Raw genomic sequence first — 144179 nt, forward strand, 5'->3', positions numbered from 1 at the left:
ATAAGTTTTTCCTTTTTTTTAAAAAAGTGCTGATCATCTTACCCCACAGGTTGCTCCATATTTTGTCCTAGGTTCCTCACTACATAGCAGTGACAACCCTTTATAAGCTCTACTCCAGGGAATCTAAATCTCACCCAGAAATAGACATTTCCCTTCCGAAATGATTGTAAGGAAGTCTTTAACTTTTCTGTCTCTATAGTAACAGGTTGGTGGAGAGTTAAGGACTGGGACATGAAATATGCCTTGCCCTTTCAAATTCTGTAACAACCACTCAGCGTGCGCTCACAGACACCAATTGTTGCTATCACTTTACCATTGGAGCTTGGATTTCACAATAGAAGGAAACAGAAGAGGAAAAAAAAAACATCCAATCTACATTGTACCTAATCATTCCTTCTTACTTTATTCTTTTACTCTGTAGCTGTAGTTGAATTTTGCTTAAAGAAATGCAATTAAATTCTGTATATTTGCAAATGTACAGTCCAAGCACTGGGTTCATAGGCAACAAAATTTGTGCATCTACTAAGTATCACGTACCAGTCCTATGCATATACTCACCATTGCAATAAATACAAGGGTAGTCAAAAGGAGGTTTACAGTTGGCGTGCTCAGTGGTTAGAGTGTTGGCCTGCAGACCTCAGGTTTAATTCCTGGTCAACTCAGGTTTAAAACCTGGGTTGCAGGTTTGGTCTCCCATCCCAGTTGATAATCGATATATCTCCCTCACATCGATGTTTCTGTCTTTCTCGCTCTCCTCCCTCCTTCCTTTCCCCTTTTTCTAAAATTAATGGAAAAATATTCTCAGATGAGAATTTAAAAAGAAAAAAAGTAGGTGTACTATGTGTGAGTATGCAGTTTCTTCTTGTATTATTATTTATTATTGTATTATTAATTATTATTAACTTACTTTTGCCCACCCCTGTATTTGTGAATAAATGACTCAAAGAGCACTTATATTACCAATGATTTCTGGTATCTTTTCTCTCAATATCACTTAGCTATGCCATAATGCAGAATGAATTCAAAGGGCAGAGTACCAAGACACTACTTCCTGTGTCACACAATGGGAAGTGGTTTAGTCCCCCAGCTATGTGTCTCCAGTGAGCTGGGAGAATTAACTGAGCCATGACACCCTGAGAGGCGACTTCGGCAGCTAACAGGTGAAGAAACCTAACCGCTTGTCTCTCCCGTGTGTTGAAAGCATAGGCCTGCCCAGACTTGGTATCCAGAAAACCAAGAATCCTTGTTTGACTCGGCTCCTAAGTACTCATTACACATTGGAGCACAAAGACCTCTTCTTTGAGATCTCTCTGGGGAGCAAAGGACTTCGGAGGACTAGCAATTTGAGCGATGAAGGATGACAATCGCCTACTATTTTATCCTTTCGTTAATATTTTTTAAAGCAATGTCCTTTTTAAAATCTTCTCTCTTAACTGCATCTTAAGTATAAGGAGTTCTGAGAGAGAGTCGCAGCATAAATTACTTCTCAATATGTGCATAGCCTATTAATTGTGAGGATGAAAAAGAGGAAACCAAAGGGGAAGTTAAATTCATGCTCAAAATACGTTAACAAAAGAGAGATTCCACTCCTCCCTCCACACTCACCAAAGTCTTAGCTTCCCTCCCTTTCCTCCACTTCGGGCATGATTTTTCTTCAGTCCTCTGTAAGACTGGCATTTTCAGTTAGTTCTTCTCCGAGGAACTTCCCCCCGTGTGATTCTACTGAACCATAAAGCTTCTGTCACCCAAGAGCAAGAGAGTTGTTAGTGGTAAATAACCTTAAACTAAATTTCCCCTCGTTCTTATTCTAGCAGATTGTAAGACTCAGGATGATAATGACTGTCTTACTGACAGTTAACATTTACTGAACACTCGCTCTGTGTGTGGCCCTGGGCCAAGTGCTGTACATACTATAACAGATTCACACTTTACAACAACTCTACCCATGAGCACCATTATTCCCATTTTTATGGATCAAGAAAAGGAGGGATAGAACTTTAAGTAGATCGTCCAGGAGTCTGTGCCACAGGCAGGTTGAAATTGCAGGGAGTCTGAATCTAGAGGTCATACTCCCAACCACAGCACTAGAGCAATTTTTTCCCTTTTTAAAATTTTTTATTATTTTTATTATTTCAGAGACACTGTCTAGCAGAATAGTAGAGTGGCTTTGGAGCCAGAGTACCTGGGTTCAAATTCCAATTCCACACTTATAGATGCATGATCTGGAGCAAGTTATTTACTTTCATCGCAGACAGTTTTGCTGAGGCTTAAACTCATTAGTTCATGGGACAAGCTCTCAGCTCTGTGACCGGCACATGGCAGGCACTCGGTGAACGTTGGCTGTTGTTACTGTCCAAGCTTTGACCAAGTCCTGCTAACTGATTCCATCTCATCCCTGCAATTCATCTTCACTTCATTTCCACAGCTGCAGCTTCCGATGGGCCCTGCCACTAATGTTTCCATACTAGTTTACATACAGGAGGAAGATTAATCATCCTCAGACAATTTCCAAGCTCAAGAACCTCCAGCGGCTCCCTATAGCACATTTTATCAGATCCAAATTTCTCAACTTGGCCTCCAGGTATGTCTCTACAAATCCCCTTGTTTAGCTTCCTCGTTCTTTTTCTACTCAAGCCCTTTCACATAGCTTGCCATATGTTTTCTTAGTTCGCGTCTTTTGTGTTTTCTGGAATATGATTCAGTGAGTCTATCATGTAAACCCTTTGTAAAGTGGTCCTGGTTCTCTAGGTAACTAGGTTGACCCACTCAATTAAATTTACAGGGATTATTCGTCGTCTGAAAAGGCATCTCTGATTAACTCCATCCAAGCATGATCATGCCAATGCACTCCTAAACATGTCTGGAAGCACTCTGCATCATGCTGATTCATACTGGTTGGTGTGGTACTTAGTGTTTTTATGCATTCTTGTCTTCTCTCTTGCTTTTCCTTCCTTTTTAACCTTTCCTTCCTGCTTAAGTGCTTCATAAATGCTGTTGAGTGACTGACGGCATGAAACAGTGGATGCGAAAGAGAAAGGTCTGTTAGAGGCAAACAAAGTAAGGCGACACTGGGGCTGGTGTTCCTTTAAGTGCAGGTAACAAAAAACTGTGCGTTCTGCAGCATTGCACGTCAAGGTAATTTTCGGAATAAGGCAAGGCAAGTCCTTTTAACGGCAGCCAGAAAGCTGATCTCTTGAGTCTCATTCGTGGGCGTGTAGGCATGCAGACAGAAGGAGGCAAGGAGCAGGCTGCCATGACATGTCAGAAGGACTTTGCTGTGATAACAGGGGAGAGAAGTCCGGTTGCAACTAACTCCTTACCTATATTACAGCACAGTTAGCACCCTGGCAGCTTTCCCTTCCCTACCTAGAGAACACGTTCCCGCTTCCAGGCACCTCCCTGGATCCTTGATCCCAAGAGACCTGACGGACTCTCTCCGAGAGCTGCAGGAATGGAAGAAGACAGGATCCATGGATACCATCTAACTTAGGGGTGTCGAACTCAATCAGAGAAGGGGCCAAAATCTAAAATCCAGCCTAAATCGCGGGCCGAATGGTTTACTGAACAGTCATAAACTGTCATTGTGATGGAAACGCAGCGGAGTGCAGTGATGACAGCACGGTGCGGGCCACATTGCAAGGCCTGGCGGGACGGATTTGGCCCGCGGGCCTTGTGTTTGACACATGTGATAACTCCAGGTGAGGGACAGACCCAGAGGAGGAGCTCCAGAGCTTTCCAAAGGAACACTTGACATGAGACCCAAAAGGAACGGAGTCCTAGGTCACCTTTAACCATGGTGACAAATACTCCTTTGGCAGAATGACCAAAGGAAGATAATAACTGAACTGAAAATGAAATTGCTCCAGTTACACCAAACACAGCACCGAAGGCCTGTCAACATACACAAAAAAATATAAGGCTGAGCAATATAATATAACGCTTAGGTGTGGCTATTACTTTATAAAAAAAAAATAGTTCTTCACAGCTCAGAAGTAGAAACGTGTAGAAGCATAGGATTTTAGAGCTCGTGGAATCCAAGTTCCATGTTTTAGAAAGAGGAGCGGAGACCCAGAGAAGAAAAGTAACTTTCCCAAGGCCACAGGAGTGCCCGGTCTCCTCATGCTACAGGGCGAGGTACATTCACTGAGCAGTAAAGACGCCTGCGCTTGGGCAAGACTCCCACATTCATCTAAAGCCGAGAGAACATGAATAAATACAATGTCTTCCCAGAAAGATAACGTGCCACCTCCACCATGCCGGACCACAACACAACACGGTGTTGCTAAAAATTTCCAAGTTCTCTGGTTTGCATGATCAGCTCATGTTCAAGTGTTGTGGGGGTGGGGGTGGGGGATAGGGGAGAGCACGTGTGGAAAGAGAGAAAGAAAAAGGAAAAACAAAATTAAAATTAAAAATAAAAATTTTATAAGAAAGAAGAAAAAAAAAAAAAGGAAAACCAACAACAGTATAATCTAAAGCAGAGGCAGTCTTCTTAGTGGCTTAGGGGTGTTTAGATGAAAACTATGAGCCAGAAGGACCTGCTTCTACCTCTTGACAAGTCATTTAACCTCTCTGGGCCTCAGTTTCCCATCTGCAAAAAGAAGGCATTCTACTGTAAATTATTTTTAAGGTCTCTTTCACCTCAAATATTAGAATAGTATTCAAGAATATTTACACGAATAGATTTTTATCACACTTGATAAAGGTTAGTAACAGAAAAAAATATACATATATAAAATGATAATGGTTCACAAGTAAGTGGCTGTTTGTACATTCAAATAAACAGATATTTATTTTGTGCCCCTGGCTAGGACTCTCAAGACAAAGAAGATATGGCCCTTGCTCTTGAGAAGCTAGCTCTCCGCCCAGAGGAAAGACCTATAAGACTCACTATTCACACGCTGTCTCTTAACTAAGTACTATCTGGTCTGACCAAAGATCAGAAAAGAAGTGTTTTGCCAGAGGCACCTTGGGAAGCAACTTCCTGGTTAGTTTTCCCTTTTACATCTCCATCAAACTCCCAACTATTACAAGGAATAAGAACTAACTGGTCACTGCAAGAACCCGCTGAACAGCATCCCTGACTCATGAGTTCTGGCCAGAAGCATGGTAGTTCAGACACTATCATATCAAAGCTGTCCACCGAGAATATTGTAAACTAGGGGCCGTTGCAGGAAGATTCCAGCCCGCCCTCCCCGCCTGCGCTTTCCCTCTGGCAGCCGCCTTGCTTTCAGCTTTTCCTCCCTCTCCCTTCTATGCTGTCTTCAGTCTTCACTTCTCCCTCCCTCCGCATATGTAAATTAACCTCCATCTTTGTTGGGTTAATTTGCATGCTCATTCTGATTGGCTGTGGGCGTGGCAAAGGTATGGTCAATTATCATTTTCCTCTTTTATTAGTATAGATCAGTGTTTCCCAAACTTTTGACATACGTGTACCCCTTCTATAATTTTCATAACGCTGAGTACCCCTCGTACTCATGAGAACGTAGAATTAGGCGCAGCTAAGCACGGTGCAGTGCATATCCCCACCAAACTCTGGTGCAACGTGTACCCCCACCAAACTCTTCCCATACCCCTCGGGGTATGCATACCACACTTTAGGAAACACTGGTGTAGATAATAGATATAAATAGTCATTAACTCAAATTTTATCTTGCATCAAAGCAAAATGCTAAGGATCTAGAATGGATGTCCATTACCCTGCTCTGAAAGTGGACAAACCAGTATAAGCATCTCATTTGAGAAACAGAGGACAGAAAGTGTCCTGTAAAATATGTGAAATATGTGGCTGCAGAGGATTCTCAGTTCTGGAGGTGTTCTCAAAGCTTGTCAGAGAGTAAGCAAGGTGCTTCATATCGGGTACCCACTCTATTATGAGATTAAATTTACAAGTTCCGCTATTGTTGTCTACTGCCTACTTCTACAGGGAGAGTGACACTGAATCTATCATGACTGCATGTAGCTCCTAGGGGAGGAGTTACTTTTCAGTTCACCAAACAATTGTAATGGCTACGTAGGTATATTGTACAAAGTGTACACAGATAACCTCAAATTACTTTATTATGTTTTAACTTAGGGATTGTCCTTTTATTCAAACAGTACATAGTTTGTGCATAAATTACCCAAGCTACAGAAGTGAGGGGAGGGGAAGATGGGCAGGCCTAGAAGAAAATAACTGGAGTGGTAGGTGCAGCCTCGGAAGAAATAACACACTGGAGATGAAAAACCCTTGTAGTCAAGTCTCCAGTGAATGACTGGGTGCCATAACGAGGCACCCTCTGCCTCCTAAGCCAGAAACCACGGAGATCCGGACTCTAAACATATTCATCCTCCCCTCTTTTCGGGAACCCACCCCACTAAATTTTTTTCTCTCTACAAATTTGAAAATAGAGTTCAGAGCTTGTTTCACCATAAGCCCTAAACCAATATGAGTCATTCAGTCATAAAGCCACTGGCTTTAGCAATGTCTTCTGATTGAGCAAAAACCTCTCCAAACAGCCTAAAAAAAAAAAAAAAAAAAAAAGAATAAAAGTACATGGTGCACTTCATTGCACATTAAATGAGCAGGCCATTGCCAACAGGACAGAACATTGAGTAAGCTTTCACATCCCACTGAAACTCACCTTAGTGGCAGGAAAGCAGAAATGGCTACAGGAAAACCTTATAACTAGAGAACTGTCCTCTAAAACATGCTTTAGGCATTGGGTAGATTTTCCCTCTTCTTTCTCTTTTTTTGGAGTGTTTGTGTCATCAGAGGGTTCTTTTAAAATATTGCACAAACTTATTGTGCAAAAATAAAAATGTACAATTATGCAACAAATGAATATGTAAATAGGAAGAAAAGCGAGGGAAATCACCCATATCGTACCCAAAATCTAACTGCTATCAACTTTTCTAGCCTTTTTTTTTTCCTGAGCATTTGTACATGTATTTCACTCATAGAAAAAAAATCATACTACACATATTATTTTGTATCCTGTTCAACATACATCATGACATTTTTTTCATACATATATTGAGGTATATTTCTTTTTTTAAAATATATTTTATTGATTTTTCACAGAGAGGAAGAGAGAGGGACAGAGAGTCAGAAACATCAATGAGAGAGAAACATAGATCAGCTGCCTCCTGCACACCCCGCACTGGGGATGTGCCTGCAACCAAGGTGCATGCCCTTGCCCGGAATCGAACCCAGGGACCCTTCAGTACACAGGCTGATGCTCTATTCACTGAGCCAAACCAGTTTCGGCAATACATATATATTTCTAAGGCTATTTTTCAAAAGTATGTTTTTATTGATGTTTTTTTTAGAGCAAGGGAGAAGGAAAGAGAGAGAGAGAGAGAGAGAGAGAGAGAGAGAGAGAGAGAGAGAGAGAGAGAGAGAGAGAGAGAGAGAGAGAGAGAGAGAGAGAGAGAGAAACATAGACATGAAGGAGAATCATCCATCCATTGCCTTGGTTGCCTTCCGTATACACCCCAAGTATGGAACCTGACTGGGACTCAAACAGGCATGGAACAACGCTCAACCAACTGAGTCACACCAGCCAGGATTCTAGGCTATTTTAGTTACAATAGTGTAAATTTGTACCTGAAGAGGAAAGCATTGGTTGTACCATTGTGTGAATATATCATAATTTGTTTAATTTTGGATGAGTTTGTGTTATGGGTTGAATCATGTCCTCCTAAAATTTGTACGTTGAAGTCCTAACCCCCTGGATCTCAGAGTGTGACTGCATTTAGAGCTTGAGTTAAAAAGATAATTAAGTTAAAATTAGGTCATTTGGGTGGTCCCTAATCCACTCTGACTAGTGTCCTTATGAGAAAAGGACATTTGGACACAGACATACACAGAGGGAAGAAGATATAAAAATACAGGGAGAAGATGGCCATCTACAGCCAAGGAGAGAAGATTCAGAAGGAACCAGCCCTACAGATGCTTTCATGTTGGATTTCTAGTCTACAGAATTGTGAGAAATAAATTTCTGATGTGTAAGCCACCCAGTCTGTGGTGCTTTGTTATGGCCACCCTAGCAAATGAATTTGGTTGTTTGCACTTTTTTCTACTCAGGAAAAAAATCTTTGCATTTAACTCTCTGGGCACATGTCCAATTATTTTCTTGGAATACAGTTCTAAAAAAGATTGTTGGGTTAAAGGGTGAGTATCTTTTTACGTTTCTGACAGGTATTGTCAAATTGCCCAGCCAAGGGTGTGTTTTCCAGATACTCTCAAGGCCACTAGTCTTCCGGGTGCCAGAGTTCTTCATAGGTTTTTCCTCTTTTTTCTAATTATATGTTTTTCAAATTTTCCATTAAAAATACATATTGCTTTTTAAATATGTTTATTTATGGAAAAGAGAGCTTTATACAACATAAAGTATTTCCATGTTTGGATTAAAATGAAGTAAAATGGTCCAATAAAACAAAATGTTCACCCTTCCTCCCCTCCCCCGGACATTATTTTATTTATTTATTTTTTTAATATTTTATTGATTTTGTACAGAGAGGGAGAGAGATAGAGAGCTAGAAACATCGATGAGAGAGAGTCATCGATCAGCTGCCTCTTGCACACCCCCTACCAGGGATATGCCCGTAACCAAGGTACATGCCCTTGACCTGAATCGAACCCAAGACCCTTCAGTCCCCAAGCCAACGCTCTATCCATTGAGCCAAACCGGTCTTGGCCTGGACATTATTAGTCATCTCATTTCATGATTCTTATTAAAAACTAGAGGCCCGGTGCATGAAATTTGTGCACAGTGGGGGGTTGTCCCTCAGCTCAGCCTGCACCCTCCCCAATCTGGGACCCCTGGATGTCCAACTGCCCGTTTTTACCCAATCCCAGTGGGATCAAGCCTAAATGAGCAGGCAGACATCCCTCTCCCAATCCAGGACTGCTGGCTCCCAACTGCTTACCTGCCTGCCTTCCTGATTATCCCTAACTGCTTCTGCCTGCCAGCCTGATCACCTCCTAACCACTCTCCTGCCAGTCTGATTGATGTCTAACTGCTCCCCTGCCAGTCTTTGCCCCCAACTTCCCTCCTCTGCTGGCCTGGTCACCCCTAACTGCCCTCTCTTGCAGGCCTGGTCCCTCCCAATTGCCCTCTCCTGTTGGCCATATTGTGGAGGTCATCTTGTGTCCACATGGGGACAGAATCTTTGACCACATGGGGGCAGCCATCTTGTGTGTTGGAGTGATGGTCACTCTTTTATTAGATAGGATACTAGAGGCCCGTTGCACAATATTCATGCAAGAATAGGCCTTCCTTCTTCTGGCTACACTCCTGGCCACCCCAGAGCCTGCAAGTCCCTGCTCCCAGGCCACCTGGGAGCCACCAAGTCCTAGCTCTCCACCACAGCACTGCTCCTGTTGCTCCCTTCACCCTCCCCTTCCCTTTATAGCAGGCAACTCGCCCCACCTGGCCACTACGCACCTGCATATGCAAATTAATCTTTCATCTTTGTTGGATTAATTTGCATACAAATTGGCTGTGGTGTAGCAGAGGTATGGTCAATTTACATGTTTGTCTATTATTAGGTAAGAAATTAATTGTATAGAGGAGAGGAACTAAAAAAATGTTCTGTTACAGGTTTCAAACATGTTAGATATGACAATGATTGTAGGGTAATCAATAAATATTTGTTGAATGCATTAATTAGTCAATTTAAAAAGCCATTAATAAGTAAGGATTTAATCTCTTGCCAATTAACCACTGACACTTTTATTTCTAGCTGACAGACAAATCAAATTTTTTCAAGAGGCAAAACATATCTATCCACATTATGACAATGAAGTCAAGGTTTGGCCTAGACCAGTGGTCTGCAAACTGGGGCTTGCGAGCCACATGTGGCTCTGTGGCCCCTTGAGTGTGGCTCTTCCACAAAATACCACATATGGGCACGCACATATAGTGCAATTGAAACTTCATGGTCCATGCGCAGAAGTCAGTTTTCTGCTCTCAAAAGTTTCAATTGTTGTACTGTTGATATTTGGCTCTGCTGACTAATGAGTTTGCTGACCATTGCCTAGACTATAATCACAAAGCAACAATTTTAAAACGACCCATAAATTCTGTGAATTAAACCACCCATTTTGGAAATAAAGACTCTGAATTTACCAGACAAAAGTATAGAATTGATGAGTAGAGAGAGAAGCACTGAATCTCCTGGGAAAAGATGGGGAGAGAATGTTTTTGGTTGTTTGTTTGTTTGTTTGTTTTCAGCAAAAAAAACCAAACAGAATAAGCAGCCTACTTAAACCATCACTTCCTTTATCCTTGTGACTGTACCTGCTATGTTTCTAGGAAGTAAGTTCCCTGTGTTTTGTCACTTCTAACTTCTGTATAACAATGTAAGTGAAATGGATTTTCCACTGCTCTAGAGATCAGAGGGGTTCTGGGCTTTGTGAGCTTTATGAATTCCACGCATTGTTCCTGTTTTCTTGGTTTTAATATCTGTTTCTGTCTCTCTTTGTCTCTCTTTATCTCTCTGTCTCCCTTCCCTTCTCCCCCCCCCCCCCCACACACACACACACACACACACACACACAGCAAAGAAATATTTTTCTCCCATCACAGTTACCAAGGTGTTGGCTCACACCTTTGAGATGCTAGTGCTGCCAAGGGTGGGGCTTATCTGAAAAATTCAAGGAACTGTTTGAATTATAAGGAAAGTTCTTGCTTTGTCTGTTTTAGTTAAAATGTAATCTTAAAAAATAAAGTCAGAGTCCAAATCAACTTAGTTATCTTGAAACCTAAAAAGAAAGAGAGATTAATAAGTGCTGTGTTTACTTTTTCCTTTTTAAAAAATATATTTTTTTTTATTGATTTTTTACAGAGAGGAAGGGAGAGGGAGAGAGAGTTAGAAACATCGATGAGAGAGAAACATCGATCAGCTGCCTTCTGCACACCCCCTACTGGGGATGTGCCTGCAACCAAGGTACGTGCCCTTAACCGGAATCAAACCTGGGAGCCTTCAGTTCAAAGGCTGATGCTCTATCCACTGAGCCAAACCGGTCAGGGCTACTTTTTCCTCTTATTTATTTATTTATTTCAACAAACATTTTCTTTTCTTTTCTTTTTTTAATGTATTTTATTGATTTTACACAGAGAGGAATTGAGAGGGACAGAGAGTTAGAAAGGTCGATGAGAGACATCAACCAGCTGCCTCTTGCACACCCCCCACTGGGGATGTGCCTGCAACCAAGGCACAGGCCCTTGACCGGAATTGAACCCGGGACCTCTCAGTCCACAGGCCGACGCTCTATCCACTGAGCCAAACTGGTCCTGGCATACTTTTTCCTCTTTTTTAAATTAAGCAGTTCATTTCCTTTCTATTTACCTACTATCTGTTTGGGGAGGAATTTATTTACTTAGGTAGAGGATAGCAGACGTGAAGCCCTTTGAATTTTTCTTTTGGGTGGAGACTAAGGAGTAGAAAGGAGAAGTGTAGAGTAATATGACACAGAAGCATACCATAACTTTCTGTAAAATTAGCAGTTTTCATATCCCTGCAATTTGCACAGTTTTCTTTTCACTCTCTCATTTTATACAAGTACATGTTAATTTGAGTGATAAATGTGTTACTAAAAAGACTAGAACCAATTTTTTTTTAAGTATTAGTGAATTCTTTTAATTGAAGAATCCCTTTCATAAAACAGGTTTCCAGGTAGATTTTATTAAAGAGAGGCATAGCTGTATGTCATATAATAAAACATACATATTTTGAATTCTAGACTGAATTTCACTCAAGTGTTTGTCTAAAAAGGCCAGTTTAGCAGGGTTAATAGCATCAATAATCTTCCCTCCAAAATAAAACTTTGTTATTTATTGTATATTGAAGTTGATGGTACTAAAGGTCTGATTTGGACTCCCATAATTTAAGTAGAAACATATCAGAGTAAGATAGCAATAAATAAGGAGAGCATTTCAAAATGAACAGGTGTGGCTCAGTGGTTGAGCACTGACCTATGAACCAGGAGGTGACAATTCAATTCCCAGTCAGGGCACATGCCCCACACTCAATCCCCAGTGTGGGGCATGCAGGAGGCAACCAATTAGTGATTCTCTTTCATCATTGATATTTTTATCTGTCTCCCTCTCCCTTCTCTGAAATCAATAAACATTTATTTAAAAAAATAAAATTATTTAACTCTTCTAAAATAGGTAAGCTGAAGTCACATTTGAGTCAGAGATGATCTATGATAGTTCAAAACTCCCCTGATCATTTTGGGGGTATTTTGGCTTATCAAAATATCTCATTCTTGCCTCCCTATCTTATTTTCATCTTTCATAAAAGAAATATCAGTAGATGCATCTACCACCTAAAATTTCAAAATAAGTTCTGGTAATTGGAGGTCAGTATCTGAAGGCTTCTTAATGAAACCTAAAGAACACAAAAGCTTTATAATAATAGAAAAATTGTTTCCTTTCCCCCTTCTTATCATATAAGGAGTAATACTGAAGGCTGTTAAACAATTCTGAATATTGATAAGAACGCAATTTTTTAAGGTAGAAAATAATCAGAGAGAAAAAAATAAGGAGATAAAACCAGAAATGGTTTTTCTCAAAAAATTAAAAATCAAGAAAGCCAAAGTCAATAATGATTTAAAAAGCCGAAACCGGTTTGGCTCAATGGATAGAGCGTTGGCTTGGGGACTGAAAGGTCCCGGGTTCGATTCTGGTCAAGGGCATGTACCTTGGCTGTGGGCATATCCCCAGTAGGGGGTGTGCAAGAGGCAGCTGATCGATGACTCTCGTCGATGTTTCTAACTCTCTATCTCTTTCCCTTCCTCTCTGTACAAAATCAATAAAAATATATATATTAAAAAATAATAATGATTAAAAAAATCTAAAACCTAAGTTTGCTTATGAAATTTCTTCATAGAACTCTGCTAAACTTTTATAGAACCCTGGCAAATGCTAGTATTCTATGAAAATATTCTAACAATTCTGGATTAGACACCTCTTTCAATGTTTTAGGAACTGTAAATTATGTTTCATCGTAAGACTAAAGTGAAGTCATAAGAAAATCGTATTTGTTAAGTCCCAGCTATGGTGTTTGTTCTGTTCTGGAGAGAAAGGGTAACCTGTAGACATTCTGTCTCCTAGCCAAACCTTCTCATCCAATAAAAAGCATTGGATTCTTCTAATGTAAAGAGTGTTCACAGAGCCTTCCTGCTTATTATTCATAATCAATAAGAAAACATTATGAACCAAATTTGACAAGAGACATCTAGACCTTGGAAAGAATGGAGAGGCTGCCAGTTCTTAGAACATAAAAGGAGAGCCTCCTGGTGGTCAAAGTGGTGCAAGACCTGCTGCTGGGCCCAGAGGAAGAGTGAGTTTACTGTGTGATTAACAGGGCAGAAAAGGAAGGCGTAAAAACACTACAGCAAAACAAACAAACAAACTAAAGGTAAAAGCATTTAAGTGAAGGACCTACTTCCTAAACCCACTTACTTTATTAAAACCATCTCTGCTAAATGTAGTTTATGGTAATACTAATGGCACTCATTTATTTAAAATCTCTCTCTCTCTCTCTCTCTCTCTCTCTCTCTCTCTCTCTCTCTCTCTCTCTCTCTCTCTCTCTCTCTCTCTCTCTCTCCCCCCCCCCGCTATCATTTGGTCAATTTTAACCCTAAAAATGTGCCACATATATCACAGAATAACTTATTGAATGACCTGTAGTTAGATTACTTTCAAACACGTAGAGAACTCAGAGGGTCTAAAATACCTGGTTGATAGAAATTAAAAGAGAATCTACTTTTTAAAAAATTATAAGAGCCCTAGCTGGTTTGGCTCAGCAGATAGAGCGTTGGCCTGTAGACTGAAGGGTCCCGGGTCCGATTCTGGTCAAGGGCACATGCTTGGGTTGCAGGCTTGGTCCCCAGTGTGGGGCATGCAGGAGGCAGTCGATCAGTGATTCTCTCTCATCATTGATGTTGAGAGAGAATCTCTCTCTCCCTCCCTTTTCCCCTCTGAAATCAATAAAAATATGTTTTTTTTAAAAAAAATAATAACAAAAAAAACTATAAGAACTATTTTGATACCAGTATACAAATCAAGTAAAATTTTTACTTCAGGAAAAAAAACTGATAAGACTCCTTCCCTAATGTGAAAGGCTGACAGCCTAGTAAGGAAATAAAGCAAACAGCAGCTAGACCGTCTGGAGTGGCAAAGGGTGGCAGACAATTTGGCATTTCAGCTTGAGGAGCTTGAATCATTCATTGGTAACCTGACGAGATGAGTAGCAGCAGAGTATACGCTGGCTTGGAGTAGGGAGAAATGAAAACAAGAGGACTGAATGCCAATTGTAACAGCTCATTGGCAGGTGATAAGTGGGTTGTTTTGGTGCAGTGAAGAGGAGATAGATGTAAGTCTCTACTTTTAAAAAAATTTTCTTTTCTAAATGTAAGATGTGACTCCTAGAGGGATCACCAATGTTATGAAAGGTAGTATAATAAACTTATTTACTTTAAAAATGAAATAAAATTTTTATTTAAAAAACCCAAGTAGTTCTGATGTTCTTAGAGAATAATTTGTTTCTTTAAATATATTTTCCTTAGTAATTGAATCATATTTTCCATGGCCTCTTACATAAATTATTAATTGCTCTAATCTAGAGAAAGGTTGCTAAGCAAAGGAAAATTTCCCTTTGTAAAACTTAATAAACAAATCTCATTTAAAGTGAAGTAGGGAGGCCAGAAGGGGGAGCTCTCACACGCTAGGTGCTGACAAAGCACAACAGGGGAATCTCTCTGTATGTAACTGCCATCGCAATTTCTTTTCCATCCATAAGAGAGCTTCTTCTCCCTTGCTTCTCCAGACTTGCATGCCCCCCATCACTGTGTGTTGCAGATCGCAATACTGTTGTTCCTGAATAAAAGTTGTTTTTTTTTTTTGTTTACAATCAACACTTTTTATCTGTTCCATTCATCACAATTACCAAGAAAGCAAACATACATTTGGATGTTTGTTTCGTTGGATAGGAAATAGTTTCTGGGCTTTTCTACGTCCCTTCTAATTAAGTAAGTAGAGAGGGGAGGAAGAACGCCAGGGTTGAGAAGTTAAGCTGGTTAAGAACTTGATGGGAGAGGTAAGCACTGGGCCAGAGAAGGGTGGCTCTTCTTGGAAAATCACATGTCTACCGTCAACACAACCTTCTCATCACCTTTCCACCACCCACCCTTTTAGGGTACCTTTTTGTTTCTGTTGTTCCTTGTAAGGCAACTCCTGATACTCCTTTTTATAGGGCAGAAACAGGGCCAGCCTCAAAATGTCCTAGTAAAATTCTGTAACAAATTGGTCTAATAAGGCCTTAACAAAAACAAATTGAACTTCTTTGGATAATAGGTAAAAGCTGTCTGCATATATTTTTGGAACCCATTTATTTGAAACATGATGTCAAAACTGTTCTATTTTCAAAACCTATAAAGGCAGTTTCCTCTGGTAGCTGCACATTCCTTGGATTTTTAATTTCTCTGAGGGATGATCAGTGCTTTGCCAAATTAGATATTGAAGCTAAGGTATTTACCTCTCCAGTGTTCATCTTAGTGGTCCCACTGATTCTCTTTAACCCAAACCCAATCTACATCCTCATCTTTACCACCACTGACTCAACCTTGATTCAGGCTCTCATTATTGTTTGTCAATACTATACAACTCCCTCTCTATATTTAAATCTGTCTCACCCATTCTTTTCTTTTTAAGATATTTTTATTGATTTCAGAGAGGAAGGGAGAGGGAGAAAGAAACATCAATATAAGAGAGAATCATCGAATGACTGCCTCCTGTGCACTCCACACTGTGCCCTGACCGGGAATCAAACCATCACTTCCTGGCTCATAGGTTGACTCTCAACCACAGAACCATGCTAGCTGGGCTCAATCCATTCTTTGTAGACTACCTGCTGAGTTACCTAGTTTGAAACCCAATTTTTAATTCTTCCATTGACTTCAGGATAAATCCAAACTCTTTGGCATAGCATGCAAGCCCTTCTGTGATATAGTCCCACCTGAGTCATCTAGGACAGTGGCCAGCAAACTCATTAGTCAATAGACAAATATCAACAGTACAACGATTGAAATTTCTTTTGAGAGCCGAATTTTTTAAACTTAAACTTCTAACACCACTTCTTTAAAATAGACTCACCCAGGCCGTGGTATTTTGTGGAAGAGCCACACTCAAGGGGCCAAAGAGCCGCATGTGGCTCGCGAGTAGCAGTATGCCGACCATAGATCTAGGCTCCTCGAGGTCTTCTTCTCATATTTTCATTTAGCCTCCCAAACCCTACTGTTACTAACAGTCTCCCATCCCCTTGAAGAAGCCTCACCCTCTCAGGCCTCTAGGGCTTTGTGAGTGTTGAAACTTCTGTTTAGAGGGGCACTGCTCATCTCTTAGCTAATTCCTATTCATGTTTTAAAATAGGAATTAGGGTAGGAAAGTTATCTCAGAAAGGAGAAATTGCCTCTGACTCGTAACATTGGACTAGGTTTCTTTTCTTTCTTTCTTCTTTTGGACTAGGTTTCTATGTAATGCACTTCCATACTACGCTGGGCTTCCACTCTGTCATAATATTTATAATCTATACTATAATTTTCTCCAAATCTCCTGAGAGCAATTTGAGGGAGACACTGTGTCTCTTATCTCCTACTACAGTGCTTGCTACACATTAGGTGTTCAAAAAGGTTTTTGATGCCCCTCTGAAAAAAGAACTCATTGGTCATAATGGAAATTGCATTTTATTTGCAATGTTTTCCTGTGACCCCACCCAATCACTCTCCTTTCTAATCTATCATGCACACTGGTCAGGCTAAACTTCTTCCAATTGCCTCTGTCAAGGTCCTTCCTTCCTAAGGAACCTTTGCCTCCTTATTGTCTGTGACAGCAAATCCAAACACCTGGGCTGGCTTTCAAAAGTTTTATCTGTTTGGATCTACTTGTTTTACTTTTTTATTTTTTATTTTTCCAGTCTCTATTCTCCCTTATCTCTGGTCACTTCAAATATCTTGCCTTCACTTTTCCTATTGAAATCCCACCTGTCCTTTCAAGACCCTGCTCAGTAATCATTTTCTCCCTGAAGTCTTCCCTGGCTCTTCAAACACATACTGAACATACAGCTTACCACTTATTTGAGCACATGTATGACATACATGTTCTCCCTTCCACAAGATGATTTAAGTTCCTGGGGGGAGTCCTATCATACTTTTTGGTATCGATATATTAGTAGTAATGATTCAATTTTAAGGAAGTGAATAATATATTATACCAACAAAATGAAAGTTGTCTACATATAGAACTTGGCCTTTAATTCGAAAAACACTAGCAAGTCAAGAGGAAGAGTAATCACTAGCTTAAGTTCGTCCTTTCGTAAACTTGGAAGACGGATCAGACAGGCATGGGTGCCAAGGAGAGTAACTTCACGAGTGGTAAGTCATTATTAAAACAACCAGCAGGTCATTGTGAGGCGTATCTCCCAGGTTATCCTATTTTCTCTGAGGACATTTAGTTACCATCTGGAATGTTACATAGTGGGCTCTGTAGAGAATTTTAATGACACCCTGTAACATGATCTTACATTGGAAGATTTGGCATGTGGATCAAAACCAAAAAGGTACTCCAAATCTATTCTCTCTGAAATATTATTTAAGGTCACAACAGAGTCTATGGGAGTAGACCATGCTTTTCCTTAAACAAAAATTCCCTTGGCATCTAGGTAAGAGTAATCCAGAACTCTTTTAAGTACTGTGAATTGGCATAGGCTTCTACTCCAGGACACTTTGTTAACATACTGAATTAATCTAGAGTCAAAAACAATGTGCTGCCTTCACAAACTCATATTCTGTTTTAACAAGGCCTCCTAAAAGTGCAAAGACATAACTAAAAGGATCGTTTAATGGTCTGAAGCACAAACAGAATGTTAGGCCAATAGAGACAGTTGTTTTTGTATTGTACCTGTTTGCACTTCAGTAACCTCAAATTGCTTCATGTTCTTGGATACAACCACTGAGCCATTTTCATTTTTGAGTTTCTCATGCCTTAACCAGAGCTTGAAAACTATAGTTTAAAGCAAAATGGAAAATACATTATAATCTCATCTTTACCAGTTCTGTGCCTTAAGGTAATGTACTTATCAATTTTTTAATTTATAAAATGGAGACAGTAATATGTATTTTATAGGATTACTGTGAGTATTAACAACATATAAAATAACTAACAGTGTCTGGTATATAGTGGGTATACAACTATTACTATAATGTTAGGTGTGTTTTTTTCATGTATCATACTGAATGAAAAGTCATATTAGAACATTTAATATTAGTTGTAAAATATCACACTGACAATCATAACTTCTGGTGACATCATAAAATCAAAAGATACAATTACTGCCCTGGTTGGTAGGCTCAGTTGGTTGGAGTGTCCTCTCATGCACGGAAAGTTTGCTGGTTCAATTCTTGGTGGGGTTAGTAGGGGGAGCGGGGCACTAGTTGATGTTTCCTTCAGGCATGGATCTCTCTCTCTCTTCCTCTCCTTTCACCTCTCGCTAAAATTAGTAAAACATATCCTCAGGTGAAGAGTAAAAAAAAAAAAAAAAAAAAAAAAAAAGATGCAATTACTGTTGTCATTAATATGATCTTTAATAAATGGAATAATGCACCATTTACAGCAAGCCTTTTTTAAACTTAAAGAACTGCCTTAAAATCTCCTTCTCCAATGTATCTGTGTCAATACCACCTTTTTTATTTAGGTTTATATATAGCAAAGCGTTTACTTACAATTATTCATAGAAAACTCTTTAGTGGCTTAATGTCAGCTTTCATAGTGGCATCCATAGATAATACAAAAGAAAGTGATTTGCTTTATTTCATACACTGATCCATCAAACACAACTTTTACAGCATAGCAAGGTCTCAGACAGCTTATACAAAAGCAAAGTAACTGAACTTATTCATAAATTCATATGTGATATTCTATCTGTCATGTAAGAGCAAAACACACCAACAAAAGATACCCGTTCACAAGAAAGAGGGTTCCAAGGCATCGACAGTATTTTTCAGCCTTTCTGATCCCAAAAAAGTATCCTCAGAAATGAACACTCTGTAGCTGGTTCCTCCTGTCTACTCAGAAAAAGCATGGCAGCTACACATCTCCAAGTTTCAGCTACAACACCCTATGTTAGTGTATTATACAGTTATCCACTCATCTTCATTTGGAAAATCATCAACAGAAAAGTAAGGATGATTCCAGCTTATACAAACACTTACACAATATAATATCCGTGACAACAGGCATACAAAACTGCTTAAATAAATAAATGTGACCAGGAAAAGAAAAGCCACAGAAGCCAAGCAATTCAATGTTAAACCAGAACTTATCTTTGAATTGCATCTTTTAGTAATTTAGTTTTCTTATTAAGTTTCTTTAACCATGTTTTCCTACCATACTTACAAGAATTGGTAATAAGGTGGTGAGCCTGAGACAAAAGACTGGTTACAAATAACTTCACTGCTAGGATATTAAGTATACACCATACCAAGTTGGAGCTTGAATTTAACTGATTTAAAGAAAAATTCCATTTGGACCTAACAATAGGTTATCATACGTTACCTTCTCATAATCACCTTAGTTATTACTAAAGCTATAAAGTCATTAGTTCATTTTTAGAACAGCTTTATAATATTTAATTGCCTCCTGAAAAAAATGTTTTATCTCAGAGGTACTATGTTACTAAGTTATCCCATTAAAAAATGTAAAATAATGCTTTGTCACATCATGATAACCATTTGACCCAAGGACATAAGTGGTTTGAAGATGATGCTTCAACTCTTAGACCTAAGTATGCTGCAATATGAAGTCAATGAGTGATTGTTTCCATTTCTCTTCAGTAATTATAGAACTGGGCACATTTTATGATTAATGAAATCTGATACTGTCTATATGTAAATTAAATCAAATCATAAGATGAAACATTAAATGAAGTGTGTGTAACAAACACTTTAAATATTCAACTGGATCTAATTGCTTGTTTACTACCAATTGAAGTTTTGCAATGTGCAAAGGGATGAAATGGGGCCCTGAGTTTTTAATATTATGTCTAAAGAGTGAGTCTAAACGTGAAGATGTTCCTGAAACCTAAAAGTACAAATAAAATGAAAATAACCCACATTGTCTTTTAACCCCCCCCCCAAGTTGTAGTTTAAAAGTGATTTGCTTTAAATTCAATAATAAACTGGATACCCTCATGATGTGATTTATTTCTAAAGATTCCTCCTCTCTTACCCAGATTTTAAAATGAGTTTCAAGTTAAGTTTAAAAAATGACTGTCACATGCTTAATAGTAATACTATGAACATCACAGTAATAACGGAATTGGAATTTTCAAGACATGATACATTTATTTTGGGCATAATTTTAGTACACAGCATACATTCTTCTTTAGTATTTACTTTCAAATGTATCAGCCATGAGATAAAATCCTAAATTTTATATGCACACACACTTAGCTTAACCAGTCACTTAAAAGGTAAATGGAAGTTGTTATGTCTAGTCTATGTTGCAAAAAAATGGTAAATATTTCAAAAATGGTCTGTAAAAATGTTCATAGATAATACCTGATTATTGTAGGGCTTGCTTTTGAAAGTTAAGGTTACACTTTGTGTCGTAATATTTGATACAAAGAAATAAGTACGTAAAACATGTTTTGTGTGGCTCAATCATAAGGCTAAGCTTGCTGTAATAGAGATTAGAAGTTTTTAATGGCAAATTATATACAATTCTGTATGCATTAGTTGTAACTAATTAGAATATAAAATCATAAAACTTAGCAACTTAGAAAATGTTAGATACAAAACTTGATTTTCTGATAAACTGATGGTTGGATCCATTGTCAAATGGTAACATCTTAATTCTCAGTTCTATCCTATTAAACTATTAACTAAAGTAATGAACTTGAATATAACATAAAAAATAATTTTAGGTGTTCTTAAATATAAATAGTTATTTAAATAGGACTGAAGATAAAATGCCAAAGGAACTAAAGCAATTTTGTGTGAAAAACTGAGACTTAGGTGTTAAATGAGGAGCCTGAAGCATATTGAATAACAATATTGAAAAAGATAACCAACTTTTTTTTAACTACTGGATAAGAGAAATGAATAAAAAATAAAAACAGGAGATAAGCAGAATAGCTATTTTTTTAAGAAAAGCCTTTCCTGACACAGAAGAGCACAAGTCAGATAACCAAGGGATAGAGTAAGTCAGATACAAACTAAAAGGTGATTGACGGAAAATAATGTGTAGGTGCACCAAAGTGCCCTGGGACTGCCTTCCTTGTATGTAAGTTTAACCTGGGAACCTGTAGAAAAACCTGCTTTTGAGAGTAACATTTGTGTAACTAGCTCAATCTGTGATTTGCCAGATTTACCAAAGTATATGTTGGAGCGGGTCCCGCAAGTAGTTTTGCATAGTTCAGAATCTAAAAGTTAAAATGCAATTTTACCTGCTGAGCTGACAGTAAAAGGTGTGAACATTTAGAAACATCCTAGTCTGAAAAAGACTCTTGGGGCGTATGTAGGGATGTTATGCAATTTTTAGAGTCACTGATCTAGACTTTAGTTGATTGTAACTTTAAGAAGTCAACTTGGAAGAGAAAGTACCATTAAAAAAAAATTAGTGAATAGTTATGTAATAGTCTGCATTTAACTGGTAATAAGTTCAACATAAATTTTATAAAATGTATAGAAATGTTAAGTAATCTCAAGTTCTAGGATTTAACTACCTCCAATGAAATGTTCATCTTAAATTTCTCATAAATATAAGAAAACACCAAAAAGTTTATTAGAATAGGTTTCCATTTTAAATGACTTTGAAAAAAAAAAGGTTTACAGGGAATGGAAAGTTCAGTTAAGAGCTGGCTTTAGAATCTAAATTTTAAAATCTTTTAAAGAAAAATACTTCCCAAATTTTGTGACAATTCCCACTGAAACACATATTTTATGTGTTCCTATCTTTTTTTAATTGTTTTCACATTCAGAACCAACCTACATTTTCTGGAACACGTGAATACATGTAAGGAAACTATACAAATTGCTTTATTTGAAGGACATTATCCTTATATCCTTCCTACATCCCCCTTTATTCGTTTTCTGGATTAGGAACATTTTCCAAAGTCACTAAACATAACAATTTTCAAGTTGGAGTCAAAGGACTGATAAGACTAAATGTCAATGTTAAATTAACTTCTCCAAATCAAGTATGGAATCAATCTATGAAAAAAGTGTCTGTTCCCATAAGTCATCTCACTTTATCCTTAAATTTTACTTTACCTTAGTTCTTCAATATAAAATGTTAGGCGTGAAGTGATTTGAAGACTCATAATGGCAGAGGTGGCCCTGAATTTTGTCTTGAATTCGTAATTATTTCTCAAGCACAATTAACATATCTATGTCCACATGTCTTATGGTTGCCTAACTTTTAAAGTCATTAAGGTATCTGGGTTAGGCTTATATGTATAAGCCATAATGACTAATTTTTTACAAAATGCCAGGACATTATACATCCTGTCATACAGTGTGTAGGCAATATGGTATGAATGAGAGATGTGGAGATAGGCAAACCTAAGTTAAAATCCATCTTCTTCTATTACTAGATGTAGACCTTGGGCATATTACATAGTTTCTCCTAGCTTTAGCTTACTCATCTGTAAAGGAGATATATTAACTGTAATTCTTACATAATTGCTACGAGGATTAAAAGAGATGGTGTATTTACAGTATATCCCAACATTCAGTCTAAACAAATGGTCAATTAGTATTATTTCACTCCTGTACCTTCCCAAAACTTTTTACACTGATATCAGGGTTTTCCCTAATTATACATTTTTAAATGGGGAACACATTTAAGAATTATAATTGTCATTTTTTTACTAAACACAATTCAAATCACGTTCTTTCAATGGCTTAGTTCGGACACACAATGACAATAGTTAAGGAAATTAATATTCTTTAATTACCTATTATAATGTTTTTAAGATTGTAATACCATCTTGCAAATAAATTTAATGTTTTTTTCAATAGCCTTTTTATTCAAAAGGAATAAAATATTTTTAGAGATGCAAAATGTGATAGCAGTTAAATATTAGCTTTAGGACACGTTTAATATTAGATGAATAAAATTGGCAAACAAACATTTTAAGTAATTTCGCTTGCTTGTATATTATACATAGATCCTAAAAGTAAACAAGTCTGATGTACAATTTAAAATTTATTAAAATATTCTACACTTTCTACTTTTTTCAGGTGTCTATTAAACAAACTGGGGAAAGGAAATGATTTGTTTTAAACATCATGGGAAATGGGAAACTATAGGAGTTCTTTTAATTTAGTATGTTAACTTTTAAAAGTATTTTATTATTAAGTACCAAAAAATGTTGGAAAACTTACAATCAACTGGCTCGAACACAAAGTATAGTCTAAAGTAGGATAACTCTTCTTTTTCAGAAAAAAACAGTCAGACCTCACATGGTCACTTAACCTCCAATTAAAGAGTGACTATAATTTATTTTTATTCAAAGAAGTCCTACAAATGTTTGAAAATAATGCCCTGAAACACAACTGAAAGACATTTAAAGGCAAGGGAACGAAGTAAAATTTCCTGGGAAAGATACAATTTGTTACATTATAAAAGACTAACTGGATGAAAAACATTTTATGCCATAAGACTGAAAAATACGTTAAGGGTGTGAATCAAAATAAGGGCCATTAAAACACAAAAGGTAGAAATCCTGGGCACTACTAAAAGGATCTTAATTCTAAGAATTCAAAACTGTGCTCAGCCATCTGGCTGAATAAATGGTAAGTGCTGCAACATCCAACTCAAGACCATCACAGATGGCAAACAAGAGAAGGCGTATATACAAGTCAAGTGTTTGGAAATCTGATACAAGTCAAACTGGGAAATTTAGGTTGTTTTTAGCTAAACGAATGAAGACAGAGGAATCTGAATGAGAAAATATTGTTCAGAATTTTTGTTTGTCTCTTAGCTTTTTATCTTCCAGATAAATCACATAACTTAGATAATGAGTACTAAGTACTCTGAGAACCTGTAAAAAATAAGTGAGAACATCGCAGCTTGCAAATGGATAGAAAAGAATTTGTGCTTATAAAAAACAGTCCCTTATTTGACATAAAGTGCTTTATTTTTAAAAATGCAGAGGTTGTTGTTTTAGAAATGATTATGATAATGAAGAGGCAAAAGAAGCTTTAAAAAACAGTATGACTTGATGGATACATAACATGCTATCACTAAATGGTATACTCTGAATATAATGTAAATAAAATGCTGTTCACATATCAAAAATCATGTGAAAAATTGGCAAAAGGAGAATTTATGAAAATAGGATTAGTGAAAAAAACACACACCCAGTTTTGAAAAGAGAGGGAAGTCTCAGTCTGCTCGGAGATGACAGGCTTGGCAGCAGCCCTGCCTTCCACAGGGATCTGGCATGCCAGTCCCACAATTTCTTTCCACACAGTGTTATAGGTCATGGGAAGAGGAGAGGAATCTTTTCAGACAGTCATCAGGCTTTGCTTGGGATGAGGATAAAAAGACACTGTAGGTTCAAAACTAGGAATTACTTTTGAAGTTATTTTATCAGGAAATGTAATTTTATTTAAGTCAAAGGTGGCCTATTCAGAGAATAAAGGATATAACACTATATTGTCTTAACCATCTACCTACTTAAAAATTCCATATAAGTATAGCTCTATAAGTTTTCTGATAAAAATGTGCTTCTTAAATAAATGAAAATGGAACATAACATACATATAAAAATAAAATAAAATGGAAAAAAGGCTAATATTTGGACTTCCTCTACTTTGTTCTATGCTCTCTTATGAACTTCTAAAACCAGAACCAAGTAAGTTTGTTAAAATATCTGGAAGGAAACGTTTAGGATTTGGAAGGTTAAAAGAAACAGCATTTCAAATTAGGTTTTGGTTGTTCCTTCTTTAGAGCCCTTTGAGACAATGTTTCTGCATTTTCCACAAGGAGAGAGAACGCAAAAAATCAGGTAGTTGCTTTCTCTTCTGCAAAATTCATTGTCATAAAACAAACCTGACAAAAACTGGGGGGAGAAAAATGTTCATATTATGGAAGAATGTGTGCTCTGTTAGGAAGAGAGCTTACAAGAAAGCTTATTTGTGGCTACAGACTATTGCACATTCAAACAAAACACAAGAGAAAAGAATGTCCAACTGGTAATATGTTAGGAACGTATCAACATATAAAATAAACTAGCTTGTGCCCAGAAATAAAACATGGATACCGGACACCACTGAAGTCAAATCTGTCTTAATTTGCTTCTGTTTTAATGACCTTTAGAAACTGTTTCAAACTGATTATCAGCAATACATTGTTTTGCTTTTTTTTTTCTTAAAAAAATATTTTGAGACCACTTTTGATACACACACATATAATTCTGTGGTCATAACAGACAAATAAACTTTAGTGAGACTAAACAAAAGTGCAAAACTTAAAAAAACAAAATTAAAAAATATGGAAGCATAAGCTAACTTTTCTGCATAGCTGAAATCTATTTAAAGCAAGTCCTTGTTGCAGGGATGGGGTACTGACAGGAATTTAAAGCAGTTTTAAAAAAATGTCTTCTGCAGGTTTAAATGATGCAAAAAATAATTTCACTCCATAGGCTTGAAAACATTTCACAGACAATTCATTCCTATATCTTTAGACACCATGGTTGTGGCAGTGCCTCCTTCTGCAAGGTACACGGTGGTGCTAGATTTGGAATGGCCTGCCCTGTCACTGCCATTGTTGTTGACCTCACAGTCCAGTTGTTCGGTGGAGATAACCCAGGTGGAGGGGCGCCACCGCTTAAGAGAATACGGAGTTTTCACACGTTTCTTGATCTTTTCACCAGATCCTGATTTGCCATCTTGTGTTGACTCACCTACTAAAAATAAAAGTATAGAAAAATGAACTATAGATAAAGGAACTATTTAAAAAGTAAAAAGTTAGGGTTGCAATTCAAGAAGAGATCAAACTAATGTCTACAGGAGGTGCTAATAGACATTTCTTAAAGTTGTTGACTCCAGGCGGTATTTTTCGAGGCAAAACTTAAATTATTTTAGAGGCTCTTTAAGCCTAAGGTTTTTTATAAATGAATTATTCTATAGGACAAGGAAGAAAATATTTAAAAACCACAAAAAGCAAAAACAGAGGAGAAAATTTCAAAGTTCTTAGCTGCATTCTAGCAAGCCTAACTTGGCAAAATGCATTTAATCATTCCATTTAATGTTCAAAGTGAATCAAATTATAAAGGCACTGGCACATGATAGTTTACAGAAGAATGACATAAATCCTAGAATACAAATTTTCTAATAATTCCCCCTTCCCATACATGACAAAACATTTTATTACATGCAGCCCTGCCACAGGTCAAGTGGTTTACAATAGAAACCACTCAAGCAGGGGCTAGATTCTACTGATTGATTTTTGAGAGATAAATTCCTTTCAGCCCATTTTATAGTCTTTGACAACCATAAAACATGACTTTGTTTTTCTTCTTAAGTGCTGTCTGTCTAAAAGAGAAATTATTTTGTATAATGATGACTGTTAAGGATTTTAGTGAACTCTCTTGTTTTGTGTTATAATCCTTTTTGGGCCAGAAACTAAGTATCAAATCGTTTAAGTTACTTGTTTAAATTGTTAGGGGGCCCATGCACAATGCTGTAAGCATGTGGGAGACTCAACACATAACTTTTGGGGGGGGGAAAATGACACTAAAAAAACAAGAGCAACTTTATAGTGACTTTTCTGAATTCTCTCTGGACTTTTAAGATTTATTAAGTCTGATAAAATCTAAATGTGTATATAATTGATATTAATATCCTCAACAAACTTTCAAAAGTTGTACTGGTATTATTTTACTTGGAGGTTTTAAACGGCTATTTATTTCATCTTAATCATTCACAACAAATATGAGTTGCCTTATAAACTAGTAGCTACTTAAGGCTCATATTAAATTGGTAATTATTCTATTGTGACACTGACTTTTTAATTATCAATAACAAAAAAAAAGTACTTTTTCTTTATAAGACTCTATTTACTTTTTAGGTCCAGCCAAATGACTTATTTTATTTCTAAAAATATTAAAATTAAATAATTGTTAGTTGAAACACAATCTGACTTAAATGGTCCCAAAAGTCAAGCAGATTACACAACCCCCTCACTTACATTGCAAATCGCTGCCATCAAGGATATTTGTGGCTGAAAGATCTAAAGAATTAGGTCTCTGTGCTCTTCTGGGTTTTGTTGGTACAGGATCTGCTACTGTGCTTGGGACACCCTGTGTAAGAACATCTTGCTCTAAACATGGATTACTGTTGTTGTTATTGGAATTAGTTCGGCCACCTTCCAGCGGCCGTTCCCTCCTGTCCACAAGGTGATCCAGAACACCCTCATCGTGGCCAGCCTGCTGCTCTCGCCTCAATAGAGGTTCATGCTCATCAGGACTGGAATTAATATTCAGCCTGGTGTCCTCACCAATGAACTGATTCTGCAGCATTTCTTGGGCCCTATGTGCCACTGTGTTGGCTGTCTGGCCAGACGGTATCGCCCCATTAGCATACTGAGCAGTGGCAGCATGGGAGTTAACGTTGTGGTTTCTACCTGCCACCCCATTCATGGTAACCGTAGCCACATGAGGTTCTACAGCATTGATTGTGTTCATCTTGGCAACTCCAGTTTCTACTTGTTTCAAGTTTGATTTGTGCTTGCTGCCAAATTTCAGCCGGGGCTCCTTTGTTGAATTTTTGGTGTTTAAAGGCAAACTAGTAGGTCTCTTGGGAAGGTTCTGTTGCTTGGGGAGAGGATAGAGCTGAGCAGGTGGGACATCAGGAATTAAACATGCTTGGCCATTGGCAGCCTGGGTGAAGTCCTGCTGCCCAGTGACTTCTACTGCAAGCTTTATTAGTGGGTAAAGCAAGCTAGAACTAGTACTGCTCAGTGGGTCTGGCCCACTGAACTGCTTAAGAGAATGCTCCATGAGATTCTCATCAGAACTTTCCTTGAGATTCTTATCAACTTCTTTAGGGTCCAGCTTGTTGGTCTCCAAGTCTTCTTCTGTCAACTGTAAGCAGACAGGGGTTGGCCCAATTGGCTGTGACACATTGGTGGCATGAAGATTTGTTTCATCTGGGTATGGCATCTCCGATATAGTGGTCATGCCAGTGCTTGGCGTGAGGCCAGTGGTGTTGGTGGTGGTTGTGTTGGTGGACAGGCTGGTGACACTTGTTTCAGGGCTGGGGATTCGAGCTTGTGCTTGCTGTCGCTCGTAGTTAATTGAGTTTCGGTTCTTTTCCCCTGTGGTCAAAGGTGTGCTAGACATTGAATGCTCAGAGGAAATATTCTTCACAATGCTGTCAGTGTGATGGATAGAGTCTTCAATGTATGAGGAAGAAGAATAATCTGGATAAGGGCCAATCTTTGGCATACGCCTACTGTGTGACAGGTTGCTTAAAGAAAGAAAAAAGTGCCACATTGAGAATGTACATTTATGACAACTGGCTCTCCACGTCTAACACCTCTGTTTTTAAAGTACAAACTGCTTTTTATTTTATTCCTAACCCACATCGTTCTCAAAGTTATTTAAAAATTCTAATCAAATAATCATGTCAACTAATAACTTACAAAATGCTTTATATACTTTGAGCCTACTGAAAAACCTATGTGGATCTAGATAGGATTTTTATGTATGTTCATTACTTTGGCTTATAGGATTTAATTAAAATCTCTCCTATAGTTTTAGAACATTACCAAATTATCTTTATGAATTGTATACTTGCACAACAAAGTTTCATGAGAGGAGGAACCATGGCATATGTTCCCTTTGTGCTATCACAATTCTAGCTAGATAGTGGCTACTCAACAAATATGTTACCAGTTAAGTTCTAATGAACAAACGGCATTTTGTTCCAAAATACATCTATGAGGCGGCTAAGCCTCGTAATGGAATTTATCCTCTTAGGGTAGACTGAGCCATATCAATGAAAGCCCTAGAGCCCTAGTATTAATGTGACATTCATATAAATGATCAAAGATTCAGAAATGTTCTCCAGTTATCAAGGGTTCTTCAGTCATCATCACATCTTGAGAATGATGGTTCTTGAGCATCACTGTAATACATGTATGTTATTTAAAATAAAAACCAGGGGTAGCTTTAGCAATCAAAGTATAAACATTGGGAACATTAATAGATACAAGTGCTGTAGGAGAAAAGCATCAGCTAAAGGAGGAAGTACTACAAAGAAAGACTGATAAGGTTGTGAGAGGAATGAAAGGAGGGGAGAGTAAAAAGGTGTTGTACTGAACAAGAAAAGGAAATCTAGTAGGTATGGAGAGTAAGAGTCAATACAGTGAAACCTGGAGTGGAATGCAATAGCACGAACTACAATTTAGGGGAAACTACTTAGAAGTGACAGGACATGAGAAGACACACGTTAAGGGATAGAACTAAATGACACAGAGAAGAAAAAAAAAGGGCAAAGCAAAGGGAAGCATCAAGGGTTTCTTCTTACAATTTAAGAAAAGTTCAAAAACACTTAAAGTAGCTGACTCTTGAGAGAGAGAAACAAAAAGCAGCAGGAGATTATCTATCTTTATGTGTAAAGTGAGAAAATGTTTATTTAGAATTGCTAGTCTCTACCTTCCTTGATTGGTTGATATATACTGAAGTTAATTTACCTAATTATAAGTAGTGTGAACACAATTTGGGGACTATACAAATTGCTCTTAAAATTGGAATAGAAAAGAGCACAGAAAATTATTCAAGAATCAAGTGTATTTTTTAATTTATTGACTGCTTTTTTTTTTTTTTTTAGAAGGGGAGAAGTCAGGGAGAGAAGAGAGGAGGGTGAGAGGGAGGAAGGAAGGCAGGGAGAGAGAGAAAGAGAAACTGGTTGTTCCAACCATTTATGCATTCATTGGTTCCTTGTTGTTTGGGCCTTGCCAGGAGATCAAAAATGTAAAACTGGCTTATTGGGACGACGCTCTAACCAACTGAACTAACTTGTCTTAAGTATACTTTTCTCTCTATTTTCTCTGGTAACTTTTTCTTTGATGCCTCTCTAAAGATTTTTAACATATATTAGATAAAATGACAAATTTGTGAGAACACTTTTCCCCAATCATGAAACAAAGAAGCACAGGTGATACAGTCTGAAAGTTCCAAGTTTTAGGAATCTTTTAGGGGACTCTCCCCCTCCCCACGTGGGAGTCTGAACCTATTCATCAATAAATTTCCATCTTTGCTACAAAACTAAATAAGTAGCTTTTACTTAGAACTAAAAACCATAGCTCTAACAAAAACACAAGTATAAAATAATGTTCATGATGGGATGGAAAGTCCTCATGAACTGCTCTCCTGTAAAAGTAGTAGTAGTAGTAGTAGTAGTAGATTCTATAAGAAAGAACATTGGGCCAAAACCGGTTTGGATAGAGCATCAGCCTGTGGACTGAAATGTCCCAGGTTTGATTCCGGTCAAGGGCATGTACCTTGGCTGCCATCATATAGATGTTTCTCTCTCAATGATGTTTTTAACTCTCTCTCTCCCTTTCTCTCTGTAAAAAATCAATAAAGTATGTTTAAAATAAAAAGAACATTGGATAAGAACTCTGGAAACAACAGTCTCCAATGAAACAGGTTAGATACATAGGCAAGATCATATTCCATTTTCATTAAACAAACAAACAAACAGCAGGGAAAGGAGGATTAATAATAACAAATATGATAATATCTGTAGAAGTGTTTATAAACTTTTGGAACTATGAAAATGTTTTACTTTTATTATTGTAGGGAAGTTGGAGCATTAATAGAGAAAAACTAACCTCTTTTTCTGTATCTATAGATACGAAAAACCCCACAGATTCCACCTTGCATTTTTATCAAAAATCTTAAGTAAAAGAACAGGAATACTGAAAGAAAAATTTCGACTTTAGATGAGATGAGTTAATCACTGCACTATTATACTGATAAAAATGTTTATTTCCTGTTCTGTTTGGTCTCCGTTTTCAATACTGACTAATGGGTGCCAATCCCTGTGGGTCTTACCGCTCATTCTGCATTGCAGTAGACATTGGATTGACTGTTGGGCTCACAGATTTGTTTCTTTCCCATATCATCATAAGTTCAGCCATCCTCTCCTCAGCACACTGTGCAGTAAGCCGAGCCTCTGCATCCTGGTCCCAACAGTCTTCGATTGTCTCCTTAAGTGACCTCACTGCCTATAAAAAAGCACATGTCAAACAGTACTATATCTTTAATGAAAAAAAGCATTGAGTTATTAATGATATGAAGGAGAAAAATATTTTTCTTTAACAAATATTTTACATAACTATAATAAAACCTTTTAGACTTCAGAGATTTTTAAAGGGTCACATTTCTCAAATGGTAACTAGCAAGAAAGCATGGAAGCTTTAACTTAACTCCTTGAAGAATTATACATAACAGCAAGCTCTATGCATTACAAGGCTATATGTTTTTTTATAATTTTTCTAACATTCAAATGTGAATTACTATACTCACTTAGCCATACTATTTTTATTTAGGAATCAGGAACATATACATCTTCCTAATTCTTTTAATGCTGCATAGAATCCATTATATAAGTTTTTAGCCTGATCCTTATAAGGGGACTAGAGGCTCGGTGCACAAAATTTGTGTGTGTGGAGGGGTGTCCTTCAGCTCACCCTGCACCCTCTCCAACCTGGGACCCCTTGAGGGATGTCTGACTGCCTGTTTAGGCCCAATCCCACGGGGCCCGAGACATCCCTCTCACAATCCAGGACTGCTGGCTCCCAACTGCTCACCTGCCTGCCTGCCTGATTGCCCCCCCCCCAACTGCCCTCCCCTGCAGTCTTGGGTCCCGCCCAACTGCCCTCCCCTACTCACCCGATCACTCCTAACTGCTCTCAATGCCGGCCCAATTGCCCCTAACTGTTCTCCCCTGCTGGCCCGGTCACCCCTAACTGCCTTCCCTTGCTAGCTTGGTCCCCCCAACTGCCCTTCCCTACAGCCCTGATTGCCCACAACTGCCCTCCCCTGCTGGCCATCTTGTGGTTGCTATCTTGTGTCCACATGGGCGCGGCCATCTTGTGTGTTGGAGTGATGGTCAATTTGCATATTATCTCTTTATTATATAGGATAGTTTCCAGTTCTTGCTGATATAAATGACATTGCATTGAACATCTTACACATGCATTTTTCTACACGGGTGTAAGTGTTATTGAGGAACAAATTCCTGCAGATATTTTTGCTGGATCAAAGGGTAAAATACATTTAAAATTTGTTATTGCCAGATTACCCTCCAAATTGATAGCCTCCCAACAACAACAAAAAATATCTGCTTTCCCATCATCAACACTTTGTCAATGTGATAGGTAAAAATAGATCTTCTTTTAATTTATCACTAGTAAGTAGAGCCAAGATTTAAAACCAGGCCTTTAACTGGGCTGGTACTCTTACTATAAAACTGAAACTAATATTCTTTTTTTAAACAAATGTTTTCATTGTTTTACATATGAAAGAAAACGCTATTTAAAAACTAGGACCTATAATTTTTTGTTTTCCTAAAGTATTTTAATATAAAAACAGCCTTAAACTATGTGTGATTATTACAATAGTTCACTTTTACAATAAATTCTAAAAATATAGGGGGAAAAGTTATCCATAAATCTGATATTCAGTGGAACTATAGCTAACATTTTCACATAGTTTTCTCAGAAAGTATTTTCTTTACTTTCATTTTCATCAGAAAATTATTCTTCCCCCATTTACTGACTGAACTATGCTTGGGTCCCTGGTAGTTTTTAAAACTAGTTTTTACATTCATTAATATTTAAAAGAGAATGAGTTTTGTTACTATAAAAAAATGCGTGTTTTTTTTATTTCAATGCAACTATGAAGCAAAAGTGTTTTCTTTTAGACACAGGGGAATTCCTCTCTTTTTATAAACCATGCACTTGCTATATAACTCTAGTACTGGATTGTCACTGCAGACAAGCAGGTCTATGGACTGTAGTACATTAAATGGATTCACTGGAAGTGAACCAAGCACTACTTCATCCCTTACTTAGAAGCCTACTTTAAATTTGGAGTAAAAAGTTTACAAGTAAATATGCATATGATGCATATCCCACAATGGTAGGGTTGCCAAGAAATATTTCAAAATCAGAGTCCAATCTCTCTGGTGAAATAAACAAGTTAAGGAAGATGAAGTATTTGAATAGGTAAAATTTCACGAGATTTTTTTCTTTGAGGGGTGCTCTACCGTGAGGCTGGCATGTCTATTGAATCCTTATAAAGGATTCAGCCCTCACAGGCGGCCAGGGACCTCTTAAAGATCTGTCCCACTTCCCATAGCAGGGACTCCAGTTTGGAGGCAATCTTGGGCATATGTGCTTGGCAATAGGCCTTTAATTCCCTCATTCAATAAGAAAATAAGAAAATTGCAATCTTTGTGAAGCCATCCTTGAAGATAATCTACTGACAAAGATGACCAATGGAGAAAATGTTTAATCTAAATCTGTATGGAAACATATAACATCTCTTTAGCCTCTCTCTAATGTATCACACACCATATAAGTCATGATCCAGAATGAAATTATTCTTTAAAAAAAATTTTTTTTTTATTGATTTCAGAGAGGAAGGAAAAGGGAGAGACAGAAACACAAATGATTAGAGAGAATCATGTTCAGTTGCCTCCTACATGCCCTCCATTAGGGACCAAGCCCACAACCAGGAAATGTGCCCTGGACCGGAATAGAACCCAGGACCCTTAAGTCTGCAGGCCAAAACTCTAGTCACTGAGCCAAACCAGCGAGGGCCAGAATGCAAATATCCGATCAAGACAACCTAAAACTAAAATGTGAAAATGCATAGTAAAAAAAAACTGCATAATTACAATGTTTTCATTTTTGTTCTTTAATTATAAATCAAGAAAACTGCACAAAATGTCAAAAAATCAACTGTGCCTCCTCAGAGATAATAAAATTCCTATTATATTTTTAAAACAAGAACAGATTGTTCTGGAGAAAGCAAACAATGAAAATATCTAGAAATTATATGTATGATTATGAAAAGTAAAATTTTAATGAACAGATAACAAGTAGAATGAAAAAGGTGAAAATAAATGAATGATTTCAAAGGTAAAGCTGAGTAAATTTAAACAATGTACAACAACAAAAAATTGAAAAATACAAGGAAAAGAACTGAGACCTAAATGTCAGGTGGTCTAATATTTGTCTAGTGAGAATTCCAGAAAGAAGAAATAAAAGAGGAAATAATTTTTAATAATATAAAAAATTTCTCTGAATTGAAGAAACTTCTGAATTTTCAAACTGAAAACCTGACTAGTATAAAGCAAAAGGTGTGAAAAGATCATGCCTACATAATTCCAATAATGAAGTAAAAGGCTTAAAAGCTTACAGAGAAAAGAAAATAAGAGCATAAAACAAAAAGCAATTGAAAGAAAATGGTGCTGGAATTCTCATTAACATATCTGATGCTAGAGGACAATTGAGTAGAGGTATCAAACTTGTGAGGAAAATTATTTTGATCTTGAAACTATTACCTAGCCAACTTATTACTCAAATGTGAAGGCAAGATAGAAACATTTTTTTAATGTGCAAGGATTCATAATGTTTACTACCCATGCACACAACTAACACACATTATTTAAAAAGGAACTTCATCAAAGAAAAAGTGATTTACAAGAAAAAGAATGACATGAGATTTTTAAGAAAATGTTGCATCTTAGTAGAATCTATAAAGAAAAAAGAACAAAACAGATGACAAAAAAAAAAAAAAAAATCAAAGAGAATCCAGTGGTTAGTGACTTCTGAAACATTATTCCTTAAGTGGCAGGAGTTTACACTAACTTATTAGTTTTATTTCCTTCTCCGTGAGTCCAAAAATAATACTGTGTTGTGCAGTATGTGTTTACATAATCATAATTCTGCAAAATTCTGATGTTTTATTTAACTTAAATTTTTAGGTCTGTAGACAAAACAAAGTTTTTTTTATTTAAAAATAGATACAATTATTTAAAAACTAGGAGAGGGTAAATAAAAGATAAGAAGAATAAATATAGTAGCGTTATAATGGTAACTTCTAGAAGATAAAATGAAATACAAAAACAAAAACTGAAGAACAGTGTTAATGGGAGTTATTTCTGAAGAATGGTGGAAGGGGTGGGTAGTCTTTTCCATTTTCTTTTTTATGCCCTTCTATTTAATTTGGGTTTTGTTTAGTATGCATAGGCATAACTTTAATTCTTTCAAAAATTGTTTAAAATATGAAATACATGGTACTGTCATCAATAAGGGGTAATTATGATACAGCACACAACGGAATACTGTAAAATGGGGAGAAAAAGAAACATCTATATGTACTGACATGAAAACTGTCCATATTAAAAGAATCAAGCTTCAGAAATGATAGTGGATAATGAGACAATCCCACTTATGAAAAAAAATTAAAATGATTTCAAAAGTAAAGCTGAGTAAATTTAAACAATGTAAAACAACAAAAAATTGAAAAATGCAGAGTGGGTATCTGTGTGTATATAAATGTTTGTAAGATGTTTTTAGTATCATGGCAACAATTTACTGAAATGATAGGAGCCTTTGAAGATATTTCAATGACGTGAGCTGCATGTTTTAATATGCAGGATTTATAGGATGTACCTTGCTTTCTTTTTGGTGCAGCCTAATTTTCCATTAGCCACTGAATTGTTAAGTTTGCACTAATTTACACTTTTGGTACTATTCTTAAGTGAGTAAGATGGAATTCCAATAACGTTGAAAATATTAACTTGTTAATTATTCCAGTTGTTATCAATCTGACAAACTTAACACATAATAGTCTATTTAAATAATATTTTATACTTGGAAAAAACTGAAACTGAACTAAAAAGGGAACTTTTTTATACTGAAATTTTTAAAAATACATAGCAACAAAAGTCAAGTAAGTTGACTTTAAAAAAATCAAGTAAGTTGGATTTTTGGCATTAGAAAAGGCTAAAAAACTATTAACATTATTAACAGTCTATTTTTGCTTCAAACAACGTTAAAACATAGTCATTAAGTCATGTTTTTAATAATTTAGTTTTTTCTTACCAGGCTATTTTCTTTCCAAGCTTCTGGGAACTTGGGTCTCTGTTTTTCCCTAGACACCAGAACCTGCATATCTTCAAAAGTGGGATGGTTTCCAACTTCTGTCTGAAAAGCCATCTGGTATTCTGGTACAGATTCACCTGTGAATTTTTTTTTAAAGGACAGAGTAAAATGTCCAATTACCATAAAATGATATCATTACAGGAAATTGTCACAATCTTTTTTTTTTCCTTAATTCTTTCCCATATTTGGAAACTCTAAAGAAATGCTTTTGTGGGTTTAATGCATTATTAATAAATTTTTCACTTATAATAGTCTCTGATAAATTAAATGCTTTTTTATAAGTTAAACAGTAGTTTCAATGATGAAAAGCTATTTTTAAATGGTTTCTAAGCATTACAAAATTTGGAGGGAAAAGATTTTTTCATATATACATATTAATATGCCTGAATTCTTATGCCATATAGGAATCAAATATACTGAATATGAGAAGATGTCCAGGATCTAGCACAACAAACACAACTATAGAACAGAACAAAACTGGTAGGGTTGTACAGCCATCATATCTAATTATGAAATTTGCTCTATTATAATACAGCTAGAATGATACAATCTGTATCAAGTGTCACAAAAAAATTGTATATCAACCATTTGACTGGAAAACCAATATATTGATCTTTTAAAACATTCCTCTTATCAAACAGTTTCTAAATCAAGGTTTTTAAGTATCATTAAGTATTCTACCACTGCTCAAAAAGCATAATCTGGGCTTGTAATGAGAGGCTTATAACTTTTACAAAATGTTATCAAAGTAAACTTAATAAACATATTGAGCTACACAAGAAGACCTCTGGGACCAACTTTCAGAAAACCATCATCTAGTCAAAATCTTGGCAAAGGTCTCTGAAAAAATAGAGACCTTTTGTCTCCTCACTGCTCTAAGCCTCCTCTCCCCACCCTTCACACCAATTAAAATGACAGAATAATTCAGAAGAAAGACACCATTATAAGGCACTTAGTTCCTAATATTGGTATCCTTTCTACCTTGCAAAAGTCATTTTTTAAAAATATTTTTTTATTCATTTCAGAGAGATTGAGATAGAAAAAACATGCAATTTAAGTTTTATGTTTCAATTTGAATACTCAAAAGAATCTATAAACACTGTCCTCCATCAATATTAAAAACACTAGAGGTGGGGTGGCGGAGGGAGCTACAGGAGCGGTGCTCCAGGCAGAAGCGGGGACTTGCCAGCTACCAGAGGCTGGGAGTGAAGCCAGGGGAAGGAAGGCCTATTCTTCCATGAATATCATTCATGCAACGGGCCTTTAGTCTATATATATAGAGTCATGCTTTGGTAAGAGTCCCTAGAGGCTGCCGGCTGGGGTCTCCCTCCATTCCCCCGGCTGGCCCCCTTCCTAGACGAGCACCTGGTCAAGAGGATAATTTGCATACTATGCTTTTATTATATAGGCTATTTACAAAGATTAAATCTATAATCTATGCAGCATAACCCAAAATTTTTTGGAATATTACACTATCTATAAATATGTGATATTTTTACATGCTCTAAACATTTCAGCAGATACTTATTTTTTAATCAATAACCATGAACAATGAACTTGAAAGACAAAACTAAAGGGTTTAACATTGCTTGTTAGTATATCACCTTAATAAATCCTCATATGATAAAACCTCAATCCATATCATCTTTGAACTGTAAAGTATTTACTAGTATATCTTATCTCTTTGACATATATACACAACACACATAATTCCCTTCCAGTATTACTTATTAGTTATTTTTTTTCTTCAAACACTGGTTTAGTAGAATAAGTAAAAATACAGTTTTACTTATTTGTTTTAATCAGGTTTAAATCACAATGAGAAAACCTGCTAAATGAGGCACAATCTTGTCTTGTGATTTGAATAACATTAAGAGTTAATAAACTTTTACTAAGTTTTCATGGTTCTAAATCTAATTATTTCATAGATACTTGTATAGAGCTAATTTCATATTAGGCAGTGGAACAATTGTCTTAAACTTTATAATCACTTAATTGCTTAAGGGAAGTTCTATAATCCTATTTCCTCTCAAACTGTCCAAAATAGATAAAAGGATAGCCAAGACTAACAGATGCCAATCCTTGCTTCTCACGACACTTGCTACTTGTTAATTATGCCTCCAAGAAGTTAGGAATTCTTAGTCCCTTACTTAAATTACACTTTTCTCTTTCTTTTTCTTGCCTTTTTTTTTTTTTCTTTCTCCCTCGTGTATATAAACTTGGCAGCATTTCATTCTTCCTTTGTAATAGAAATACCTTATTCATTCATTTTGTTAATATTTTTTCCCTTTTATTGAATTTACTGGAAGGACACTGTTTAACAAAATTATACAGGTTTCAGGTGCACAATTCCACAATAGATCATCTGTACACTATATTGCGTGTTCACCTCTCCAAGTCCATCCTTCACCATTTATCATCCTCCCCACCTCCTCCACCTGTATTTTGGAGTCAGCTTACATAGTGTGCCCATTTATTAATAAAACATGTACTGCCCTAGCTGATTTGGCTCAGTAGATAGAGCATGGGCCTGCGGACTTAAGGGTCCTGGGTTCAATTCTGGTCAAGAGCCTGGGGTTGCAGGCTCAATCCCCATTGAGGGGCCTGCAGGAGAAAGCTGATCAATGATTCTCTCATTGATTTATTGTATATAATTAAATATATATATAACATAAAACTGACCATTTTAACCATTTTGAAGTGTACAGTTCTATTGCACTTAGAATATTAATAATGTTGTGGAACCATCACCACCACCAATCTCCAGAATTTTTTTTTATCTTTCCAAACTGAGACTCTGCATTATTAAATAGTAATACGCTATCTCTTTTTCCTTTTTAAAACTCCTTCTAGTTCTATTATAATTCTTCCAAGATTTTGCCTTTCCTCTTTATAAACATCTAATATTGTTCTTTTATTATTTATCAGATGAAAAGCAATAATTATTCTTTGAATGCAGTAATTGCTTTAAAATGTTGCTGATGGCAGTCTACTAATGCTAATACTATAAGAGTCATTTAGTCAGACATATTTCTATAAAAACAATTCTGGGTTAGTGTATTTTTAAAAATCTGTGGCCTAGGCCCGGAGCAGCAGCTGCCAGGCTGGGAGCGGCCAGGCCCGGAGCAGCTGGGTCGGGTGCGGCCAGGCCCGGAGCAGCAGCTGCCAGGCTGGGAGCGGCCAGGCCCGGAACGGCCGGGCCCGGAGAAGCCAGGCCCAGAGCAGCCGGGTCGGGTGCGGCCAGGCCCAGAGCAGCAGCTGCCAGGCTGGGAGTGGCCAGGCCTGAAGCAGCCGGGTTGGATGCGGCCAGGCCCGGAGCAGCAGCTGCCAGGCTGGGAGTGGCCAGGCCCGGAGCAGCCGGGTCTTGTGCGACCAGGCCCGGAGCAGCAGCTGCCAGGCTGGGAGCGGCCAGGCCCAGAATGGCCGGGCCCGGAGCAGACGGGCCCAGAGCAGCCGGGTCGGGTGCGGCCAGGCCCGGAGCAGCAGCAGCCAGGTCCAGAGCAACTAGGTCGGGAATGGCAGTGACCAGACCCGGAGCAGCTGGTTGTGGAACGAACCAGAGCAACAGAGGTCAGGCCCGGAGCAGCCAGGCCCGGAACAGCTCGCTCCTCGCCTGCCCCTGCCCCACGGCTGCCTCTCAGACATGGCTGGAAACTTTTGTGGGAACTTGAGGGTCTGCTCAATCAAGTGATGAAGGCTTAGATCTGGATGTGTTGAGTTAGTATAGGGCTGGAGTGTTGATCTGTGAGTGCCTTGGGTGGGGCCTGGATGAGGCAGGTTGACCTATTTGGAAATGTCTTTTGTGTGAAATGTATCATTGGGCATGTGGTGGTATTATTGATATGAGAAAATGCTAAGTAACTGATTTACTATCTGAAAAGGGATTTACTATCAGGGAAAGGGAGGGAGGAAGAGACTGAACATAAACTGCACCTATGAATGAGGACAATGGGGGATGGGGAGGGGGCAGAGGGTGGGGTGGGAACCTGGTGGAGGGGGGAAGAAATTGGGAACCTTTGTAACAATATGAACAATAAAGATTGATTTAAAAAAAATTAAAAAAAAAAGCCAAAAAAAATAATAAAAAAAATAAAATAAAATAAATAAAAATCTGTGGCTTAAGTTTCAATACTAGAAATAAAAAGTTCCAAAGTTCCAATAATACTATAATTATACTACAGTTCCTGCAATTTGCAGAAAAACACCTCAAGGTACTCTGTACTTCCAAATAACTAAAAAATATACTTCCAAATAAGAAATGACAGACCTCTGATTAATCTAAATAATTAATTTCATCATATTTTAGAATTATAAACTATTATTAAATGCTTCCTGTTTTTAAAGCCAAAAATTTTAACCCTACTATTAATCTCTATTTTTATGAAATAGTTCCATTTCATAAATTTGTCCAATGGTGATTCAATGGTCTGTTTTTCCTTTTTCTATATTTTTAGTGTTATTCCTATAAAATAGAGACCATTTATATCAAATCATTTTGTACCCCATGTAGTTAAGATTCTATATAACAGTGATGCAAAAAATACTAACAAAAGGAGAAAACAAACTCATCTGGTTATTTCAAGTAAGCCTCAAACAAAGCATAGCAAGTAAGTAAGCCTCAAACAAAGCATAGCATTCACATTAGATGAATATTCTTTCATTGAAAGGATGAAGGAAAGTAGGAAGGCAAGAAGAGAGAATTTTAAAAAAAGATAGAAAAGAAAAAGTGTTACACTGGTTAATTCATTGCTTCTAATTCCTTATTGAATCAATTTAGGACACAATGTAAGTATAGCTTATCAAATGCTCTGAGGGTGCATAAGGAAAATTATGACTGCTAAGGCAATCAGAGACCAAACTAAATATGGTTAGATAAGCTATTGTGAGCAATTAATTAAATTGCCCTCAATGCAAATATGGAGTCCTTTTAGTTTTTCCTTCTGGCTAATAATGTTTCTCAACACTAGATGGCACTAAACTAAAGGTTTAAATGAAAGTCAAAATCTGTAATACCATCAACAATAAAAAATATTAAAGAGAAAGTAAAAGCATAAAGTTGACTTTCTTTAATATAAGTAGAAAAAGCAGACATAACTGCTTTGTATAAAATTCATATATCAATTTTTGATAGATCTCTTACCTGGGAAGAGGTCTGTACATCTCATAAATATCTCCCAATAGATTAGTCCAAGAGCATACATGTCTACTTGTTTCAAAGCTGATTCACAGTCCCTCAGGTTCACAGCTCCTTCTAGAACTTCTGGTGCCATATATCTGATTGTACCAACCTGAAAAATTAGAGCATCAATTTTTGGAATGAGAATGAAGGGCATACATTAGACAGAAATTATACATCAATTTCATATCAACAAGATGTTAATAAGTTATTGTATCCTAACCATGCTACTGAAACTGTTCATACCTAATTTTTTAATCTACAAAATGCCTTTGAATAATTAAACTGTGGTCAATACATCCTACTGAACAGAATCAATAAAAAATGAGCTAGATCTTCCATTGCATATCAACATTAAAAAACCACCTTTAAGACACAATAAGAAAAATGCAAAACAATATGCATACCACTTAGTTTTTAAGATCATAAAAAAATATAAATGTATGTACAGACTTGTATATGTAAATGCAGAGAAAAAGGCCACAGAAGGATGTGCTCCACATTGTAATAGTGATTTATCAGAAGGTGACTAGGTAATGTTTCACCTTGATAATTTTACTCCTACTTCAAAAATCAATTCCTACAAACTTCTTCCTACTGCTTATAAAAAATGAATTTGAACGGCAGTGACTTCCAGAATAAGTTGATGAACTCTATGCAGTGTCTTTTTGGTATTTCTTAATTTTGTAATTTCTAAAATGCTATAATTAGTGGGATCCTATATAATCCTATATAATAAAAGGCTAATATGCAAATAGACCAAATGGCAGAATAACTAGGACAACCGAACAACCAGTTGCTATGACGTGTGCTGACGACCGGCAGAACACGGTGGGCGTCGGCCATGGTAGAGCAGGTGAGCAGGAGCACCAGACCACGGTGGGGCATGGGTCACTGCCGTCGGGGCGAGCCTCTAGCAGTTACTGAAAATTCTTTGCTCCTGTGTGCCATGGTCCTGCCTGGCACTTGCACCTGCTGCTGGTGCCAGCCCCGCTCACACTCACTGGTGGAGCTGGCCCCGATCACTCCGTGCCTTCAGTGGGTGCGACCAGGGCCAGCACCCCATCAGCACTTGAGGGCAGCAGCAGTGGGAATGGGGCTGCAGGCAGAGAGGGGAATGAGGGCCACAGTGAGAGGGGCTGGTCATGGGCACAGAGGATGGGCAGAGACCCACCCCTGTGCCTATCACAGCTTCATGGCCCGCAGTTCCTTTCAAGGTGCACAAATTTGGGCCCCTAGTATAAGGATAATTATGAGTAGTTATCAAGGTAGTGGATTCTTAAATGCAATTCATAATGTTTTCAAAGTATGCCCGTATGATTCTTCCTGTATGCACGCACCTCACTTATGGCTGCATTATCTTCTTCTCCTGGGCGTACCAGTCTATTACCAGTCAGTCTCATGGACAACCCAAAGTCACTGATAACACAAGTTCCATCATTTTTCACCAGGACATTTCTGCTGTTTAAATCTCGATGGGAAATTGCAGGTTTATAATGATCTGTTTGGATAAATTTAAATATTCATTAATGCTTAAATAGCACTATTGGACATGAAATGAGTATGCAAGTAACAGGAACTACAACATAACTATAAAAGGTAGTTTTTTTTCTACCTATTATTTTCTAATAACAAAAAAAGAACATAAGAAATCAAAATTTTAACTCAGAATCATTACTATTTTCAGTTATATTTTATAACATAACTCCCGTTGTATGTGTAATTAAGTTTGAAACTTCAACTGTAAATAATAGCCAACATGCTGTTGCTTCTAATTTTAACACATACTTGTTTTTTCCTCTTCATTTTAGGGCAGTGATTTTCAACCCTTTTCATCTTATGCACACATATACTGATTACTGAAATTCAGTGGCACATCAAAATATATATATTTTTGCCAATCTGACTCCAAAAAAAAGGTATAATTTTTATTCATGTACACTGATAGCTATTGTGTTGACTGTTTTTGTTTTTGTTTTTACAATCTAAGGAAAAAGAGGTCAGTGTTCTTGACTAAATAGAAATGTATAGTATGTTTTAAAAATTCTTACGGTACACTGATTGAAAATTGCTATTGTAGGGTAGCAAAAAGAGGCAATAGAAAAAGGGATATCTGGTAAAACAACAACAAAAAAAGGTCAACACATCTAAAACAAGTATTAATAAAAAATTGTCATGCCTTCAAAATTTGTATATGTACCTTACACTTTTCTCATATGGTTTAACAGACCAAACCTGTGATAGAATATCCCAGTTCTGCCCTAAGGTTTAGCCATGTCTCTAATCCCACCTCAGTTTTTCAAATCAAACTAGAAGCAGTTTTACAACAGACTAAGAGAACAAGAGGTGGAGCTGCTATTACTCAGCAAGTTAAGAAAACATGTTTTCTCATTTTACAGAGAAACAAAGCACTGTTATGCTTATTCTATTATTTGTTTATCACTATACTACATGTTCCATGACAGAAAGAACATGTTTTTCCTTAATTCAAAGGCCTGGCACAGAGAAAATGTTTGCAGACTGAAAGAATATATCTGAACTAAGCCCCTCATCAGAAACACCACATTTTTTCCCTCTCTGTAAGAAAACTATATTAAGACCACATCAAGACCACAGCTCTTGAAATCAAAAACATTTCATAGTACAATTTTTAAAATTTAAAATAACTCACTAAGTATCCAAAGAATACAGTGATCCAAAGTCAATGATGTTTATTGAATGTTCATATTGAGGACCAAATAGACATAGTATTTATATTTATTACTTTCATTAACAAGTACTAGATTGAACTTTCATCAACAATAAAACTACAGAGGATACTGAGATATATATATATATAAGCAACAGCACAATTGGAAGAAAAAATGGTGCCATATTTTCCGGCGTATAAGACGACCCCCTAATTTTGCAGTTAAAACATAGGTTTAGGCCTATATTTGCTATATAAGACAACCCCCCCACTTCCGAGGCAACACCAGTTCTTTTTTTTAATAGACCCCCTCTCTGACTCTGGCCAATCTGAGCAGGCTTTTTACTACAACACAGTGTCGTCTTATACGCCAGAAAATACGGTAGTTACAAAGTTTATAAAAGAGTTGTTTTCTTCTCATTTTCTCCCATTCTCACTCACTGGACCCACCTTCCAAAGCTTCTACTAATACGGCTCAACTCAACCCCAAAAAGAGCTTCATTTCTTATTCTGAATAAAAACAAGATAAGTCTGTGTATAATCTCAGGCTGATATTTATGTAAGAAAATTTATAGACACTGGAAAATGTTTATATACTAATAATACCAAATAAATACTTAAAACTAAAAGATCTTACACATTAAATCAGGTTAAGATTGGGGAGAATGTGCAATGACTCAGTGAGACAGCCAGAGGGAAAAATTGGGCAATACTTTGTTCTATTAAAAAAAAATTTTTTTAAAGAAAACAAGAGAGCCGAAACCGGTTTGGCTCAGTTGATAGAGTATCGGTCTGCGGACTGGAAGGTCCCGGGTTTGATTCCTGCCAAGGGCATGTACTTTGGTTGCGGGCACATCCCCAGGAGGGGGTGTGCAGGAAGCAGCTGGTCGATGTTTCTCTCTCATCGATGTTTCTAACTCTCTATCCCTCTCCCTTCCTCTCTGTAAAAAATCAATAAAGTATATTTATTTTTAAAAAATAAAGAAAAGAAAATAAGAAAGATGAACAAAAGGGAAAGAAGAGAAAAGAAGATATGAAGCAAGATTAGCATTCATCACCAATGCAAAGGGTAAACTATAGACTGCCCTTTTGATACTTTTTTTGCCTTTAAAGATACCCTCAGTATTCATTTTAATCTTTTTTATAAGGGGTGGGTGGGATGTTACACAGAAAGGAGCAGGACTTTGGACAGGAGCACTGCACCAGACAAATATCGCAAAAGAAAGCAGGGACATAATATTAATTATGATTTTTTTTTAAAAAACCTGAATGAAAAATAGTGTCTCTGTGGATACTTATACAAAGTCAGACAAACATATAGACAGAGAACAAGCACACAAAGGACATGGAAGGATATACATAAACAAATAGTAATAGTAATTTTAATAGTAATTTTCTGGTTAGGTTTGAGTGATATATATATAATCATTCTTAGATTTTTTTATAAGTTATATTTGATATTATTACTAGAAAAAAATTCATAGGGAGAACCAATTATAAATAAATAGATTCAACAACTTATTCTGAAGCAAAAAACAGTTGAATGAATAACAAACTGTATTATTCCTCATTACAAAATTTCTAAACAGCAAAGTTATATTTGAAAATACTGGGAAGAACAGAGTTCTTGGGGAGTGGGTGTGTGTGAAAATACCTTTTAAATGTTTTGAAATAGTCACCCTAGCGGGTTTGGCTCAGTGGATAGAGTGTCGGCCTGCAGGCTAATGGGTCCCAGGTTCGATTCCAGCCAAGGACATATGCCTGGGTTGCAAGCTCAATCCCTCCAGTGTGGGGTGTGCAGGAGGAAGCCAATCAATGATTCTCATCATTGATGTTTCTATCTCTCTCTCCCTTCCTCTCTGAAATCAATAAAATATATATATAAAAAATAAAATGTTTTGAAATAGTATAGTATAGTTGGACTATTTTTAAAATAATAGGTAAAATCGTAAGTTCACACAGCCATCATACTTTCTTGCAATAGCATATGTATATACATTTTTTTAAAAAGGTTAACTAGTGAAAATATTAAATAATATTTAAGACTAAGATATGCACTTAAATAAAACTCTTACTTGATGGCAATCCTTTTCAGCCAATGTTTGACATGAAACCTTGCTGAATTAGGCAAGCCTTGACAAGGGGGTTAGAAAGATATTTCAAGTTCTGTTCTAAGCCAGCTTATTAAAGGAGTTATAACAATATTTAAGAGTAAGGAAACACAGTCCAAATGGCTAATGTGCCAAAGCACTAAAGTGAGTGAGTGCATCAAGTTGCTGACACAGATAATAACACTGGTCAATTCTGAATTCAGGAAAAGCAAGATGTCAAGATAAATGAACTGCTAAATTATTCAGGAGAAATTATTTATATATGAAGCAGCAGCTAGAAAAGATGATCCATGCTATTATATAATGGAACAAAGATCTAAGAAATTGATACATTAAGAAGTCTCTTCACTACCGAGGTCAGAGAAACTGAAAAAACAATGTTCTAGTCTGTAGTGTGACAGGAAAATGCTGTAAGGGGAGTAAGCACAAAGACAGATTTTCGCAGCAAAGCTAATTTAGAGGTGCCTATGATATGAGGTGTATTTTGAAACAAAGTCAGAAAGCAAATGTATTTTTTTTAAAATATTTTTTATTGATTTCAGAGAGGAAAGGAGAGGGAAAGACAGACAGAAATATCAATGATGAGAGAGAGTCATTGATCAGCTGCCTCCTCCATGATCCACACTGAGGATTGAGCACACAACCCGAGCACGTGCCCTGACTGGGAATCAAACTATGACCTCCTGGTTCACAGGTCTATGGTCAACCACTGAGTCATGCTGTCTGGGAATGCAAATATATTAAAAGAACATTTTTAAAAGTATGTCTATACAGGTATCTTTGCAAGAACAGTGTTCAGAGCTTTAATCAAATTCTCAATGGTATCATGACTCCTCTAGAGTCTTGAAATTATTTTTTCTCATTCTTCCTATTAGATTTAAAATACAGTTCTCACATCAGATCTTTCAAATAGCTGGCTAATAAATCTGCTATATATAATATATACTTTTACTTTGAAGATATGAATAAATTTCCCTTTAATTTTGACTCCACATGAGTATCATTCATCTTCTATTCATTGTCTTACCTCCTCGTGGTAATTCTGTATGAAGATAAGCCAGTCCTCTAGTCACAGAATGAGCCAGACGGCAAGAGCTTACCCAATCACTTGTATGGAGACTAAGATACTTGCATAGTGATCCCTATTTAGAAGGCAAAAGAGAGAGGGAGAGAGAGAGAGAAAATACTGCAATTAATTTACTTGATTAAAAGGTAAGTTAGAAGTCTTATAAAGGGCTTGCATAGTTTAGGATTCCATGGATATCTAGTAAATTATAATATTTCAGAATCTTGAAGGAGTAAGACATTTCCTTGGGTAGAGAGAAAGAAAAAAAGAAATTTAAACATTATCATTATTGATTTTTCCAATATTTAAAATTATGTAATTATTTCATTTTAAATACTTCTTGATTTCAAATTAAGATAGAAAATGAGTTTAGACTCTTTCTTTACACTATACCTCTTATCAGTACAAATACACATTATATCGTTATGTTTTACAAATAGAAAATAGATTTTTGACCTGTCAGAATGGCCAACATCAACAAATCAACAAACGACAAGAGTTGGCGAGGTTGTGGAGAAAAAGGAACCCTCGTGCACTGCTGGTGGGAATGCAGACTGGTGCAACCACTGTGGAGAACAGTGTGGAATTTCCTCAAAAAACTGAAAATGGAACTCCCATTTGATCCAGTAATCCCTCTCCTAGGAATATATCCCAAGAAACTAGAAACACCAATCAGAAAGGATATATGCACCCCTATGTTCATAGCAGCACAATCTACCATAGCCAGAATTTGGAAACAGCCTAGGTGCCCGTCAGCAGATGATTGGATCCAAAAACTATGGTACATCTACACAATGGAATACTATGCTGCCATAAAAAAGAAGGAATTCTCATCATTTGCAGCAACCTGGATGGAATTGGAAAACATCATGCTGAGTGAAATAAGCCAATCAATGAAAGAGAAACACCACATGACCTCACTCATTTGTGGATAATAAAGATCATTATAAACTGATGAACCAAAAGATAGATTCAGAGACAGTAAAGCAACAAGCAGATTGTCAAATTTCAGTGGGGAGGGGAGGAGGATCTGGGGGAGATAATAGATCAACTGAAGGACTTTTATACATGCATATAAGTACAACCAATGGACATAAAGCTCTGGGGAGGGAGGGGATGTGTGGGAGGGAGGGAGGGGGAAAAATCAATAAAATATGTAAAAATAAATTAATTAATTAATTAAATTAAAAAAAAAAAAAGAAAATAGATTTTTGTAAATATGTATGTGCCAGTGCTACTCAAAGTACTTATCCACAAGCTCTTTATTACCAACCAGCCTGGGATGGGATAAGGAGCTTGCACCGGAATGAATGTCAATCAAAGCACTGCTGTTCCTTCATCAAGAAAGTCTTGTGGAGGGGTGAGAGGGTGGGGGGAGGGAAGGGTTGGAGAGGTGAGGGGTACTAAACAGTTAACTTGTGACAGTTAATTCACATTCTGTGTGAGATCCTTATCTCAATGCAGACCCTTAGTAACCAGTTTGCAAACCAGCAATGTTCTACTGAATATCTGATTGACTGCTCATATAAATCTGTTTATTGAATGAAGGACTTACATTGGGATAGTACTCCATCACAAGCAAATATTCCATGCGTCCATCTGCAGTGACTCTCTCATCTCCAACTATAAAGCGAGCAATGTTGTCATGTTCCATCAAAGGCACTCTGTAAATGTTCTTCTCGTTGATAAAATTCTGACGGTTTGTGAAGGAAAACATTTTTACAGCAACTGGACGCTCATCTAAGGAACCTTTATATACTGCTCCATATCGACCCCGGCCAATCAGCTGCAAATTTGTTTTGAAGCAAGCAAGGTATTAATTCAAATCACAACGGAACAATAAAATTTACTAAGTAAAGTGTAAATCCATAAGTGTGCCACAGTTCTCTATGGCTTAAAGGTTAAATTATGTCATTGTCAAGGAACCAATCAAGTCCACATTTTATATGGCTCAGGAAGCAACTACTAGACCCAGCCTTCCCAAAGACAGCAACAATAAACTCTGGGGAAAAATGTAAAAAAAACTAAAAGTGCTGGAGAATGAAGAAAAGGAGCTAAATAGCGAAAGGAGTCAACACTTAGAAGAAAGGAATGGCACGTTACCCCCTTTTATATCTCTTAGCCTGAGAGTGGGCTGCAGTCAGCGCTGTGCATTGGAGCTAAAAACAGAATAGGAAATCCATAATCTTTCTGGCCCCAGGAACCAGAGGACAGAATTTGGGATAATCATGGCTGCTGGAAAGTGGGGGAGAACTTCAGAAAGGAGAATCAGAGAGGAGGGAATGGAGTGAGTGCATGGAACAAATTCCTGCTAAAGACAAAGTAACTGAACTAAGATTTGAGCTTCCATCTGAGAAGAGTTTGCAATGTGTCCAACCAAGATAAATGCCTACTAAAACAAACATTGAAAGTAAATACCCTTCAGAAGAATCTAAAGAACACAGAGTCTGCACCATATTCATATTCACAATATCTATGATATAAAATTAAAAGTTACTTAATACACAACCAGCAAAACGCAATCTGTTCTTTTCATTTTTTGACTTCTGGGGATTTCTCTCACTTTTTTATTGAAATAGGTAAAGGATTTACTATAATCAATTTAAGGCTATTTGTTATATTTCACTCACTGTTTCTAAGATAAAATTTAACAAAAAGATAGACTGTTCTTAGAAAGGTTTATCAATATCTGGTTAAATCAGCAATGTTTGGGAGTGTTTCTTTTACTCAGTCCAGGATAAAATCCTATGGTTTTAATACGTTTTTTTTTCAATGTAGTAAATTAGACATCTAATTATAATACATTTATTAGCCACACTTACTTCTTTTGTGAATTGTTAGTTCATTTCTTTTGTCCATTTTAAAAAATTATTTCCTCATATTGATTGATACTAGCTCTGTATCAATTCTTTGTTTCTGTGTTGAAATACTTTTTTTGTATCTGGCTTTTAACTTTGTTATATTTTTCTCCAAAATGAAAGGTTCTTAAAATGTTTTATATTATCAAATCTATCATGTCTATTATTTAACAGTCTCTGCAGTTTGAGGATCAGATTTATATATCTACTTCTGACTCGCTGCATGAAATTCATGCACATTAAAAGGGGATTAGAGGAAATAATTTAATATTGCTATTTGCCCTTTCTCTATAATAGAAACATCAGAGATGAAAGAAAATTAGTAAAATGTACAGGAAAACTTTCCTCCTGTCAGAGTCTGGGGCACACCACGGGACCCAGAGTCAAATCCCTCCCTATCCACATGCACCTCAAAATCATTTGAGACCCAGAACAGGCCGGCTCCCCACATTGAGCTAGATCCAGACCTGGCCAGTCCCACCCTTGTCAAGCCCTGCTGGGCAGGGGGCAAAGTCTCAGGTCCCCTGGCCCAGGGACAGGATGGGGGGCATGGCCTGAGGTCTCCCAGCCCAGACGGAGGCAGGGGCATGCCTTGAGGTCCTCCATCAAGCCCCACCAGGTGGGGGACTTGGCCTGAGGTTCCCTATCAAACTCCGCTGGGCGGGTGGACGTAATCTGAGGTCCCCCGGCCTGGGGCTGGGGTGGGGAGCATGGCCTGAAGTCCCCCCTCAAGCTCTACCTGGTGGAGGGTGTGGCCTGAGGTCCCCAGACCTGGCACTGGGGCGGGGGAAGCAGCCTGAGGTCCCCTAGCCCAGCACCAGGATGGAAAGCGTACCTTGAGGTCCCCGGTGAAGCCCCGCCAGGTAGGGGGCATGGCCTCAGATCCTCTGGCCTGGCTCTGGGGCGAGGGGTGCGGTCTGAGGTACCCCAGCCTGACGCCAGCACATACTTCTCAGAATTTCGCATCCTTATTACCAAACTCTGTTGAAGTCTGTACTCAAAGCTCAATTCCTTTCTAAATATACTTTCTTTAATAACCCCTTTTCCATAACTTTCTTACATTCTTGTCCATTTTATTTTTCTCCATAGCACTTACTATTACTTGAAATAATATACATTGGTTTACCTGTTTATAGACTCTCTCCCACTACAATGGAAGTCTCAAGAGGGTTATCTGTATTGTTCAGCTACATTCTCAGTGCCTAGAATAGTCTTGGCACTAAACTGATACTCAATAAATACTTACTGAATAAATAAACAAATAATTCAGTAAGTGAATAAAGTCACAGTCTCAGATATGGAAGCAGAAGAATGGTCCATAATCTTACAATCTTACCTCCAACAGTTTCAGATTATCTAGGTCAAGAGAGGGCTCTGATGCTGCTGCCTCCATCATGTTCATACTGTGCAGACCTTGTTTACGGTCCCCTATAGGAATAGGCAGAAGTAGTTACTGGGTGCTTCTCTTAAAGTGAGGACTTCATTGTACTTTTTATTATATTACCATTAAAAGGAAGAGCTACAGAAGGGTAGGCAGCAAGGCTTGTGCCTAATGTCAATGGGTGTAAAACTATTTACTAAACTAAGAATTATCTATAAATTAAGATGAATGATAAGTAACATGAAATCTGAATTCTGGGAGATGATTCCAGTAACAGACCTAGTTTAAAACCTTAAAAAATACTGCCAAGACCTTAAAGGTAGTTTTATTTGTTATTTAAATCAATGAATGAGTGCAGATTTCCTAAAAGTTCATAGAACCTAAAGTTTATTAGAAACAACTGAACATTTGATGATACTGAGAAATTACTGTTACTTTTTAAAATTTTTCAATGGTATTGTGGAGATATATATTTTAAATCCTTCTATTTCAGCAATAATACTAAAGTATTTATACATAAATGACATGTGATTTTTTAAAAATAATCTAGTGGCACAGAAGGTGTGGTGAGTGGGACTAACAGATGGGTGATGTACAGATGTGATAATTGTTGAAGTTGGGTGGTATTTTGTATATGCTTGAAACTTTTCATAAGCACTAAAGGAAAAAGGATTGTTAAGAGAGAAAGATGGGAACTACTGTACTACAGAATGTTTTTTTAGCATAAAGATTTTAAAAATGAGAAAATAAGTATCAACGAAAAGGCATGTTTAATAAACAACAGAATAAGTTTATTTTTACCTGTCAGCATCCTGTATCCAAAGCATAAGGCAACTATCAAAACAGCTAATACAGAGACTGATGCTAAAGCAATGATTATTGTTTCATCTCGGTTAAATGAATGAGGTGGACCTAAAAGAAAACAAATTTTAAAATATAGTTATCATTAAAGAAGATGTACATATTTATAATGGAATATTACATGGTCATAAAAATGAAATCTTGCCATTTGCAATAAGGTGGGTGGAATTAGAGGGTATTATGCTAAGGGAAATAAGTCAAACAAAGGCAAATACCATGTTAGTTCATTTATAAGTGAAATCTAAAAAACAAAATAAACAAATAAAACGGAAATGAACTTAAATACAGAGAAAAAATGATAGTTGCCAGATAGAAGAGGGGTTCGAGAGGAATGATTAAAATGGTGAAGGGAAAAAAAAAAAGGAAAAAAAAATGGTGAAGGAGCCCTAGCCAGTTTGGCTCAGAGGAGAGAGCATTGGGTCCACAGACTAAATGGACCCAGTTCAATTCCAGTCAGGAGCATGTACCTTGTTTACAGGCTGGATCCCGGGCCCTGGTCAGGAAATGTGGAAAGCAACCAATTGATTTTCCCTCTCTCTGTCTCTACCTCTCCCTTCTCTCTAAAAATCATTGGAAAAACATCCTCAGGTGAGGATTAACAAAATAAAAAGGTAAAGGAATTAAGTACAAATTGGCAGTTACAAAACAGTCACAGTGATGTAAAATATAGCATAAGAAATACAGTTAATAATATTATAATAGCTAAGTACAGTGTCATATAGGTAGATGACTTATTGGGAAATCACTTCATAAGTTATATAAATGTCTAACCACTGTGCTGTACACCTGAAACTAATATAATATTCAGTGTTGTAATTAAACATTTTTAATGTAAAAATATAGCTATGCTTTTTTTTAGTATGTTGTTAAATAGTGACAGGAAGACTGTATCACTATTAGTCAAATCTGCAATGTTTTTGCATCAAAGGACTAAAAAATTAATAAATTTGTAATTATTGAAAAGTATACTTCATGTAGACTGTTTTTATACTAGAGGCCCGGAGCACAAAATTCATGCATTCAGGGGGGTCCTTCAGCCTGGCCAGCACCCTCTCGCAGTCCGGGAACCCTCGGGGGATGTTTGGGAGAGGGCCTAAATTGGCAGTCGGACTTCCTTAGGGCAGCCACGAGGTGGGAGAGGCTCCCGCCACCGCCACTGCGATCACCATAAGTCTGACTTCCGGCTGAGCAGCGCTCCCCATGTGGGAGTGCACTGACCACAAGGGGGAAGCTCCTGCATTGAGCGTCTGCCCTCTGGTGGTCAGTGTGCATCATAGGGACCAGACATTTTGCCATTCTGTTGATTTGCATATTAGCCTTTTATTATATAGGAAATTATATACATTTAGAACACTGAAATACCTGTTAGTTACATTTCTAATTATTAAAACACTAGAGGCCTGATACACAACATTTGTGCAAGAGCAGGGCCCCCCTACCCCCCCCCCCCCCACCCCCGGCCAGCACCGGCTTCCCTCTGGCACCCAGGACTGGGCTTCCCTCTGGCCACCAGCAGGCACCTGAGACCTGGGCTTCCCTCAAAAACCCAGCTTCGTTCAAAAGTCATCCAGAAGGACATTGAGTCTAATTAGCATATTGTGCTTTTATTATTTACTACATCATGGAACAGCACAGACAGAACAGTATATTTAACAGAATAGTCTTGGAATTACATTTGGTGTCTTTTTAAAATAAGTTTTTATTGATTTTAGAGAGAGGAAGGAAGAGGTACAGAGAAACAGAAACATCAATGTGAGAGAAACATTAATTGGTTGAGTCCTGTGCACCCCCTACTGGGGATTGAGCCCACAACCTGAGCATATACCCCGATCAGGAGTCAAACCAGTGACCTTCGGCTCATGGGGCGATGCTCAACCAACTGAGCCACTCTGCTGGGCTCACATTTGGTTTTAAATCTTGACTCTACACCACTCTCTCAGTGGCCTTTAGCAAGTTACTGGTATTTGACATTTCTGATGTTCAATTCTCACATTTGTAAAAATAATAATCTCTACCTCACAAATCTTCTATGAAGCTTAGATGGAAATCTGAGTACTTAGTATAGTGTTGAGAATATATTATCTATGCAATAATAGTAGTTATGTTTACCAATATTAATATAAAGATTAAAAGAGTGTGGCTTTGCTGGCAATTAAGCCTGAACTAGACTTAAAACTCAGTTCTTCACCCTCACTGGTTTGGCTTAGTGGATAGAGTGTTGGCCTGCAGACTGAGGGGTCCTGGGTTTGATTCCAATCAAGGGCACATGCCCAGGTTACAGGCTCAATCTCCAGTGGGAAGTTGGGGTGTATGCAGGAGGCAGCCTATCAATGATTCTCTTTCATTATTGATGTTTCTACCTCTCTCTCCCTTCCCCTCCATCTCTGAAATCAATAAAATATCTTTAAGAAACAATAAAACAAAATAAAACTCAGTTCTTCCACTTACTGTATGACCTTCAGAAAATTTCTTCACCTGTCTGAGCCAAAGGGAACACACATATCTAAATCACAGGGCTATTATGAGCCGGTATACCATTTTATGTGTTAGTTCCTTCCATGAATCAGATCATGCCCAGAGAAACACCCCTTAGGATGAATGTCCACAAACTGGAGTTTGTCCAGAAGACATGAAGGTATGAGAACACTGAAATGTGATAGGTAGAGAAAAATGGAAGTGTCTGGTATACAAAAAGAGAAAATTTAAGAGCATACAATAGTTGTCTTCATGTAGAAAAATAGATTTGTAGCTAGAAAGAATAACATGATCCAATTAGTGAGTGTTCCAAAGACAGTAGACAGAAAATACTGTTTTTGATCCATGGTTGGTTAAATCTGCAGTTGTAAAACCTAGGAATATGGAAGGTCAACTATGTAACCACAGAACTATCTCAAAGTGGACCTATTCTGTTTCTAACAAGATTCTGAGTTGCTTTGCACAGGCAGCAGACCAAAACTGCAAAGCATACAGCAGAGGCACAAGAGAAAATTTTGACCCCAAGTTGCACCTGTAACACACACACCCTGACTCCCATAAATGTTTCTAGAGAATGCCAACAACTGGATTTTTAAAAACAAGTGAATTTCTTAATGACAGTAACTAAGTAGCATTTTTATCATAACATAGATTCTGTCCATTCACTATACTTTCCTGAGTTTTCCTACAAGCAAGTAGATGTTTTTAATGTTTTTCTTCTATGCTGTTCCTATAACTTTGCTATTAAAATACATTAAACTATTTTTCTTCCCCACCACTGCCTGCCCCCCCCCCACATTAAACTATTTTTAAAAAATTGGTTATGCTGCTGAAACCAGTTTGGCTCAGTGGATAGCATCGGCCTGCGGACTCAAGGGTCCCAAGTTCAATTCCAGTCAAGGGCATGTACCTTGGTTGCAGGCACATCCCCAGTAGGGGGTGTGCAAGAGGCAGCTGATCGATGATTCTCTCTCCTCAATGTTTCTAACTCTCTATCCCTCTCTTCCTCTCTGTAAAAAATCAATAAAAAAAATTTTTTTAAATTGGTTATGCTAGGTGACTTTAGGTCCTTCTAATCCCAAAATTCTGTATAACTCTTTTAATGTTTCTTGAAACCTCATTTTCTCTTTACTTTTATTCCCAAAATTTACAAAGAAAATGCAACAGCCCTAACCGGTTTGGCTCGGTGGATAGAGTGTCGGCCTACGGACTGAAAGGTCCCAGGTTCGATTCCGGTCAAGGGCATGTACCTTGGTTGTGGGCACATCCCCAGTAGGAGGTGTGCAGGAGGCAGCTGATGTTTTTAACTCTCATATTTTTTAAAAAAGAAAGAAAATGCAACATAACTTTTACGTAAAAATATTAATTAACCCACAATCTGAAGTAGAAAATATTAATTCATATACAGGGAGGATGAAAAAGTGTTAAGTAGATCTTTAAACATATTTAAAAAAAAAAAAAAACACACATGCTAGTGGTTAAATATTTCAAATGGAAAACTTTACAGGAGGTGTCACATGATCTAAAAATATGAGACCTCTGAAAAACTGCCAGAAAAAAACATTTCAATGTATTCATATATGTGTGCAATAAAAGAGGCCTTTACCAGAAAACTCCTAACTTTTATTTTTTTTTCTTTTTTAAAATTCTTTCCTTTTTTGCATATATGCTATATATACGCTATATCTGAAATTGTTTTGTTCCCCTAGCTCTAATAAACCCTCTCCTTCCTCCCTATTAGCTTTCTCAGTTAAATACTCAGCCAAATGTAAACACTGCTATGTATGCCTGCGTGCAATGGCTCAGATTGTACAAGCAAGCACTTCCTGAAGGCAGAACAGACAGGGAACTGCTGTCTGCCTCATTGGAGCCTGGGATGTTTCTGTTTACAAATCCTGGAGCCAGGCAGGGGCCACTCCTGGAGGCTTAGTGTTTGCTTCCTTGCTACACTCAGCCTTTGTCTGGGTCTGTGTTAAAGAAAGAACCACATTGTGGCATGTGCAGCAAGCAACAAAAGAAATCTTAAATAAATGATGCTTATTTGGCTCCTAAATCTTTTACAACTCTGTATGAAAAAGCAAATTAGGAATTTGTTTTTGTTTTTAATTTTTTTAGCAATGTACTTTTCATAAAACTAGAGGAAAAACATTAAAATCAAAACAATGTGATTGGAGTTGAATTCCTTAGCAAAATAATTCAGATTGCTAAATATTGTTTCTCTGATAATGATATATTACACAGTTCAATGTTTTGAACAAATATTTCTATGAGAAATAAACAATTTTATTTTCATTACTATGTTTAGAATGGCAAATGTACAGCAATTATGATCACAGTAATGTTTATGTTTAATGTCCTAAAAACATATTAAGAGGAGGCATATCTCTTTTTTTTCAAGTTGGTATTTAATACTACTTAAGACTTTTAAATTTAACTTGCCTCAATCATTATGAATAGACTTTGTTTGTAAGAAACAAACAACAACAAAAAACAAAACAGTCCATAATCTCCTAAATCCAGACATTTTATGGTGGAATTATAAAATGGAAAACTAAGGGAGAGACAGAGGAAGAGAAACAGTCTGAATTAAAAAATTAAAAAAAAAATTTAAAGAAAACAGGAAAAACATTCAATGCCAAGCTTTCTTATTAACTTCTAGCTTAGTAAGATTTATAATTTTTTTAAATAGGTGTTTTGTGATGAAAAGAGATTGAATTTCAGCATTATGCTTCTTTTATTAAAGAATGGATTAAAACTAACAAAGTTAATTATATTTCAACAGAATAAAGTCATTAAGTAAGTATAAAAATAGCACTTAAGTAAAATAGATTAAGAATTTTTAGTAAAAACAAAAAATAGAAGATAAAGATTAATGTGCAGCCGATGCTACTTTTTTTTTTAAATCCATTAACATTAGAAAAATAGAAATCTAATCACTACAATATTCATTATTAAAATCACATAAAAATACTCAGAATACAGAATCAAGACAAAGAATTAAATCATTCAGAGATCCCTAGTCAAATTTCCTAACTGGTCTACATAAAAATGATACCTAAAAAGTATCATCCTAAAAACCATTATTCTCACAAAATAACCATGAAATAATTTGACTATAAAAAATTGAAGTTATAGACAAACCAAAAGATAGATATAAAGACAGTAAAGCAACAAGCAGACTATAAAATTACAGCGGGGAGAGTAGGGAGATCTGGGGGAGATAAGAGATCAACCGAAGGACTTGTATACATGCATATAAGTACAACCAATGGACACAAAACTCTGGGGAGGGAGGGTATGTATGGGGGGGGGGGGGCAATGTTAAAATATGTACACAGATAATAATTTAATAAATAAAAAAATAGAAAAAAAATTGGAGTTATAGCCGAAACCGGTTTGGCTCAGTGGTAGAGCATCAGTCTGCGGATTGAAGGGTCCCAGGTTCGATTCCAGTCAAGGGCATGTACCTGGGTTGAAGGCAAATCCCCAGTAGGGGGTGTGCAAGAGGCAGCTGGTTGATGTTTCTCTCTCATCGACGACGTTTCTAGCTCTCTATCTCTCTCCCTTCCTCTCTGTGAAAAATCAATAAAATATATATATTTTTTTAAATTGAAGTTATATTTTCCAGTTATTTGCTGACTAGACCAAAAATTATGCTTGTCACTGTACAGATAACTACATCCCCCATTTGATATTCTCTAAATTATGATAACTTGCACTCACTTGATAAGGAAAGCATGTCTACATGTAGAAAAAAAATAATTACCTTTTTCTAGTTTTCCCCATATTGTTCCTTCTTTCAAAGCATTTTAAATTATAAAACATAAGCCCTACACATAAAAGTGTTTATAATACAAATGTACAGTTTAGTAAATTATTTTGAAGTAAATAAACACTCACACAGCTACCACCTGGGCCAAGAAATAGAACATCAATAATCCCCAAAACCACCTTCCCACCTACCTGCTCCTTCTTGGTTATAACAGCTTTTCTCCTCCCCAGAAATAGCCACTATTCGGACTTATGCTAATCATTTTCTCACTTTTCTTAATAGTATTACATTTTCTGTATGCTTAGGTTTGCCTATGTCTGAGTTCTATGTAAATGGAATTTATGTGCCTTGCTTTTGTTTAATAATGCTTTGAAGATTTAACCATGCTGTTGTGTGCAGATAAAATCCATTCAGGGTTTCTTTTCTATGTAACAAATGCAATTATTTTTCCTTGTAATGAACTTGAAATTTATAATGCTATTTAAATAATCACTAAAGCTAATCCCTATTAAGCATCATAGAAACATTCCATAAATGAATGTATTTAGTTTGTTCTTTTTAGGACTTTTAAAGTATCCAATTTTGTTGGTAAGAGACAAATATTAAACAAAGTAGGCAAATGAAAAGACTGCACATCCTCTTGCTGTTTCTAATTTTGGGGGAGCAGTGGCAGCAGCTAGGAGCCAAGAAAGCTGGAGTTAATAAAAGATGCACTCTTGGATAAGGACTGAGCAGAAATGAAAGCTTTTTGAAAGTCTGCTTTATGCCAGTCCACTTTTACAAAATATTTGCATTAATACCTGTTTTCATTAACCAATAGAAATCTGAAGAGGGTTTTCACTTCTATGGACTATGGAGTGAATACAGAGGCCAGCACTTGTTGTGCAGTGAGCCGTTATAGAGACAGCGCAAACCTGAGCGGAGAGTGGCACTGCCGACCTCCTGCTCAGCATCAACTGCCACAGCTCTGAACCATGTCTGTGGACATCTGTGCTTTACCTCGATTCATTTTGTGCATCTGTCAGCAGCAAGATGTGTCCTAAGGTAATTGCTTCTTTGCTTTACACCATTTTGGCTTACAAAATATATCATAGCAACACTATACTTTCAGATAGCGGATGAAACCTTTATCTGAAACCATCAGAATCCTTAAAATTCATATCTCCCATAGTTTCCGGGTTGTTCTGTTATCCCCTGCCCTCAAAGCACATATTTATTTGACAATTCTTTAAAAGGGACCTTCTAAACATACACATCCATAAAAGGACAGTAAAAGGAATAGTGTTTTCATCAGATCATCACTGATGATTCGAACCCAAACTGTCCATAAATAAATGCTCAGTTCCTACAAATCCCACTCCTTATGTGTTAAGAGTAGAGAGTTAAAGTAACAGAAAACCTAGGGCTGTGCTGAGGCAAACGGAGTGTAGAACTACTAGTATTGTTGCTGGGACTGTATCATTCCCCAACACAGGCACTGCTCATTCCCATCTCATTAGATCTTCTTTAACTAAGCCCTCTTTTCAACTTAACCTTCTATTTTACGTTCCCTTCTTTGTCCCTGTTTATTACATTTCTGTCTGAAAACCTGTCCTAGAGGCATCCACATGTCCTGCTTAAAAGAGATGAAGCAACTGCAGGAAGTTTTATTTTCAGTCTAACTCTTTCATTGTTTTCAAAAAAAAAACAAAAAAAACACACCTTAGTTACAATCTTTGTGAGGTAAAGGTGAGATCAAAGCAATTCAAGTTAAAAAAATATTTTATATCAAATTGCAAAACAAATCACACTGATCTTTTTAAATGAGTGATTGTTCAATAGCTCCAATATTTTGATAGATCCAACACTTTCAAAAATCAACAACTAAAAACACTAACCTACAAAAAAAGAAAAATTACTGCCTTAGTCAGTGTGACTCAATGGAGAGAGTGCAGCCAACACACCCATGAGTTGAGTGTTTGATTCTCAGTCAAGGGCACGTACCTAGGCTGCAGGTCCTATTCCAGGCCCTGGGGCAAGTCTGGGAAGCATCCAATACACATATCTTTCTCACAATGATGTTTCTTTCTCTCACTTTTCCTCCCTCCCCTACACTCTCTTTTTTTGAGAAAAAAGAAGCAAAGCAGGTAGGTATGGGGCGGAATTGATATTCAATAGCACAGAGCTAACAAAACTTCAGAATGAAAACTATCTGATCAACACTACGTAATGTGTAAATAGAATCTTGCTACTACTGCAAGATATACTAAAGAATATCTTTAATGGATACATACTCTTCTCTATTTCTCTTGTACATTCTCCTCTAATATTTTTAAAATATATTTTATTGATTTTTTACAGAGAGGGAGAGAGAGTTAGAAACATCAATGAGAGAGAAACATCAATCAGCTATTTTCTACACACCCTCTACTGGGGATGTGCCCGCAACCAAGGTACATGCCCTTGACTGGAATTGAACCCGGGACCCCTGAGTCCACAGGCCAATGCTCTATCCACTGAGCCAAACCAGTTAGGGCCTCTTCTAATATTTTTAACAAGTATAAAAAGAAACACTTTATTTTGCCTCTTGCTAAAATGCTTCATAAAGTACTAAGCAAAGTCTTTTTCTAGCTATACTTAGCCATTTTCTATCTATTCAATTGCTTTAAAGCAATCAGAAGCAGTGAAAACTGAAAAATCACTCTGTATTCACATTAGCTACAAACCTATCTGTGGCCCTATGCCAATATCAGCTTCTTTATAGGCTCTCTTTTCCAGCTTGGTGTGAGATGAAGACATTTGCTGCCAGACAGTGGAATCAGAATTTCTAATCTTAACAGCACAGCATAAATTAGAATATGATTTCTTAAACCCAGTTCTAGATGCAATTCAATCTCTCCTCATCAACTTAATGAATAATTTTCTTTTAAAATAAAAGTATATTTTTATACTATGTTCATGCAAAAGCCTTTAACACTAAATGCAATGAACTGGGTTTATTTAATTTGTCTTTTTTAAAAGACAAAAATTTTTGCCAGCTTTTCTAACTTGGTTATTTTGTTTATTTTATAGTTAAGGAGGTTAATTATACCAACTCCAGAAATCTTATCAAGAAATGTTACAAAATAGTGTCTAAATCTTGCAATATTATAAATTCCTTTCATACTCTGGAAGGTTACAAACACATTAGGATGAATTAAGCAGGTAAAAGAATACTGTAGATATAAATTCATGAACTTAAACTAAAGGCTGACTTTCTTTTTAAACAGTAAAGGTACTGCAAAGTCTCTCATGGTTGGAAGAGACTCAGAATAATATAGTTCATTTTCCTTTTTAAAAATAATGTTTTTATTTATTTCAGCGAAAGGAAGGATGATGAAAAGAGAAAAACATCAACAATGACAGAGAATCATCTATGGGCTGCCTCTTGCACACCCCTTACTTGGAAGGCAGCTATGCTCACCACTATACCACCAACGCAGACTACACCCCTTACTTGGGATCATGCCTGAAACGCAGGCATGTGCCCTGACTGAGAATCGAACGGTGATCTCCTGGTCATGGGTCCACACTCAACCACTAATCCACACTGGCAGGGAACAGTTCACTTTCTAACATGTCAGATTTCTGGTTTTAGGCAGTATGTGGACATGTATCAGTAAGAGTTAGTTTTCTTTCTTTTGTCCACTTACTGAGGTGGAAAAAATCTCAACTTGGTAACTGTGGATCTCTACAACTCTCAAACATTTGTTATTCTCCCTTTTAACAGAGAAAAGGAACTTTAAGTATCAGATAATTTGGCAAGCAACAATATCTAGCTAGTTAATTAGAGGGTTTTGTTTTAATTTTACATATTTTTAATTAAATACTTTTTAAAGTTACCCTCTATTTATGGTATTTGCTTTACATTTAAAGTATGATGAAAAGTTTCCCTTTAAAGTATATACTTTTTAATGAGATGCTTGAACAAAAATACTAAATAATGTGTAATATAAATATAGAAAACATTTGTAATGTGAAAAAAATCATGAGGTGGTCCTTGAATTTTAGGAAATGTAATCAAGTATTTTCAAAATATCTTTTTTCTCTCCCTCACAAATGAATGAACAAACAAATATAAACAGTTCCCCTATTTATATTACACATACTCTGGAGTGTAATAAAATTAAAACATCCAGGTTTTAATTTTGGCTCTACCACTTATTAGCTGTATGACTTGGTAAATTATATATCTGTGCCTTGGTGTTCTCAACATAAAATAAAAACGTAAGAGTAATCATCTCATATGCTTCCATAAGGGTAAGTAGAAAGGTTTAAGGCATATAGAAGAACACTGCAGGCACACACTGAGTACTCAAAAATGCTACTTAGTATTGACTCCACTATATATTAAATGCCTGAGTTCCCTTTATGTTTACTTAAAAAAGACTGCTCATTCTAGTAACTATAATCCTGATAAAGTGAATTGAATTAAAATTTCATTACTAGATTCATCCCATCTGGAATAATATTTTCTAAGAATCTTACGTTTACTTCAAGTATTTTATGAAGCAAAACCCATTAAATAAATATCTAACACTAGTATCTTAAGGCCAGGGGGAAACAGAACTTGTTGATGGGGAAAGGAAGAACAGTGCCTGAAAAAGTTACTACGTCATACTGGATACAAAGAGGAATGGTTTTCTAAGAAAAAAGACAGGGTTTCAGAAAATAAAATCTCAAAAGAAGAAAATTACCTCATCTCCTTAATTCCAAAATTATGTCCAGATTCAGGTCTACTTCTAACTATATTCTAAATAGGCACAGAACTACTGGCAAGTATTTTTTAAAGTTGCCAGTATAAAAGGAAATCTTTAAAAAAAAAATAATTGAAGTATTAAGACCTAGAATATGAGTTATCAATCCATAAATCTCCTCACTTATAGTCAGTTTTGTCTTGGAGAATTATCTGATAATATGGTTTCTGGCTGAACATATGCTATAAGGACTCTGATGAAAACCTCAGACCTGAACTTCAGATCAACAAAATAACTGGCATCTATTTTTAAATATCAGAAGTTCTTTTTCCATTATTTCCCTTTTTATTTTAAAGGCTAATAATTCTTCTAAATGGAAGAAAACAACATGTATAATCTACTTCAGATGCTGAGATTGGAGGAAAAAGCTTTTTTTAAGAACAGATAGCTAGTGGCAGAAGTCATTGGTGATTTACAGTCCAAAGCGAACCTTACTTTCATGGTACATAACAATGTTCACATACCTTTTTCCAACTTTAATAAATAATTATTTAATTATTTTTAAACAGACATTTCATTTATATTTCAACAAAAAGCATCAGTAGACTTCCCATTCTGTTAATTCTGGTTTAGGAAAGCCAGAATAAATAGTCTATGGATATTTCATTTACTTGTGCCCTAATTAGCTTTAAAAAAAATTTAAAAAAACTATGTAAGGTAGTTTTTAAGACTACACAAAATCTGTAATTTAAAAAATATATATTTAGAACTGGAGGGAAATGGAGTAACCTTGCTCTAATCCCATAACTCTACATCAAAGTAATCCTTGAATGATTTTTAAAAAATATATTTTATTGATTTTTTACAGAGAGGAAGAGAGAGGGATAGAGAGTTAAAAACATTGATAAGAGAGAATCGTCGATCAGCTGCCTCTTGCACACCTCCCATTGGGGATGTGCTGGAACCAAGGCACATGCCCTTGATCGGAATCGAACCTGGGCATCCGCAGGCGATGCTCTATCCACTGAGCCAAACCGGTTTCAGCTCCTTGAATGATTTTAATGTGAAATTTTGTGGCTCAGCAAAATACATTCACTTATGGTCATGTGGTTAGGTTAGTCTGTCAGGTTTTCCCTACTTCCCTACATTAATCTTAAAGATCCACTGCTAAAAAAGAAAAAAGATGCACTGCTACCATATGCTTTGGTTTATACCACTTATGTATCTCATGATCTTCACCTGCAACTGTGGATGGGAAAAAACACACAAAACAACATTTTTCTGAGGGAAGAGAGCTATATCTTGTTATTCTCAGCCATCCATACATTTCTTCATAGCTACTGGGTTTGACCCTACTGAATGTGCAAGTGAGAAGGCAAGGAAATGTGATGGTGGATATTGTGCAATATTATGCAGTTATAAATAATACTGCAATGGATAACATTATGCACATGTATTTTCATATTAGTGGAGGTGTATCTTCAAATTCTTAACAAATGGGAGTACTGGATGAAAGAGTAAACACATGCAGTTTTCTTAATATTGCCAAATTCTCCTCCACAGGGGCAGGAACGTACAATATGTTAATTCACTTGGTAATATACCAAATCCTTGGTAATCCCAGTGCACTGCTTTTGCATTTCAGGTGTTACCTAAATATAGTCTCACGATGCTGGAACTCTCCCTCTCACTTCTGCCAAATGTGAATGCTTGGGGGGAAAAGTGTGTGTGTGTGTGTGTGTGTGTGTGTGTGTGTGTGTGTTTTTAATCCTCACTTAAGGGTATTTTCCCATTGATTTTTAGAGAGAATGGAAAAGAGAAGGAAAGATAAGAGAAAAATATGACGTGAGAAACACACATAGACTGGTTGTCTCCTGTCCATGCAGTGACCAGGGGCCCGGGCCAGGGAGGAGCCAGCAACTGAGGTCCATGTCCTTGATTGGGATCGAACCTGGGATCCTTCAGTCCACAGGCCAATTGCTCTATCCACTGAACAAAATCGGCTATGGCTGTTTGTATATATTTTTTAATTTTGCAAATCTTTGGAGAAAGGAATTACAAGGAAAAGTAAGTTACTTTAGCTACTTACTTAGTGGTGTTGTATCTGGAGGTGGAAAATTCTCAGTAAAGTTGACATTACACAAGTCTGTGCTACAGCAGCAGAAACGATATGTCCCATTCTGAATTGAAGGAGGGGTGGTAGTTACAATGCATTCTTCATGGAGACACTCTTCAGGATCTCCAATGTGAGACCAACAACCTACAAATTGATATAAATGTAAGCATGTTAAGGACCAATATGATAAACAAAAGAAAATGAAAACAACAAACTAAGAAATAATTGCAATCAATGTGAGAGTATGTATCAGTTATAAAATACTTTTGCACATCAATAGAATACAATTTTTTTTAAATAACAGGAAAATGGCAAAATTTAAAGAGGCATTTCATGGGGTGGGGGAGTCAACAACAAAATGTTTAACTAAATCATTAATATAAGAATTATTAAAGCAACAGTAAAATTTCATTTTTGTCTACATTAAACTTATCTAAGTTTAAAAAGTAATAATATACTACTATAACAAGGATTCAATGACACTCTCACTCAATATTGGAGGGAATGTAAATGTATATAGCATTTTAGAAAACCACATGGCAATTTTTCTGAACAGCCTTTAAAATATTCATGTTTTAAAATCTAATAATTCTACTTCGAGGTATCTATTCCAAAGAAAAATTAGATAAGGTCAAAGATTTATCTTCGAAGATTTTCACTGAAGTAGTATGTATTACAGTGAAAACCAGAAAACAACATAATGACCAACAGAGTAATGTGTAAGTAAACTGCCATAAGTGTATTCAATGAAATACTGTGCAGAGGTTAAAAATATTTTATATATATACATATACACACACAGTCTTGGGGAAACATTCATGATATAACAAGATAAAAAAAAAAAATTGGCCGGGTACTCAGTTGGTTAGAACAGTGGTTGGCAAACACATTAGTCAACAGAGCAGCAAACCACGGCTCGCGAGCCACATGTGGCTGGCAAGCTGCAGTTTGCCGACCACTGAGTTAGATCATTGTCCAGACAGGCCAAGGAAATCTGTTTGATTCTGGGTCAGGGCACATTCCAGACTCAACCAATGAATGTATAAACGAGTGGAACAACAAATACATTTCTCTCTTTCCCAAATCAATCATTAAAAAAATATATATTTTTTTTTTAAATAACTGGCCCTAACTGGCTTGGCTCAGTGGCTAGACTCGCAGGCGTCTTCAAACTACAGCCCGCGGGCCACATGCGGCCCGCAGAGGAGTCTGATCCGGCCCGCCAGGTTTGTTGGGCAGTGAGCGCAGCCGAGGTGTTACAGTAGGAATTAGTAGTTCATATAGTCCGGCCCTCCAGCTCTCTGAGGGACCGTGATCTGGCCCCCACTTTAAAAAGTTTGAGGACCCCTGGTAGAGCATCGGCCTGCAGACTGAAGGGTCCCAGGTTCAATTCCGGTCAAGGGCATGTACCTTGGTTGTGGGCACATCCCCAGTGGGGGGGGGGGGGGGTGTGTGCAGGAGGCAGCTGATTGATGTTTCTCTCTCATTGATGTTTCTAACTATCCCTCTCCCTTCCTCTCTCTAAAATATCAATAAAATATTTTTTTTTTAATAAAAGAAAATAATTGGGTGTGAAATCATTTATACAGTTTACCCTAACTTTGGGTAACAAAAAGTACACACATATATAAACATAGAAGAACACAGAAAACACACCTACTAGAATAAATTAATAGAGTTTAAAAAAATTCTTAGGAGTATGGAATTGTATGTGTTTATTTCTCTTAGGTTCCTGTATTTTCTAAATTTCATACAAATAAGGCTATATTAATATTATTATAATAAAAAATATCTTATTAAAATCATCTAAAAATCAAGTCCATTTACAAATTTGTGTTTGTGAGTGACTATATACATGGATATATACTTCTAAATTACTGTTTTCCTGATGACAGGGAGAATCCAAGATGGCTGCACAGGTAAACACCTAGCCGCAGCCGCACACAACAATTTCAATAAAATACAACTAAAATATAAAATGGACATTACTCAGAACTACAGGAAAATCGACTAACTGGAAATTCTACGAGAAGCAAGGAGAAAACCAGAAGGAAGCGCGGAGGAGCTGTAAAAGCCTAAGGTACGGAGACACGCAGCACGTGCGCGCAGAGGATGGAGCCGGAGAGGAGGGAGGCTGAGTGCCTGGCTGGCGTTCCCTAGCCGGAAGGAGATAAAAGCTCCGACTGTGCTGGGCCCCAGTTCCAACTGCTCTGAACCCCAGTTCTAGGCCAGACCTCGGGGACCCAGGCTCATCCATAGGGAGCTGGGCTGTAAGGCAGAACCCCGGGGGAGAGGCAAAAGGAGGTCCCGGAGGCGCACACATTGCACGCAGAGAAGGGACGGTTGGCTGTGCCACGGGATTGCCCTGGCAGGAAGGAGACTGGGGCTCCAGACTGCTCTGAATGCCACCTCCAATCCCACTTCCAACTGAACTGAACCCCAGTTCCAGGCTCATTGGGGGAGAGCCTAGACTGTTTGGGAGCAGGCAAAAATCGAGGGCACCTTTCTCTCAGAGGTGCTAGCAGCGAGTACTGAAGGACCCTGAGACTCAGGAGCCGCATAGGGCGGGGCTGACGGAAGCCAAGGCTGTAGGCTCCACCCTGAAACACCGCCCCATCAGGGAAGCTGCGAAAATGCAACAACAAAATAGATCACAAACGAAAGAAATGGAGGACAAAAAGCGACTGGATATAGAGTTCAAATCTACGCTTACAAGGTTTTTCAAGAATTTCCTAGAAAAGGTCGATAAGACCTATGAGGATATGAAAAGGGATCAACTAGAATTAATAAGGAATCAACGAGAAATGATAAGGGATCAACAAGAAATAAAGAATACATTGTCTGAAATAAAAAATATTATACAGAGTCCTAAAAACAGAATGGAAGATCGCAAGAATCAAGTCAAAGATTTGGAACATAAAAAGCCAAAAGACACTCCTCCGCAGAAGCAAGTAGACAAGAGAATCCAGAAAATTGAAGATAATGTAAGAAACCTCTGGGACAACTTCAAGCGAACCAACATCAGAATTATGGGGGTCCCAGAATATGAGAGAGCAAGATATCAAAAACATACTGAAAGAAATAGTGACAGAAAACTTCCCCCACCTGGTGAAAGAATTAGACTTACAAGTCCAGGAAGCGCACAGAACTCCAAACAAAAGGAATCCAAAGAGGACCACACCAAGACAAATCGTAATTAAAATTCCAAGAGCAAAAGACAAAGAGAGAATATTAAAAGCAGCAAGAGCAAAGCAGGTAGTTACCTATAAAGGAGCACCTATACGATTGTCAGCTGATTTCTCAACATAAAACCATGCAGGCCAAACGGGAATGGCAAGAAATATTCAAGGTGATGAATAGTAAGAACCTACAGCCAAAGATAATCTATCCAGCAATGCTATCACTCAGAATCGAAGGCCAGATAAAGAGCTTCACTAATAAAAAAAAAAAGCTAAAGGAGTTCATCACCACCAAACCAGAATTATATGAATTGCTGAAGGGGGTTCTTTCAGAAGAGAAAATAAATAAAGATAAAAATTATGAACAACAAATACGTAACTATCAACAAGTGAATCTAAAAACCAAGGAAATTAAAAAAAAGGTCTGATGAACAATATTAACTGGTGAATATAATAGAATCAGAGGTATGGAAGGGGAATGAACTGACGATTCTTGGGGAAAAGGGGAGAGGGGTATGTAGGAAGAGACTGAACATAAACTGTGCACCTATGGATGAGGACATGGGGGGTGGGGAAAGGGCAGAGGGTGGGATGGGAACAATAAATAAGTAAATAAATAAATAAATAAATAAACAAACAAACAAACAAACTGTTCTTAGATGGGGGTTTTTTTTTGGGGGGGGGGGAGTTCTACACCTAAGTTAATCCTGTTATTTGAATTCTCTTTGGGGGATTGGGATCTAAGCTTAAATTAATAAAAACTTTTTCTTAAAAAAAAAAAAAAATACTGTTTTCCAGGCGAGTTTTAATGCTTTTCAGATAAACTTCAATTTTATAAAACACAACGTTATATCATGTAAGAAAAGTAGTACTTGCCTTGTTTTACAAGATTGATGTCCCCTTTTGATTTCTCCCAGAGTCCATAGCAGGTGCTGCCTTTTGAGCATAATATGGTTCCATTTTCATGAGAGATTCGACTCTCGCCTATCCCAAGGTCTTGTTGATAAGGATCTTTAAATGCACATAGACGTTCTTGATTCTGAGAAGCTAAATTAAAGAAAATAAAAGAATGACATTAATTTTAAGGTAAAATTTGCAAAACATTAAGAGTCTTTTTAAAAGGCATTGTAAAGTTCCCTACTCAATTCCTAACAAGGGTGAAATAAATTTGTAGTTTCATATTTATTCAATAACTTCTTTCTTTCCATTAATGTGTAACCTCCAAATAAGAAGTAAACTTGAAAATTCATTTTCCAAAAGCAACTCCCCTCTTACAAAAGTTATTACCACTTTCTCCTATTAAATAGTTTTGGTGTCTGAATAAAGAAATGTAAAAATAGCCCTAGCTGATTTGGCTCAGTGGATAGAGCATCGGCCTGCGGACTGAAGGGTCCCAGGTTTGATTCTAGTCAAGGGCACATGCCTCAGTTGCAGGTTCAATCCCCAGTGTGGGGCATGCAGGAGGTGGCCAATCAGTGATTCTTTCTCATCATCGATGCTTCTATCTCCCTCTCCCTCTCCCTCCCTCTCTGAAATCAATAAAAATATATATATTTTAAAAATATCCATGCTCTAGCCCTGGCCAGTGTGCTCTATGGTTAGAGTGTTGGATTGTGCACCAGAGGGTCTCTGGTTCGATTCCCGGTCAAAGGCACATCCCATCCTGGTTGGAGTGCATGCTGCAGGCAACCAATTGATATGTTTCACATCCATGTTTGTTTTTAAAAACTATGGCTACTGCCCTAGCCGGTTTGGCTCAGTAGATAAGAGTTTGGTCTGCAGGCTTCATGAAGGGAGGGTTCCAGTTTGATTCTGGTCAAAGGCACATACCCAGATTTCGGTCTCCATCAATAAAAATTTTTGATTTTTTAAAAAAATGATCAAAAGTAAATGATTTTGGTTTTTAAAAATATCAATATGATAGCCAGAAGAAGAAATGTTCAATATATATCCCTTATATTGAAGCGACAACCCAAATTTAGTTTCAATGCCAATCAATTCTTTTTTTCATAAACATAATTAATTTAACTAATTTCAAGAGAACATTTGCCACATAATTCATCAGCTAACAAATATTTACCAACATTACTGAGAATACCAAAGAAGTAAATGGTTTTCAAAAGCAACAGCTGGTTTCTTAAAGTAGACTTTCCTAATGTGTTTAGCCAGAATTATTACACTTGGCCAATATATTCCTCATGGGCTTCTGATTTATTTCTTCATTTTGGATGTGTCTTATTTAGTGTGGCTTAATTCACTAGTACCTTAGTTAGGACTGGAGATGATTCATTAAAATGTTTCTGAACCCAAAAAACTAAGGACCAAACTCTGGAGAAAGAATGAAAGAGCCACAACTGTGTGCCCAAGCCAATTTAGACTCCTAGCCTTGTCATATTACAACAGAAAGCACCTTCAAAGTGTTGAGCTAGACCAGTGGTTGGCAAACTCATTAGTCAACGGAGCTAAATATCAACAGTACAACAATTGAAATTTCTTTTGAGAGCCAAATTTTTTAAACTTAAACTTATTCTAACGCCACTTCTTCAAAATAGATGTGCACAGGCCGTGGTATTTTGTGGAAGAGCCACACTCAAGAGCTGCATGTGATTCGCAAGCCACAGTTTACCGACCTCAGAGCTAGACCAACAGGGTATTCACAAGTAGATAATACAGAGTTCTTAAGTACCTTCTAATGGTTTTTTTGGACACAAACAATAATTATTAAATTTAGTAATCAGATGATAATTACTGAAAAATAAATGTGACTTGATTTCAACAATCTAAAACCACTTCAGGAAGTCTTCTAGAAGATATTAATATCAACTAAATGTCCAGAAAATATACTAAAAATAATTCTAAGGTATTAACCTAATTATGATTCTACCATATTTTTATCACATGTACTCATTCAATTCTTTTAATGACAATCTAAATTATATTTCAGATTATCTTACACATTAAATACCAGTATTTCCTTAGATTATCCACTAATTTGCAAATTTTATCAAATTATAAAAATTAAATATATTTCTACATACAAAGTACATGCAACACAAATTCATACTTAAAAGATTCAAACTATAAACATAAACTCTGTAATGTGAAAAAACATACCTATGAGGCATAATTTCTTTCCCTGCCTACTCCATTTCTTTTCTTTTGATAGATCCTGCCTCAGGTTTATCTGTACAAATAGCACAGGAGGACACCAGCGCCATGCAGACAGCAGCCCAGGGGTCCCGCCAGTCTTTCTGTCCTCACATTGGCAGTCAGAGGCCTCTACTGTGGATGCTTACTGGGGGCCAGGGCACCTTTGGGAGTGAGAGCCTGGGCACTTTTGGGGACGGGAGCCTGAGCCCCTTTGGGAGCCTGAGCAGCAGCTGCACCTGCAGCCTGGGGCTTAGTTTCAGCCTTGGCCTTGCTGGGCTTTGGCAGCAGAGCCTGAGCCCCTTGACAATGCGGACACAACACATTTCCCATGTTTGGGGTGAGCAATGAAGGCAAATCGACTGAGCTTGCAGCTGCTGCCCTTTGGGATATTGGGCTCTCCTGTGTTTCCCTCTCCCTTGCTCCACTCCCAAATAAGCTGAACTGATTATCAAAGCAATAGAAATACAATTGGAGGGGACTAAATTATATCTTTAACTAGAGGCTCGGTGCACAAAATTCATGCACTCAGGGAGAAGAGGGGGCTTAGCTTCTCGCTGTCTGGGAGCCCTTGGGGGATGTCCAACTGATGGCTCCCACGGGGAGTGGGCGCAAGCTGGCAGACAGACATCTTTAGTGCTGCCACAGAGGCAGGAGAGGCTCCTGCCACTGCCGCTGTGCTTGCCAGCTGTGAACCAGGCTTCTGGCTGAATGGCAATCCTCCTGTGGGAGTGCACTGACCACCAGGGGGCAGCTCCTGTGTTGTCTGCCCCCTGGTGATTAGTGCATGTCATAGCAAACAGTTGGATTACATTAACATATTATGTTTTGATTGAACGGCCAACTGGATGACCAGACACTTAGCATATTAGGCTTTTATTATATAAGATATCCTCAGTTTTCACTGAAAGTATTTTTTTTTCCTTAAAATAACTTCAGCCTTATCTTTCAGGAATTATTTTATGATAGTGACATTAGTACAGGTCAATTATAATGTGATATTTTAAGAGTAACTTTCCAAATTATGATTCAGCAAATTCTTATACAATATCAAGGTGTTCTAGCAATAATTCTAACTAAACTTCCCTGGTCAAAACAAAGAAAGTTTATTTTGCAAAACAGTGTTTGTAGCTTTTTAAAATGCTATTTGTAGAATGAGTCTTAGCAATATCTCTATACAAAGTTTTGAATTCTTCATAAATAATGTAGGAAAAGTGGGGATAAAACAAAGAGTACAAGAAACAGGATAGCCTAGCGTTATATTGTCACAGATCACATGCAGAAACCTGATCATTTATAAGTCAGTGTTCTAAATTTGCCAATAGCCAGACAAATTTTATTCAATCAAGTCTGGTCGATGAGCTCTTTTAAGGGATATCCTTAACCAGGTATACTGAATAGAGATGGGTTTTTGTTTTTTAATTGCTCTCATTTTAAACAGGTGGTATTTGGTTATAATAAGCACTAAAACAACTTTGATTAACATAACTACATTAAACTAAAAAGAATCTCATCCAAATTGCTAATAGAGGCATCATCATAAAAGACAGAGCTGATTATGCTTAAATTTTTACAGAGAGGAAGGGAGAGGGATAGAGAGCTAGAAACGTCGATGAGAGAGAAACATCGACCAGCTGCCTCCTGCACATCCCCTACTGGGGATGTGCCTGCAACCAATGTACATGCCCTTGACCGGAATCGAACCCAGGACCTTTCAGTCCCCAGACCGATGCTCTACCACTGAGCCAAACCGGTTTCGGCCACTAGAGATGTTTGATCACTTTTCTGAGGCCTGGCAACTTCTATTTTTATAAGTCCCTTCCTCCATAAAAACTATTGAAAATTATATGTTTTTTTAATTTATAAATGCAGTAGTATAAAGAGAATATATTAGTATTATATACTAAAACATCTTCTTCAACCTTTTTTAAAAGTCCATTTTTCCTTTCTGATTTTAAAAGAAATCAAAACATTTTCATGGATCTCCACTAATACTGTGTATCATCGTCCCTATGCCTACAGTCTTAATGGGTAACGTACTTTTGCTATTCATCTCACTTCTCTATGCTCTGTTCCCACCACATAATACACCAAGGCCTTTCCTACCTATACTATAATGTTCCCACTATCCACAATGTCATTTTTCCTGCTCTTCGGTAAAGTCTATGGATTATTAAGTGATGTGCTTTTCGTCCCCAAAACTTAACTCATATATGTTTCAGCATTATATTTTATCTGTTAACATGTGTGCCTCCCCAACCAAGCCAGAGACTGACTTCATTTGTTCTAAGAGCAAGATCAGGTTTATTTAACTCATTTTATATAGTACTAATCCCCTACAGTGTTAGGAGCAGACAGTTTTTATATCTACATATATTGTATTCAATAGCACATTCCCATTCAAATGTTACCAAAATCTAAGCAATAATCATCTCATCCTTCTACCATATTATAATAAATAATACAGTAAATATAGTATGAATATAGAGGCAATGTTATTTTCCCTCTCATATCTAGACAAATTACTGAGAAGAAAGTACTCATTTTTGTTTACATATGCTTATTGAATCAGTATTCACTAACCATATGCAGCATTTAATTCCCAGAAACAGATGCAACATGTCTAGAATACTCAGCTGTCTCGAATTTCTCACTTCTTGCTACACTACCGAGAAAGTACAGTGTAAAGGTATAGCATAATTTGATCATGTCTGTATCAGTTAACTGTCAGTATACACATAAATCTGTAATAAGTGTTATGCATATAATAAAAAATGCTACTTATTTCCTTTTATGAGAAAAGAAAAAAATGCTTATTCTGAAAACATTAACTATTTGCTCTTTCCCCTTTTTGCCAAACTAGTGGCCCAGTGCACAAAATTTGTGCACATTAAAAGAGACTTAGCCAAAACCAGTTTGGCTCAGTGGATAAAGCATCGGCCTGCGGACTCAAGGGTCCCAGGCTCGATTCCGGTCAAGGGCATGTACCTTGGTTGCAGGCACATACCCAGTAGGGGGTGTGGAGGCAGCTGATCGATGTCTCTCATCGATCTTTCTTGCTCTCTGTCCCTCTCCCTTCCTCTCTGAAAAAAAATCAATAAAACTACCGAAACCGGTTTGGCTCAGTGGATAGAGCGTTGGCCTGTGGACTGAAAGGTCCCAGGTTCGATTCCGGTTGAGGGCATGTACCTTGGTTGTGGGCACATACCCAGTGGGAGGTGTGCAAGAGGCAGCTAATCGATGTTTCTCTCTCATCGATGTTTCTAACTATCTATCACTCTCTCTTCCTCTCTGTAAAAACTCAATAAAATATATATATTTTAAAAAATGAATAAAATATATTTTTTTAAAAAGAGAATTAGAGGAAATATTTTAATATTGCTATTTGCCCTTTCTCTATAATAGAAGTGTCAGTGATGAAAGAAAATTAGTAAAATGCATATGAAAATCTTCCTCCTGTCAGAGTCTGGGGCATGCTGCGGGATGCAGAATCAAGTCCCCGCCCACCCGAGCACGCCTCGAAATCACGCAAGATTCAGACCCAGCTGGCCCCACCCCCATCATGTCCCACCAGGTGGGGGGGGGGGGAGCGCGCGCACAGCCGCAGGTCCCCCGTCAAGCCCCACTGGATGAAGGGTGAAGCCTTATGTCCCCCTGGCCCAACGCCAGGGCAGGGGACATGTCCTGAGGTCCCCTGGCCCAGCACCGAGGTGGGGGGCAAGCCTTGATGTTCCCCATCAAGCTCCACTGGGAAGGGAGCATGTCCTGAGGTCCCCTGAGTGGGAGCCGGGGCAGGGGACATGGCTTGAGGTCCCCCGGCCCGGTACCGCAGCAAGGGACGCGACCTGAGGTCCCCTGTCAAGCTCCACCAAGTAGGAAACACAGCCTCAGGTCCCCTGGCCTGGTGCCAGGGCACTGGGTGCAACCTGAGTTCTGCTGGCCCAGGCCGGGGTGGGAGGCGCACCTTGAGGTCCTCCATAAAGCGCTGACAGACGGGGGGCACGGCCTGACGTCCCCAGTCAAGCCCCAGTGGGCAGGGATGAGGGTGCAGTCTCAGGTCTCCTGCCCCACCCAGCTCCATGCAGCCTCAAGTCCCCTGCTGATCACTCATTATGGGAACCACGCCTCCGCTGTGGGCACAGCCATCTAGTTATAGTATGACAGTCAGTTTGCATATTATCTCTTTATTAGATGGGATAAGCTTATATTATTTGATTTTTCATGAAAATATAGTCATGTATTTATATATATTTCAAAATCAAAGGTGTCCTTGAATTACTTACTTTTACATTCAATTTTTTTTCAATTTGAAATAACTACAAATTCATAGGTAGTTTAAATGAAATAGAGACTGACAAAAGTCAGATGTTCACACTGATCTCTCTTCAGTGTGAACATCTGACACAGTAAATGTTCAGTATCAAAACCATGAAATTGACATTAGCACAATCCAATGAGTTTATCCAGATTTCACCAATTATACAAGCACTCATCTGTATATGTGAATGTAAATATATGCAATTCTGTCACATATTATTACAATCAAAATACTCAACTGTATTATCACAACTCCCTTATGTTAAAACTTTATAGTCTGCCACGGTTTGGCTCAGTGGATAGAGCGTTGGTCTGCCGACTGAAAGGTCCAAGGTTTGATTCCAGTCAAGGGCATGTACATTGATTGTGGGCACATCCCCAGTAAGAGATGTGCAGGAGGAAGCTAGTCGATGTTTCTCTCTCATCGATGTTTCTAGCTCGCTCTCTCTCCCACTTCCTCTCTGTAAAAAATCAATAAAATATATTTTTTTAAAAACAAAACTTTATAGTCATCATCTCTTCATCATCCCATTCCTAACCAAGAACAACCAGCATTTGTTCTACAACTGGATAATTCCATTATTTCATGATGATACAAAAATGAAATAATTCAATACATATCTATTTGAGACTGACTTTTTTCACCAAGCAAAATTTCCTGGAGGTTCATCCAAGTTGTTGCATAGAGTAATATTCATGGTACGGTTGTACCACAATCTGGTTAACTTTTCACGCTTTGAAGGTCATTTGGTAGTTTCCAGTTTGGGGCTATTAGAGATAAAACTGCTATAAATATTTGTGTATATTTCTATTTTTAACAGAAATTTTATTTAAAATAAGAATAATTTCCTTGAAAAATAAAGTATGACGTCCACAAAAAGCAATTTGACATTAAGACCATGTGCTCTACAAACAAAATACATTGTGTCCCATCATATACAATTGTCCATTTACAAACCATTCAAACCCCTTAACTTCCTCAGATCAACTACTTCTAGTACTGGGAGAAACGCTTTACTATGGAATCTTGTGTTAAAGAATTATTCATGTAGTATTCCTCATATGTAAACAAAGTAAAATGTGGCAAAGTAAATACCATCTAAATATGTCATTAAATATTTGAGATGAGATCCATCCATATTGTCACAAATGGAAGTATTTAATCTTTTTTATGGATTAGTATTCCATTGTATATATGTACCAATTCTTTATCCAGTCATCATCAGTTGAAGGACACTTAGGGTATTTCTATATCTTGGCTATTGTGAATAAAACTGCAATGAACAAAGGGGTATAAATACATTTACAAAAAAGTGTTTTCAAATTTTTGGGGTAGATACCCAGAAAAGAATCCACTAGATCATATGGTAACTCCATATTTAATTTTTTGAGGAACCTCCATACTGTTTTCTATAGAGGCTGCAACAATTTATATTCCCACCTGCAATGTATGAGGAGGTTCCTCTTTCTTCCTCCATATTTTCTCCAACACTTATTATTTCTTGTCTTACTGATAATAACCATTTTAACAGATGTGAAGTGGTATATCATTATGGTTTGAATGTGCATTTCCCTTATAACTAGTGAAATTGAGCATCCTTTCTGTTGTAATAATCAGTGATAGATGAGAGACCAAAATATACAACCATATACTTTATCCTTTTCACATCACATTCATCTCCCTTTATCTCTTCCTCACATCAACCTCTCTTTTTTTAATTAACATAGTAATCCTCACCTGAGGATATTTTTTCCATTGATTTTTGGGAGAGTGGAAGAGAGAAGGAAAGACAAAGAGAAATAAAATGTGAGAGAAACACATTGATTGTTTGCCTCCTTCTAGAGCCCCAACCAGGGCCTAGGCCAGAGAGAAGCCTGCAACCAAGGTATGTGCCCCTGACCAGAATCAAACCCAGGACCCTTCAGTCTGCAGGCCGATGTTCTATCCACTGAGTCAAACTGACTAGGGTAACCTCTTTCTTATTACCATGTATATTGAACATGCCAATTTCCTCAGAGATACAGTCATACAAATATTTAATTCTACTATAATATACAAGTCCTAAATATCACAAAAGTAAAGCCTGAAGCCGTATGGAAAAAATTACCCATAAAACACTCTTGTTAACATAAAATAGGCTTACTCTTTGAAAGTCACATCCACCAAGTAAATCTAATGGGTGGAATACCTCACTTCTCTTGGGAGCCTTCGTGCACTCTCTTCCCCTTACCTAGAATGCTTTATTTACTTAACTCCTATTTATATTAATATTTATTCTTCAAATACTCTTTTCCTAATCTACCCAGACCAGTGAGTGTAGAACATCCATATATGTTCCATAGTGTTCTATACTTCACACATTTTCCACACTTTTTAGTACCTATAATGTACCTGGCTTATTCAAACAATTAAAAGCTCTATGAGAGAAGAGCTTGAATTCTTGTGCACCACTGTGTCTTCAACACACTGCATTACACCTGGCATTCAATATATGTTTGTTGAATAAATGAATGATTGATGTATTATCTTCTCCTATGATTTGCCAGAGACAAAAAGGATTACCAGCATTAATTTTTTTTAATAAAAAAGGGTATGGCACACCAACGAAATGTAACTCTATGTCCATGCAAAAACTAACACAATAGATTTATTTACAACAGTCCCAGATGGAAATACCAGTAATTCACGTATCCATGAAAGGGTGACAGGTTCAACAAAATATATCTATAAAATACTATTGGGCAACCCAGACTCCCACCTCTTCCACGCTTGTCCCCTCTTCCCCACTAGGGGCCGTCCCTGGGACCAGCCTCACCCAGGAGCCCTGGGACCAAGAGATAATGTGAAATACCAACTGTTGACCAAAGGCAATAAAAACCTCTTTTTAAAAGGAAAAAAAAAAAATACTATTGGGCAGTAAATGGAATCAACTACTGATACATGCAACAATATGGATAAATCTCAATATCATTGTGCTGAATGCAAGACACTACACGGATGTCTATCATATGATATAACCTATAGAAAATACAAAGTAATCTAAAGCACATTAGTGGCTGCCTGGTGCTAGGGCAGGGGGGGGGGGGAAGACTACAAAGTGCAATCTTTGGGGGATGATAAGAATATTTTGCTTGAAAAGGTGACACTACAATTGTATTTATCTTTAATGGGACTCTGGCTGGACTTTGGATTTGGTTGGGGTCAAGGCCAGGTTGTTCATAAGTTGAATTCATTCTGATGTTTGAGCCCTGTCTGTTCACTGGAGCCCTAAAGGTCAGTATGCTGTCTATTTGGCATCCCAACTAACAATTAAGAGTAGGCTACAGGGAAGACTGTCAATATTTTGTGTGGCAAGAAAAGCCAGTCATTCTGTCTTTGTACTTTCGATGCTAAAATCTTCCTGTGTAACACAGCCACATCTAGATAAAAATTAGTGTTTTCTTTTTTTTCTTTTTCTTTTTTTAACATATTTTATTGATTTTTTACAGAGAGGAAGAGAGAGGAATAGAGAGTGAGAAACATTGATGAGAGAGAATCATTGATCAGCTGCCTCTTGCACACCCCCCACTGGGGATGTGCCCGCAACCAAGGTACATGCCCTTGACTGGAATCGAACCTGGGACCTTTCAGTCCGCAGGCTGACGCTCTATCCACTGAGCCAAACCGGTTTCGGCTAGTGTTTTCTTTTTAAAAAAATTGTTTTCAATGCCTATAAAAATACTTTCTTCTATAGTACATTTATGACCCATATTGACCCTTGTCTATAAAACACGTATTTAGAATAATACTTGGGAAAAAGTAAACTAGTTTTTTTTTAATTAAAAAAAAAAGGAAGAAAATGTTTTGCATGCTAGCTGTGATGGGGGCTTTCACAAGCATTACAAATTATAAAAATTTATCAAATTGTACAGCTTAAAACATATGCAATTTATACCTTAACTAAGTCCATGTTTAAAAAGGCAAGAACATATGCCAAAACCAGATTGACTCAGTGGATAGAGCATCAATCTTGACTGAAAGGTCCCAGGTTCGATTCTGGTCAAGGGCATGTATAATACCTTGATTGTGGGCACATCCCCAGAAGGGGGTGTGTAGGAGGTAGCTGGTTGATGTTTCTCTCTCATCGATATTTCTAGCTCTTTATCCCTCACCCTTCCTCTCTGTAAAAAAATCAATAAAAAAATTTTTTTAAAGGCAAGAACAGAATTGAAGGCCAGATAAAGAGCTTCACAAATAAAAAAAAGCTAAAGGAGCTCATCACCCCCAAACCAAAATTATATGAATTGCTGAAGGGGGTTTTTTAGGAAGAGGAAGAAAATAAAGATAAAAATTATGAACAACAAATGTGTAACTATCAACAAGTGAATCTAAAAACCAAGGGAATTAAAAAACCTGATGAACAATATTAACTGTTGAATATAATAGAATCAGAGGTATGGAAGGGGAGTGGATTGATGATTCTCGGGGAAAAGAGGACTGGGGGGTGTGGGAAGAGACTGAACATAAACTGTGCACCTATGGATGAGGACAATGGGGGGTGAAGAAAGGGCAGAGGGTGGAGAGGGAACCTGGTGAGGGGGGGGGGGAATGAGGAACTTTTGTAACAATATGAGCAATAAAGATTTTTTTTTTAATTTTTTAAATTAAAAAAAAAACTAAAAGGCAAGAACATAATATAATGCTGAACAAGAACGGGACAACATCGTTCAGGTGAATTTTTCATGCATGTTGTAAACAAATTAGAGAGAGAGATATTTTACTGAGTTACAGAATCTCGTGCCTAATCTATACTCCTCTTAAATGCAGGTTTTATGAGCAAATATAAACTTTCCTTTAAGTTTTGTGGCAGGAATTTTTTAAGACCTTACTGTCTATCTATTGAGTAAATAACCCAAGAATCACATAACATTCATTTTTCAGTAGCAATAATGTATTTATCTGCACTGGATAAGTCTAAATGCCTTATCTTTACCCTGGAACAAAGTTCAGGGACTAATTCTGTGCCTGCATGTGTTTGGCTTCTGTTTATCTAAGTGTCAAAATAAACTATCTAAAATACACAACACAGGAATTTTGCAGTAATGGAACGCATAACTGAATAACTGAAGCAATAGTATCCCTTTCCTAGAACACAAATTTCTCAGGACAAGCACAATTAAGATTTCAAAGTATCACTATTATACAATTCTATTATGAAAATTACAAAGGAGAGTGTCTTAATCTAATAAAAATATCCATATAAAATTTGGTGTGAACTAAAATTTGTAAATTCAATTATAATAAATCAAGTAAGGATGTTCCTTATTTTCCAATCTTTCAAAAATGAAATAATTATCCCTTAATGTATATATTTCTACACCCAGATTACAACAGATTAAACCATCATTTTGTGGAGTATTCTGATAATAGCAAGGAGAGAGCAGAGTGAGAAGATTACAGTCTTCATAAGATGCTTCTTTGGGATATTTCTAAATTTTATGCTATGTCAGGAGTCCCTGAAACCAGCCCAGAGTTGGCGATTCACTGGAAAGACCCTCAGCACATCACTGTGCTTACAGCTATGACTTATTACAGCAAAATAATAATAAACTAAAATCAGCAAAGGGAAAAGCCGTATGAGGTTATGTCGAGGAAACCAATTATTATATAAGCTTCCAAGAGATTTTTCTCCATGGAGCCCTACAGAATGCACTTAATTCATTCAGCACTAAATTGTGACAACACATGTAAAGTGTTTTCTAACTAAGGAAGTTCATTAGAGAATCAGTATTCCAGTTTTTATGGGGGGCTGGTCATGCAGGCATTTCTCTTCCTAGCACATATAAAAAATTTCAGACTTTCAGAAGAAAAGGAGGTGCTCAAAATAAATCATATTGTTTGTATAAACAGTTCAGGCATAGTAAACAACCCTTATCGGTTTTGAAATGGTGGGAACACTCCCAAAATCCAATTTCTCAGATGCCAGCCAAGGGCCAATCTTGTAAGCAGATCTTTCTAAGGATAACAAGCCTGCTATGTTAACTCTATCATGCATACATACCTAAAGAGAAAGGCAACCAAAAGCTGATTAAAACAAACAAACAAAAACTCCATACGCAACAACAGCTCTCAGCTGACAAAATATGTTAGGTAATCCAAGCTCTCCCAAACAGTGATGAGATAGATTGCTCTCCCCTAATTCAGAGCAACAGCAAATCATAGTTAAGTGAGGCCCAAGCCTCCGAGAGACTTATATATCTTGGGGCCTGACTCTTTAGTGGCAATTAGTCACTAAAGAGTCAGTCAAATATTTATGAAGCTAGTAGTGGCCTGGTGCATGAAATTCATGCACATTAAAAAGAAATTAATTAGAGGAAATATTTTAATATTGCTATTTGCCCTTTCTCTATAATAGAAGTGTCAGAGATGAAAGTAAATTAGTAAAATGTATATGAAAATCTCCCTCCTTCAGAGTCTGGGGCGCACTGAGGGACCCAGAGTCAAGTCTCTGCCCACCGTGTGCGCCTTGAAATCACCCAAGACCCAGACTTAGCTGGCCCCATTCCCGTCAAGCCTCACGGGATAGGGGGCACAGCCTCAGGTCCCCCGGTGCCAGGTGGAGGGTGCAGCCTCAGGTACCTCGTCAAGCCCTGCTGGGCAGGGGGGAAGGCCACAGGTCTCCCAATGCCAGGGGTGTGGTCTCATGTCCCCTGGCCTAGCCTCAGGCCCCCTGGCCTCAGGTCTCCCAGTCCTGGCACAAGGGCATGGGGGCATGACAATCATTTGCATATTAGTTCTTTATTATGAAGCCCAGTGCAAGAAATTTGTGCATGAGGTGGGGGGTGCCCCTCAGCCTGGCCTGCACCTTCTCACAATCCAGGACCCCTCGGGGGATGTCTGACTGCCAGTTTACTGCGGGATCGGGCCTAAATCAGCAGTTGGATATCCCTCTCACAATCGGGGACCACTGGCTCCTAACTACTCACTTACCTGCCTGCCTGATTACTCCTAACCCCTCTGCCTGCCTGCCTGCCTGATGGCTCCTAACTTCTTGCCTGCCCACCTGACTGACCCTAACTAATTGCCTGCCTGCCTGCCTGCCTGCCTGATCACACCTAATCATCTCTGTTTCAGTCCCTGCCTTGGCAGCTTCGTCTGTATTAAGCAGATCAATAGAAATACATGTCAGAAACTCACATTAGGGAGTAGAGTTAAAATATACTCATTCTGAGGTCAAGAAAAAAATTCTGCTTTTAAGGATTCCACTCTCTAATAGGTAAGAGTACAATGTGATAAATGTTGTCCTAGAAGCAAAATAATAAAAATAATAAAAATAAAAAATAGAGGACTTATTTAAGTCTAATATTTCTTTATCCTTCTAGGGAATATCAAGGACTATTTTTAAATGTCCACATCACAGAAATACTGTTTAAAATGAATTGTAATAGATGCCGAAAACAGTTTGGCTCAGTGAATAGAGCGTTGGCCTACAGGCTGGAGAGTCCCGGGTTCGATTCCGGTCAAGGACATGTACCTTGGTTGTGGGCACATCCCCAGTTGGGGTCTGCAGGGGGCAGCTGATAGATGTTTCTCTCTCATTGATGTTTCTAACTATCCCTTCTCTCTCTTCCTCTCTGTAAAAACCAATAAAATATATTATTAAAAATATGAATTGTAATAGATAAGGAAGGATTCCCAAAGGCAGACCAGGAGAGAAGGAACTTCAAGCAAGAGAAAAATCCCAAAATCAAAAGCTTGGAGAGAACTCGTTAAGTTCTAGTAACCATAAATAGTACAACATTGCCAGAATGTAGACCAGGGAAGGGAGAGTAGGAAATGATGCTGAAAATGTAAGCAGGCACCAGATGATGGATGTGCCATGATAAGGAGTCTGATCTTCATTTTGTGGGCCACAGGGAACCACTGAGGAATTTTAAGCAGGGGAATAAAATGAACAGCTTTGTATTTGGCAGAGTACGAAAACAAGATTGGGGGAGGGAAAGAAGAGAGGCATTGTACCAGTTAGAAAGCTATTGCTGCAATAATCCAAACAGAAAAATGATAAAGGGAGGCAGAAAGAGAAATAAAGAGAAGAGAATGATTAGAGAAATATTTATAGGACCAAATGAATTTTGCACAGGCCTTGAAGTCACACAAAAAAATTAACATTTAATCTTACCCTCTTTGAATTTTAGTTTCCTTATCTGTATAATGGAAATTTAAAAAATCTCTAAGGGTTATTTTAAGAGTTAAGAAAATAACTTCTGTACACATATAACTATTGTGTTTAATAATGATAGAATTACGCTGGTTTGTAGTTGGATGTTCTGCTGAAAACAGGAATGAAAATTAAGAGAATAATCCAGAACCAAAGATCACCCCTGTGTTTGTGACCTAGGCTATAGGGTAAGTAGTCGTGTTAATAATTTAGTCAGGAAATAAAGAAAGAATAGTTTTGGAAGGAAAAGTGCCATGACAGAAGTAAAAAAAATGTTATAGGCACAAACAAAAACTTATAGCTAAGGCATGAGGAAAGATGGAGGGTTTGTGATGAATCCAAAAAATAGCCAAGAGGTAAAAAGGCATCCTGGTCGATTTGTTCAATTGGTTAGAGCAGTGGTTGGCAAACTCATTAGTCAACAGAGCCAAATATCAATAGTACAACAATTGAAATTTCTTTTGAGAGCCAAATTTTTTAAACTTAAACTTCTTCTAACGCCACTTCTTCAAAATATCTAGACTCGCCCAGGTTGTGATATTTTGTGGAAGACCCACAGACAAGGGGCCAAAAAGCCACATGTGGCTTGCAAGCTGCAGTTTGCCAACCACAGGGTTAGAGCATTGTCTGGATACGCCAAGGTTGCAGGTTTGATCCCTCCCTGGTCAGGGTACATACAAGAATCAACCAATAAATGCATAATTAAGTGGAACAACAAATCAATGTTTCTCTCTTTTTTTTCTCTCTCTTTCTCTCTCTGTCTTTCTCTCTCTCTCTCATCCCTTACCCCTCCCTTCCTCTGTAAAATCAATCAATAATAATAAAAAATTTAACAGAGATGGAGAGTAACATAGGCATAAAGAATAAAAGTGGCAACAAATAAGTACCTATCACTAAAAAGAGGTACAAAGGCATTCAAAAACATTATGAAAAGAAAGCCACCAGAATAAGAATAATGAATCATTAAATTCTGATGAACTATAGAGAGTGTGAGGGGTGGGAAGGACTAACAGGAAAAGGTAAGGTTAGTAAAACGGAATGTTATACTCTATCCTAAACTTTAGATGGTAAGATAGGAGGCTGCTGAATGCATAATAATCAGGCCACTCAGTGTACATCCTATGTAATAAAAGGCTAATATGCAAATTGTCCCCTCGACTAGGAGTTCAACCAGCAGGCAGGCCAGCCAACCACCCATGTTCCCTTTCCCTGGCCAGGTTGGCCAGACCTGACCCATGCACAAATTCATGTACCGGGCCTCTAAAATAAACACACACACACACACACACACACACACACACACACACTCTGAGTGGCCAGATTATTATGCATTCAGAGATCATAATAATCTGGCCACTCAGTGGAGTTCTTGGAGCATGTAAAAAGTGACATTGCAGCCGAAACCAGTTTGGCTCAGTGGTGGATCGTCGGTCTGCAGACTGAAGGGTCCCGGGTTCGATTCCAGTCAGGGGCGTGTACCTTGGTTGCGGGCACATCCCTGGTGGGGGGTGTGCAGGAGGCAGCTGGTCGATGTTTCTCTCTCATTGACGTTTCTAGCTCTCTATCTCTCCCTTCCTCTCTGTAAAAAAATCAATAAAATATATAAAAAAAAAAAAAAGTGACATTGCAGCCCTAACCGGTTTGATTCAGTGGATTGAGCATTGCCTGTGGATTGAGGGATCCCAGGTTCAATTCCAGTCAAGGGCATGTACCTTGGTTGTGGGCACATTCCCAGTAGGGGATGTACAAGAGGTAGCTGACTGATGTTTCTCTCTCATTTCTGTTTCTAACTCTTTATCCCTCTCCCCTCCTCTCTTTAAAAAAATAAAAAAATATTTTTTAAAAAGTGAGACTGCTTAAAATATGGAAGAACTATGGTGGGAATAAATAGATGATGGGTGAAACAATAATAAAAGGTATGTCATATAATAATGCAGCGGAGCCATAATAAAATTCTTAACTGGAGAGGTGCTATGAAAATGGAAATAAAGTTGCAAATGAAGTGAAGAAATGAAACTACCCCAGAGAAATGATAATATAAGAATGAAAAAATTTCAAGCCTCAGGAGATAATGAAACCTTGCTATAGGTCTCTAGCTAGAAGTTCTTTTTTACTCCACTTCATTTTGGGCGTACAAAAGTATTATATGTTCACTAAAAACTTCCATTGCAGAAATATGTAACATCCAATTAATAACCAAGTATTGATACAATGAATTTTACCTCCAAAATATCTCTAGAATCCATGTATATATTATCAATCTCTATCCAATGCACAATCCTAGTTTTGGCTATCCTCATCTTTTGCCTGAACAACTTTGATAGCCTATTTACTTATTTCTCCACATCCTCTCATAAACAAGTCTCTACATGGCAACCATAGTAATTGTACTTTTTTAAATAGGTAATAAAAATACATAATAATTTAAAGGTATACCAGGACATATACTTAAGTCTCCCCTCATCCCAGTCTCGAAGTCATTTACTTCCTTTGCATGAGTCAAAATAAACTAGGTTATGTGCATTAACAATCCAAAAATGAAAAAATACAAATAAGAACATTTTGAATACTATAAAATGCTACTAAAATTCAAAGTGATAATCTTGAATCTCAGCAAAGTTCCCCAGAATATGACAGATATTTTTACATGACTTCAAATAAGATAAGACATACATTCTAAGCTAAAAGGAAGAAAACTCATCCAATTTGCATAAAGCCAATAGAAAGGTAACACTGTTACAAATTAGCCATTGCAAAGTTAGATTGGTATATAATAGTGAAGCCTGAAATATGCTGGAGTCCCTTTCCACAGACATTTAAATAACACTATAACAAGTAGAAGATGTTGGCTCACTATGGAGACTATTCAGAAAACTATCATTTGCATACCCAGGCAGGCTCCAACAAAATTCATTTCCAAAGCTGGAGATAACAAACGGTGTTAAACAGAAATGTACCAACATAGAGCAATTTTAGTGCACACAACATTAAATCATTAGGTTTGTATGGAACCACAAAAGACCGCAAGCCAAAGCAATCCTGAGAAAAAAGAACAAAGCTGGAGGTATTAGGTCTAGTAATAATTAATGTCGTTTTCTAATACTTTTTAAAATCGAATTTATTTAAACAATACAACAAAATTTAATCAACAATATAGTTGCCATTGTTTTATACTACTTGTGCCCAACGCTCAGGAAGCATTTTAATCCCTCTGTTGTAAATTTCTTGTGATTTTGATGCAAAAAATTTGGTCAATGCATTTTTGAGGCATTCTTCATTATTAAATTTTTTTCCAAGAAGAAAGTTTTGCAAAGAACGAAACAGATGGTAATCGGAAGGGGCAATATCAGGAGAATATGCAGGTTGAGGGAGAACTTCCCATTCCAACTGGCGCAGTTTTTCAGCAGTGATTCTTGCAGTATGCAGTCGTGTGTTATCGTGGTGAAGAATTACGCCCTTCCGATTAATCAGCGAGGGTTCTTTTTCTCTTAAAGCTTGGGCTAACCTTTCCAATTGGGCACTATACACTGCACTTGTAATGGTTTGGTTAGATGGTAAAAGTTCATAATGAAGAATTCCTTTAAAATTCCACCAAACACACAACATCTCTTTTTTCGCATGCAAGTCAGGTTTTGGCATGGGCTGCGGAGCCTCATTTTTGTCCAACCATTGAGGCTGCCTTTTCAAATTAACATACAGCACCCATTTTTCATCTTCGGTAACAATTTGCTCTAAAAACGGCAAACGGTTTTGACGAGAGAGGAGCGAACTGCAAATTGTGACTCTTTGATTACGGTTGTTGTCGGTCAACTCATGAGGAACCCATTTTCCAAACTTTTGGACTTTGCCAAGTGCACGCAATTGATTGGAAATTGTTTTCTGTGAACAATTTAAAGTTGTCGCAAGCTATTGTTGGGTAATTTGAGGATTTTGCACCAAAAGAGCTTGAAGAGCTTCTTGATCAAAATTGGACACACGGCCTCAACCACTCTTGTCATCTAACGAAAAATTTCCCTCGCGAAATTTCTCAAACCAACGCTGGCATTTTCTGGCGCTAACTGCATCTTGACCAAGAGCACTACAGATGTTTTTTGCAGCCTCACTTGCTTTTCTTCCTAATTGGAACTCGTAAAGCATGCAGTGCCTTATATGCTCTTCATCCGCCATCTTCTTAGCCCTAGTTTTGCAACAAAAACCAAACCAAACACAAACTTTTTCAATCAAAACTTGTTAATTGCACTTCACACGTTCTGTAGATACCACGTGTTTGAAGCTTATGTCAATACAAATCAACGCCAAGCAAGATTTTAAACGAATGTTTAAAAACGACATTAAATATTACTAGACCCGATATCATACTACCTGACTTCAAATTATACTGCAGAGCTATAACAATTAAAACATCATGGTACTGATTTAAAAAAAATAATAATAATACACACACAGGCCAATTGAATAAAATTGAGAGCCCAAAAATAAAACTGCATGTATATGGGCAAATAAATTTTTATTTTTATTTAATCCCACCCGAGGATATTTTTCCATTGATTTTTAGAGAGTAGAAGAGAGAGGGAAAGACAGAGAAATAATGATGTTAGAGAAACACATCAATTAGTTGCCTCCTGCAAAAAAAAATGTGTCCTTCAATAAAGGATGAGATAAAGATGTGATACATATACACTATGGAATACTATTCAGCCATAAGAAAAGATGGAATATTGCCATTTGTAACAATATGGATGGACCTTGAGAATATTATGCTAAGCAAAATAAGTCAGTCTGAAAAAGCTCACTCATGTAAGGCTATAAAACTGAAACTCATAGATGCAGACAACAGTATGGTGGTTATCAGAGGGTTATCAGAGTGAAGAGGGTTGGGGGGCAGAAAAAGGAAAAGGGGGGCAAATATAAGTGGTGGAAAACAATTTGATTGGGTGCTGGGCACACAATGCAATAAACAAATCACGTATCACAGAAATGCACACTTGAAACCTATATGGTGTTATTAACTAATGTCACCCCAACAAATTTAATAAAAATAAATAAGTAAATAAAGCTAGAGTCAAAGGTCTTAGATAGAAAGGTGTCAACAAAGAGGAATTTTAATACATATAACAATAAATAAGTAATACATAAATTATAGAATAATAGTTATATTCTAATGACCTGTCTTTGGGCCCATAGTCTAATGTGAAGAGTTCTAAGTTGCTGACCATAAACAGTATTTGTCATCTGTGATATTGATGGGGTTGGGACATCTCCAAAATATGATACCTTGGCATATTGAACATTTTAAGTTGAAAAATTTTAGAAGTGGCAGGTATAGAGAGGACTCTCTGACTTGCCCCTTATCCCAGAAGCAGATCATAAGACCCTCATGTGAGAGGTACCCCCCCTTTAGTAAAAGAGCATCCTTATCTTTACAGACGAAGGAACACCAAGAGGAATCCAAACAGACATGCCTTTGCTATGTTTCCCACAAATTATTACATTCAGCTCTTTCCTTTTGTCCTATCACATTTTTTCTACAACTTTCTGCTCTTCTATTAAGCCTTCTTTGGCCCTTCATTTCCTTTCAAAGGCTCACGTTTCATGTTAAATAAGTTTATATGCTTTTCTCGCTTATCTGTTTTTCATTACAGAGCACAAGCAGAGAACCTAGAAAAATAGAAGGAAAAGATTTTTTCTTCCCTACAAAATCATTCCATGTTTGCAACATGTGACAGGATCCTCAATCTAAAATTTCTAGTTGAACTGAAAAAAAGCCTATGTAAACAAAGACAACAGAAAAGGAAGTATACTTAGATTTCATTATCTATGATGATTCTTGCATCAAACAGAAACTGGTAAACCAGTAACAGTTGGAAAACACCAAGATTTATAAGATTTAGCACCAAAAAAAATGAATATTTTCTTTCCATCACCATTTATCCCCACTATGCCCTCTTCCACCACTGCCCATCCCTGCAATTACCATTCTAGTAATCATGTCTGTGAGTTATCTCTCTCTCTTTTTTTAATCCTATATAATAAAAGGCCAGTGACCATAAGACCAGAATGACTGCTTGACCAGTTGCTATGAGGTGCATTGACCACCTCTTGGTCCCTCCCCCTTGATGCACAGGCTCCAATCACAGCATGGCAAACGGAAACTGGGTGGGTGGCTGCAGGGTGGGACTGTGGTCTGGAGAATTGGCGGAAGACGGCCCTGATCACAGGCTAGGTCTAAAGACACACACCCTCTGCTCCCCACCCCCCCCCCCCCCCCCCCCCCCCCCCCCCCCCCCCCCCCGGCATGATTTCGTGCACTGGGCCTTTAGTCATAACTAAATGGGAAGACAACTCTCATGTTGTGCACAGATACCATTCCAAAGCACAGTTTTTTGAAGGCTTTTATTTTAGCCATCCTAAAAAGACAAAAATGTAACACAAAAGCATCTATATATGTGTACAAGTACAAGAGAAGCCATCTATAAAGTTTGACATGCCAGGTAGAGTCTTAAAATGTCTGATATACCGAATTTTTTGTTTTCAGGTTAAACTTACATTTCAAAAATTTCTGACACATACATTTGTCTTAGAAATTTCTTGACTGGCCTTTATTACACCCAGAGAACAGAAATGTATATTCAGGCCCAGCTGGTATGGCTCAGTGGTTGAACATTGACTATGAATCAGGAGGTTGTCAATTCCTGGTTAGGGCACATGCCCACGTTGTGGGCTCAGTCTCCTGTGGGGAGCAAGCAGGGGGCAGCTCATCAATGATTTTCTCATCACTGATGTTTCTCTCTCTCTCTTTCTCCCTTCCTCTTTGAAACCATTTTTTTTTTTTTTAAGTACATATATTTTAAAAAGAAATGTATAGCTGAAACTAGTTTGGCTCAGTGGATAGAGCGTATATCTGCGGACTGAAGGTCCCAGGTTCGATTCCGGTCAAGGGCATGTACATTGGTTGCGGGCACATTCCCAGTAGGGGGTGTGCAGGAGGCAGCTGGTCGATGTTTCTCTCTCATCGATGTTTCTAGCTCTCTATACCTCTCTCTTCCTCTCTGTAAAAAAATCAATAAAATATATTTTAAAAAGAAAAAGAAATGTATATTCATCTTCTCTAAGCAAAACCTTTCTATTTTTTATCAACATATTGCACAGAAGTTCCCTACAGCTTGCTCTCTCCTGTGTCTTTTTTTTAAAACTTTCCTTACAGATTGAATCTCCATCTTATCCTGTAATCTCTACACCAGCAAATTAAAGATTCCCAATTTCCCCTCACAACCTCAAACCATTCCACCTATAGAACCTAGTTACTAATCTCATCTCTCTCATTTACATGGCTCAAACATCTATATGTACTTTCTTCTCAACCATTTGCTTTCCGTACTCTAATATACTATCTCCCCTCTCTAGGTTGAAAATACTCTATTCACAACTATGAATAAAAATAAATGATATTTTTATTTCCATCGTTCATTCACCACTTGATTGAAATTCTATTTAAAAAGAACTATTCCTCAATGTTGCTATGAACCTAAAACTTCTCTAAAATATGATTTTTTTAATAAAAAGAACTGTTCCTCCATTGTATTCTTATGATAGTATGGACTCATAGATATTTTATTATATGGATTTTGATCCAAAGCTGGCATTACATATTTCATCACAGCTCTGGACAGTACAAGTGCTTTCAATCTGGCTATATCCTTCTAACATATCCTCATCATTACTTTCTGGTACCATTAGATATTCCAGGTTCTTCTTTATTCCCCTGCCCCAGGAGTTGGACAAATCATTTCTCCAGGGTTCCTTTTACTAGGGAATGTTATCTAGAAACCAAGATCTGGGCAGCAGTGTATTCACTGATGCTGTATATTATAACCTCTCAGTGGGGAGATTTAAAAACCAAGGTCTTAAAAATAAATAAATAAGTTAAAATAAAAATAAAAACCAAGATCTTATTATCCACAATATTTTTATTTATTTGTTCAATAAAAGTATGTATTAAAGTAAAATTGCTAATTACAATTCAGAAATGCTAACCCATGCCTCTTTCAGAAAGAAAGTTAGGCTAGTTCTTTACTTCTTGACCCCCTTCAGTGTTATTATATTATTCATTTATAGGATAATTGGGTTCATTTGTTATTTATATATATTTTTTAGTTCTCTTCACATCCTGTTTGATCTGAATGACTTATTTATTTTTTGAATCTCACATCCGTTTTAAAGAACATTTTAGAAGAGTACTTTGTTTCTTTGACTAATGAATGGGAATAGGGGGGGGAAAAAAAAACCTCATTATCTCCTTGACAAAGAAACACTCATACTGTTCCTGATATTAATGAATCAATTCAAGACATTCCAGACATGTCTAGACACAGGACACTCCATCCCCAGTATCCTAAAATAAAAATGTAATACAAAGTAGATAAAGAGATATATAAAAAAGAAACAAAAAAAAAAAACTTATATAACCATTGTTTGATGTCTTACCCTGTGTTTCCAAGATAGTTGAAGTGGAATGTGAAATAAAAACATCGGTAGACTTCCTATTTCCTTGTAGGTCCTACGCCCTATTTCCTGCTTCTTTCAAATCTCAAAGATAGACTGATTAGCGCCTAAAAATCCTAATATAATTAATACTAATGTCTAAAAGAATCTAAATGTTTGTTTATTTTAAACACACTTGTTGCATGCATCTGCTGTCCCAGGCAGTGATAAGTATTTTATATACATTTATCTAATTAAATGAGAGCATTTGGGAAGACCCATTAATTCTGCTATGGTTCAAATTGATTTGTTTTCTTCCTAGATTTTATACACTATTATGCCAGTACAATCAACATCTAGTGATAATGAAAAGCTAACAGCAAAGATTTACCAAAACCCATATTTTTTGAGAAGCAATTGAACCTACTGGTGCAGACAAGGGAATATTGGTTAGTTAGAGCTAAGAAGAAACCATAGCTAGGACCGGTTTGGCTCAGTGGATAGAGTGTCGGCCTGCGGACTGAAAGGTTCCGGGTTCGATTCTAGTCAAGGGCATGTATAACACCTTGGTTGAGGGCACACCCCCAGTAGGGGGTGTGCAAGAGGCAGATGGTCAGTGTTTCTCTCTCATTGACGTTTCTAACTCTCTGTCCCTCTCAATTCCTCTCTGTGTAAAATCAATAAAATATATTTTTTTTAAAAAGAAGAAACCATAATACATGGTGTTTCTGAGAGGAAATGAGCATATGAAATTATTTTGCCACCTAAAACTGCAAAGCTTTTAAAAGTACTTAATAGAAGGTATTTTATAACCCACAAACTTTTGGACATCAAGACCCAGCCATTAGATCTTTTAGCATTTTACTCATTATCCCAAATATTATTATAGTCAAGAGTTATACTTTATTTTTATACAATAGACTAATTTTTTCTCAATTAATCCCCTATGTTTCCTTATGAAATTCTGAGTTAAAAGAATCCACTAGTTGCCCTAGCTGATTTGGATTAGTGGGTAGAGTGTTGGCCCATGTTTGAAGGGTCCAGGATTTGATTCCTGTCAAGGGCATGATCCCTAGGGCACATGTGGAAGGCAACCAATAGATGTGTCTCTCTCACATCAATGTTTCTCTCTCCCTCTCCCTTCTATTCTCTCTAAAAATAAATGGGAAAATATCAGGTGAGGATAAACAAACAAAACAAAACAAAAACCCCCACTAGTTGTACAACTCCAGTGTATAATATTTATGCAGAATATAATGTAAAAACAGTATTAAGAAGTACCTGAACTGGGGGCATGGGTGGACTGAAGAGGGTTAATGGGGCTTGAAAAGGAGGACATGTGTAATACTTTCAACAATAAAGAATTTTTTTTTTTAAGTGCCTGAACTAGCCCAGCAGACATGGCTCAGTGGTTGTGCATCCACCTATAAACCAGGAGGTCATAGTTCGATTCCCAGTCAGGGTAAATGCCTGGGATGCGGACGTGATCCCCAGTGTGGGGCATGCAGAAGACAGCCAACCCATTATTTTCTCTCATCAGTGATGTTTCTCTTTCCCTCTCTCTTCCTCTCTAAAATCAATAAAAATATATTGGGGGGAGAGACAGGGGTGAAGTACCTGAACTAGACTAATCAAATATAAGCATGGAAAATGATGACTGAACAGGACTGCTCAGGTATACTAACCCACACCCCAGCTACTACTAATATCAATTACAATATCACCACACCTCTAAGTTTATTAGACCATTCTTGCCATGCCTGCATAGCAGCCAGGCCACAATAGTAATAAAGTGAAATATTTGAATTACCAAGTCACAACCCCTAACATGTACTAAACTCCAAGCTGGAATGACACCACAATCCAAAAAGTCTGCCAATCTCCGCACAGAGGTTTATTTATTCATTGATGCTTTGTATGATCTCCCCTTAAAATAAGGGTCAAACCATGATGGATTAGTTAGCTGTAGCTAGAGTGCAATTTTAACTTGCTAAAAATATTCCACACTCATGAAATTATGTTCATGTCCAAGAAAACAGAACAGTAAGTCTCCTGTTCTGGACTGGTTTTATATTCCTATTAAACTATCTTATTCTGTGCACATGGTTAATAGCATAATCAATTTCCTTAGCTCACTGGTTACAACATGGGGTTCTTATCAATATGATGATGATCTACCAAAAAAAAAAAAAAAAAAAAAAAAAAAAAAAGACTAGCAAAGATCCTTAGAAAAACAAGTCTCTTCCCCAGCCACAAATATAAAGAAAATTATATTAATTCCTATCCTGGGAGGAGGGTGCTCACATTCCCAAGAGACTACAGAAGGCAATGTGTCCTAAAAAACATGAACCACCAAGGAACCCTATCATATCCTTTGTTACTTCTGTTACTTACAGGACTCTTTTGGTTCATCTATTTTGGGACTTTCTGTGCTTCCCCGATTTGTATGTCTATTTTCTTTCCAAGATTAGGGAAATTTTCAGTCACTATTTCTTCAACTAGGTTTTCAATCCTTGCACTCTCTCTTCTCCTACTGGTACCCTGGTAATGTGAATGTTGATAAACAATATTGCCCCAGAGGCCCTTTAAAATGTCATTTTCTAAAAATTCTATTACCTTTCTGTGTTTTCTATAACCTTATCTTCCAGATAGCTGATTTGATCTGTTGCTTCATCTAATCAACTACTCCTTCCTTCTTCATTTCTAACTGGTTCTTTTTTTTACATGTTCTATCTCTTTGTTGAACTTCTCACTAAATTCATCTATTCTTCCTCTAAGTTCATCAAGATCCTTTTAACCAGTGCTTTGAACTCTGTACTGCTTGTCTCCATTTCATTTTGTTCTTTTTCTGGATTTCTGTCTTATCCTTTTATTATTATTATTACTGATTTTTAGAGAGAGAGGAAGGGAGAGATAGAAACATCAATGATGAGAATCATCGATCCGCTGCCTCCTACATGCCCTCTACTGGGGATCAAGCCCACAATCCAGGCATGTGCCCTTGACCTTTCAGCCTGCAGGCCAATGCTCTCTCCACTGAGCCAAACCAACTAGGGCTTGTCTTGTTCTTTCATTTGGGGCATGTTCTTTGTCTCCCGATTATGGTCCACTCCCTGTGTTTATTTCTCCTGGTCTTGACAGAATGGCCTTATTGGAGAAGTCTCCTTTACAGCCCAATGGCACAGTCTCCCTGGTCCCCTGAGATGGATCTTCCAGAGTGTCCCTTGTGTGGGTTCTGTGCCCTTCCGTTATAATTGGGCCTCCATTGCTGTTTGCATGTCAGTGGGTGAGGTTGACCCTCTAGGTGGCTGCTGTGAGGGCTGGCCAATACAATGAATGAACTGTTTTATGGGGAATAACCCCACAAAGGAGTCACTTAGTGGGGTTCTGGTGACAGCCAAGTCCACTTTTGGGTGTGTTACTTGTGAAGCTGGTTGGGTGGTGCTCTGGTGTGTTCTGAAGCAGGCCCTGGGAGTGTTGGGCCTATAGCCCCTGGGAGGGGCTCTTATGAAAGCCAAAATCAGCAGCCATTTGTATTGGGCTTGGGATCACTTGGTAGAAGTAATATATGATTGGTTGCTACCTGTGCTGGATTTGGAGCTACTGTGAATTGAGGCCAGCTTCCACTTATGCTGGGCTTGGGACCTTTTGGAGAGTACCATGATGTGAGATGAGGCCAGCAGTCACTTGTGCTGGGTTTGTAGCCCCTTAGTTAAAACCACGTTCCAGGCTAAGACTGACTGCCATTTATGCCAGGCTTGGGGCCGCCTAATGGGAGTTACAATGCAAGTTGAGACCAGTCACTATTTATGCTGGGCTTAGGGCCACTTAGCAAGATCAACAAGGCACACTGAGGCAGGCTGACACTTGTTTGGTGTTTGTGGACCTATGAGAGACTCAGGGAAAGTCCAAATAGTGAGCCGAGGCATGCCTGCTTGAATAGAGGCAACCCTTAGAGCTCTAATAGAGTTGAGGGAGTAGGGATCTCAGGGAATCACCAGGGCAGGTTAAAGAGTATTAATCAGGTTAATGAAGAAGCAAAGATCTGGTGTCCACCTGCACCTGGCAAACTGATTGCTGGGAGGGCTCAGCAAAGGATCAATGGCCCCTCTAGCCCTCAATTTAATTCCTCCCATATATCACTTTAGTATGTCCCTAACACTTTTTGAGCTGCTGCCCCTGCACTGGAGCTTAAAGCAAGGGAATTTGTGAGCAAGTGAGTCTGTGCAAAATCCCTTTAAGATCAACACCTTGGTCTCCCACAGCCCTTTGTCTTTCTCACATATGATTTGCACAGCCAGATGTCATGAGGACTCCTTTTCATGGCACTGATGTCCCGATTTGGGGAATCTAGTGTGGGGCTGGGGCCCCTTACTCCTCAGGGGAAACCTTCACAGCCAAGATATCCCTTCTGATGCTTAATCACCACAGGAGTAAGACCTACACATTCTACCAGTCTCATTATGGCTTCTTGTTTATATCCTTCATTAGATGCCCAGTGCATGAAATCTGAGCACTGGTAAGGTCCCTTCTCCCTTTCCCTCTCCCTCCCTGTCTCTGAAAGCAAATATATATCTCCATCCTCTAGGAGCAAGTACTTTAAAGAAAGAAAAAAAAAAGATAATATGGACATATAAAGAAATTGATAAGACAAAGGTAGTAAAATATTAACATTTGGGAAGCTAGGAATTCTTCCCCATATATACAGAAATTCTATTATTCCTGCAACTTATTGTAAGCTAAAATAATCACAAAATAAAAAGTATTTTTAATGTTGTTCCCAACAATACTAATAGCTAGACCCAGAAGTACAGTCCCCTCCACCAGTGCAGTGAGGCTTGGTACAGAAAGGCTTCACATCAGCAGACTAGTCAAGGAATTATTTCCTGAGAGGACAAAGCAGAATAAGAGCATATGGGGGAGTATGACTGTTGAGGGTACAGGATGTTAAATAAATACTTTTAACTCAACAGTTCAAACTCTGCAGTAGTTATGGATTATGGAAACTATAAACAAAATATAAAGGACTGGCTTGGTGGCAAATGAAAGTGCAATAACTTTCACAGAACACAGAAGTTTAGCTGGACAAATGGCTAGTTGCAAAAAAGAGCCAAAATAGCAAAAAAAAGAGCCAAAATACAAATGATTATAGCTGAAAACCTTCTTGTTTAGAATATAGAAAGAGCATGGCATTTTGTATTGGATTCTGCAGCTCTCTCCATTGAGGTAATAATCATATAGTAAAGCACGATGAAATGTCATTTTGAGACTAGAAAGAACTGCACCTTGGAGCCTGGTCTTTTTTAAAACTGAGAATTAGGGGGAAATTGTCTGACTAAAGTAAAAACAGAAAAATATAAGTTTCACTTACTGGCAAAATTGCCAGATTTTACACCTGTTATAAAATGTGAAAATGTTGCCACTGTTAAAATAACTGCCTACATAGGTATTTTCTTCACTCTTTTTACTCTTTCACGTATCTCTTAAGTTTCCCAAGGATGGATTTCTAGGAATACTGAAGGTATTAGAACTTGGTTATATCTGATATTACTTACTAACCCTCAGGTTTTACTTCATACCCTCAAAGACATCAAAGAGCCGATCAATTCTGCCCATTTACGGTAGTTTTTTCAGTAAAACTTCAGCACAATCACAAATCATGGCCCTCATCCCCAGGAGGAGGGCTAAATAATATGTTCACCATGCTATATATGTATTTAGGATTTATGCACTTGCTATATACTTTAAAAAGTCAAATATTTATAGAATTTGGCTCTTAAAAGCTAATCTTCAATTTATTTGGGCTTAACTGTTTTTCTTTATGAGACTTTCATATATAAAATAACCTATACCTTTCTAAATTAAAAGTCTGGAAGCCTAGAACATCAACCTACAAACCAGGAGATCACAGTTCAATTCCCGATCAGGGCACATGCCCAGCTTGCGGGCTAATCAATGATTCTCTCTCATCATTGATGTTTCTCTCTCTCTCTCTCTCTCTCTCTTTCTCTCTCTCTCTCCCTCCCTCCCTCCCTCCCTCCCTCCTTCCCTCCCTCCCTGCCTCTATCCTTCCCTCCCTCTTCCTTCCTCTCTGAAATCAATTAAATTTTTTTAAAAAAATTAAAGGTCTGGGAAATGAACAATAATGCTGCCAAACCCCCCAGAGGTACTAATTATAAACCACTAACAAAAAGTACTAAGAATTCTCTTAATTCAAGATAGTTTTTAAAAGGATATGAAAAGTTCTTTTAGAGAAGTTCCTTTTCTAATTGTAAACCACTAACAAAAAGTACTAAGAATTCTCTTAATTCAAGATAGTTTTTAAAAGGATATGAAAAGTTCCTTTAGAAAAGTTTCTTTTCTAGGCTATAATATCCCAATATATTAAGGTTCTTAATTGAGAACCTTAATATATTGGGATATTATAGCCTAGAAAAGCTTTTTCTGAGAGGCTAAAAAGGAAAACTGGCCGAAACCGGTTTGGCTCAATGGATAGAGCATCGGCTTGGGGACTGAAGGGTCCCGGGTTCGATTCCGGTCAGGGGCATGTGCATTGGTTGCGGGCATATCCCCGGTGGGGGGTGTGCGAGAGGCAGCTGATCAATGACTCTCTCTCATCGATGTTTCTAACTCTCTATCTCTCTCCCTTCCTCTCTGTACAAAATCAATAAAATATTTAAAAAAAAAAAAAAAAAAGGAAAACTGATGGGAAAACCTTTATTTAAATGCATAGTCTCTGTACATCTTCTGGTATTAAAATAATAAAAAAACTGTATTCTCTTGTGAATATTTAGAAATCTACAATTAAAATGGTAAACTTTTGCTGCTGAGGCATTAGAAAACTGTAATACAAATGATCTGCCAGCTAAATGAGATCTTTAGGCCGTTCACCGTAAGACCTTCATTTCATTTAAATTTCACCCTAATTCTTGCTCGCATTATTCTGTTGCCTTATAAAGGCTTTCATTTACTATAACAGACCTTTACTATATAGTAGTAGTCAAACTCTGTTATTGCCCATAATTTAAAGTCTAGTAAAAAGAATTTTTTATAATTAAAGACTGCAGTAATGTCAACTTTATTCTAGAGTCAAGTATGAAAACCAGCAGTATCCATTATTATCTGAAAGTAATTCAGGATGAGAAAAAGTTGCACTATTAGGGATATATGAATGAGCACTTCCTTATGAAATGAGGGGGAAAGAAGACTATCAACAAAAAACAACAAAAATCTCAAAATGATATAATGCATACATGCCTATCTGGTGGGGGGAAAAATTACATGTGCTGTAAATGAGAATACAAATGAGACATGACCCAAGTCTTCAAACATTGCAATAATAAGCCTTTTGAGAACAGGACAAACAGGAAAGTCCTCATTTACAAAGGACAGTATGACTAGAAATTATTTTCGTAGTCTGTATTTTCTGCATCATAAAAGGAGTCCAGGGAGATGGACTCTAACCCTATACTTTGAATTATTCCTTGAGGCAAAATATTTTCCATGTTTACACATTTCTAAATAAATAAGAAAGTACAGATAAAACTAATACATATAGTTTACTGAAAACTTGAAATAACACAAGCCTACCAGTCTTCCTGTTTGTCCTATACCAGTAGCTCCTTTCTAATCCTTTTTCTCCTACAAGCCAAATCTAACTTTGAAAAATGAAAATTAGATCATGAAGTTACCCTGCTTAAAATCTTTCAACAGTATTTCCCATTTTCTGAGAATGAAGTTCAATTCAAACCCTTCATCTTTCTACCGTGGCCTAAGAGACCCAACAGGATTTGGCTCCTGCTTGCCTAACCCCCTTGCCATGCCCCTCTCTCCACTTATTATTACTCTAGCCAAACCAGTCACTTTTCTTATCCCATAAAATACCAAACTCTTTCCTACCTCCCAGCCTTTGTACTTTTTGTTCCTCTATCTGAAATGTTCTTCCTGTAATTATTCATATATCTGGCACATTTTAATTCTTTAGGTATCACCTTGTCCAAAAGGCTCACCGACACCTTAAGTAAAGTGGCCTTCCATAATTACCCTCTAACATAGCCCTATGGCATTTTTCATAATCTCTATTACCTGGCACATTTATGTATTTACTAGCTATTTATGCTCTGTCTTCTCAACAAGTGCCATTGGAGGCAGGGACCCAAATACTTTGTTAATAGCTACAAGATACTATGATAATCTCTTAACCCAACACTTATCTTCATAAATACAACATGTAAAAGCTGCATACAGTAGAGAATGTAAGGTTTCCTACCTGTTTTTTGCTCAATCTCCTTACAAAACTACGGTACTAACAAGTGTTCGTATTCCAGAAGAAATAAGAAAACCACAGGATATTTAAAAATCGCCAAAATCGGTTTGGCTCAGTGGATAGAGCGTCGGCCTGCAGACTGAGAGGTCCCAGGTTCGATTCTGGTCAAGGGCATGTACCTTGGTTGCAGGCACATGCCAAGTATTGCCCACTGCCAGACGGTCCAATTTCTTCCCGTATGATTCTTCAGAGCCAAGCATAGCAACTGAGCCAAACTTTTTTTTTTTAAAGATATTTTATTGATTTTTTTACAGAGAGGAAGAGAGATAGTTAGAAACATCGATCAGCTACCTCTTGCACCCAAGGTACATGCCCTTGACCAAAATAGAACTTGGGACCTTTCAGTCCGCAGGTTGACACTCTAGCCACTGAGCCAAACCGGTTTCGGCACAACCGAGCCAATCTTAAGGCACAATATAACCTCATCCTTTACCACCACCCTCAGCTCATCCAGGGCTCAGTAGAATTTTCTCCTCCTCATTTTTTATCCAGTCAGGCCCATTGGACTAGGCCTCTGTCCCTGCTCAAGGTGAGCTCACACCTACATTTACCACACATTAGGTCACCATGCCTTAGCCACCTGACTGCTCTTCTAAAAAGTATCTCCATAATCAGGCTAGTTCCCTTAGCCAACCCTCAAGGGAAATGTGAGCTCTACAGCCCAAATTATTACTTCTTTTTTTTTATTATTACTGCCTATATGCATTCTGTATATCTTATTTCAAATTTGCATTTTTGATCCTGTCAGCAATTGAGCATATACCATTGTATTTATGGTGTTGTCCTGTAAAAGGATAAATTTGTCAAATATTGGCACCATGATTCATACTTCTTCATATCCTAACACAGTTGGGGTATTCATATTCAATGTATATCACATGAAAACAGAAGTGATCAAATCTCTGTTAATGAATCAAATATTCTTACTACACAACTGATGTAAAGTTATTAATTTATCCTAACTTTATTACTTTACAGAGAACAATTCACAGAATTTCAAATTTGAAAGGCATCTCAATGTGATCGATTCTCTCTGATGATACAAAACAGTCTTGAGAAAATATGTAGAGTAGAGACTTAAGAGTAGAGACTTTCAGCCGAAACCAGTTTAGCTCAGTGGCTAGAGCATCAGCCTGCAGACTGAAGGGTCCCAGGTTCGATTCCAGTCAATGTTTCTAATTCTCTACCCCTCTCTCTTCCTCTCTGTTAAAAAATCAATAAAATAGCTAAAACCGGTTTGGCTCAATGGATAGAGCGTTGGCTTGGGGATTGAAAGGTCCCGGGTTCGATTCGGGTCAAGGGCATGTCTCTTGGTTGTGGGCATATCCCCAGTAGGGGGTGTGCAAGAGGCAGCTGATCGATGACTCTCTCTCATCGATGTTTCTAACTCTCTATCCTTCTCTCTTCCTCTCTGTACAAAATCAATAAAATATATATTTTTTAAAAATCAATAAAATATATATTTTTTAAAAAGAGTAGAGACTTTCACTTGTACTTTTTCTTAATATATTTTATTGATTTTTTACAAAGAGGAAGAGAGATAGATAGAAAGCTAGAAACATCTATGAGAGAGAATCATCGATCAGTTGCCTCCTGCACAATCCCAACTGGGGATGTGCCTGCAACCAAGGTACATGCCCTTAACCGGAATCAAACCCGGGACCTTTCAGTCCACAGGCCGACGCTCTATCCAATAAGCCGAACTGGTTTCAGCAAGAGTAGAGACTTTCAGCCGAAACCGGTTTGGCTCAATAGATAGAGCGTCGGCTTGGGGACTGAAGGGTCCCGGGTTCGATTCCGGTCAAGGGCATGTACCTTGGTTGCGGGCACGTCCCCAGTAGGGGGTGTGCAAGAGGCAGCTGATCGATGACTCTCTCTCATCGATGTTTCTAACTCTTTATCTCTCTCCCTTCCTCTCTGTACAAAATCAATAAAATATATTAAAAAAAAAAAAAAAAAAAAAAAAGAGTAGAGACTTTCAGAAATTAAGACGACCTTGGCTTGAATTTCAGTCCTGCCACTCTCTAAGTATATGGCTTTGGGTGATTTATTTGACCTCTGTGAACCTCAGTTTCCTCATCAAAGGGGGAAAAAATATCTATTTCAGCAAAGCTGATGTAAGGATCACATGAAATAAAGTTTAAAAACTTAGCACAAAGTATTTAGTCTGTTTTCCTAATTCTAGAATAGAAAAAATTTCTATCTTTCAGCTACTCTGATAAGAAAAGTTTATGTAAAAATACTCTGTATACAGGAGACATTCCTCTTAATATAGTTCTCTGTATTCAAGTATTATTTTATTAATGTCATATTCTTGATAATTTTTTTATTAACAGGTTCCTTTAAACAGTAATAAAATATTCATTAGCTACAGAAATTTAATGCTACTCCAACATATTTCTCAAGATAATTATTGAGGACATGACTTAGTTGAGTCTCACAGGAATCTTTCCAAACACCTTAATTAGATGTCACCTTCTAGACAACAAATTCTCTAATTAGTGACCTAACTAAGTAAAATGAGCTAAAAAGATTTCAAGAATCAGCTCACCCAAGTAACAGGATGAAAAATGCAACCCAAAGTAATTGTAGTACTGCTGACTGTATAAATTTCCTTCTGATATTGCCATTTACCTAACTGTTCATAGTTCTCTTTTCAATATACTAAATGTACCAGTTAATAATGCAGATTTTTTTCAATACATGGAGTTACATATATGTTTATATATATGTGATTTGATATGTATGCTATTTTGTTGTATTGATGGCAAGCTTCAAAACTTCATGTCAAATTTGCTGAAGGTGTTAACATCATAGATGTTTTTAAGCTTAAAAATGTCAAATTTCATGCAAAAAAAAAAGAGCATTTGTGGGAAGTTTTAATTCATTATTTTGAAGAAAAAGTTATCCTATACTTCGGGAAGCTTATGGTGAACATGGTCCATCTCAAGATACTTGTAAACACTGGTTTAAATGCTTTAAAGGTGATTATTTCTATGTGACAGACAAAGAATGCCCAGGTCAACTGAAAAAGTTTGAAGACCAATGGAAAAACCGAAAAGTCATCAGTAAAATGTTGCTTCAATGTCACAAAACTCTTTTTTGCATTGAATTGTGACTGGAGATGAAAAGTGGATTTATTTTGAGAATCTCAAATGCACAAAATCATGGGTTGATCCAGGTCAACCATCAACATCGACTGCAAGGCCAAATAGCTTCAGAAAGAAGACAATGTTCTGCGTTTGGTGGGATCAGGAAGGTGTGGTGTATTATGACCTCCTAAAACCAGGTGAAGCCATTAATACTGATTGATACAGACAACAAATAATCAATCTAATCCATGTTTTGATAGTGAAACAACCAGAATATTCCAGAAGACACAGTAACAATTTTGCTTCATGATGACACACCATCACACACTTCTAAACCAGTTAAAGACACGTTAAAAGATCTTGCCTGGAAAGTATGAGCCCACCCACTGTATTCAACAGACCTTGCTCCTTTAGATCACCACTTGTCCCGATTGATGGCACACGCACTTTCTGAGCAGCACTTCAAAACATACGAAGAAGTGGAAAATTGGGTCTCTGAATGGTTTGCCTCAAAACAAGAAAAGTTCTATTGGGATGGTATCCACAAATTACCTGAGAGATGGGGGAAATGTGTAGCTAGCAATGGACATTACTTTGAATAAAGCACTTTTGATGTTTCTCTAAAATTATCATGTTTTCTTTTATTACAAAATCTGCCATTATTAACCAGTACACCTAGTAATTCTTTGCTTTCAATAACAGCCCTACATCTTTCCAATATCAAAGCTACTGTTTAAAATGTCCAAATTCAAAAACCTACAAGAGGTTACATAGTCAAGGAATGGTTCGCTTCTTTGGAGTCTACACCAGCACAGAGATCAAAGGCAAGGACAACAAGGCTAGAATAAGCTGGGACAGGAGAGCAACAGACAATATAAGAAAAAATTACACTGAGTGACCAGATTATTATGATCACAGAACACATAATAATCTGGCCACTCAGTGTATATCCTATATAATAAAAGGCTAATATGCAAATTGTCCCCTCGACTAGGAGTTCAACCAGCAGGCAGGCCAGCCACCTGCCCATGTCCCTTCCCCCTGACCAGGCTGACCGGACCCCACCCATGCATGAATTCATGCACCAGGCCTCTAACACACACACACACACACACACACACACACGCACACACACACACACACACTGAGTGGCCAGATTATGATGTGTTTATGATGTGTTCAGAGATCATAATAATCTGGCCACTCAGTGTAAGTAAATTACTTTTTCTTACTCCTCCCTCATATTTCCCCAATTCTGTCCCTTCACCTTTTGCTACCATTATTCTTTCCTACATCTTTCCACACCCTGTGAAATATGATCAATAGAATAGATAGCCGAAACCCGTTTGGCTCAGTGGATAGAGCATCGGTCTGCGGAATGAAAGGTCCCAGATTCGATTCTGGTCAAGGGCATGTACCTTGGTTGGGGGCACATCCCCAATAGGGGGTGTGCAGGAGGCAGCTAGTCAATGTTTCTCTCTCATCAATGTTTCTAACTCTCTATCCCTCTCCTTTTCTCTCTGTAAAAAACATCAATAAAATATATTTTTTAAATAAAAAATAATTCTCTCTCTCATCATTGATGTTTCTATCTCTCTCCCTCTTCCTTTCTCTCTGAAATCAATAAAAATATATTTTTTTAAAAAGAATAAGAAAAAGAAATAACAACTGCTATTTTAGAATAACCTAGCCCATGCAATTAATAAATTTCCATAAACCATGTCTTAACACACTGGCTTTTACTTACAAAAACTAGAATTTAATCTATTTTCAGTTAATGAATTTAATTAATTTTCATTAACAGGGTGATGTGAATTATAGCTATTAGCTATTTAGTGTACAAATCTAAACTGACTTAATACAAATCTAAGACTACTATTTTGCTCTTAGCAGCAAGGATCAGTAAAACTGAATATCTGATAAACCTAAATAAATGGATAAAACAATGATTACTAGAGAAGAGCTGGATAAATGGAAAAAGTTGGTGCTAAAGGCTAAATGAATTTATAGATCAACATTTTTATAATATTTCATCTAGCTTAAAACATTGGGAAAAGGGGTAAAATAATTAAATATCGCAGAAAAATGATCTCCCACAAAAAACTTTGTTTCAGTAAGTAACATGAATAATTTCATCTCTTGATATCACTTGGCTGTTTTTCATTCTGCCTTTCAATATGGCCCTTTGTGTAGTAACTAAATATAAAAATTTACTCTTCACACTAAAAAGGCCTCTAGGGATTCTAATCACTAACAACAGATGGAAACATTAAACACTTATCCTCAACTATATATGTCATCATCACTCTTCTCATCTAACTGATGCTTCTTCCCAAAACTGAAGCTTTGAATCTTCAGTGAAATTTTTACTATCCATCAACATTTGAATAGTGCACACAAAACCTAAAACATCTGTTGTCATTTGCAGCCAAATAAACCATTACTGAGTTGAGTCTGGGCAAATAATGCTGAATGATTAAAATGTCAATAAGATTTTCAGATCCCTAAAATATTCCAAGTATTTTATACTTTCAGGCTAACACTGTATATATTATATTAATGCTGTGCTTTCTAACTCTCTATCCTGTTTCTAACTCTCTACCCATATCTATCCATATCCATATCTCTATCTATATCCATATCCATATCTCTATCCATATCCACATCCTGTTTCTAACTCTCTATCCATATCTATCTATGTTTCTAACTCTCTATCCCTCTGTATTCCTCTCTAAAAAAATAAAAGTTTTTTTTTTTTAAATGTTGTATAACGCCGAGACCAGTTTGGCTCAACGGATAGAGCGTCGGCTTGGGGACTGAAGGGTCCCAGGTTCGATTCCGGTCAAGGGCATGTACAGTGGTTGCGGGCATATCCCCAGTAGGGGGTGTGCAAGAGGCAGCTGATCGATGATTCTCTCTCATCGATGTTTCTAACTATCTCTCTCCCTTCCTCTCTGTACAAAATAAATAAAAAATAAAAATAAAAAAATAAAATAAAAATGTTGTATATGAAAATTGTACCCACAAAAACTGGGTGGAAACTGAGGCATGAAAAATAGCAGATTCTATAAACTCAGAAAACTCTTTATTTATAATACTGTTACTACTTTTTCATAGTTACATTTTTTTAAATATATTAATTTCTCTTCCTAAGGGGGAAAAAAAAAAAGTAGTAGGGGCCTGCTTGTACAATGTTTTTAATAATTATGACTTTTATTCTGAGTGAGATGGGGAAACACTGGAAAGTTTTAAGCAGAGAAATGTCATGATCTGTTATGGTTGAAAAAGATGACCCACAATACATATTAAAGAGCAACTGTAGTCTTGGCTCAGTAGGTTGGAGCATCTTCTGGTGCAACAAAAGGTTGTTGGTTCAATTCAGGTCAGGACACATACCTAGACTGCAAGTTCACCTCAAGTCCTGGTGTGTATGGGAGGCACCAAAGTTTCTCTTTTACATCGATGTTTCCCTAGTTCTTTCTCTCCATGCTTCTCTAAGAATCAATGAGAGCATATCCTCCAGTGAGGCTTAAAAATATAAAAAGAAAGAAAAAAAAGCAACTGTAATAAAGCAAAGATTTCAGAGAAAACAGAGAGTACTGGAAAAAATAACAAGTGACAGGAAGATGATGGACTTTAGGCTACGTGTATGCAGTGAAATTGATAAGAAGGAGCTAGATTCTAAATATATTTTGAAGGTGGAGCCAAAAGCTTTTCCTAAAAGTCTATGGTAGTAATGTGAAAAGAGAAGAGGAGGGAAGTTAAGGTGGAAGGGGAGGGGAGGGAAGGATGAGGATTTAAATATAGATATGTTTTAAAACTTTAGTTTTAATACATAAAAAAGTTCATTAAAATATTTCCTGCAGTTGGCTGGGTGACGACCAGTGCACTGAAATGATAGGTTGAATTCCCTGTCAGGGCACATGTCCGGGTTTTACCCTTGATCCCCTCCCTGGGGAACACAGAGGAGGCAGTCAATGGATGTTTTGCTCTCACACATTGATGTTTCTCTTTTTCTTCTCCCTCTCCCTTCCTTTCTCTAAAAAATCAATAAAAATTTCATTTAAAAAAACAAAAACGCTGAATTACATGCTAATTGCCTAAAGCACATGTGTCAAACACAAGGCCCGCGGGCCAAATCCGTCCCGCCAGGCCTTGCAATGTGGCCCGCACCGCGCTGTCATCACTGCACTCCGCTGCGTTTCCATCACAATGACAGTTTATGACTGTTCAGTAAACCATTCGGCCCGCGATTTAGGCTGGATTTTAGATTTTGGCCCCTTCTCTGATTGAGTTCGACACCCCTAGCCTAAAGCATAAAATAAAAAATATTTGATACAAATGTTGACTGAACAAAAGATCCAGAATAGGTAATAATTAGCACAAAAAGTAAAAAATAAAATAAAGTAAATCCTGACAGTTAAAAGGAATCTTATATATAATAGTTCTCAAATTTTAGAGTACATAAAATTTACTTGGGAAATGTTTGTTTTAAAATGTAGATTCTAAAACTCACTGTCCATATATTCAGATTAAGTGGATATGGGCTAGTGTAAGAATCTGCATTTCAAACAATCTATTTCAAGCCCATAATATTACAATTGAGAAAACTATATTAAGTAATCTATTTGCGTAGAATAACATAGAATCCAGGTCTCATTAACTCAAGACAATGGTCTTCCTACTATTCTACTTAAACTACCTTATAGTTGAAGGAACAAAAAAAGAATTACTAATCCATTATTTGAGCAAATGGGCACTCTTAGAATTCCTCTTTTATTACTTATTCATTTAGTAATTTTTAATATATGTTTACTGATTTCAGAGAGGAAAAGGGAGAGAGAAAAATATCGATGAGAATCATTGGTCAGCTCCCTCCCACATGTCCCACATAAGGGACAAGCCTGCAACCCATGTAAGTGTCCAGACCAGAAATCAAACTTTGACCTCCTGGTTCACAGGCTGACACTCAACCACTGAGCACTCCAACCAGGTTTCATTTAGTATTTTTAAAATATCTATGTGCATAGGAAGATGGCAGATTACAAACCAATCCTATATAATAAAAGCCTAATATGCAAATTGTCCCCTCGGGCGATCATTCAGGTCCCTCATCCGAAAGTTCGACCAAGAGACCAGTACCAGTTCAACTGCTTACTATGACTTGAGCTGACCACCAGGGAATGGCATGGAACATGACAGCTGTCAGTGGGGCAGCACTGGCAGCGGGTCCCAGTGGAGGCACTGCTGGCCCTCTGATGTGCCCTGACAAGAGCAGGACCACAGCAAGATGATGGAGTAGGTAAGCAGGCGGCACCAGGCCAAGGTGGGTGCAAGCTCAGGCCTGACTGCCCTGGTGATCGCCCTGCAGACGGTGACCAGGCACTGAGGAAGCCAGGCGGGGTGGGGGGGAACCATAGGCTAACCCCAATTGGTCATCCTGCAAGCAGGATGGTGGAGACGGTGAGGGGCAGCGCCAGGTCACAGCAGGGTACTTGGCAGGGCTGCAGAGCTGCAAGGCTGGGGGCGCAAGCTGGGGCTGTGAGCCTGGGGTACAAAATGGGGCCAGATCCCCGCAGGCTATACAAGGGACCCCAACCATGCAGAAATTCATGCACCAGGCCTGTAGTCTAAAATATGAACCCTGTCCTCTAGAAGCAAGTATCAGTTAGGAGAACAAGGCAAATACATAAAACTGATATTCAATGGCAAGGAAATATATAAGTGCCAAAATAAGTGGGTTGGCCAATTATAAAATTAACCAATTTACACTGACTTTACTCTGTATCTTTTATTTGTAGCTAGAATTTATTCATTAGAGAAAAATACAAATACTTCCCTTTCACTGATAAGAAGGTTCACGTTTAGTAAATGTGTAAAATAAGTATTGAATAGTATCTCTCTCCCCATGTTTCATACAACTAACACTAATATCACTACCAGCACAACATCCTAAAAGCATGTATAGCTTTGTAGAAATCCAAGTTGATATAATTTTTTTAATATATTTTTATTGATGTTTTACAGAGAGGAAGGGGAGAGATAGAGAGCTAGAAACGTCGATGAGAGAGAAACATCGACCAGCTGCCTCTTGCACACCCCCTACTGGGGATGTGCCTGCAACCCAGGTATGTGCCCTTGACCAGAATCGAACCTGGGACCTTTCAGTCCGCAGACCGACGCTCTACACTGAGCCAAACAGGTTTCGGCTGATAAAATTTTTTATGTAAAGGCCTAATTAAGAGTTTGACTCTGTTCAAATGGTAAAGAGAAGCTCCCCTTCTGGACCATATTCCTGATATGTAGTAGATCAAAGATCCCATTTCTTCATTCCCCCACAAAAGTATCATACATCTATATAATACCACTGCCTCATTATAAACAAAGTATACTTTGCGACCCCTTGTCTTTGGGCTTGGCCAATGATATCCTATAGAACCAGAGTCTGGAAATGACTAGTGAGACTGGGCTTATCTCTTGTACTATCATTGCCATGAGACAAGTTTCCCCAAAGAGATGTTACCCTTCCCTCAAGGCTGAGCCCCAGAATGAGACAAGTGAAGCAGAACAAATGCTTATTGTTGTATACCACTATGATTTTGTGGTTGCCAATTATTCAGCAAAAGCTGACTGAATCACAATATTTCAAAATCCAAATACAGAGCTGTGGTTCTCAAACTTGCCTGAGAATCTTTTGGGGTTTAAGTTTTATAAATATACATAGGCCCCAAAGAGATCCATTCAGTACATCTAGACTGTGGCACCAGGAATACACATTTTATTAAAAAGCAAAGGTGCCTAGCTAGCATAGCTTAGTGGTTGAGCGTCAACCTATGAACCAGGAGGTCAGGTTCGATTCTTGGTCAGGATACATGCCTGGGCTGTGGGCGTGGTCCCTAGTGTGGGGCGTGCAGAGGCAGACGATCAATGATTCTCTCTCAACATTCATGTTTCAATCTCTCCCTCCCTCTCCCTTTCTCTCTGAAATCAATAAAAATATATATTTTTTAAAACCCAAAGGTGATCGTTATAGTGTCCACATCTTGAAAAACACTAAAATAAAAACTACTAAATTTCTAGTTCCTCAACAATATTAACTGCTCAAGAACACCAACTAAATAGGTTAATCTTTTTTGAGAATGTATGTGTTCATTTAAAAATGTATCTAAAACTGAAACCTAGCCAAGTGAATACTTTCAAATGCAGGAAGAATCAGCTGACATTGATGTCAATTCAGCCATGGACACTTCTGAGCCAGTCAAGAAGGAAGAGAATTATGATGCGATGCAGGACCCTGAGGTTCCTTAAGGGTGTCCTGGAGATCCTTCCATAATTGGAATACAACAATAAGGCCACTCAAAATGTCATTGGGAACACAGTCCCTGGTGGTCTCATGGTTAGGATTCGGCGCTCTCTCTCAAAATGTCATGGGAGGAAAAAATGCCATGGGCTTCCTGGCCTCCTAAGTGACCAAGGATAGTGTAGGAGTTAGGAGTGAGTCTCCCCAAAATGTGCCACTCTAGCATACTGATTATTTCGACGACAATTAAAGCCCAAAAACTCAGTAAGAGTTTGTTACCTCCCCTTTACCTGCCTAAAAGATTCAGATAGAAAAACCTGCTTCAGGAAGGGAACCTTAGCATTTATGAATTGCCTACTTTCCCCCCCTTAGTTCAGAATGACATATAGCCCTAGTCGGTTTGGCTCAGTGGACAGAGTGTGGACCTGCAGACTGAAGGGTCCCAGGTTGATTTCAGTAAAGGGCACATGTCCAGGTTTCGGGCTCGATCCCCAGTAAGGGGCCATGGAGGAGGCAGCCAATCAGTGATTCTCTCTTATCACTAATGTTTGTATCCCTCTCCCCCTATCCCTCCTCTCTGAAATCAATTTTTAAAAAAAAGAATGTTGCCCTGGCTAATTTGGCTTAGTGGATAGAGCATCAGCCTGAAGACATATGCCTGGGTTGTGGGCTCAATCCCCAGTTGGGGGCATACAGGAAGCAGTAGGCCAATGATTCTCTCTCACCATTGAAATATATATATATCCCTCTTCCTTCCTCTCTAAAATAAATAAAAATACTTTAAATAAATAAATGCTATATAATAAAAGCCAATATGGCAGAACAACCAGTCACTATGATGCACACTGACCACCAGGAAGCAGACACTCAACTCAGGAGCTGCCCTTATCCTGCAGTCCCAGCCAGCCAAGGCAGGTGAAAGCAGAGGCCCCAGGATCACCCTGCCAGTTGCCCCGCAAAAGGAGGCAGATGGAGGCAATCAGTGGCTACAGCTGGGGTGGGGCCAGCGAGCGGGTTGGGCCAGGCCAGCCAAGGCAGGTGCCAGCAGGGGGGTCCCAATCACCCCACTGGTCACCCCACAGATGGGCTCTGATTGCCAGCCAGGCCTAGGGACCTTACATGTGCACAAATTTCATGCACTAGGCCTCTAGTAAATAAATAAAGATTTAACCATGACTCCCAAAGATGAATGTGATATCAGTGTGCCTTCCAGTATTTTTTCCTTTCAGCTGCACTATTTGTACCTGTTTGGTTACATCACTGCATCTATGTATCCCCAAATCTACACAGACTCTCTTTAGTCACCCTATTTTAAGAAACTGCATTAGCCACTCCAACATTAAGCACAGCAAACTTTTACACATTTAGAACCAGGATGTTTGCATACATAATCACTACAGTACAAAGATCATGTCAAGTGTCTTTACTTCTTTGCAAAGACTGATCTGGTGAAGGCACTACTCTATCTCATGTTCCCAATTAGAGTGAGAAGTTGTTGTTATCATTAATGTTGTAAGAAAGAGTCCAGGCCGAAACCGGTTTGGCTCAATGGATAGAGCATCGGCTTGGGGACTGAAGGGTCCCGGGTTCGATCCGATCAAGGGCATGTACCTTGGTTGCGGGCATATCCCCAGTAGGGGATGTGCAAGAGGCAGCTGATCGATGACTCTCTCTCATCGATGTTTCTAACTCTATTTTTCTCCCTTCCTCTCTCTACAAAATCAATAAAACTATTAAAAAAAAAAAAAAAAGAATAGAAAAGAAAGAGTCCAGGTTATAATCCTGGGACACAATTTACTCACTGTGTGGTGAGTTATTTAAATTCTCTGTACTTAACTCACCCTCTCTGTAAAAAGAGAATAATTAAGTCTGCAGAATAGAATTGAGGATGAAATGAGAAAATACCGGTCAAGCTATTAGAATAGTTGCTGGCACACAGCAAGCACTTAATAAATAAGATGCTATTATTGTTGTTGTTGTTGCTGTTGCTGCTGTTGTTGATGTTGTTGTTGTGAAATCCAGCTTCACAAATGTGGGCTGCTATGTAATAATAAAGAAAAAAGAAGCCGAAACCGGTTTGGCTCAATGGATAGAATGTCGGCTTGGGAACTGAAAGGTCCCGGGTTCGATTCCGGTCAAGGGCATGTACCTTGGTTGGGGGCATATCCCCAGTAGGGGGTGTGCAAGAGGCAGCTGATCGATGACTCTCTCGATGTTTCTAACTCTCTCTCTCCATTCCTCTCTGTACAAAATCAATAAAATATAAAGAAAAAAGTCTAAACCACTTTTTATGCAGTGATTCTTTTAATTCATCCCTTTTAAGGGACATTAACCTAATATTTTATTTACCAAGTAGAAGTTAAGTTTATTTTTAAATCAATGTTCTTTCTCTAATTTTATCAGTTCTGATCACAAAATAATAAGCCTACCAATCATAAATGAGAACCTAGATGCTATAAAAGGTAAAAAATAACAAAGAACACTAAAAAGTCTATGCTCTGAGATTTCTGCTCTTAGAATGACTGCTTAAGCTTAAGGCCTTTTACTCTCTACATATTTTACAGCAACCACGTGATTTATGGCTAGAGAATTTAAATAGCTAACACAATATAAAGAAATCAAATAAAAAATCATTTTTTATCCCAAAAGAACTTATAGTGACTAATAATATTAAAATATAACTTCCCAAATATATTCAATTCAGAAATTCCAATTATTTAACACAGCTATACAGATGTGTCATAAACATAATAAACATTAATAAAAAAATATTAACAGCACAAAAGGAAACTTTGAATTTTCTTTCAGTATTTTCCCAATGCAAATTTTTTAATGGAAATAAGCAAGCAACCCCTGTCTAACGTGGCGATGAGAAATTTATTGAATATGAGACGTACAGTTATAAAAACAAGAAAGTAATTGAAAACTGTCATGTTGTCCTTGACTCATTTTTAAAGGCATAATCCATTTAGCCAGCCTAAACCAAATTTAAGGATTATATGTATGATTCACTCCTGAAATTTTCTAAAAATCCTATCATCAAAAGACTGCTCGCAAAAGGAACATGAGGCTTTTTTTAAGGTGTCTGAGGACTAAAAGGAAAATATCCTAAGGAAAGGATGACTACCATTTCTCTTTAAGCTTCGGTAAAATAACAAAGAACTTCCAGACTGAAACCTCCTAGAAGTCTGACGCGAGGTCAAAGTTGTCTCAAGACAAGACAGCCAATAAATGCCAGATGACTAAATGTACAGGGATCAAAAAACCCCTTTAAACGCTACAGCAATTCCAAAAGCATATAAAATACGAGGGTCCAGACTGAAAGATGGAAACATGATAACTGAAATACTTTGGAATAAAGTAACACTAATGATAACAACACTTAACAGCATTATACAATGTATTAAGAACCTCACAGTCATGGCTTCCTCAACATTGTATTCAATTCATTCAGTAACATTTCTTGAATAATGAAAGGAACATGGATTCCCAAAGAGTAACCTAAACCTAAAAATAAGGCTCGTGTATGTGTGTGGTCCATAGTTGATGTCCCTTTTTTCCTGCAAGCCAAATCCACTTCTTTAAACACACACACACACACACACACACACACACAGACACTACAGCTTCGTTTCCAAAGATCTCATAATGAGACACTATCCACTGGCGATTAAAATATTATTTTTAATCCTTGCATTACCTCACGGCTAAAAATGTCAAGAAACCACACCCAAGATGTCTTTCCCCCGCCGTGGGAGGTGTGAGGGGGTGGGAGACCAGGGAGTGGAGATTCAAAAAGGGCAGGAAAACAGAAAAGGATCTTCCCCTGGAGGGATCGGTGGAGGAGCGCAGGGACACGGGGGTCGCGGCTCCCTCTCCCCCGACCGGGGGGACACGCATCGAAGGGCGAGCGCAGGCCTCGGCCTCTGCGGGCGCCCCCACCCCACCCTCCCCCGCCCCCCTAGGATGAGCGGCCCCGCGACGCGCCAGCCGGTACTCACCGGCCGCGGTGCTGACCAGCAGGACGGCCCACGGCAGCCAGGGCAGCAGGCAGGGCGCCGGCCGGGGCCGCGGCGGCGGGGCAGTCATCCCGGGGCCGCCGGGCAGCAGGCGCGGAGCGGAGAAACCGGGGAGTACACGGGCGCGGGCGCGGGCCCTCCGGCCGGCAGGCTCGCCGTCCCCGCCGGGGCGCCGGGCCCGCTCACAGGGCGGCGGCGGGGAAGGACACTCGGCAGAGGAGAGGACCTGGCCGCCGCAGAGCTCTCATTCCGCTGCAGGAATTCCCTTTTTTTTTTTTTTTTTTTTAATTCCTCTCCCTCGCGGCGGGGGGCGTTCCTTCGCCTTAGGACGGGGTGCCTCAGCCCCCCCAGACGCAAGGCATGTCGGTGACGAGAAAGCAAGCCCCCCCGATTATTTCCCTCGGAGCTTCACGATATCAAAAAAGGAGCCAGGTCTGGGCGAAGACATATCCAAGGGCGCCGCGGGGTGGGCAGCGGGGGTTCGATCCGGGGAGCCGAGGAGCCGAACTACGGAGTCCCGGGCGGCGGCGGCGGCAGCCCCGGCGGCCCGAGGCGCATCGCCCGCGGCCCCGGGAGGGCAGGGTTCCCGGCCGAGTTCCGCTCCGGCGCTTCCTTCACTCCGGCTTCAGGAGCAGCAGATCCTCCCTCTCAAACGGGGCTCCACGGGGTCCGGCTCCATGGACGAGCCCGCAGCCGCGGCGGAACGATCGTGTGCGGGGCCGGCCGGCCGGGGGCTGCGGGGCGCCGCGGGGCGGGGGGCGGGGGAGGGGGTCGGCAGGCCGGGCGGCGCGGAGGTGCCGGCAGGCTGCCCTCAGCCGCCCGCTGCGCTGCGCTCGGCTCCTAGCGCCGCCGCTCCATCTCGCCTGAGGTAGATTCCACCATGAAAGCCTCGTCTTCGCCCGTCCGCGGCTCCGGTGACCGGCGAGTCACAGCCCCGCCGCCGCCGCCGCCGCCTCGCTCCCCGCAGAGCTGGGCTCCGGGCGCGGCTGGCTGTGGAGGCCGCGGGCGGGGGGCGGCGGAAGAGCGGATGTAGATGGCTGGCGCGGGGAGGCGGCCGGCGAGGCGGCGGCGAGACACGCAGCGCCCCTCCGGGAAGCGCAGCCAGTGGCTCGGAGCGGAGGAGACACAAAGGGGGGAGTCGCCGCAGCTGCCAGTCGGCGGCGCTCCCGGCCGGGGATCGCCCCGCCCCCGCCGCCGCCGCCTCCTCCTCAGTCTCCGGCTCCTCCCGACCTTGTCCGTCTCGGGCCTGCGGGGCGGCGCGGGAGGCGGCGGCGGCGGCGGCGGCGGCGCGAGGGGCCCGCACTGCGCCTGCGCGCGGCCCCGCCCGGCCCCGCCCCCCGCTCCGGGGCTGCCGGCGCCCGGGCGGCCTCCGCCGCGTCTCTGTCGAACCGAACCGGCGGCGGCCGGCGATGCGGGCCCAGATGGCTCTTCTGCTTCACACACACATTCCTTCCATAGGCGCACACGTGTGTGTGGGTGTGTGGGTGTATGTGTGTGTCTGTGTATGTGTGCGTGTGTCTCTGAGTGTGTGTCTCTGAGTGTGTGTCTGTGTGTGTGTCTCTGTGTGTGTGCGTCTGTGTGTGTGTGTGTATGTGTCTCTCTGAGTGAGTGTCTCTGAGTGTGTGTCTGTGTGTGTGTCTCTGTGTGTGTGCGTCTGTGTGTGTGTGTATGTGTCTCTCTGAGTGTCTGTGGGGGGGGGGGGAGGGTGTCTGTGTCTGTGTGTCTCTGTGTCTGTCTGTGTGTGTGTCTATGTATCTGTGTGTCTCTGTGTGTGTGTGTGTCTGTATGTGTCTGTGTGTCTATGTGTGGGTGTGTCTGTGTGTGTGTGTGTGTCTCTCTCTCTATGGGTGTCTGTGTGTCTGTCTGTATGTGTCTGTGTGTCTATGTGTGTGTGTGTGTGTGTGTCTGTATGTGTCTGTGGGTGTCTGTGTGTGTGTGTGTGTGTCTGTATGTGTCTGTGTGTCTATGTGTGGGTGTGTCTGTGGGTATCTGTGTGTGTGTGTGTGTGTGTCTATGGGTGTCTGTTTGTGTGTGTGTGTGTGTGTGTGTGTGTGTGTGTGTGTGTGTTGTGTAGCTGGGCGATCCGGGCCGCTGGCGTCGCGGTGTCCTCGACCCGAAGGAAGCCCGGAGGCCAGGCCTCCCTATTGTTTCTGGGGCCGGAGCCTGCGGACCCAGACGGCACGCCTTTCCCAGCCCGGAGCCGGCCGCCCGGGCCCCGCCACCGGCGGAAACAGACGCCGGAAGGGAAAGACCACCTCACGCGGGTGTTCCGATCGCTCCGCTCTTATCGCGCCCCGCCTCCAGCGGCCTTCCCGCGGCCCTCCGACGGAGGAAGGCTGGCTAGGAGGACGCGGAACCAGAGAGACCCTCCGCTTAAATCCGTGCGCCGCCCGCTGTGCCTGCCCTGGGCAGCGGGGGGGGGGGCCTGTGCACAAAGGCGGGGCTTTGGGTGTTTAAGACGCGTGGGGGGGGGGGTTTGCAGTGAGGAGTTGCCTCGGGGCCAAGTCTTCGCACCCCAGGAAATCCGAAGGTCCTGTTTGTAGCTTCCTTCAATCTGGAAAGGATCGGGCTTAGTCGGTAATTTTTTAATGGCAACATCCCAAGCCACCAGGATAGGGGAAGAGATCCCACCCCTCCCCCCTCCCCCAGCCTCGCCCTGCAGCCCTTACACACGCCTGTGGGATCAGGCCGACCTGGGTGGGATTTTGCTGGGGGAGAAGATGACGTGCGTGGCGCCATGATCGGAAGTCTGGGTTTAATTCTTAGCTGCGAGGTGGAAATTTCGCGTGGGAGGGCGGTTTTAGAGGTGAAGTCTAGCCTTCCCTTGTACGGAGCAGCAGGGTTATTCTGAAAGCTGGTTTTGCTGGTCTTTCATTCTGGCTAAAGGCAATTCCAAAGATACATCCACGATACCTTCCTCTCTCGCTTGATTCTTCAAGTCCTCTTTTATCTCTATCTGAACTTGATGTAAATAAATCTCCACATTCCTTAAACCAGTTGCTGTTATCATACTAAATATCTTCTGTAATTAGGGGTTGTGTAATACCAGCCCAGGATTCTCAGACTCTTTGTAGTGGAAGTATTTAGGCAGAGGGAAATAGTTCTATTAAGTGAAATACCTTCTTTTAATATATATTTTATTGATTTTTTAAAAAGAGAAAGAGAGAGGGATAGAGAGCTAGAAACATCGATGAGAGAGAAACATTGACCAGCTGCCTCCTGCACCCCCCCTCCCCCCACTGGGGATGTGCTCACAACCAATGTACATGCCCTTGACCAGACTCGAACCTGGGACCATTCAGTCTGCAGACCGACGCTGTATCCACTGACCCAAACCAGTTTAGGCTGAAATCCCTTTTTTTAAAAAGTTAGAAGGAGCATATGTTTAGTTCATTAGTTTTATTAATACGTTTTGTTTTGCCCAAGAGGCCTAAAATAAGAAACTGGTATTGTCTTTACCATTTGACTTTTAAGAAATCAGATCTAGCACTCAAGAGAAATTTAAGTATGCTAATATATAGAAGGTTTATTAATGGATAGTTTACAGCTTTTGATTCTGAAATTGGGACCGAGTACATGATTATTCTGTTTTTATTTGCATAAAAATTGTTCTAAGAAACAATAAGTATCCTTGTAAATTGTAAATATGTGATAAATAATATAGAAAAGGAGAAAGGGTCCTAGAAAATTCACATGAAAAAAAAGACATGCCACTGACTTAGTTAGGAATACTTAGTAGACAACCAGATAGGCAACCTTCCACTTCTGTTGCTCCATTGGGACATGGCTGTTCACTCACTATGAGAAGGAACAGGAGAGAACTAGAACTTGGCAAGCAATCTGCCCACTAAGACAAGACCCTTCACTCTAGTGAAAACTGGATTGGCAAGGCTTAGTATCTGCGCTAGTCAGGATAAGCTACGTTGTAACAAACATCTCAGCAGCTTATTGCAACAAAGGTTCACTTCTCACCCTTGTTCCATGTTTGACCATGTTTGATACAGGTCAACAGGTAGCCTATCACAGTGGGGTTCACTCTGGAACAGACCCTAAAACTTCGATTTTCATACAGGATGATCTCTCTGGAGTGGAGGGTCACACCATCAGGCAGAGGGAGAGATTAAAGTGCTACACAGTTGTCAATGACGCGTTAACCAATCCTGAAGAGAGCATTGAGGGATGGACTTTCAACATTGTACTAAACTGAGGCAGGGGCCAGGTCTTTATACCCTCACATCAACCAGTCATGGAACAGGTCTGCACCTAGGGAAGGGAGACAACCATGGGATAGAGAGCTTTCTTTAGCCAAGAACAAGCCCAGAGAGGGCCCCAGCTGCCAGCCCCCAACATTCCCAGCAGTTGGGAGAGGTTGTACTTGAGTCCTAAAGGGTAAATCTGGATAGCTCAGCACAACATTTACTCCATGGACTCTGCTCCCTGTAGTTACTAAAGTCCCCCGACTGATGGAAGCTTCAAAGAGACACATGCTTTCAAGATTGCCACTGTAGGAAGCATGAGATTTAATTGCTGGTGCTGCAGTGTTTTGGCATGTCTGAGGAATGAAAAGGAGGCCAATGTATTAAAGCATAGGAGAGTAAATTAGAGAGGTGGGCAAGTGCCACATCATACAAGGCTGGTGAGGCCCTAATAAAGGTGTGGGTCATTTCCCTGTTTGCTCAGGTCCATTCCCTTTTCTTTTTTTTTCTTTTTAATATTTTATTGATTTTTTACAGAGAGGAAGAGAGAGGGATAGATGGTTAGAAACATCAATGAGAGAGAAATATCGACCAGCTGCCTCCTATACACATCCTACTGGGGATGTGCCCGCAACCAAAGTACATGCCCTTGACAGGAATCGAACCTGGGACTTTTCAGTCGAAAGGCCGGTGCTCTATCCATTGAGCCAAACCGGTTTCGGCTCCTCTTCTTCTTTTTCAGGGGCTGACTGTTACACACTAAATTCCTAACACCCCCTCGCTCACTGGCTTCCGGTTAGGTCCAGCCAATGGGAGGCACAAGCTTAAGTAAATCCAAGCTCCTTAAAATGGAACAGAGGTTCCCGTTCATTCATTTCTTTCTCCAGCAGATATTGTTCGCTGTGCTCCAGGCTCTGTATGAGGTACTTCGGATAAAACGAGCAAAAACTATCCAAGTCTCTGCCCGCACAGACCTCTGGGATACCAAAGAATTTACAGCTTCTCAGACACACATGCGTTGGTGCCTTTGCACTTTCTGTTTTGTCTGCCAAGAATGCCCTTTCCCCCTCTGATTATCTCATTAATTCTTTTTACCATGTGACACCCAGCTCAGATTGTACTGCCTCTGAGAAGATTCATCTGACCCCAAACTCCAAACACAATGATTCCCTCTTTGCATTATTTTTATTTTCTTTTTTTTTATAATTATAGTATTTTTAGGATAAACATGCAAGAGCTTTGTAATCAGAGAAAAACATATGGTTCACTGTTTTTAAAAGAACAGATATGAACGATACCTGTATGGTGCCTGCATTTCAAATTAGATAGGTTTTTTGTTTTCTTCAATAGAGTTCTTTTATTAAATTTTAGGTAACTCCGCCTACCCCACATGAATTTCATAATCATCCTTTTGTACATTTGTACCTTTTATAAGAATTAGTTACTAACATATTTTCTAATAGTTAATCCAGAAGACATCTGTTAAGAGGGAAGAAATATGAGGGTATTAATTGGGTTTGGGAGTTGTCCAAAGGAAAACAGATACTGAACGGAAAGAGGGAGGAAGTATGGAGAAACCTGATCACTTCATAAATTTTGCTGGGCTAGCCATGTCTGTGGCTAAGGCAGAATAGATTATCCTCATTTTATTTCGAAAAGTGAAGCACATGCATATCAAAAAAAAAAAAAGCAATCAAGTTTATATACCAAAAGATTGAATTAAAGTCCTCACGCCAGCCTGGGTCACTCAGCTGTTAGAGCATTGTCCCAATATGCCAAGGTTTTGGGTTCAAACCTTGATCAGGGCACATACAAGAATAAACCAACGAACTGGCTGCCGTCAATGTATGAACCAGGAGGTCATAGTTCAGTTCCAGGTCAGGTTACATGCCTGGATTGTGGGCTTGATCCCCTGTGTAGGGAATATAGGAGACAGCCGATCAATGATTCCGATAATTTCTATTTCTATCTCTCTCCCTTCATCTCTGAAATCAACAAAAATAATTTTAAAGTATAAATTATTTTCTATTCAAACATATAGTTATAGATCATATTGTGTTACATATATAATTATTTTTAAAAATAGCCGGGACCGGTTTGGCTCAATGGATAGAGCGTCGGCTTGGGGACTGAAGGGTCCCGGGTTCGATTCCGGGCAAGGGCATGTACCTTGGTTGCGGGCAGATCCCCAGTAGGGGGTGTGCAAGAGGCAGCTGATCGATGACTCTCTAATCGATGTTTCTCCCTTCCTCTCTGTACAAAATCAGTAAAATATTTTTTAAAAATAAATAAATAAAATAAAATAATTTCATGAAATAGTTGGAGCTAGTTGTACAATTCTAAGTCCTTAGTTATACATATACCGTATTTTTCGGACCATAAGACGCACTTTTTATCCCCCAGAAGTGGAGGGGAAAAGTCCCTGCATCTTATGGTCCAAATATAGCCTACACATATACTTTAAAAAAAAAGTTTTTTTACTTGCCCGGCTCTGTGTGGTCTCTGTGTGCTTGCCCGGCTCTAAAATGGTTCTAAATGCTGCTGTTTACTTTACAGGGTTGATTACATGTGTTTATGACTGTGATGTTGGGTTTTAATGCACATAAAATATTTTAGGACACTATTTGTTTCAGAATCTTTTTTTCTTCATTTCCCTTCTCTAAAAACTGGTGCGTCTTATGGTCCGGAGCGTCTTATGGTCTGAAAAATACGGTAATTTTATAGGAAAGAAATCATTGGTTTTTACATTTTTCATCTTAATTCCCACTGTTCATAGTAAGAATGTAAAAACAAGATATTTTTCCACTTACATCCTAGTATGTGATGAAAATATACAATTTACCCTTTATAATCCCCCAAAAGGTCTGAATTACACCTTTACAACTTATCCAGAAATACTATGACTTATGAAAGTTGCTAATCAAAATCATTTACTGAATCCCCTCTAGGTGGTATGACTTTGTATAAATGTTATGTCAATATTAATTAAAAGTCATGTATTTCAGACCTGGCCAACATGACTCAGTTGTTGAACATCGACCTGTGAACCAGGAAATCATGGTTCGATTTCTGGTCAAGGTACATGCCCAGGTTTTGTGCAAGAGGCTGCCAGCAATCAGTGATTCTCTCTCATTGATGTTTCTATGTCTTTCTCCTTCCCCTTTCCTCTCTGAAATCAAATTCAGAAGAGGAAAGGAGAGGGGGAGAGATAGAGAATTTTTATTGATTTCAGAGAGGAAGGGAAAGGGAGAGAGAGAAACATCGATGATGAGAGAGAATCATTGATCAAATGCCTCTTGTACATCCCGACTGGCGATAGAGCTCACAAACTGGGCATGTGCAGTTGACCAAAATCGAACCCAGCATCCTTCAGTCCACAGTCCAATGCTCTATCCAACAAGTCAAACCAGCTAAGGCAAAAAACAAAATTTTTAAAAAGTTATGTATTTCAGGAAATGAGCGGAGAAACCAAGATGGCAGCATAGGTAACACCTAACTGCAGCCTCATACAACAATTTCAATAAAATACAACTAAAATACAAAATGGACATTACCCAGAACTACAGGAAAGTCAAATGACTGGAAATTCTACAACGAGAAGGAAAGAGAAAACCAGAAGGAAAATCAGAGGAGCTGTAAAAGCCTAAGGTACAGAGGCACAGTGCGCACGCGGAGAGGACAGAGCCGGAGAGAAGGGGGAGGCTGAGTGCCTGGCTGGCGTTCCCTAGCAGAAAGGAGATAAAAGCTTCGGACTATGCTGAACCCCAGATCCAACAGCACTAAACCCCAGTTCTAGGCCAGACCCTGGGGACCCAGGCTCATACAAAGGGAGCCTGGGCTGTTAGGTGGAATCTCAGGGGAGTGGCAAAAGGCAGAGCCCCAGGAGGCGCACGCACACATTACTCGCAGAGGACGGACTGTTGACTCTGCTGCTAGATTGCCCTAGTGGGAAGGAGACAAAAGATCTGGACTGTGCTGAGCCCCAGTTCCGACTGCACTGAACCCCAGGTCTAGGCCAGACCCTCATACAGAGGGAGCCTGGGGTGTAAGGCGGAAACCCAGGGGAGTGGCGAAAGGAAGTCCCAGAGGCGCGCACATTGTGCGCAGAGAACGGGTGGTTGTGCCGCTGGATTGCCCTAGCGGGAAGGAGACAAAAACTCCAGACTGCTCTGAACCCCACTTCCAATTGAACTGAACCCCAGTTCCGGGCTCATTGGGGGAGAGCCTAGACTGTTTGTTAGCAGGCGAAACTCGAGGATACCTTTCTCTCAGAGGTGCTTGCAACGAGTACTGAAGGACCCTGAGGAATACTGAGACTCAGAAGCCTCATAGGGAGTGGCTGACGGAAGCCAAAGCTGTAGGCTCCACCCTGAAACTTTGCCCCATCCAAGCTGAACACAGACACTTTTAAGGCTACCAACTCAGGGAAGCTGCAAAAATGCCGAGACAAGGAAACAGATCACAAACGAAAGAAATGGAGAACAAAAAGCAACTGGATATAGAGTTCAAAACCATGCTTATAAGGTTTTTCAAGAATTTCCTAGAAAAGGTCGATAAAATCTATGAGGATATGAAAAGGGATCAACTAGACAGGACCGGTTTGGCTCAGTGGATAGAGTGTCAGCCTGCAGACTGAAAGGTCCCAAGTTCGATTCCGGTCAAGGGCATGTACCTTGCACACTGGGGATGTGCAAGTGGCAGCTGATCAATGTTCCTCTCTCATCAACGTTTCTAACTCTCTGTCCCTCTCAATTCCTCTCTGTGTAAAATCAATAAAATATATTAAAAAAAGAAAAGAAAAGAAAAGGCATCAACTAGAAATAATAAGGGATCAACAAGAAATAAAGAATACATTGTCTGAAATAAAAAATATTATAGAGTCCTAAAAACAGAATGGAAGTGGCCGAGTGGATTGATGTTTCACTCTCACATCTATGCTTCTCTCTCTCTCCCTCTCTCTCCTTTCTCTCTAAAAAAAGTAAAATAAAAATTGCTAATCTTCAGATTCCACTTCTCTTGTAGAAAGGAAAGGAGAGGGAGATGGAGAAAGAGAAACACCACACACACCCAGTGACCCCTCGGTGCACTGGACAGTTGTCAACTAACTGAGCCACACCAGCCAGGGCTCTTGCAGGACACACTACTTTTGAAGAACAGAAGCATACTTGAGAAACACAGTAGATCTTAAAGCAAACATTTCTGAGTCCTTCTATTAACCTTAGAAGCTGGGCAAAATCAAGATTATGAAATTGAATCACTTCTTTCCCATGGGCCTTTACCAGATAGCATCAGCATATTTATACACAATTTGGTTTGTTGAGAACAATGACTGAAATCTTAAGCTGCTTTAAGTTATACGAAGGGAATAGTCCTTAACTTGTAAACTTTAGGCCTTAAAGTAGGTACTAGAATTTGTAATCTTTGCTTAAATTACCAGTGGTACTTTTATTTCCTTCAGAACTCTTGTACAAGCAAGTGGTGTATTAAGCAAGAGATAGAGCTGTGATAAGAGAATTTCTTATAATAACAGTGTACCTGTATTCCGGCTGAGATATCATCTATTTGGTGACAGGTTTGTTTTAAACTTTCCCAAAGACCTGCCAGCCAGTAATCCTATCATTCAATCCCAAGCAACAATTACAGCAACCAAGATACGAATCCACTATAGTGCCAAAGCTGGCCGCTGGTCTCCACATCACAGAGGATTTTGTACTAGGATTAGAGGGGGGAAAAATTAATGCAGTCATAATGGGAAACAAATGACAAGAGAAGAGTAAGTGAAGTCATTAGGATTTACTTAGAAATCAACTGAAGTTGTCAGGCATTTTTGCAAATAACATCAAAGCAAGAATAGAAAGGTGCTTGCCTTCCCGAACAATCCCAGACGAATGGATTTATCTAATTTACTTTAACAATTAGTAAAGTGACATTTACTTAACTTTTACAGAGCATTTTCACACCTGCTTTTGCATTTAAGCCTCCCTCCCGTGGGGTGGCTAGAACAGATGTTACTTTCCTTATCATCACTGTCACAATATCCTATACCGCCCTAGCCAGTTTGGCTCAATGAATGGAGCATCAGCCTGTGGAGTGAAGGGTCCCGGGTTCGATTCCGGTCAAGGGCATGCACCTTGGTTGCGGCCACATCCCCAGTAGGTAGTGTGCAGGAGGCAGCTGATCGATGACTCTCTCTCATCAATGTTTCTGACTCTCTATCCCTCTCCCTTTCTCTCTGTAAAAAGTCAATAAAATATATATTTTTTTAAAAAGAAAAAGAAATGACCTATACCGAGTCTTTTTGTCCCAGTCAAGAAGGAATTTTTGGCCCAACCACTTCAATTCAAAGAATGTTTTCACTGGTCACATGGAAAAATAAAGTTTCATGGAAATAATAGCTACAAAAGAAAGCTCACCATAGCAGTAGGTAAAATTGACAAAGCTAATGAGCATAAAAACCTATGGCTAACATGAGTCTCATTGTATCAATAAAATGTACGTGAAAAAAGTTGATCCTGAGCATAATCATTGCAGTAAAATAAAAATGAGAATAGAAAAAAAAAAGTTGGAAATAGTTTCACTGTTATTACAAGGACATTTAATCAAGAAATAAATTGGTTATAATTATTATTTAAATTGATATATTCATAAAAGTAGGATTTACAATGGCAGGTTAAAATTATGCACCTGAAACAAATAAGGGAATAAAAAATAAGGAAGAGAGGAAAAAAATAAGAAGGAGTAAATGGCAGGATCAAATTGGCATTATTGACTTGATTGTTAGAATCCTTCCTGACTTCTTATCAATTTAACATCCTATATAATAACAAAAACGTATATGTTAATTAGACCGGATGACCTTCTGGATGACCTTCCGGAGGAAGCTGGAGCTCTGAGGGAAGTCCCGGTCTCAGGTGCCAGAGGGAAGCTGGTGCCGGCAGCCAGCGGAAAGAAGGCCTACTCTTGCACAATTTTTGTGCATCGTGCCTCTAGTAATTATATAATGTTAAAATAAATCTCATTGTCAACCTGGGCTAGTGTGGCTCAGTGGATAGACTGTCAGCCTGCAGACTGAAGGGTCCTGGGTTTGATTCCAGTCAAGGGCACGTGCTGAGTTGTGGACACATGCCTCCTGTACCAGTAGGTGGTGTACAGGAGGCAGCCAATCAATGATTCTCATCATTGATGTTTCTATCTCCTCTCCCTTCCACTCTGAAATCAATAAAAAGTATTTAAAAAATAAAAAGATAGATAAATTTCAAAATCTCATTATCACCTGGCTGGTGTGGCTCAATTGGTTGAGTGTTGTCCTGTGCACCAAAGGGTTGCCAGTTCGATTCCCAGTCAGGGCACATACCCAGGTTTCAGATTGATGAGTATGGAGGCAACTGATCAATGTTTCTCTCTTGCATCATTGTTTCTCTCTCTCTCTCTCTCTCTCTCTCTCTCTCTCTCTCTCTCTCTCTCTCTCTCTCTCTCTCTCTTTCTCTCTCTATGCCATCCAAAAAGTGTGTACCAGGTTAATTATACTTATATATGTAATTATTATTTTAAAATATGGGGTTATTTTATACACACTATATTGCAGAGCTGAGATTAGAATGAAGCAAAAGAGGAGAGAGATTAGGATTTAAAATTTAAGGAGGCATTCTCTCTCAGGGACCAAACCTGTACCCCTACCACCGTGAGTGCTTCCTTAAGTATTGTGTCCTTGGCCTTGCCTCCCTAGTCCCCATACCTCCTGCAACTTGCTTTTTATTTTTCCCATTAAGTTATCCTGAATATATTTTCATATAGAACTTTCTTTTCAGTGGCTACATAATCTTCCATTTATGACTTATTTATCTGAGCACCTTTTGAAGGACACGTGTTTCTGATTTCCAGTGAGCATCCTTGTGATGCATATCTGTGCCCATTTGTGCTAGAGTTTCTCTGTGCTGAACTTCAAAAAGAACAACTAGATCTAAGTCTAGTAAGCACTTTTTTTTTTTTTATTAACTAAAGGCATTTTGCCCTCAAAAACAGTTGTACTAATTTACACTGCCATCAAAAGTGCCTGTTTCCTGCTGAAACCGGTTTGGCTCAGTGGATAGAGCATCGGCCTGTGGACTGAAAGGTTCCAGGTTCAATTCCGGTCAAGGGCATGTGCCTTGGTTGTGGGTGCATCCCCAGTGGGGAGTCTGCAGGAGGCAGCTGATTGATGACTCTCTCTCATCGATGTTTCTAGCTCTCTATTCCTCTCTCTCTCTCTCCCTCTCTGTAAAAAAAAAAAAAAAATCAATAAAATATATTTAAAAAAACAAAAAAAAAAGTACCTGTTTCCTAACATGCTGACCAATACTGGGTATTTATGAATTTGTAAAAGCTTTGGCAGTTGGACAGGTAAAAATAATAGCTTGCTGTGGTTTTAATTTGCAGTTCTGTAAATGATGTTGTGCATTTCTTCCTCTTCCTTAACCATCTTTTCCCACTTCTTTTGAGGATTGATTTCCCACAACATTGTTTTTTCCTGAAATTTTATGAGATCTTTGTATGTTAGATTTCAGAATATGTGTGTGTGTGTGTGTGTGTGTGTGTGTGTGTGTGTGTGTATTCTTTTTTTTAGAGAGAGAGAGAAACATCAATGTGAGAGAGAAACATCAAGCTGCTGCCTCTTGCATGCTCCCTACCGGGCATCGAGCCCACAACCCAGGCATGTGCCTCTGACCGGGATCCTTCCATCTACAGGCCAACACTATTCACTGAGCCAAACCAGCTAGGGCTTAGCTCTTATTTTTAGGTCTTTGGTCCATTTTCAGTTAATTTCTGTATACAGTGTGAGGTAGTGTGGTCCAACTTCATTCTTTTGCATGTGTTTTTCTATTTATTCCAGCACCATTAGTTGAAAAGACTATTCTCTTACCATTGAACTGTTTTGGCATCATTGTAAAAAATCAACTGATCTTACAGGTATGCATTTATTTCTGAACTCTCCATTCCCTTCCATTGATCTTCATGTCTATGCTTGTGCCAGTACCACACAGTTTTGATTCACTGTTACTTTGCAGCAAGTTTTGGAATTAAGAACTGTGAATCCTACCTTTGTTCTTATTTTTCAAGATTGTTTTGGCTTTACTGAAACCCTTTCATTTCCATATAAAATTTAGTTATCAGCTTGCCAATTTTTGCATAAAAGCAGAAGCTAGGATTGCTATTATTAAAAAAATATATATTTTTTTTAAAAGAATAGTTTATTGACTTTTCGAAAGAGGAAGGGAGGGGGGAAAAAAGTAAACATCAGTGCAAGAGCACACATCAATCAGGCTGCTGCCTGCGTGCCCACTACTAGGGATTGTGCTCAAAACGCAGGCATGTGCCCTTGATGGGGAATTGAAAAGGCAACCTCCTGGTGCACTGGACAATGCCCAACCAACTGAGCCACACTGGCCAGAGCTCATTCCAATGTTATTATTAATATATTTACTTATGATTTCTTGTAGGACTTTTGCTTTTTTTTTTATTTTAATATATTTTATTGATTTTATACAGAGAGGAAGGGAGAGAGATAGAGAGTTAGAAACATCGATGAGAGAGAGTCATCGATCAGCTGCCTCTTGCACACCCCCCACTGGGAATATGCCCGCAACCAAGGTACATGCCCTTGACCGGAATCGAACCCGGGTCCCCTCAGTCCCCAAGCCGACGCTCTATCCATTGAGCCAAACCGGTTTCGGCGGACTTTTGCTTTGCCTATATTATTAACAAATCCTCTCAAATCAACTTTCCTGACTTCAACCTTGTGACCTAAAACCAGGCTTCAAAAAGATACAGAATTTTCTGTCTAATTAGGCATAAAAGATGTGAAACACTATAATACTTGGTTACTACCTACAGGGAATCATTAGCTTCACACATAAATGTAGCTTAGTGCTGTGCCCACATCCAGAAACCAGATTGTGAGTCAGATGTTGTAGCACAATGTATCATCACTACCTTGAAAACTTCCCTCCCATTTTATGTCATGGGCCAAATGACAGGCTTTAATTCATGCCTGTTTGTACTATGCTCATTCCTGCTTATTCATGCCTGATAGTATGGTACAAAGTCGAACAGCAGGATATTTTAGTTAGTAAATAAATTTTATATTTTATTTTGTAAAATATCTCTTTAAAAATATTTTTTTTATTGATTTCAGAGAGTAAGGGAGATGGAGAGATAGAAACATCAATAATGAGAACCATTGATCTGCTGCCTCCTGCACGCCCCCTACTGGTAATGGAGCTCACAACCTGGGCATGTGCCCTTGACTGGAATAGAATCAGGGACCCTTCAGTCCGCACTTTGACACTCTATCCACTGAGCTAAACCACTAGCTTGCGCTGTAAAATATCTCTAAATGTAATACAACCATAAATTTATAACTGTTTGACTTAACACTAACTGCCTGGCCAAAATTATAATTCTGAGAATTACTCTCTATTATATCATCTAATACCAAATGTAGACCAGGCAGCTAGGGTTCAATTTAGCATACTTGCATTAAACACTGTGTGAAACATTATGAAGGTAGTACTTTATAATGTTTTGCACAGGAAACCCTTTTGAGGGGTTAGCTGGTGTTAGCTGACAATAACCTTTTGTGACAAGCATTTCCCTTTTTTTGCAAACTGCTCCAGCATGTATGTTTACTCGCACCAGTAGTGTAGTTTCCTATATTATCAGTAGTGGTGTACCTTTCTAACTAATCATTTAAAAATAAGAGTTAGCCGAAACAGGTTTGGCTCAGTGGATAGAGCGTCAGCCTGCGGATTGAAAGGTCCCAGGTTCGATTCTGGTCAAGGGCATGTACCTTGGTTGCAGGCACATCCCCTGTAGGGGATGTGCAGGAGGTAGCTGATCGATGTTTCTCTCTCATTGATGTTTCTAACTCTCTATCTCTTTCCATTTCTCTCTGTAAAAAAATCAATAAAATATATATTTTAAAAAATAAAATAAAAGTTAATCTTCCCAGGATGGTAACTCAGTGGTTAGAGCATTGGTCTGCACACCAAAGGGTCTCAGGTCTGATTCCTGGTCAAGGGCATGTACCTGGGTTGCAGGTTCAATCCCCAGCTGATGGATGATTCTCTCTCATCATGGGTGTTTCTATATATCTCTCTCTCTCCCTCTTCCTTCCTCTCTGAAATAAAATTTAAAAAAAAATATTAATATATATATCTATATATATATATATTTTTTTTTTTTACAGAGAGGAAGGGAGAGGGATAGAGTTAGAAACATAAATCAGCTGCCTCCTGCACACCTCCTACTGGGGATGTGCCCGCAACCAAGGTACATGCCCTTGACCGTAACCTGGGACCTTTCAGTCCGCAGGCTGAAGCTGTATCCACTGAGCCAAACCGGTTTCAGCGCATAGCTGCAAATATTAAGAACCATTGTCTTTCAAATAAATTGTTCAGATTTTAAAGCAATTAGAATTGTTTATAAATTCATATAATTGTAAAACTTTCTCTATTGTATCTCATTATAAATATATTATTATTTTACCTTATTTTAGTGTATTTTAATACACTACTATTAATAGTTATCTAGAGGTAGTAGGTTTATTATTATGTTTTAATTTTCTTCTTTAAATTTTCTATAACCTCCAGTCTTACTTTTATAATTGGAATTTTTAAAAAAAATTAAGGGAAGAAAAAGGAATCTGACAAATACTGAGATTTTTTATTTAAAAGGCTATCTATCTCATAGAAAATTAATCAAATATCATCACATTTCTCCTCTTTAATACTGGGAGACAGTGAAGTAATATCCACAAAATTTGAGGGGAAATTACTGTGATCCAAGGATCCTATACCCAGCTAAGCTATTTGTCACATGCCATTCAACAGAAAGTATTCTCACACATTCTTCATTTTTTCAGGGACCCAGAAAATATACTATCCATATACACTTTGTAGAACAATATTACTCAGAGAAGCACTCTAGCCAACCTCCTAATGATTTAACTTAAAGAACTCTTGAAAAGAAAATGCTATGATAAATTAAAAATAAAACCAAGTTTAACTTAAATGAGTTATAATTTAAAACAATTTTTTAAACAAAAATGTCCTACTTAATTACTGAAAAGTTTCTTGAGAAAAAGAAACTAAGACTCGTCACTCCCTGTTAAACATTTTTAAGAGAAGTTCTCTCTTGGCAAATAACACCTACTCACTTGAGAAATTCTCATCCCAAAGAAGAGGTGGGAAGAAATCAGCCCTGAGGTGTTTAGGCTGCACATTGTGATCAACTGACTTAGTGACTCAAGCCAAGTAATAAACAAAGCGTGAACCTATCTGTGCAGGACCCAACTTGATGGGGAATCAAGGGAATTCAAAAACAACCACCCAACCTTACATGGTGTGGGCCTTTGTTTTTCAGAACACTATAATTTTTTCATAATCTTTGCCTTGAATTTTCTGTTACTGGATATATCTCTTCCTGTGGATTCTTTTGACATGATTCTTCATGTCACGCTAAGGGTCAGGCTTATTCTAGAAGAGCAATGGAAACAATGCTAGACCTCGTTGAGAGCCTGTATTCTAGTCCAGCTCTACCAGAAGGAAAGTGGTCCCAAGGCTAGTGATCAGAACATTCTTTCTGAACCTTAGTGTCCTTACTGTTAGTCACTGCCTTAGTCAGGGTTGAAAAATGAATGGACTAAAAAATATTTGATCCCTAAACACGAAACAGGTTTGGCTCAGTGGATAGAGCATTGGCCTGCAGACTGAAAGGTCCCAGGTTCGATTACGGTCAAGGGCATGTACCTTGGTTGCGGGCACATCCCCAGTAGGGGATGTGCAGGAGGCAGCTGATCGATGTTTCTCTCATTGATGTTCCTAACTCTCTATCCCTCTCTCTTCCTCTCTGTAAAAAAATCAGTAAAATATTTAAAAAAATGTTTCGAACATTTTCAGGTGCTCTTGTAAAGGTAAAATACTATTTTTATTCTTTTACTTTGAAATCGTGCTTCGGGCCTCTAGCTAATAATAACAACAGGCCAGTGTTAGTTCCTTAATTGTGACAAATGTACCAGAATAATATAAAATGTTAACAGTTAAGAAGCTGGGTGAGAGGTTTATGGGCACTCTGTCTTATCTTTGTAACTTTTCTGTACTTAATTATTCAAAAATTAAAAGTTTTGTTTAAAAAAAGTTATTATAGAAAATGGGAGAAAAGGTAATTCTTTTCTCCCATTTTCTAAAAGGAAACCATATACTTTTACTTTTAAATAAATTATTCTCCCTTGAAAGTGGTCTTACCAAGAGATAAAGAGGCGTGAGAGTAATCCTGAGATGCCCTGGGAAAGGATCCCTCAGTTCTGTAAATTGTGTTTTAGGGTAGAGCATATTAGCATTTAGCATTTGTGAGGAAATGTTCGAATGTCCACAGAAGCAACAGAAGGACTTGCCTGTCCTTGCCTGCGGCTTTATTCATCTGGCTCTGTTTTCTGGTAGAAGCTGCTGATTTGACATCTAAAGGAACATTTTCCCACTGATTCCCCGTGCTAGCCTGGGGCCTCTGAGAACCAGCAGGGTGAGCCTCCAGCGGAGCCAGTCTGGGGAGGACGCCGCGGGTGATTATGCAGACAGGGCTGTCTGCATTTTCTCTTCCTCCGCTTGGCAGAGCAAGTACAAAGTTCTGAAGATGAAAGGCTCCCATTAATACCAAACCAGTGCAAGTCCAAGAGATTTCTTGACGATGGATGGGTCATCACCACCATTTCTTTTTCTTCCTTTAGGAATCAAAGTCAGGATATTGGCTTCCCTGGGCTATTTTCTAGTTTCTATCCTCTAGGCATGCGGCAAAGATTCAAATGCAGCAGCTGGTTTCCAAGAATGGGGAGAAGCAAATGCCTTCATCCCTGGCAGCTCCTTTCCCAGCTTTCAAGGATGGGAGGGGAGTAGGGAAGCAATAGAAGCTGTCTTTTCCTCCCGGGTCACAGATTGTCTTGTACTCCAGAGACATCAGCTCAGAGAGCGGCCCCCACTGCGCTTCTGGGGCCCACACCCACTTTTACCCAGACCTCCTCATCCTCGCTGCTCCACTTCCTTCACTAATGCGCTCTGTGGCCGCCGTCTCCTTCCTCTTCGTTCATTTATTCACTCAAAGCTATTGAGCAAGTCCTTTTAGGCTGAATGGCAGGTGCAGGATGTAGGGTGAAGTGCTCCTGGGATTTCAGTCTCCTGGAGATACGGCTGGGTTTGGGGTACCTGGATGTGAGAAATGGGAGAACGATGGTTGAGGAAGGAGCTCCTTTGGGGGAGGTGATTTGCATACTTCCCGGGCCCTGTGGGCTGAAGGTGAGAGCATGGTTTTCAGATAGATAGAGGGAGCTGAAGTCCTAAGGCCCTGAGGCAGGAATGAGCTAAACTACTCCCGTCTGGAAGGCTGAGGTCAAAGGATGGAATGAAAGGAGAAAGGCCAGAGATAAGCAGGGCCCCATCGCAGGGTCCTTGTCTGTCCTAATAAGGGGTTTTCAGTTTCTTATCATAGGAAGCCATTCGAGTTGCAAGCACGGGAGTCATAGGATGGCTCACTTTCCTGTGGAGGGAGTAGCTTTTCCTACATACACATTATTCCAGTCCACCAGTTGTTTCTATGTTATCCCGATTGGTTTTCTCTCCCATCAACAACAAAACTCCCTCCCTTTCCCTTCCAACTGCTCATAAGGCAACCTAGGGAAGGTACTTACCTTCAATCACACCTGAGAACAGAGCTCATTGGCCAGAATGGGTGGAGCTGCGGCAAGCCTGAAAAAACGTGGGATACATAACCCCCTTAACAAAGGAGTGTTCTCTTGTTGCTTTTGGCTCTCGCATTCGCCTGCATGGCCCACCCCACGTGTGAAGGACTGATGGGCTGCAGCTGGGAACACAAACGAAGCGAGCCTGATGCTGGATCAGCCAGCATCAGCATGGAACAGAAACTGAGACATTGGCTTTATTTTAGCTCTTTTAAAGGCAAAATGGGACTTCCATGGCGGGACGGAGGGAAGTGCGACTTTGGGAAACGTGGGGGTTTAATTCCATACAAATATAAACCACTCGTTCTCCCGTGCACATCTCAGAAAGTTCTTTTTCTTGGACTGTCCACTCCCAGAAGCAACAGATGGGGATGAGGACGTCTCTCTGCTTAAAACAACAGGTTTATGGATGATTTAATTCTCTTTAGCATTCATATTTTCTCTATGACGAACATGTATTATTTGTATACAGAGGCCCAATGCACGAAATTCATGCAGGGGCCTTGGCCCCAACCCCCAGCTGCCACCATGGGCCTCTGCCGGCCTCTGCCTGCCTCAGCCCCTGCCCACTGCGGCTTTGTCCAGCAGGAAGGAGACATCTGGTTTAATTAGCATATTATGCTTTTATTATTATAAAGGAGGCATCTTGAGGCACACCTGTGTTGCCTGGGGCACCAATCCTAAATTGCTTCTCTTCCAACTTCCTAGTACCAGTGTGCTTCCTACCCATTCAAGGTTTTTCTGGATTCTGACCTCAGGACTACTTGTCCCCAGGGAGGGTCTCTCTGTCCTCAGACCAGATTCTAAACAGTCTTCTGGCTTTGCCACTGATTGCTTTATTCCAGTGCAACGTGGGCTCTCCCTATGGCCACAGTGCTGTTGGCCTCCTGTGTAAGAGAGAAAATATGCTGGAATAGAGAAAGGTACTCTTTCTTTTGATGTAGTATTTCAATTAGTGGGATATTTTAAAAAATATATTTTATTGATTTTTTACAGAGAGGAAGAGAGAGGGACAGAGAGTTAGAAACATCGATGAGAGAATCATCGATCAGCTGCCTCTTGCACACCCCCTACTAGGGATGTGCCGGCAACCAAGGTACATGCCCTTGACCGGAATCGAACCCGTGACCTTTCAGTCCACAGGCCGACGCTCTATCCACTGAGCCAAACCGGTTTCGGCCAATTAGTGGGATATTTTAGGACTAAAAACTATATTTTTATTTCAGAGAGGAAGAAAAACATCAGTGATGAGAGGAAATCAAATCCTGACCTCCTGCTTCATAGGACGACGCTCCACCACTAAGCCATGCCAGCCGAGCATTTTAGGAATTCTGAGAACTTGGAGAGAAAGATCACGAGTACGAAGTGAAGGTTTGGGATAACATAACAGACTTATGATGTGTATGAAAGGACCAGGCTTGTTTAACCATAAAGTGAGCTAGGTAACATACTATGCTCCATCTCCACTGAGGAAAAATGTAAAAAGGGGCTGCAGTTGCAGAAAAGGGGATTCTGGTTAGATCAGCAACTTTTACACTTTGGGCTATGGAAACCTTTCCTTTTTTTTTTTTTTTTTTTTAAATTTGTTTTATTGATTTTTTTACAGAGAGAAAAGGAGAGGGACAGAAAGTTAGAAACATCGATGAGGGAGAAATACCAATCAGCTGCCTCCTGCACACCTCCTACTGGGGATGTGCCCACAACCAAGGCACGTGCCCTTGACCAGAATTGAACCTGGGACCCTTCAGTCCACAGGCCGACACCCTATCCACCAAGCCAAACCAGTTTCAGCAACCTTTCCTTTTAATAAAACAGAACCTGGGAACCCAATATGTGAAAGAGAAAAAGGAGGAATGGTGCCTATTGAAGTTTGAGTGGGGGTTGCCAATGTCCACCAGCTCTTTCTTCCCTCAGAAGACTTGCCAACACAGTCTGAAAATCAGAGGTTTAGGTCAAATCAACAAACTATAGCCAGCTGACTTGTTTTGTATGGACCATGAGCTAAGAATGTTTTTTCCATTTTTAAATGGCTAGGGAAACAAGAATTATTCTATGTGCCACGTAACAACTACATGGCATTCAAATTCCAGTGTCCACAAATAAGGTTTAAAAAATTTTTTTTCTATATGTTTTTATTGATTTCAAAGAGAAAGGGAAACATCCATGTTAAGAGAATCATTGATTGGCTGCCTCCTGCACACCCCCTACTGGAAGGGATCTAGCCCACAATCCAGGCATGTTCCCTTGGCTGGAATCAAACCAGGCAGGTCCATGCTCTATCCACTGAGCAAAACCAGCTGGGGCCACAAATGAAGTTTTATTGGGCCACAGCCACACTCATTTGTCTATGGCGACAATGGCAGTTAAGTAGTTGCATTAGAGAGCTTATGGTCTATAAAATCTAGAATATTTACTGTTCTTTTGCAAAAAAAAAAGTGTGCCAAACTCTGGCTTAGATGGAAAGCTTTATGATACTGTACTGTTTTTAATATGTGAAAAACCGTTTATATGATTTCTTCCTTTTGAAGACACTGAAGTTGGGGAGGCTGAGGTTTACGAGAGGTCCTGACTATATAGAGTACAAGTGACTGGTCTCAAACCACCCAGGGTCCCTGCCAGTCTGTCCCTTCCAGCTTGGGAGGCTGTGGTTTCACCCTGGGCTCCAGCCAGTCGCCTGCAGATGGCTAAAGGGAAAAGAAGGCAATGACCTGGCAGTATGCCAACCTCCCCAACCCTCCCTTTCCCAGTTTGGAGCCTTGAATTCCTGGCAATTAAGAAAAGGATTTCCTTCATAAGAACACAATGTAGGAAAGCTCTGGCCAGTCACTAGATTTCTCAGGGTGGGAAAACATCTGTGATTTGGAAAGAGGAAAGAAAACTCAATCTTAAGCACTGATAAGAGATGGTGCTGAGGAAGACTATGAGAAAGGAATAAAACACATTTAGAATAAGTGGAGAATGACGACAAAATCTTAAACATCTCTTAATGCTTTCTTTGAACCTATCATTTAAAAAAAATACATTTTTATTAATTTACGAGAGGAAGGAAGAGGGAGAGAGAGAGAAACATCAATGAGAATCTCTGATCTATTGCCTACTGCAAGCCCCCGACTGGGGATTGAGCCTGCAACCCAGACATGTGCTCATGACTGGAATCAAACCCAGGACCCTTCAGTCTGCAGGCTGACACTATCCACTGCACCAAACCAGCCACGGAGAAATTACCTATCATTTAGGATCAAATCATGTCATTTGCATTAATACTTAGATAACTCTTTTGTCTCCAATCTAGCATTTCACAAACATATTTATTGATATATTAAACCAGTGGAAGCTGGAATTATATTGTCACCAAAATGAGGATGAGATCTCAATACTACCAATCACCCTTTTAGTTCTCCCAGCTGGTCAAATAAGTCAAATGACATACAAGAGAAAATAAAATTTTAATTCATGCACACAGGGAATTCACGTAAGCATGAGCATTCCAATGAGGCAAAATGAGGTATATATGCCATTTTGGACTAAGAAGACAGTAGGCAATGCACAGGGAGATGAGAAAGAGAAAACATTGGTAAACAAATTCTTGCAGGGCCACCCAGAAACAATGGGACACAAAGGGTGATCTAAGGAACATACTGTGCTAAAGTGAATGTTATTTCCCTTCCTGAAGCAGGTTTTTCTGTTTGAATCTCTTTAGGCAGATAAAGGGGAGGTAAACTCTCCTTGAATTTGTTAGGTTTTAATTGTTTTTATCTCAATGTACATGTGATGCTGAAACCGGTTTGGCTCAGTGGATAGAGAGTTGGCCTGCAGACTGAAAGGTCCCAGGTTTGATTCCGGTCAAGGGCATGTACCTTGGTTGCGGGCGCATCCCCAGTGAGGGGTGTGCAGGAGGCAGCTAATCAAAGATTCTCTTTCATCGATGTGTCTGACTCTCTGTCCCTCTCTCTTCCTCTCTGTAAAAAAAATCAATAAAATATATTTAAAAATTAAAAATAAAAATAATGTGCATGCGAGGGTGACACTTTCTGGGGATATTCACTCCAGACCTCCACAATACCTTCAAAACCATGGGGTAATTTCTTAGCCTCAAGTATAGTGATTAGTAACGGGGGGTTAAGGGAGGGCATGTGTAGGGAACTGATAAATCTCAAATAATTTTTCATTTTCTTTTTCTCTTTAGTGGAAAAGGCGCCGTGATTAGAGTGGTAAACCATAAAGCTATAAAAAAAAAAAAAGATATACCCCTCATGATCTCTGCAGGGAAAAAAACAAATAAAACAAATAGGCCCTAGCTGGTTTGAGTCAGTGGATAGAGCATTGGCCTGTGGACTAAAGGATCCTGGGTTTGATTCTAACCAAGGGCACATGCCTGGATTGTGAGCTTGATCCCCAGTGGAGGCAGCAGGTCAATGATTCTCTATCACCATTGATGTTTCTCTCTCCCTCTCCCTTCCAGAAGCCAATTCCAGCACGTCATAATTTCAAGTTCCATCGAAAGGTTGATGGAGCTGAAACCTGTTTGGCTCAATGGATAGAGCGTCAGCCTGCGGACTGAAAGGTCCCAGGTTTGATTCCGGTCAAGGGCATGTACCTTGGTTGCGGGCACATCCCCAGTAGGGGTATGCAACAGGCAGCTGATCAATGATTCTCTCTCATCGATATTTCTAACTCTTTATCCCTCTCTCTTCCTCTTTGTAAAAATTCAATAAAATATATTTAAAAAAAAAAAAAAAAAAAAAAAGAAAAAAGAAAGGTTGATGTAACTTGGGGACTCAACAAGGGCTGAGACACATATGTTATCACATGTTGGGAATGGCTAAAGGCATTTACCCAAACCTAAAAAGGATGCATTAATTGACTGCTTGCTGCCAGGCAGCTCAGGGCATCTTGATCTACGTTTTATTGCTCCTCCTGGCCAAACACCTGAACAGCCGGAGGTATTTATTCCAATCTGACAATGGATTCTGTACCTAACTCTGGCCTTTGATGTGTATATCTCCACCCTGTCTTGGGACAAATTGTGTTAATAAAAAGCAAGGGGTCCTGAGACAAGAACTTAGTTCCTTTAGTTAAGACTTCTCTGACTCCCTATAATGCCTTTTAAAATTGTTATTTAATTTATGCACAGCCCTTCTCCAGATTGCTAAACCCTTCTAGGTGCCAGATCAAGACAATCAGCGTTATCTTTACTCTCAACATGGGTGAGGATTTAAAAAAAATTTTTTTTCTCTGCCTAGCTGGTTTGGCTCAGTAGATGTTGGCCTATGAACTGAAGAGTCCTGAATTTGATTCTGGTCAAGGGCACGTACCTCGGTTGCAGGCTCCAGGATATGCAGGAGGAAACCAATCGATGTTTCTCTCACATCAATATTTTTCTCTTGTCTTTCCTTCTCTCTTACACTTTCTCTAAAAATCAATGGAAAAACACCCTCAGGTGAGGGTTAAAAAAAAAATGTTGAAAAACAGATTAATAAATTTTTAAGTTTCTCTAAAATTATTTAAAGTTATATTATATAAAAATTAGGTTGAATCATATTGCATTTTTACAGGAAAAAAGTATCAGCAATTTTGTTTAAAGCTATAATATCCCAAAGGTAACAAAAATTTCTCTCTCCATAATGTCCAAAATGGATGTTCCTGATTAGTGGATAGCTGTCCTCCAAGCCAGTGGTGGTGTTTCTGAGCACCACTTTTTTTTTACCTTATAGTTTCTGTATCTTAACACCTGGCTCCCAAGATTTCTGTTAGTCTGATCAATACAGGGGGTCAGAATAGGGCACTAACAACTTCATTTTTATGGACCAGGATTGCAAGTGGTGAGTTACCACCACTCATTCCATTGACTCAAACTCAGTCACATCTAACTACAAGGAAGGTTGAGGAATATAGTCTAGTTATGTGTCCAGAGAGAAGAGAAATAAGTCTGGTAAATGGCTGGCTGGCCCTCGCAGGTTTGGCTCAGTGGACAGAGCATTGGCCTGCAGACTAGAGGGTCCCAGGTTCAATTCTGGTCAAGGTCACATGCCAGGGTTGCAGGCTCAATCCCCAATAGGGGGCATGCAGGAGGGAATCAATGATTCTATCTCATCATTGATGTTTCTCTCTCTTCCTCTCTGAAAAAATATTTTTAAAAATGGCTGGCTGGTGGCTACCATAGAAGGCTCCGTAATGCTTCCCAGACTTCTCCCCTGCAATATTTAACTCTGGGGTCTCCCCATTTTTAAGTACAAAAGATTTTGAGTAATACTTTATACTTCTTCTTTTCTAAGAAATTCTTGCATAAATTATGAGTTCCCAAGAGCCAATGAGATAAACAATTATTTCCATCTTGCAGGTGAAGAAATTAAGATTTAGAGAAGGCACATGTTGACTTGTCCAAGCTCATAGCAACAGCAAGGATATGAATTTATACAGTACTTTTTGGCTTATGCAAGACTTTCGGACATATTTTCTCTGACCGCTAGAGTAGGGACCTCCCCATTCTGACAGTTTGTGGCCTCTCCATCATGGCTGCTGGCCCAGCAGATTATAGGATATAAATAGATGCATTTGTTGTCTGACCACCTCTTGCTGGAGTCAGACACATTTACCCTGGAGTCAGACACATAAACCACTCTGCTTCTTGTCTCAGGTTAGTAAGGCAGGTCTTGAGTCCTAAAAATTCATGTGATGGCTTACTTAGACTTCCATGGTTCAGCCTGGCTCTCCAGGTGAACACCAAATTGCCAAAACTCAAAGGATGTTGGGAGATCAGTTTCAGGGTGGAGATATGGGACCCAATAGAATGTAGCCACTTACAACTCAATTACCAAGAGGTAGGTCTCTGCTGCTGCTGTTTTCTACTTTTTCAGAGTGCAGCATCTTTTCACAGGTAGTGCAAGAGTGATGATTTCTCTTCCATTAACTATAATTGCACTTCACAACTTTCCTTTCAAAATATCTGTATTTATGATCTGCTATTGAGATCTCTACTTCTGCTCCCCTGCATTCCCACTTCTTGAAGGACGCAGGGACTTAAATAGCAGCATGACCATCTTCCTCAGAAGGGTTTGAGGTTCACTTTGTGAACTACCTGAGGTTAGCAGCTGCTACATCTTCTTTGAGTTCTCGTGGTTACCTAGTAGGTACCTTGCCTCTAGTGGACATCCCAAGTGCTTGATGACCAAGAATGTTGTACAAGTATCTTAGAATTTTCAGCGATAAAGAACTCAGAATTAAATAAAAATAAATGGCATGCTATTGCTTCAAAAAAAAATAAGACTTTTAATTATGATCACTTTCAAGCAAACAGAAAATACAATGATGAACCATATACCCACTACCACGTATTTCAACAAGATTCCAATTTTCAGGCTAAGAAAATGTCCCAACACAGAATAGCTTGCACTTGTCAGAATCATAAGAGATACAGCGGAGGACAGAAGATGAGTCAAAGCTAAGTCTTAAAAGATGGGACTTACGGCCTTGAGAAGCAACAAGTGGACAGAGAAATGTAAAAAGTTCTGAGGGGGGCGGGGGCTCTGACGAAAACGGCTGAGCCAAGATCTTGGTAAGCATACTGAGGACCCAGAAGACAGTGAGAAAATACAGTAGTTAGTTTAAACCAGAAAATATAAAATTACAATTGTGAAGAGAAGGTTATAGAATGCAATGAAGAATGAGTTAAGTTTTTAAGCGGGGATTATTTTATGTGGCTGTTACAAGAAAATTCTTCAAATTTGCTGATGAAATTAGGTATATAAAATTCACCTGAGCTTCCCTTTTCAGCCTAGGCTCTTCAACAGGACCAGTGCTTCACTTTTAGCACACAAAAAAACACATCATTTCCCGTTTGGCTAGTGCTTTAAACAGTCCAGACTTTGGCACTTAAAGCTGAGAGCTCTGTTGATGGGGAAAAATTTATAAAAAAGGGGTATTAAAAAAAGAAAAAGCTGGTAGCTCTGATTCAACTGTTTTCCCCAGGCCTACAGAAAACTCAGAGTGACTAGGACTTTAGTATTCTCAGTCTACTTAATGTCAGACAGAAAGCTTTGACTCTACTGCTTTTGGCAGTCCACAAGCAACTTTCATCTAAAAGTCAATAAAGTGTCTGGGGTACTACTGGATGAGGCAAAATGATGACATTCTCTGGGGAGAAAAACAAATCAGCTTTATGTTATAGAAAGTTGTCTATAGATGGCTAAATGTTCTTCATGCAGCATTTACTTCAATCAAAATACCTAAACTTGAAATGCATTTACATCCCTTAAAGTTTGTTATCTTAATTTCTATAAACGTTATGACAGGTAATGTTGACCATTATTTCTGATTTATATATAAGAAAATGGAGGTCAGGGTGTGTTTATTTGCCCAGTTACATTAAAAGCATAACCGGAGCCCTGGCCAGGTAGCTTGGTTGGCGAGCTATCCCATATAGCAAAAGGAGGCAGGTTCAATCCCTGGCCAGAATACAGTTGATAGTTCTTTCTCTCTCTCAAAATCAGTAAAATATATCCTCAAGTGAGGGAAAAAAAGGCGAAAGTGAAACTCCAAGATATAATCATTCTAACTAGCCCAACCCCTTGAATGCTTTTACTGATTTGGGTTTCAGCATGATGCTCATGGCATACACAGAAATGCAAGACGTAACAATCCTGAGAACTGTAACTGTCATGATAATATGTGGCTGTCAACCAGGTTGCTGTTCACATATTAACCACCATCTCTTATAAAGATTTCTCTTTGGTGTTCTATGTCCTAGTTTATACTGCATACCTATGAACATTTTATTTTTGCTTAACTTGTTTTAAAAAATATATTTTATTGATTTTTTACAGAGAGGGAGAGAGAGGGATAGAGAGTCAGAAACATCGATGAGAGAGAATCATCGATCAGCTGCCTCCTGCACACCACCCCACTGGGGATGTGCTCGCAACCAAGGTACATGCCCTTGACCAGAATCAAACCGGTTTCGGCCCTTTACTCATTCTTTTTTGTTTTCTTTTTAAATATATATTTTATTGATTTTTTAGAGAGGAAGAGAGAGGGATAGAGTTAGAAACATCGATGAGAGAGAATCATCCATCAGCTGCCTCTTGCACACCCCCTACTGGGGATGTGCCCGCAACTTAACCGGAATCGAACCTGGGACCTTTCAGTCCGCAGGCCGACGCTCTATCCACTGAGCCAAACCGGTTTCGGCCCTTTACTCGTTCTTAATAAAATGAGTATTACCCTTTATAAAAAAGTCCCTATAGATTACTTTAGAAACAATTCAGGGCCTACATTAAGAATTATTATGCCCTAGTTTGGTTTGGGTCAGTGGATAGAGCATAGACCTGTGCACTGTAGTATCCCATGTTCAATTCTAGTCAGTCAAGGGCATATGCCTAGGTTGTTGGGTCAATCCCAAGTGTGGGGCATGCAGAAGGCAGAAATTGGTGTTTCTATCTCACTCTTCCTCTCCCTTTCTCTCTAAAATGAATAATAAAAAATATTTTTTAAAAAAAGAAAGACAATTATTTTGTTGCATCTTTCAGAATTGCAAGTAAGTAAAGTTAGGGGTGTGATTTCTTTCTTTCTGAAGAGATGCCCAATATTTTTGCTCACCTAATTTTGAAATTCTGAACACAAAGCCCAGCTTTATTTAAATAAATTCAGAGGCAGAAAGATAGCAGAAAAGGAAAAAAATGAAAGTCCAAAAGAGC

General features: G+C 38.8%; 1 protein-coding gene across 3 annotated transcripts; it reads right to left on the minus strand.

The window, feature by feature from the left end:
* Positions 1-18615: 18615 nt before the first annotated feature.
* On the minus strand, positions 18616-115719 carry BMPR2 (bone morphogenetic protein receptor type 2). Of its 3 annotated transcripts, none has more exons than XM_036422276.2 (13): positions 115510-115719; positions 69524-69694; positions 65442-65612; positions 52331-52441; positions 51485-51576; positions 48846-49076; positions 47252-47366; positions 42765-42925; positions 41389-41536; positions 36189-36325; positions 31123-31295; positions 27249-28528; positions 18616-25965 (listed from the first exon to the last, which is right to left on the minus strand). In XM_036422276.2, the coding sequence occupies exons 1-13, from the start codon at positions 115595-115597 to the stop codon at positions 25715-25717; spliced, it is 3129 nt and encodes a 1042-aa protein (XP_036278169.1). In that variant the 5' UTR covers positions 115598-115719; the 3' UTR covers positions 18616-25714. The 3 variants fall into 3 exon arrangements, with proteins under 3 accessions (XP_036278169.1, XP_036278170.1, XP_045431383.1); XM_036422277.2 differs by lacking the exon at positions 115510-115719 and adding an exon at positions 77208-77265; XM_045575427.1 differs by lacking the exon at positions 65442-65612.
* Between the last annotated feature and the right edge of the window lie 28460 nt (positions 115720-144179).

The sequence above is a fragment of the Pipistrellus kuhlii genome, unplaced genomic scaffold (assembly GCF_014108245.1).
Source record: "Pipistrellus kuhlii isolate mPipKuh1 unplaced genomic scaffold, mPipKuh1.p scaffold_m20_p_7, whole genome shotgun sequence".
Lineage (NCBI taxonomy): Eukaryota > Metazoa > Chordata > Mammalia > Chiroptera > Vespertilionidae > Pipistrellus > Pipistrellus kuhlii.

Excerpts from the sequence above, each read along its gene's own strand:
- BMPR2 (XM_036422276.2), bottom strand. The coding sequence starts at position 115,597 with ATGACTGCCCCGCCGCCGCGGCCCCGGCCGGCGCCCTGCCTGCTGCCC. Across the intron at positions 49,077-51,484 it reads ATAATCTGAAACTGTTGGAG|CTGATTGGCCGGGGTCGATA; the intron begins GTAAGATTGTAA and ends ACAAATTTGCAG. Across the intron at positions 31,296-36,188 it reads CTTGGAAAGAAAATAGCCTG|GCAGTGAGGTCACTTAAGGA; the intron begins GTAAGAAAAAAC and ends GCTTTTTTATAG.